The sequence below is a fragment of the Ornithodoros turicata genome, unplaced genomic scaffold (genome assembly GCF_037126465.1).
Source record: "Ornithodoros turicata isolate Travis unplaced genomic scaffold, ASM3712646v1 Chromosome21, whole genome shotgun sequence".
In the NCBI taxonomy this organism is placed as follows: domain Eukaryota; kingdom Metazoa; phylum Arthropoda; class Arachnida; order Ixodida; family Argasidae; genus Ornithodoros; species Ornithodoros turicata.
The window spans coordinates 87383-231561 of NW_026999337.1; the positions used below are offsets into that span (position 1 = coordinate 87383).

General features: G+C 45.6%; 5 protein-coding genes and 5 long non-coding RNA genes across 10 annotated transcripts; 4 read left to right on the forward strand and 6 right to left on the reverse strand.

The window, feature by feature from the left end:
* Positions 1-9327: 9327 nt before the first annotated feature.
* On the reverse strand, positions 9328-15179 carry LOC135373100 (uncharacterized). Its single transcript, XR_010416280.1, has 2 exons — positions 15041-15179; positions 9328-10047 (listed from the first exon to the last, which is right to left on the reverse strand). It is a non-coding gene; the product is annotated as an uncharacterized LOC135373100 (long non-coding RNA).
* Positions 15180-20263: 5084 nt separating this feature from the next.
* LOC135373097 (uncharacterized) lies at positions 20264-50634 on the reverse strand. The gene is made up of 6 exons (XM_064606377.1): positions 50507-50634; positions 50079-50430; positions 45490-46591; positions 43414-43622; positions 36215-36374; positions 20264-21627 (listed from the first exon to the last, which is right to left on the reverse strand). Exons 3-6 carry the CDS (start codon positions 45644-45646, stop codon positions 21503-21505), a joined length of 651 nt encoding a protein of 216 aa, XP_064462447.1. The 5' UTR covers positions 45647-46591; positions 50079-50430; positions 50507-50634; the 3' UTR covers positions 20264-21502.
* Positions 50635-50646: 12 nt separating this feature from the next.
* Positions 50647-52249, forward strand: LOC135373098 (uncharacterized). The gene is made up of 2 exons (XR_010416278.1): positions 50647-50805; positions 52051-52249. It is a non-coding gene; the product is annotated as an uncharacterized LOC135373098 (long non-coding RNA).
* A 2380-nt stretch (positions 52250-54629) lies between these two features.
* LOC135373125 (uncharacterized) lies at positions 54630-56735 on the reverse strand. Its single transcript, XM_064606389.1, has one exon. It carries the CDS (start codon positions 56733-56735, stop codon positions 54630-54632), a length of 2106 nt encoding a protein of 701 aa, XP_064462459.1.
* An 8341-nt stretch (positions 56736-65076) lies between these two features.
* On the forward strand, positions 65077-68046 carry LOC135373110 (uncharacterized). Its single transcript, XR_010416286.1, has 3 exons — positions 65077-65494; positions 65713-65911; positions 67353-68046. It is a non-coding gene; the product is annotated as an uncharacterized LOC135373110 (long non-coding RNA).
* A 1609-nt stretch (positions 68047-69655) lies between these two features.
* Positions 69656-72657, reverse strand: LOC135373114 (uncharacterized). Its single transcript, XR_010416287.1, has 3 exons — positions 72208-72657; positions 71791-71989; positions 69656-70349 (listed from the first exon to the last, which is right to left on the reverse strand). It is a non-coding gene; the product is annotated as an uncharacterized LOC135373114 (long non-coding RNA).
* LOC135373112 (uncharacterized) lies at positions 72201-77035 on the forward strand. Its single transcript, XM_064606385.1, has 9 exons — positions 72201-72995; positions 73729-74586; positions 75036-75072; positions 75356-75445; positions 75658-75819; positions 75874-76108; positions 76602-76667; positions 76734-76790; positions 76852-77035. Exons 2-9 carry the CDS (start codon positions 74269-74271, stop codon positions 77033-77035), a joined length of 1149 nt encoding a protein of 382 aa, XP_064462455.1. The 5' UTR covers positions 72201-72995; positions 73729-74268.
* A 67-nt stretch (positions 77036-77102) lies between these two features.
* On the forward strand, positions 77103-80685 carry LOC135373111 (uncharacterized). Its single transcript, XM_064606384.1, has 8 exons — positions 77103-77213; positions 77390-77554; positions 77658-77844; positions 77913-78158; positions 79112-79283; positions 79345-79487; positions 79814-79961; positions 80111-80685. Exons 1-8 carry the CDS (start codon positions 77103-77105, stop codon positions 80121-80123), a joined length of 1185 nt encoding a protein of 394 aa, XP_064462454.1. The 3' UTR covers positions 80124-80685.
* Positions 80686-83120: 2435 nt separating this feature from the next.
* On the reverse strand, positions 83121-104668 carry LOC135373103 (uncharacterized). Its single transcript, XR_010416281.1, has 3 exons — positions 104607-104668; positions 86508-86639; positions 83121-83252 (listed from the first exon to the last, which is right to left on the reverse strand). It is a non-coding gene; the product is annotated as an uncharacterized LOC135373103 (long non-coding RNA).
* An 11832-nt stretch (positions 104669-116500) lies between these two features.
* On the reverse strand, positions 116501-116998 carry LOC135373127 (uncharacterized). The gene has a single exon (XM_064606390.1). The coding sequence runs from the start codon at positions 116996-116998 to the stop codon at positions 116501-116503; it is 498 nt and encodes a 165-aa protein (XP_064462460.1).
* Positions 116999-144179: the final 27181 nt, after the last annotated feature.

Below are 144179 nucleotides of genomic sequence, written 5' to 3' on the forward strand. Positions count from 1 at the left end.
AGGTTTCACACAGGAAGCCTTTGGTGCACTCAAGGCTCTAGGTCCACATCTCTGAGACACAACGTTTTCACATGTTCGAGTGCTCTCCAGAAGAAAACCACGTCATTCGCCTCATAAAGCTTATAGCTAACTGCTATGGCAAGATTCGACTTCACCATCTTGCAAAGGAGCACACAGAAAACGTGCATGACAGACCACGACTACGAAAGAAGCTCTCAAGAATCATAGTATTCAACAACCAATGATAGTGACTAATGGCCGTAGAAGTCGAGTGTTGTAATATTAATTTATAAATTCTACATGTCATGTTCGCAGTGATGTTACTGTGCAATTTTATCCAATTCTACTGGGTATCACTTTAAACAAGCCGTTTGTGAGGTAGGGTGGAAGTAAACTGCGGCGTTAACCTCGCAAGTGCAATCACTCTTGCAGCACTTGTTACGTCATGCGCTCTTCGTGCACAGCGCTTCGAATTTCTGTAACGAACTGCGCCGACAGCTGAACAACTGCAACACACTCGTAGAACACAATACGAATGCCAATGGATTATGGAAAAGGCCAAACGAGAACCATATACAGCGCCTAACGAACCACACAATAACAAACGAAAACCACACACAAACGAAACTACCTTACAATAACAAACAGTGCAAACCCTTTCTAAGTAAAATGAATTAAATTTATAAGTTGTCATTCACCAAATTCCTCTATTTTTATGCTTCCCGTGCACGTAACTAACGACACCATATTCGGAGTACAGGAAGCGGAGAAGAAAAAGAACGTAATTACCATGAAAACTACAGACACACCGCCGAAGCACGGTAGGAATACACCAGCACACTGATTCCTAAGAAAGATGCGTGCTAATCAACAATGAGGAGCGTTTAAAGAGTAACAAATGCTCCAAATCGAATCGCTTCCCATTGTTTCCTATGGGAGCAGCCGGCGCCATTGGGCCCTCCAACATGGCGGCCGGTTGCCGCACCTCTCTCCCACAAGCCCCTCTCCTATGCGCGATCCAACCTTTATACATAGAGACAACGCCTCCTCTATAAATATATATTTTATTTATAGGGGAGGCGTTGATAGCAGGCATAGGTTGATAGAGATCAGTGCATTGGACACGCTCCGATCAAACCCTGGGAACGAGGCTTAGACGGAAGTGAGCACAGTCTCGCTGGATAGCGGATTGAGGGTGCAACCGTACGGTCACCGGCCGCCATCTTGCGAAGCTCAAAACATTGCCGTCCGCGGCTCAGCTGCATATTCTGCATGCACCTTTGCGTAGCATTTTTGTGGTGTCATGCCCGCCTGCTGTGGTTATGGGTGTACTGCCCGTACTGGCAAGATACCGGGGACGACATTTCACAAGTAAGTGACTTAGTTTTACTAATAAATGTGATTTATTAGTCCACGAGCGGGGCGACAAAACGTTGCTGTTGAAGCATGTGCGCGGCACTTTGTGACTCGTATCTCAAGATCTAAACGTTAAACTTTAAGCAGTACGTTATCTGGATAGAGTCATTGTGACAGTCCAGACTTCCTGCAGTTCACGGGTATGGTCTCGGCACGTAGCAGGCGTTGAAGTGCGCTTGTCAGGTGTGGGATCTACGGCTCAGTTTGTTGGTCACGGTATCGACGATTGCTTGCTTGGATCAGGCTTGTCATTCCTGCCGTAACTGATGGCATAAATCGTTCAATGCAGGTTCCCTCACAGCCGCCCACAACATTTAAAAAAGTGTGGTGAATGTCAGGCGAAAGGACTGGACGCCGTCGAGGACATCACTGGTCTGCAGCAAACATTTTAAAGACAGGTGCTTCGACAGAACAGGGCAAACCGTTCGACTGAGGCCTGACGCTGTGCCCAACAAGTTCGACTTCCCAGAACACCTCAAGAAAGTGATAACGCATACGTCATATTTAGAGGCCGGATTTATATGCACTAAAAGCTGGTTGAACACACATGCATGAAAATTTCATTAATCTTGCTCAAAGTATGCACCTCTAGAAATTCACTTGCATGCATTTAAAACACGCAACAAATTCACTTGTGAAAAGTATCTTACTTTATGCAGTGTACAAAAAGCATGCAGAGTTGAAAGCATAGATCGAGAAGTTACCAGTCAAAAGGAACTCCCTACGAAGTTACCGTGTGAAAAATGTAACTAAGTTAACAACGAAGTTATTCCGCCCGAAACGTAACTCCCAGTTACGGAGTTATTAAAAAAAAAGAACGAGTTACTCCCAAGTTACTTCGGACACAAAATAGCACTACACAGGTGCAGCGCGTGTGAGCAGTTGAGTTCGATCCTGAGTTGCCTGCGTTGTGTTTTCGTTTATGTCCAACAATGCGAACGCTTTGCATCTTATTCCCTGTGGGCACACAATGGTTCAGTTTCATTTCAATAGCAGCGGTTCTTACTTCCTGAACAGAATACTGTCATTGACTGAACATCACGTTTTATGACTTAAAATGCCATGGAAGAACCGGAGAGAAATCAAGAAAACAAGTGGACGTGAGTGAAAAGCGAATTAAAAGTAACTTGGAACTTAGCTTAAGTTACTTTGGCAAAGTTACCTGAAAAAGAAATGAGTTGCTCTGAAAGTTACCACGGCGCAAAAGTAGAGAGTTAAGTTATAAGTTACCAAAAAAAGGAACTTAGTTACAGTAATGAGTTGCCTCGAACTCTGGTTGAAAGTGTGTATTTGCATGAAAGTCTAGCCTCTATGAATCATGTTCCCTAGTTAAGAGTTTCAAGCGTGTGGGATCCCCTTCCCTAAACCCCACCGGGGTTTCCCTGCCGTTCCGTCTTACAGCTTCCCGAGAACACGGACACAACCAAGAAATGCAGCAATACAACTTTTATTGCTTACATGCTTATCAGCAGTTCAATTCCAGTCCACACCTCTGTCTCGTTTTTCCATGCTTACTTCTTTTAAGCAGTTCCGGGGAGAGGGGGTCACGACTCTCGCCCTTCCCTGCTGTACTGATACGTCGCCACCTTGTGGCGTCCACAAGCGATGGTTGATGATTGGAAGCAGTACTGCATGAAGGGCACCTTAAAGCTGCAACTAGTCCAATATATGAAAACACTCCTGAATTATGCATTCATATGCAGTTAAAAGCCACTCCATATTAGATAGGACAGTACTACGATAGGCAAAAGCATATAAAGAAAAGTATTGCATGAAAATTTTGCCTAACGTACAAACTCGTATTAGTGGGACATACAAACACACCAGCAACATGTCTCTTTGGTGTGTTCCAGCATGTTTACTTTACTTAGAGACAATAATTTTTCAACCTTGAATGTCTACTCTTTATTCTCCCTGCTTAAGTTTGCGACAATATATGTTTGAATGCAACCCAAATGAAAACAATGTGAGCCGTCCGATCAAAGAAGTTTTCCAGTGCTACAGCAGTATCGGACTGTACCACCTTGCCAAGGAATATACAGAGAAGGTGACAGCCAGGCCTCATCTGCGAAAGAAATTGTCAAGGTTGATCATATTCAACAACCAGTAATGCACTCTGCCCACTTACCTGATTGACTGCTTCAAACTTGCTGTTGCAACAGGACTTGTGATACTTTGATGTTGGAGCTTTCACCACAAGACTTTGCTACTTAGCCTTTTTATGACTTATTCACTCTACCTCTAGTCATTTTGAACTGTCTTTACCGCCATTTACTTCCCCAGTGCACATATTTCTAGTCGATATGTTTTTACCGTTATATATTCTTTATATCACATAATATCATTCTAGTCCTTTGGAAGTGCTTTAGTGCCGTTCGGCATTTCGTGTCATAACTAGTCATATCTAAACTTCCTGTGCAAAGCATAATGTTTATGCCCAAGCATATTAAGGTGGTTACATAAACAAACGTGCCAAACATTGCTGAATGCCGAGAGTCAAATCTGAGAATACTGCTCCCTGGCATTCCACACCCCCGAGCAGAAAGGAAATGGGAGAAACACGAGAAGCAACATGCTGACAGACGACAAAGGAAACATAACACAACAAATACAACACCTCACAAAACCAGCAAATCACATAATCGAAGTTCAAAGTACAAAATTGGAACGACACGACCTCACACGAGTACAAAATAGACAGGAAATAACATGTATGTGACGGGATTTCACACAAAAGACGTAAGGAATCCAACCACGAGGGATTTCTGCAGCGATCCGTGGCAAAATTTTAGCGAAGCAGCAAGGGAAGCGCTCACAAACAGCAAAACTTGTCACAGCTTACATGCATTCCAATGGGCTGTAATGGCTCCTTTGAGCACCGCAATATGACGGCGGGTTGGCGTACCCTTTCCCGCGATACCCTCACCCATCCGCTATCCAGCCTTATACATAGAGATCAGTGCGAACAACTGCGGGGAGGGGTTACCCCCCCCCCCCCGCGTGTAATATGTACTGACCAAACCTAACCTAACCTCACTAAGGAATTTGCAAATTACAGCGCAATTTATTACCACTGATCTCTATGTATAAAGGCTGGATCGCGCATGGGAGAGGGGCTCGTGGGGGAAAGGCGTGCCTTCGGGCACCCATGTTGGTGGGCCCTAAAGTGCTGTGTGTGCCCATAGAAAACAATGGGAGGCAACAGAGATTGTGAGAATTTATTGCGCTGCAAGCATTTGCCGTTGTTTGTCATCACACAATTTTGTAAGGTGCCAGTATACTGATGTATCCTAACAGTGTTTCACAGGTGTCCTGCCGTTCGATTCTTAATTACGTTATGTTTTGCATTCCGAAACTAGACCGTCACTGCAGTGCAGCGCTGGGGATTGTACTACAGCACGTTTCCCAGCCAATATTTCAATAAGAAACAACTTGAGGTTAACAACAACCATGTATATAATATCCCGTACTGCGTTCAGGACAAAAATTGTTCCATAAAGAACGGTCCGGGAAGAGATATACTCGCATGGCAGAAAGAGATCGCTCTGTAGAATCACAGCCGTTGTTTTAGCCGTCTATGCGTTTAGTATGATTTATATCAAGCATCGCCTTAGAACGAGTCCTTTAGTAAACGACAGCGGTGCTTCGCCTCGCAAATATGGACACACCGACGCAGCCCAAATAATTACTTCACGCAATTAGATCACACTCGTTAGGACAGTTAATCAGGTAGTGATGTAAGCTTAATCAATTAAGTTACTTAGAAAGTGGTAACACCTCCTTGAGACACAGGACTTATCTCTTTTTGAAGTACAACCCTTCTATGTTTGTTTGCTTCTTTATTTGTTCTGATTATTTGCAGGCGCGGTTGTGCCAAACTGAATGTCCTTCTCCAGCACTCACAAGCTTTTGTTGAATACAACTGCAGCGTGAGAAAAGCTGCTTGGGGACGGGGTCCTGCTATCCAGTGCTGACTTTGTCATGCTTGTTATGTGGAGCATGTTCCAAAAAATGCAGCTCCACATATGGTCTTCAAATTGCAACAGGACTATTTGGAGCTTGAAACAGTTGTGATTTTGTCATTTTGGCCCTCGTGTACCCAGTCTGTGAAACGCAAACAAAAAAGTCTAACACGATATGCTTTTGTAATGAAGATCACTGATGATGAGTAAAGAAATATACGAGTTCAAGTTTATTCAATATTTTATATCATTCATTATATTCAACATTTTATGTGAAGTTTATTCAAGTTCAAGATTTATTTATTGCACTTATGCGTTTCAGGATACAATGAACGCGCAGGGAGGTCGCAACAGACTATATTTATTGTTTTGTGACCTTGCTACAATGGCAATATATATTTTAGGAATGACAATGGTCAGGTACGCTGTCTCAATTTTGGTTGGAATGAGCAATTAATAGCAACTTCCCTCCTAATATTTTCTCATATATGCTAAATTTTAAATTTAATGTGATCGAATATGTGATAATACAATAATAATATATAAGAATATAATATGTGATAAATGAATGTGATCAACAGTAGATGTAAACAACATGAGTAGCCAGAGAAGTGCATTCTCAATAGATAATTTTCTTCTTATAGCATATATGTGCATGCCTATTAACTGAAACAATTATCACAGTTCCCTGACAAGTTTTAATTTCTGAGAGTGTATTGGAGAGGCTGCTTAGATCTACAACAGTTCATACAAGGTATTATATACTGTGAATGCCTTTAAAAATCCCATGTGACACATATGCCTTTACTTTCTGGAGGTGCTGTGGTAGTCAAAGTTTGTGGGCATTACGCAGGTTCTGCACACATTTCTTGAGTATGTCGAGGCAGCTGTGAAGTAACCTGCATTGATGATGATTATTCCAATTTTTATGGTGCATCGACAACAAAGGAAATATTACATCAGAACATTGGTTTGGGTGCAACCAGTTAAAAATGAATATGTTGTTTAATAAATGCATTGGACAAATGTTAAAACATGGTTTACAATCCCTGTATCTTCTAAAAATTAAAAAGATTAAAAACCATTCTAAAAAGAATATGGGGAACTCTCTAAAAAGAATTATAATCTCTCATTATTATATTGCTAGGTGAAGGAGCCTAAATTGTGTTGGGAGTCTTGGGTGAAGGAGTCTAAGGTGTGTTTCTGATGTGAACATGTAAGAAAGTATGCAAAACTGAGAGAGGCTAACCACAGTGCGTGCACTGAGGTTGTTCCTTCCTGTAAAGTAGAAACCAGTGGATGAGGAACGTGATACTTACCTGTACACCCAGCCGTATCACACTGCACAGATTATTCACGGGGTAGCCCTCATGACGAAACCTGTATTGAGAGACCACTTTTGCCTTAAAAACTGGTACAAATAGCACGACACGCTACAAATTACTATCGTAACAAGCTGACGATACAGCTCAGACACAAAGGCGTTATTCAAGTCGCGCCACACCACCGTTACGTAGGATTCTTTGTCACAAATCAAACCAAGGCACAAAACAATACCAATACATGAAAAAAGGTGACAATCGTGGTCTCATTATGACGTAATACCGAACTTGTGCGCGAAGGTAATTCAAAGAAATGAATGTGGCACTTGCTTCCGCAGAGAATACCGTGTACCATGCTAGCAATGCATGCAAAAAAGCGCTCGAGTGCTCGCACATATATTGATGACAACACTACCTGTGTAGTAGATGGGTAGAAATCCAGCGAACCGGTAGAATGTAGGAAGGAGTTGCCTCAGGACAGAAGCCGCCGATATTTCGAACAGAGACTGTTCTTCTTCTGGGCTGTTCCTCTGTTCCTCTTCTGTTCCTCTTCTTTTCTCTTCTGTTCCTCTTCTCTGTTCCTCTTCCCCCAGAAGAAGAACAGTCTCTGTTCGAAATATCGGCGGCTTCTGTCCTGAGGCAACTCCTTCCTACATGTGTAGTGTAACATGTTCTTTCAAGCATATTCTGCACTCAAACTGTATTCGCCGCCGGGTAAAATGCAAGTGTGCTCGATTGAACGTCGAAAGAGCGATCAAGCAACCTGCATCCAGTGCTCGTTTTGGGCAAAAAATACTTCATAATGGTCAGCTAAATATACAGAATGGACGCCTAATTATTCCTTGATGAAGAGTGACTCACCTGTATAAATTTAGGCCCTGTATCCTTGCCAGTACGGTTGGTACGACCGTAATTGCAAGAAGTTGCCATGATCGCTGCGGCGACTGTTGTGGGTACAGTAAGATGGCGGCCGGTTTCTTCACGCTCGCGCTCCCTATCCGCGATCCAGCCTTTTACAATCGAGATCAGTGACTTCTACCCCTATAAATACAGGGATTATCTCACTGACCCACTGATCTCTATGTATAAAGGCTGCATAGCGGATGGGTGAGGGTATCGCGGGAAAGGGTACGACAACCGGCCGCCATATTGCGGTGCTCAAAAGAGCGATTACAGCCCATAGGAACGCATGTAAGCTGTGACAAGTTTTGCTGTTTGTGAGCGCTTCCCTTGCTGCTTCGCTAAAATTTTGCCATGGATCGCTGCAGAAATCCCTCGTGATTGGGTACCTTACGTTTTTTCTGTGAAATCCCGTCACATACATGTTATTTCCTGTCTATTTTGTACTCGTGTGAGGTCGTGTCGTTCCAATTTTGTACTTCGAACTTCGATTATGTGATTTGCTGGTTTTGTGTGGTGTTGTATTTGTTGTGTTACGTTTCCTTTGTCGTCTGTCAGTGTGTGCAGCGTGTTGCTTCCCGTGTTTCTCCCATTTCCTTTCTGCTCGGGGGTGTGGAATGCCAGGGAATGTTTGGCACGTTTGTTTGTAACTACCTTAACATGCTTGGGTATAAACATTATGCTTTGCACAGGAAGTTTAGATATGACTAGTTATGACACGAAATGCCGAACGGCACTAAAGCACTTCCAAAGGACTAGAATGATATGTGATATAAAGGCTATATGACGGTAAAAACATATCGACTAGAAATATGTGCACTGGGGAAATAAATGGCGGTAAAGACAGTTCAAGATGACGAGAGGTAGAGTGAATAAAAAGGCTAAAGAGTGACAAAACTAGAGTGACTAGAGTACTAGAGTGACAAAAAGGCTAAGTAGCAAGGTCTTGTGGTGAAAGCTCCAACATCAAAGTATCACAAGTCCAGTTGCAACAGCAAGTTTGAAGCAGTCAATCAGGTAAGTGGGCAGAGTGCATTACTGGTTGTTGAATATGATCAACCTTGACAATTTCTTTCGCAGCTGAGGCCTGGCTGTCACCTTCTCTGTATATTCCTTGGCAAGGTGGTACAGTCCGATACTGCTCTAGCACTGGGAAACTTCTCAGACGGATCACATTGTTTTCATTTGGGCTGCATTCAAACATATGTTGTTGCAAACTTAAGCAGCGAGAATAAAGAGTATACATTCGAGGTTGTCTCTAAGTAAAGTAAACATGCTGGAACGCACCAAAGAGACGTGTGGCTAGTGTGTTTGTATGTCCCACTAATACGAGTTTGTACGTTAGGCAACATTTTCATGCAATACTTTTTTCTTTATATACTTTTGCCCATCTTAGTATTGTCCTATCCAATATGGAGTGGCTTTTACTGCATATGAATGCATAATTCAGGAGTGTTTTCATATATTGGACTAGTTGCAGCTTTAAGGTGCCCTTCATGCAGTACTGATTCCAATCATCAACCATCGCTTGAAACTCTTAACTAGGGAACATGATTCTAGAGGCTAGATTTTCATGCAAATACACACTTTCAACCAGAGTTCAAGGTAACTCGTTACTGTAACTAAGTTCCTTTTCTTGGTAACTATTGTGGAAACCTAAGTTCCCACAACCTCGGGGCGTCAGCCCGTCCGTTCCGTGCGCGAAGGAACAAGCAGCACAACAGAAATTCAAACAGACATACCAGGTTTATTTCACGTTCAGACAGCTTGCACCCAGCAAAACCGCACAACGAAAAGGGGTCTTATCCAGCGGATCACCGCTTTTATCCCTCTGCGTGGGGTACGCCCCCCTGGAGCACGGCTGCCCCCTATCGCCGTAACCCGTGGCGCTCTCTTATCGCCACACCCCCCCTCCCTTACAGGGTCATGAGGTCGTCCGACAGGTCTAGTACGGCGTCGTCCATGGCTGAAGAGGGGGCAGGCGGCGGAGGAGGGGGAGGCCTGGTCTCCACCAGAAGTTCGGGTCTGAGCCGCCTGAGGGTGGAGAGGGCTGTTGTCACGTCGTTGGCTGTCCGGGCGGCCTCCGTTCGGGCCTGGTGAAGTGGGCCCCGGCGGTGTGTCGGACGGTGCAGTTCGGGGACCAAGCAGAGCGGGCATAGGATCCGCTTCTCCTCCGCAGTGAGGGGCTGTAGGGGATCGGCCGGGTGGCGGTCGGTGAGCGTCAGACCGCGAAACGGAGCCGGAGTCTGTGTGGGGTCGTCCCCCCGGAGGGGCCTTGGCTGGTGAGCCCACCGTGTGCGGGATGCCCAGGAAACCGGCTGTCCGTGGGACACAACTGTCCCAGTGGCCACGGAGTGGTGCTGGGGTGGATCCGGATCCGGGCGGCTTCCGCGGGAACGGGAGCGGGCAGGTGCACGGCGGGCGGGATGCTGCGGACGTCGTTGCATCTGAGAGGAGATGTAAAGGGAAGCGGTGAGAAGGCGGCCTCAAACCGTGGGCGCCTGAGAAGGCGTCCCCCCAAAACAGATAGCGGAAAACTGTGGAACAGAAATCACACTACTAAAGCACTAAATCACAAGCACTATGCTTAGCGATGGAGATAGTGGCAGCTACGTGCGCCGCCTGCGGGGACGCAAGTTGTAGCGGCTGGACGCAGGTCCGGGAACGGGATCCGGGTCCAGGTCTTGGAGGGAGGCAGGTTGCGAATCTGGCTCCTCTCCGTCAGGGTCTCGGAGATGGTAAGACTTCAAGTCCGAGATGTGAACCGGCCCAGTCTCTTCGCCGGTGTCGCAGCGACGAAGCCTGTAAGTGAGGCCGGAGGAGCACGCACTTACCTCGAAGGGGCCATCCCACCTATCTGCGAGTGAAGCTGCAAAGCCTCGTGACGCATCACTTAGCGGGTGAGTCCGTCGAAGGACGAGGTCACCGACGCTGTAGGTGAGGTTCCGACGTCCACGGTTGTACTGGCGAGCCTGGTCCAACCTTGCGACGTCCAGGTTCTCCCGAGCCGTCCGGGCTGCATCGTCCAGTCGACTCCGGAGGTCCTCAGCAAACCTTGAATAAGGAGGCCGGGTAGCACCATCCCGGAGGCCCAGAACATTCTCCACAGGAAAAGGGGCCTCTCGTCCCAAGTTCAGGAACGCCGGGGTGAATCCTGTAGACCTGTTGACCGTCGTCCGTGTAGCGAACGCCAGCTCAGCCAGGCGAAGATCCCAATCACGGTGGTGCTGGCTAGTAAAAGCAACCAACATCATTTTCAGGTTCCGATTAACACGTTCGGTAATGTTAGCCTGAGGGTGATACGGGGAAGTCTTCTTATGCTGAATGCCTAAGACAGCGCAAGAATCTGAGAACACCTTACTTGTAAAGTAGGTTGCGTTGTCGGTGATCAGCTGTGCGGGAAACCCGAACCGGCAAAAGGTGTCGAGTAACTTTTCCCACACTCTCTGGGAAGTCAGCGTCCTGAGAGGAAACAGCTCAACCCATTTCGTGAAATGATCAGTAACCACGAACAAATACTGGTTACCTCTAGGACTACGGGGAAATGGTCCCATCACATCACAAGCAACTATCTGCCAGGGTCTATTGCTCTGAACAGGCTGTAAGCGCCCAGGGGGTAAACCACCACGAGGTTTCGCTCTCTGGCATACGGGACAAGTACGAACATACTTTGTTACATCCTGCCTCATTCCTGGCCATGTCGCAACACGACACAACTTTTCGTAAGTTTTCCTGCCGCTGCTGTGACCTGCCAAGGCCGAGTCATGAAAGTAACGTATGAAAGACTTACGCAACTTCCGTGGCACCACGACTCTGAACGGGGATGAGCCGTCGTCCTCATCCGCCTGGGGTATGTATCTGAACAGGATGCCATCCTCGCCCAGCAGATAGGAGTCGTGCCGTCCGTCAGTCGTTCCGGTGTCCGCCGAGTCTTGCTCAGCTATCCACTGCGACACCCGCTGACAAAGGCCGTCCGCTCTCTGAGCGTCTAGGAGCTGCTCTCTGCTCACGACCGTGCCCCAAGACGAAGATACGTCTCGTGCCACCTGTGCTGCTGCCAGAAGTTGAGAAGGCGCCTCGGTGCCTTCCTCTTCCCCCTCCGGTAGAGGCGCGCGGGACAGTGCGTCTGCTACCACGTTCGTTGAGCCCCGCCTGTACTCCACGTTGAAGGAGTAGCCTTGTAGCGTCAGGGCCCACCTGGCAAGTCGTCCCGACGGGTTATGAAGCCGCTGCAGCCAAGAAAGTGCCTGGTGGTCAGTCTGGACAGTGAAGGTACTTCCATCCAGGTAAAGGTCGAACTTCCTGAAAGCGAAGATGATCGCCAAGCACTCCTTTTCCGTCACGGAGTAGTTCCGTTCTGCCGGATTCAGCGTGCGACTTGCAAAAGCCACTGGACAAAGAATAGCGTCATGCTCCTGCAAGAGAACTGCGCCAACACCATAATCGCTTGCATCTGTTTGCACAACAAATGGTTTGTTGAGGTCGGGCAGATAAAGCCTAGCCGTATCAGCGATTGCTTGTGATAGAGCTCGAAATGATCGTTCCTGCTCTTCTCCCCAATTCCAGCGCGTGTCCTTGCGCAACAACTGGTTAAGCGGCTGCGCTAGCTCGGCACAATTAGGAATGAATTGTCTGTAAAAACCAACCATACCTAGGAAGCGCTGCAAGGCTTTGACGTTACCGGGAACCGGAAAGTCCGTGATCGCCTTTAGCTTGTCGTCGTTAGGACGGATGGTCCCTCTGTCCACCACAAAGCCGAGGAGGCTGATCCTAGACGATGCCAGCTGCACCTTGCGGGGGTTGATCGTTATGCCCGCTTCGTTCATCCTTGCAAGGACGATTGATAGGTGTTCCAAGTGTTCCTGAAAATTTCTAGAAAACACTACGACATCATCCATGTATGCCATTGCGAAATTGTACTTCGCATCTCCCAACACTGTATCCATCAACCGCTGGAAACTGGCGGGTGAATTAGACAGTCCGAAAGGCATTCGTACAAACTCAAACAAACCTCTATGACACGTAAAGGCTGTTTTTGGGACATCCTCCGGGGCAACTTGGATTTGCAAAAACCCTCTACTACAATCAAGCGTTGAAAACACAGTTGCGTTGCCCAGGGAATACAAGATTGACTCAATGGACGGGAAGGGGTAAGAGTCCCTTACAGTTACTGCGTTAAGTCGACGGTAGTCGACGCATAACCTAGCCGTACCATCACGTTTCGGAGCCAGAACAACAGGAAATGCCCAAGGACTCTGGGACCTTTGAACTGCACCGGTTTGGAGCATTTCGTCAAGAGCAGCGTCTAATAAAGCACGCTTATGCACACTTAATGGTCTCGGATTACAACGCCAGGGCCTAGCGTTACCGGTGTCTATGCTATGCTGTAACACAGACGACTTACCCGGTTTTTCGGTAAAGATTCCGTCAAACTGCCGCAGTACTTGTTCAAGCTGACGGCGTTGCTCCTCAGGACCATGGAATGACCCCAAGACAGTCGGCAGCCGAGACGTTTCAACAGACGCTGCCACAGCTTGCTGTGCTGTGCAGTGTTCCCGTGCTGCGGCGAAGCGGAAAAATCCCGACGAGCCGTGGTACACGTATCCTCCATTGGGCAGGTCCAGCACCAACTTCTGCCGGATGATGAAGTCTCTGCCCAGGATAACAGGAACTGCCAGGCCAGGAAGGTGCACGAAGCGCTGCTTTCGTCGTCTACCATCCAAACGTACCCAGAGCACAACTGCTGCCTGTGCTGGAACGGCGTCATTGGAAGCAAGACGAAGAGTGACATCTGTGGATTGCAATTCCACATGCCGCGATACGCAATGCTCGTAAACACTATCCCCGATAAGGGAAAGCGTAGCTCCCGTGTCGATAAGGGCGATGTAATCTTTACCCAAAATTCGAACGGCGATGTTTGGTTCCTTATCCTCGATGTAATCTCGGACAGAAAAAGCAAGAGGAGCCAAAGCATCTCTTTGCGTTATCTTACCGCTTGCAAAGCTAGTTTTTGACTGATCAAGGCCACGGATAGTAACCGTCTGCTCGCTTTCTTCGCAACTTGCCGACGTCGTTGAGCGAGCATTCATGGACGCCGGCTGCGACCGTTTCCCGATGGCACATTACGGGTGTTTGGTCTTTGTCGCGGGCATTCCCGACGAAAATGGTCAGGGCTGCCGCAATTCCAACAGCCGGTAGGCGCTCGTGGCTGCGGGGGCGCAGGATGATGCCGCTCCCGCTGCCGTGGGGTTTCGCTAGCTGAAAGGCCAGGTTGACCCCGACTTCGGGGCGGGACGGGTCTGTCAAGGCTCATTCCTGCGGGGATCGTCCTCTGGTCATAGAGGAACGGATCTAGGGCTCGGTGGGATGACTCCGCATTGTCTGAATTACGGGGGTTGTCACCCAAACCTGTTGCATTCAGGCGTTCGACCGAGGCGGCTCCTCCCGACCACGCGCAGCGCGGTTCCAACGCTAGCTCCGGGGGCGGAGGGGGCCGGTATTGAAGCTCTGCCAGGAGGTCGCCTTGTATTGAACGAGCCTCCTGGGCCAACGTCTCAAGGGTTTCAAAGCGATGGGCTCTTAAGTAGGGCCGGAAGCGCGGGTGGCACTGACGGATCGCCCGTGCGACACGCTGCTCTTCCGTAGCAGTGGGATCCGCTCTGCTGTACAGATCCTGCAATGCCCGAACGAATTCAGATAAGCTTTCCTCAGGATGTTGAGTACGCTTATGTAATTCCTCTAGGACACGGTATTCGTAATCCGGGGGAAGGAATTCGTTTTTGAACCGCTCCTGGAAGTCCTGCAAGGACGTAAACTCCGATTGCAACCGAAGCCAGCGGGCGGCGTCTCCGACCAAAGCAACCTGCAGGATGCGTTGGATTAGGACTTCATCCGAAATTCCCATACCCGTCTGATAGGCGGTGAGGTCATCCAGGAAATCGGCAACAGACTTCTTATCGGTGTAACCTGAGAAGGTAGGCACCGGTAAGTTGAGTCGTAGATGTGCTTGTGCCTGCGGCGGCGAAACCGACCCGGCATCCAGGCGTTGAACCACCAACGAGCACAACTCCGTCATGCGTGACAGGAGTTCTGCTGTTGTGATGGCGTCTGACTGCGGCGCGGGCACCTTCGCCTTGTCAGCCATCAGCTCCGAGGGCTCGTCCACCGGGTGGGAGCTGAAAAACTCAAAGAAACACACGAAAAACGCACACACAAAAAAACAACGGCAAAAAAACTAAGAGCAAAAACTGTAAACTACAACAAGTACTAACTACACAAACTCACAGTGCCGCGTGTTCCCCGCCACGGGACGAACGAGCTCGAACCCCAAACGTTGGGCGCCAGTTGTGGAAACCTAAGTTCCCACAACCTCGGGGCGTCAGCCCGTCCGTTCCGTGCGCGAAGGAACAAGCAGCACAACAGAAATTCAAACAGACATACCAGGTTTATTTCACGTTCAGACAGCTTGCACCCAGCAAAACCGCACAACGAAAAGGGGTCTTATCCAGCGGATCACCGCTTTTATCCCTCTGCGTGGGGTACGCCCCCCTGGAGCACGGCTGCCCCCTATCGCCGTAACCCGTGGCGCTCTCTTATCGCCACACTATATAACTTAACTCGCTACTTTTGCGCCGTTGTAACTTTCAGCGGAACTCCTTTTTCAGGTAACTTTGCCAAAGCAACTTAAGCTACGTTAAAAGTTACTAATTCGCTTTTCACTCACGTCCACTTATTTCCTTGCTTTCTTTACGGTTCTTCCACAGCATATTATGTCATAAAACATGATGTCCAGTTAATAACAGTATTCTGTTCAGGAAGTAAGAATCGCTGCTATCGAAATGAAACTGAACCATTGTGTGCCCACAGGGAATAAGATGCACAGCGTTCGCATTGTTGGACATAAACGAAAACTCAACACAGGCAACTCAGGGTCAAACCCAACTGCTCACACGCGCTGCACCTGTGTAGTGCTATTTTGTGTCCGAAGTAACTTGGGAGTAACTCGTTCTTTTTTTTTTAATAACTCCGTAACTGGGAGTTACGTTTCGGGTGGAATAACTTCGTTATTAACTTAGTTACATTTTTCACACGGTAACTTCGTAGGGAGTTCCTTTTGACTGGTAACTTCTCGATCTATGCTTTCAACTCTGCATGCTTTTTGTACACTGCATAAAGTAAGATACTTTTCACCAGTGAATTTGTTGCGTGTTTTAAATGCATGCAAGTGAATTTCTAGAGGTGCATACTTTGAGCAAGATTAATGAATTTTTCATGCATGTGTGTTCAACCAGCTTTTAGTGCATATAAATCCGGCCTCTAAATATGACGTATGCGTTATCACTTTCTTGAGGTGTTCTGGGAAGTCGAACTTGTTGGGCACAGCGTCAGGCCTCAGTCGAACGGTTTGGCGCGTTCTATCGAAGCATTTGTTTTTAAAATGTTTGCTGCAGACCAGTGATGTCCTCGACGGCGTCCAGTCCTTTCGCCTGACATTTACCGCACACTTTGTTTAAATGTTCTGGGCGGCCGTGAGGGAACCTGCATTGAATAATATATGCCATCAATTACGGAAGGGATGACAAGGCTAATCCAAGCAAGCAATCGTCGATACCGTGACCAACAAACAGCCGTAGATATCACAGCTGACAAGGGCACTTCAACGCCTGCTGCGTGCCGAGACCATACCCGTGAACTGCAGGAAGGCTAGACTATCACAATGACTCTATCCCGATAATCTCAGATAATCCAGATATTTAGATCTCGAGATACGATTCACAAAGTGCCGCGCACATGCATCAACAGCAACGTTTTGTCACCCCGCTCGTGGACTAATAAATCACATTTATTTGTAAAACCAAGTCACTTACTTGTGAAATGTCGTCCCCGGTGCCTTGCCAGTACGGGCAGTACACCCATAACCACAGCAGGCGGGCATGACAGCACAAAAATGCTACGCAAAGGCGCATGTACATCATGCAGCTGAGTGGCGGACGGCAATGTTTTGAGCTTCCCAAGATGGCGGCCGGTGACCGTACGGTTGCACGTTGCACCCTCAATCCGCTATCCAGCCTATTACCAGGCTCCAACAGCTCCCCATAGAGCCCATAGTTTGAGATAATTCACACAACACTGGGCACACGACCAATGAAATTGCGACGTGGTGGATATTATGCACAACCACTCGGCCAATCAGGAGCCTCCATGTCTGGCTGGCTTTTCGGTCGGTCCTGGCTACCATCGACTTCTACTGGATTTCAGGCCTGCCGCCGTTACTCGGTATTCAAAGTAACTAAAGCGATTTTGGGGTAAAATAAAGATTTATTTGATACAAAGCACTAATTCAAAGATCTGATACATGGGTGCACTGTGCGTACAAAGCCCACTGCGTTGCTGACACACTGGGACAAAGTTCGAACATGAAGCAGAACGAACGTTCAACTCCTAATACCGAGCCAGTCTCATGAGTGCGTACCATTTCATGATGAGCATCTTCTTTCGCTGCCTGCGGTGCATCCATTATAGCGAAGCGAAAAGCGCTTGTGTGGCACGTAATCCTGTCTTTGTTGACGGTCCTCGAAGTCCAACGGCGCTCGAACTTGTTCTTCACGCTCCAACTCATGAAGCATTCCGGTACCGCAGTTGACAAATTGTTCGTGGGATAACAGTTGTGTCCAGACACAGCACAACACGCGTAGACTCACAAACTAATAAACCCGCGAACATATTTCTGCAAATTGTTCTGTCGACTGACACCACCGAACACAGGAGGACGACATGCCTTCCATTCTATTTCGAAACTATGCTGAAACGGCCGAGACGCTGTACGCACATGCGCGCTACAAAATGCGATTTCAAAACGTTCTCGACCAATCGGAGCGCGCGCACAGTCTAGGCCAATGGGCTTGCAACATGGTGTATGGGCGCAGTGGTACACAGCCGCGTCCGCGGGTACCTGAGTAGGACTGCTATTACTATAGAGATCAGTGCACTGACCTTGATGGTTGAAAGGCAATGTTCCCCATCTTCGGCCGAAATTAGGGGTGCATTTCGGTAGCATGCGGTGATGCACAGAAAAAAGTTCGGTCCCGATTTCGGTTCGGCCAATTTTCGGACAGTTTTTCGTGCCATGCGGTTCGGGGCGCGGACAATTGCTCACCGGACAGTTGCTCACCGGACAACTGCTCACCGGACAATTGCTCACCAAAAACTGCTGAGGCCGGACAATTGCTCACCGCCTCTTTCACCACACTCATATTGTGATTTTATTTCGCGTTTATGGCGGTTGACTTTTTTATGTTAGCTGAACTTCTTTTTTAGCTGTGTAAGTTGCTTCAAATAGATCTAGGAATTCACCAGTGAAGAGGGTGAGGCGAGAGGTCGTCCACTTGAAGGCACACCTGAGGAGTCTTTGTCAGGATCTCTGTCCATGGGGCGTTCCTAGAGGATTATTTCCCAAGGGGGGGGGGGCAGCAAAGTGTTTCCAGGGGGGCAAAGCGTGCAACCACGTCACCTCCTTCCCTGGAGACGGACGCTGCGGACTGTGCGGGTGTTCACAGGTTCATATTATGATGACTATGAGAAAAAAAACCATGACCTATGAATAAAGAGTGCGCAATTTTACAAAGTGACCTTGTCCCCCTCTCGGTACGCTCATGCCTGCGTCACCAGGATCTTCCGAGACACGAGACGGGGAAGATTTAAAATCACATCATTATTTAACCACTAAAATTAACGAATTTTCTATATCTGTCCAAGTCGGTTTAGCGAACGAAAGCCACATTTTAGCACCCGTTAAGCTTACTAGGGCGGAGACGACTGAACAGTACGGTGGTTAGTTTATTTTTAGGTTGGTCCAAGTTCAGTGTTTGCACCGCTATGTCCAGGTTAGTCTAAGTTCGCTGTTGGCAGTTTCCCGCGCGCAACTGAGCATTGTATAGCCAGATAACATTTATTTACAGTAGTTTGTTTTGAAATGGGGATTTCGATCACTTTATTTCGAGGTACACCCAAGTTCAGCTAACAAATAAAAAGTCAAGTATATGAGCACCATAAACGATAAATAAAATCACATCACATAAAACCGCGAAATAAAATTACATCTAAGTGCGGCGAAAGAGGCGGTGAGCAATTGTCCGGCTTCAGCGGTTCTGTGGTGAGCAATTGTCCGGTGAGCAATTGTCCTGGATCCATGCGGTTCACCCTTATCACTACGTTTCAATCCACGGTCACGATTCCTCAAATCAGTTGATAAAATATGGTGTTCCTCAAGATTCGATCGTCGGTCCTATCCTGTTCCTTATCTACATCAATGACATCATTGCAGTTCCCGGCGCAAACAATACGGTGCTCTATGCAGATGACGTGTTTTTTAGTCACAATTCTTTGTCACACTTAAATATCGTAGTAAATAAGTGTCTCGATGAACTCTCTGCTTGGCTAGATGAAGAGAGAGTGAGGTTGAACGGAAATATATGGTATTTGCAGCAAAGAATACGCCGATCACTGACGACTCCCTGAATTTATGCATTGATCAGAATGGAATTGAAAGAGTACCTCATATTAAGTTTCTAGGTGTTTGGTTCCGAGAGAATCTATTGTGGAATGTTCACATTAACAATGTCACATCAGAAATTTCTACGAAAATAGGAGCATTGTACCGCATCAGGGATTTATTACCTGCCTGGTTAAAAAGATCACTCTATTTCGCACTAATTTACCCCTCCTTGTGTTATTGTCCATTAGTATAGGGCCTAACCAGTTCCACTAATAATAATAGAATTTATGCTCTGCAAAAATGAGTACTAAGCTTCATTGCGAACACTTCAAATGTTGTACCGGCAACATTTCAGCAGTTAGCTATTTTACCAATACAACAATTATTCCCATTAACGCTGGGCGTACATACATATACAATGTTTTACTCAGGTAGTGTATCAGTGCAATCTCCGAGCAGGCGATATTGACTGCGCATCTGTTTACCCTTCCATTCAGCAGAACAATTACGGCTGACAGACTACTAGGTACCTTGTCCTTTCTAAATAACTGGAGGCACCTTTCTGCAACTTTTTTGAATCCATGTGCCTATAAGAAAACTAACTGAGCTGCTTATCAGCATCGTTGATCAATGATTAAGAGCGCATTTTATGTTAACTTTATCATGTTCGTACAACTGGGATACCTACTCTTGAATCTAGATGGGTAGAAATCCAGCGAACCGGTAGAGATGTAGGGAGTTTCCTCAGGACGGCGGCTTCTGTCCTGAGGCAACTCCCTTCCTACTCTTGAATCTGTTGTGTATGATGCATTTACGTAAATGCCGCCATGACTGCTCTGTACAGTGTCAGATACATTGTCAGGGTTTCTCCCTTTTGTACCTGATCCTCGTTTCCAATGGGAATGAAATAAAGGCATACATCTGGATATGTAATGGACATGTTAGAACATACCGTATTAGGACATTTTGCAGACGACTTCTCAGGTATGCTAAGAGCATACCTGCAAAAGTAGCCTTTCTGTTCCTAGGTGCATGACAATCTCGTGACATGTTTCATATAGGAGGATTATGTTGTTATCCACAAATGATCTCATAAGCATATTCCATTTGTGTACACTGTGAGACAGTGATGCTGACGACATGAAACAGCAAAGCTTGCACAACAGAAAGCTCAAACTAGCAATCTTTATTTCATTAACAAACAAACATTTAATAAACAAATTGAACTACATATTTTTGGAACTGAGATTGAAGTTGCCATGAACAACGAATGTAGTTGGACACAGAATTAGTGGAAACAAAATTGTTACAAGCTGAAAATTAAAAATATCTTAATACTGGATGCATGTCAGTTAAGTGCACCAATAAATAGGAAATGATCTGCATTTGCGTGAACTTACGTTAAAAAGCTGCATTATAAGTAGGCCATAATTTCCAGGTTTAAACTGTCTAAGAAATGAGATGACAGTGCTATGAATATGACAGCAGCAATGACAATGTCTATACGGACCGGTTGACACATAGTTGAGATGCTTGTGTATGCCCCGCTGAGCGTAGACAGTGTTCGAATCAGGTCACAACACCCTCAGATATTCAGTATCACAGATATATCTTTTTCTGCCCTGGTGACCTACCTCTGTGCAGCCTCTGAGTCATTTTTGAAATTCTCTATAGTGCCACGGTACCTCTAAATGGAGCGGACACCCACAACAATGATGACTAACACGGTTCCAGTAAATTTATTTTTCATTGTGGCAGCACACAGAATGTTGTTACCTCAGCAGTAGCAGTCAACATCGAGGTGCACATCCCATTTTGTTGATGCACCCCTTGGTTGAATGAGTAAGCAGTTAGAGGGAGGTTCACAGAAAGCTGAAAAGTTTGTCTAAGGCACTTGTCTCGAGAATGGTAAGTCGTTTGATGATTTTTTTACGTCATACACTTAAGAAAGATCTGAGTACATAAAAAATTGCTAAACTGTGTATTGGTTCAGTCATCGGTGCACTCCAGAAAAGCCGTGTCAAAAGACACGTGTCTTTTGACAGGAAATGTCATTTTCAGCTGCGCCTGATTTTGATGATGATGAGGAGGATGATGATCAAGAGGAGGATTATGATGAGGCGCAGCTGAAAATGAACCTGCTTAGTGCTTTACTCCCATTCACATTTTGTTTCAGTTACTAGGTTCAAGAATCGCAGGTCAGAATTAACTATGTGATGTGACCTGACTCTGACATAAATCCCCATGAGGTAAGACTGCTTTGCAAAGATATGCCCGCGTACCATTATGCTACGCAGCTGAGCAGTAAAAAAATGGATACTGTCACTTCCAAGTATGTGACTAGAGTGGGCTCTGACATCACTTGCATGAAACACTCAAAACAGTACAGTGATCTTAAGGACATTCACTCAGCCTTCACTCTCAGCTTCCTTTGATTTGCACCGCTCCTTTGCATGGCGCAGCCACGATTTTATAGCAGTTTCCACTTCTGCTTTTGTTGCAGTTGCTAGCTTTTTGTTTCGTCTGACTGCCTCTGAAAAGATAAAGGAAGTCCTGAGACTACGATGCATATAGGAAAGACATCCATCAAAATCTGCCACTAGACAGGGCATTCATTTTTATCCGTTAATTCGTCTGGAAAGTCTTCAGCAATTCAAGTACTCAAGTACTACTACATTTCTCATGTTTCATTACTTGTACTTTACTTAAAGTACATTTCAATTTGTTGTACTGTACCTTAATTACTTGGGTACTTTCCTTTCAAGTACTCAGGTACCCAATTCGCAATGTAAACGCAAAACTTTGTCACAAAATTATTTCTGCCCGTTCACGTTAATGAGTCCTGCAATCTATCCAGGTTTCCTAGGGCTCTGCGAATATTCCAAGTATCGGATATTGAGGCCCAATACAGGAATCGTGCATTAGTAGTGCATCCATTCGAGTAGTATTTTGTCGTCCAATATATTTGAGGCATCCAACACCCACTGTAATGGTGTGCATCTGGCAGTTTCGGTTTCTACAGGCTAAAATTTGGCAGATCTGGGTTCTTTTTCAAAGTTTTGCCAGACAAAACATTTCACTTCAAGGTACAACCTTATTGTGGTGGCAAACTAAGCAAGGACGGGGTAACTTCTGCTCGGGACCAACATGAACGCCTCTGAAGAGCTTGTGCCGCTGGTGATTGGAAGACCTGAAATACCAACTGCTTTTAAACGCGTGAGAGGCTTGCCAGCACTGTATCGATCTAACTCAAAGGCATGGATGACTTGTTCAATTTTTGAAGAGTGGCTGCACGAAAATCGGAAAGTGCTATTGATCGTTGACAACCGCCCACCCAAAAGCTGAAGGCCTGAAAAGTATCAACCTCCAGTTTCTGACTCCAAACACGACATGTGTGCTGCAGCCACTACATCAAGGGAGAATATGAAGACCCTGTATAGAAAAATGTTGCTCAAGAGGATCATTTTGTGCATGAAGAATAGTCCAAGCTAGATAGACCTGCATGGAGTTGTGCACCTTCTGTGTCATGCCTGGAAAAACGTGGAGCAAACTAATATATAGTCACAAGGAAGAACTGATGTTCTGAGGCTGGAACAACATAGAAGGGACAAATACGTACAAAGCCTCAATTTGCCTAAGAATTAACGTAACATGAAAAACGGTTAGGAGCAACTAAGATTTATTTGAACAAGAACTTTTGTGCAAGAGACTGCACGTCTTCAGGTTCTGCACTTCTGAAGAAGTGCAGTCTCTTGCACGAGAGTTCTTGTTCAAATAAATCTTAGTTGCTCCTAACCGTTTTTCATGTTACGTGTGTGATTCCCTCATCGCGGGCTCCTTGACAGTGTTTCCTTTTGAGACGTAAGAATTAACGATGAAAGATGAAAGTCACTGAAAAGGTTAGCTAGCTGTAGGACTCGAACCCACATCTTCTGGAGCCCTGGAGCGGCAATCCAGAAGATGTGGGTTCGAGTCGTACAGCTGGCTAACCTTTTCAGTGACTTTCATCTTTCATCGTTAATATAGTCAGTTGCTTCAAGCATGCAGGATTTTTTCCCCCAAGATGATAGAGCAACAACGGGAATGAAAAAGGGTAACAAACTGGTGCCAGAGCTTCATGGAACGACAGGCAATTACTAGCGCTCAAAAGCAAAAGGCACACAGATGAAATACTCACTGCTCTCTTTCGCTTTTTAGCTCCACCCTGCTCTCTAACTTTACGTAATTATGACATGGCAGTTTCCTCATCAGTTAAGTTCAAGAGTTCTACGTATAATTTTATTTCACTCGTGAAAATGGACTACATGAATGTGAGCCTCAAACTGGAAATCGCATCATATGGTAGTAGCCCGATTGTGGACGTTTGCACCAGCCGAAAATGTTGCAGATATCATGACGCTGAATATTGGAACCACGGAACGCAAAATGTAGTTCCACACAAAGAAACTGAGCAGTCCGCCTCACAATGATAATGAGGTCCGTTTATTGGCTGGTAATTTGAAACATCATGTTCGAAGCTCGGGCCCCTGATTGGACAGCAAAAAGCTACGTAGCCAGGTGATGTATGCGTGGTGGAGAGAGGTACTTGTCAAATGTTTGGCGGACTGTTTACGGCCCCTTTAAACAGATCTACTGAAATTAAGCTACTGGAAATAATTAGTTTTATGTAATTAATTCCTGTACCTAAGTACTTTTCAAGAGGGTAACTCTAACTTAATAACTTTTTGTATAATTTATACTCAAAAGGCAATCGCTTTTCAAGTTACTTTCGACATGACTTGACCAACTTGCTAAAACTTTCATTCTCTGTGAGGTGACAGAAAGTTTGAGGATTAACCTCAGGACACTGACAACTCTCCTGGGAGTTTCTTCACATTTGAAGCAGAGAAAGACAAATCTGCTGCGGATTGGGAAGAAGAGTTTTTAAAGTATATTTCAAGCTCGACATCTTCCAGCCTTCATTGCCTATGAATAGGGAGTTACTTTTTCGGGTTAAACTCCCCCTCCCGCAAACTGACCTCCGACCAATTTGGTTTAAACCCGACTTCTCCCAGAATTCCAGTCACTATGAAATCCTCAAAAGACATTTCCACTGAAGACAAACAAATGTCGCCACGTGTAACACATGTAAGAATGGGTCACTTACGTTCCCAGCAATACACTCATGTGTGTCAACACTGTCTATGCCTTCGGGCATTACCGCTGGAAAGTCACAATCCCGCAAAAAAAAAAAAAAAAGGACTTAATAGACAAGAGGAGAAACAAAAACACCCGATAACACCCGAAGGCACAATTATCGCCCGATTTCTCCCTGAATTACAGATTTAAAAATAGCACCCGATTTTTACCCCCCAAATCTGAGAAAGGCATTTAAGCCAAAAAAGTCCCCCACTGATGTTTCTCAAGTATAATACAGCTTTACCAAGTAGAAGTCTAGCTCAGCATTGGAGGAATCATCGTGGCAAAGAGGAGTCTTTCAGATGAGAACTTGGAAAATGTTCTACCCCTCAGGCACACTAATATATTTGCGAATTTGGGCTCAATACAATCAACAACACAAATCAACGGATAGCCCTGGAATTCTACAAAATGTGTCATTGACAAGAGTAAAGCAAGGAGAACACGCCAGTATTTCTGTTTTGACGATATTTTACGCCGTTTCTGAGCGCTGTGCGAACAAACGTTCTCTATTGTATTGCGCAGAAGTGATTTCCCCTTAAGTACTTTCACAGCCCTGTAACCGTAAGTATTTGACCGCATATAGTGCAAGGTTTTTTTCTCAGAAAACTGAGTCCTAAAAAGTGGGATTGTATTATATGAGAGTTGGCATTATACGTGGTAACTAGACCCCCACGATCCCACAGACCCCTAGAGGTAAGAGGCCTCGTTTCCTCAGTGTACCCTCAGCACTCGGTATACCCTATCCCCCCTCTTTTTGTTCGACTGTGATTGGTCCACAGTGACATATATCGTGTGACACCGATGAGTCTCACGTCTCCAAGCACACGGGAAAGAGTGAAGCGCTTGCATTCTCTTTTTGTGCTTGCTAGTCTGTGTGAGTCGGCTGTTGCGTGTGCGCACAAACAAAGAATGACACCTAGATGCGCTGCCTACACAGCAGAGTTCAAAAGGCAAGTGGTATTGGAAGCCGAGGCTACCAGTAGTATGGCAGCATCACAAATGAATTTAATGTTAGGCTTTGGTGTCAGCAATGGGCATCATTCTTCTTGTGTGCACCTTCAAGAAAAATGTTTCATGGACAAAAGCCTGGAGTATGATGAAAGAAGGAAGTCACTGAAAAGGTTAGCCTGCTGTAGGACCCGAACCCACATCTTCTGGATTACCGGTCCAGGGCTCTACCAATAGGTCATTTGAAAAATTTCCAGGGAGCAGGGCGTGTGGTGTGAAACGACAGCGATTTGCTATCGTCTCCGATTGCCGTTGTACTTGTGCATGCACCGTCCCTGTCGTTTTGCACAGAATTTCCCAGCATGCCCTCCCAGGAACTTTTGCAAATGGCCTATTGTGCTATGCTAACACACCTCCCAAACAAAACAAGTGTTTGTTTGGACAAACACATGTTTGTCCCATCAAATGATGCATCCTTGGAAGACACCAGAGACATGTGTTAGCTTAGCTCAATTGGCCTATAGCAGGCTAACCTTTTCAGTGTCTTCCTTCTTTCATCATTAATTTCTTAGGCACTTGAGGCTTTGTTTGTATTTGTCCTTCCTATCTGTTCCGGCCTCAGAACATAAATTCCCATCACGTTCTGGAGTATATCGAGTAGAGCTGTGCGAATATTCAAAATTTCAAATACAAATCGAATATCTGATGTTATTCAAATGCTATTTAAAATCTATTTTCAGTGTCGAAATTCTCGTATCTTTTCGAATAGCACAGCAGAGAGGTATCGGTATCACCAATCTGCAAGTGGGCTTCGCCTCAATCCATCTAAGAGTTAAGTGAAGCCCACTTCACGTTACCGCCATTGTTTTGCTCCGTTCTGCAAGTCGGCTTCACATCAGTACGCTGTAGTGTTAGGTGAAGCCTGCTTTACACTGCTTACAGTATTCTGTCGCTAAAGTCTACAACTTCTGTGACCTCATGGTAAACACTGTACTCTGGGCACTGCACGTTCCAGTAAATGTAGTCCCAACTTTCAGAGTTATGTTCAGTAACAGATGGAAATATGCGCAGTCTCTAAAAAAGAGTAAAGGAAATTCACAATGTAAACATAGAAATGAAGAGATGCACACAAAGCAGGCTGCATGGAACTTGATTAACTCTCAATACAGTTTGTCCCACTAATGCAGTCTACCAGACACAACACACAGGGACCCTTCTCTCACGATATGTTGTGACAGTTTGAGGATTTGCTTCTGGGAGAAGTGAAATGGCTTTCCCGAGGGAGGCAACTGTAACACGATACGACCCGCCTTGCGCGAAGTTGCAGTGCCAAGGGGGCCATGAGGACTCATCCGGCAAACGTTCGGCCACATGTTTCCGGGTGTTCCCGGTGTCCGGTTTCAACACAGCGTCCACGAAGATTGTCTAAAAATAAGGAGCAAAAAGAAAAGCCCGCGAAAATGAAGCGAAGAGGCAGTGGGCAGTTGGTTCGGACACAGAAAGGAAGCATAGAAAGCGCTGCGACTGATCGCCAGAACCGAGGTTCAGCGGCCAGTAAGTTGCTGTAGTTTTCTCCTACACCGCCCTATAATTCGAAAGACGTCACAACACACGACCGAGTATTCTTGGAGAAGCATCCCATCTTTTGTCGGCGCCGGGATCCTCGCTTCAGCCAGTCATCGGCCCCTACGCTTCGGACGGGAATCTTGTACTGAATCAAGGATTCATTGCTGTGTGACGAGAGACGACGCACTCAGTGAGAGCACTGACTTTGTCACCGTGCCGGGATCCTCTTTAGGTTAGGGAACGCAATAGTAGATCTGTTTGAGCATTTCCATCGTCTACATCGTGTATCGCATTTGCCACACTAAATGTTTGTTGTTTCTTTTGTGCTGAGTCTCTCTGCGGGTGCCCATCCCTTTGTGCTCCGTCTGCTCCAAAGTCACAATGTCACAATGTTACGCTGCATGAAAAAGCTCACAAGTTTCCAAGTGGGCCTTTTCTGATTATTCAAATTCAATTTGACTTGTGAAGAAATTATTCAGATTCGATTTGCAATGGAAATTCTGCTACTGGAACAGCCATAATATGGAGAGATTGAAACAGAATTGAAGAGATTCATGAAGGGCCATGAGAGGCCATCTAAGTAAATGCAAGACAGCTAGCGACAGAATTGGAACACGTGATAGCAATGCAACTTTCAAGGCGAGTCATGGCGTTTTGAGAGAGGCTTTCCCTCAGGGGACTAAAGAGCATTTCGCAAATGTTGCCACCACACAAGGAAGGCAAGTTGGTTCAGTTTCAATGATACGTAAGGAATCTTGGAATAATGAAAGACTATCCACTGGGTCACATAGGAAACGCAGATGAAACGCCCGTGTTTGTAGATATGGTGCGCATGGGTACCTTCTGTCAATAAGAGAGCAAGGACGTTCAACTCTTAACCAGGGGCAGTGAGAAGATGAGAGTCCAAAGAAATGTTGGCGTGTGCTGGACACAACCTCCCGCCTTGTGCTATCTTCAAGAGGAACAGGTTCCGTCAAATGTTGTGCTGTGAATTCATCCAAAATGATTGGTAGACGACTCCCTTATGCTCCCTTATGGATAAAGTGCATGTGGCAGAATCGGCCAGGTGCGCTTCTACCGCTGAAGGCCAATGGTTATCGTTGTCTTCACCTCACTGCGATGGTGAAGAGGAAGATAAAGAATCGAGCACAAAACTTGTCCCGCGATCCCGAGAGGAATGATGCCCGAGCTTCAACTGCTGGACGCGCGCCTCAACTTTGTTTATGAGGAGCTGGCCCTGATGAAAATCAAGTTTGCACGTCTACTGACGTTATTTGGACGTTCTTTGACCGCTTTGGCATTCCTTTGCGTTTTGACTTTCTGCAGTCAAGTCTCCAAACAATGACTATTGATAAGCTTTCAAATTTCTTTCTTGTCCCTGTTTAAACGAGTCAGCCAAAAGGAGTCAGACAAAAACGACAGCCAACAACAGTCAAAAACGACAGCCTTTTTTCATTTTTTCATTTTTTCTTAGCTTTCAAAACACAACCAAGTATAAAGAACATCCAAAAAGGTGATCGCGTCGGAAAAGGGACAGTCTCGTACAGCAGGGGCGATTCCAAAACTTTGCCACAACTATCTTCACGAGTACTGTACACATACAACCGTCAAAGTTTCATTCAGAATAACCAAGTCGTTTTCAAAGAATTTGTCAAAACGTGCCGTAATAGCAGACGACAGAACATGCGCTTCATTCTCATGCAAAGTCACGCATGACGTCGGCCCGCGGGTACACCGCCGTTGCCATGGCAATCTGAACCTGCAGAAGGACCTTGGGTTGAATAATCCCCTTGTTCTCAAAATGGGGACACTCAGGCATATATCTCCGCATGTGGAGAAGTGTAGCCCGTGCATTGACTGCGGGGTCTCCGATAATGTGGCACATAATCGGATACGCAGAAGCTAAGTCACGTGTTTTCTTTCCCCGAGTATTTAATGTCTTTTTTAAATAAACATGCACTCTTTCGCCAGGTACGTCGTGAGCGACACTTCATTTCGAAACATGATCAGTGTGCAACAGGGAGTGTAATGGAAGCACGCGTAATATAATTTTGGTCGGAGCTGTAATGCGACTGCGTGCGCAGATGGCTGCGACTTCAGATATGCGATGGTGAGTGGGGTTGTTCTGCGACTTTTAACTTGTCTCTGAAGGTTAACATAGTTGTTCTAAACCACCATGTGGGCCACTTCTCAGAATGTGCATTTTTCGCCCGAGAACTGAAAGAAAATGTACAAGAGTTGCCGCGGTCCCCAGTCACGTTTGAAAGTCTCACGCAAATGCACTGGCGCGTGCAAAAGAAGACGACTTCTGTATCCTATCACGGACTTTCCCACAGGGCAAAGTAGCAGTTCGGGTTGTTGCCAACACAGACCGCGGCATGCTCTGTAATCTTTATCAATTTAATTTGGTTATTTAATAACCGTGACGTGCTTTGTCGGGTAAATTTGCGGTATTCTATTTTCAACAAAGGGCAATTGAATGATACACTTTATGAGAGGGGCAGAGGGTACGAGACTGTCCCTTTAAAGTGAATTAGGAATTAGTACTTTATTACACATTTACGGGAGTGTCAAAGGGGCACTAAACAGCTTGCTGTTTCACCATTTCCCAATTACAACGATTCATGAAAGAACGTGGTTCACAATATCCAAACACGTACCGTATTTACTCGCATAATTTGCGCACCCCCACTTTTTACTTTAAAAGTTCAAGAAAAAAAAGATTCGCGCAATTTGCGCACCCCTACTTTCGCAAGAACAGAAATCGCGGACACTCCATCGTTCTTCCAACCTCTCCTTCCTCCCTTCATGGGGTCCGCCACACCCATTGCACGTGCCGACCCTACGGCCAATGACACGGCGCTCTCATTAGTCATCACAGGAACAGCGTTGGTGAGTCCGCGTTGGTGACTTAGGTCACGCAGTTGCTGGTTGTCATTTGATCTCGACTCAGTTGCACAACGTGTCGCTGGCAGTTCCTTCCAAGTTCCGTGATCAGAATGGGCTCCGACAATTTTACGGCCAAGTTTAAGTTGTGGGTCATAGAATCTGCAGCGCAACACGGCAACAGAGCAGCAGCACCGCAGTTTGAAGTCAAGGAATGCCATGTGCGTTATTGGTTCAAGCAAAAGGACCGCCTGCTGAGTGCCAAGCCAGGGAAGAAAGCTTTCCGTGGACCAAAGCAAGGCAAGTTCCCAGAAGTTGAGGAGGAGCTGCTAGTCTACATAGAGAAGCTAAGGAACAGCGGATGCGCAGTTTCGGGTGAAATGCTTCAGTTCGAAGCCCGGAAGATCGCCACAGCCAGGGATGTTCCCGTAACAACGTTTAAGGCAAGTAGGGGATGGATCACATGTTTTATGCGACGACATGATCTCAGTATCCGAAGGAGGACCACACTTTGCCAACGCCTGCCGACGAACTACGAAGAAAAGGTGGTTTTGTTTCACCGTCACGTGATAGAGAAGTGCAAGGTCATGTTGTACTTGTTGTCGCAAATAGGAAACGCTGATCAAACTTTGTTAACTTTGTCTGTTAACTGTCCTGTTAACTTTGACATGCCTCCGAACTTGACTGTGGATAAGAAAGGGGCCAGAAGTGTGACCATATGAACAGCCGGGTGTGAAAAGCAGTGGTGCACGCTAATGCTGGCTGTGACAGCGAGTGGACGAAAACTTCCGCTGTACGTCATGTTCAAGATGAAAACTATGCCCAAAGGACAGTTTCCGAAAAAGGTCCATGTCCGGGTTCAAGAAAAGGGATGGATGGATGAAAGAATCGTCCAAGATTGGATCAAGACCGTGTGGGGCTCCAGGCCGGGTGCCATGCTGAAGCTTCCGTCGCTTCTAGTCCTCGACAGCTACAGAGGCCACCATGTCAAGACAGTGAAGAGTCTGCTTGCAGAGATGAAGACCGACCTTGCAGTTATCCCCGGTGGCCTAACGTCGGTACTTCAACCGCTTGATGTCAGTATTAACAAGCCTTTCAAAGACAATCTGCGCAAACTCTACGTAGAGTGGATGGCGTCCGGCGAACCATGCTTAATGCCAACTGGGCGTATTAAGCGGCCGTCGACTGAACAGATGTGGATCTGCGACGCGTCGGACATGGTCCGATTTGACGTCGTCGTCAAAAGCTTCAAGAAGACTGGTATTTCTAACGGCCTCGACGGTACAGAAGACTACATGCTATGGGACGAGAGAGACCCCGATGTCGCCGATGGCTGTGACTTTATTTCTGGCTCGAGCAGCGACGACGAGTTGTAAAGTTACCAAGTAATAAAGGTAATTATTCACCTTAAAGCCCGTCTTTTGTTTTGGCTTATCAGGAACTAATTTTGCACCCGTTCTTCAAGTCGTCTTGAGAAAGTCCCGCGTAATTTGCGCACCCCTAACTTTTGCTAATTTTTTGGGGAAAAAAAGTGCGCAAATTATGCTAGTCAATACGGTAATTCTTTCACCTGTAGCGAGCATATTTACCAATAAACAATGGCATTCAAAGAGCATTATCCTGAAAGCAAAGCGAGCAAAGAGTGAAAATATGCAAATAAAAATGCAACAATATGCAAAAAAATCTAAAATACGCGAAAAATGCATCACACTAGTCGTAAGTTCAAGCAGGTTTTCTCACTTGTACCAGTGAAGATATCACATCGCATCATACATAGGGGCTAAGTTTTTCAGATAATATCCGATTATGCCAGACATTTACCCACAAGCTAATTTCTCAATTTCCAGGTTTAACTCGTTTTTTTTTTCGGATGGAGCAGGTTTTCTCATTGTGGAACTGGCAGCGCGTACTTACAGTGTCGTACTAAAATACTTAACACTACAAGCTTAGAAATACTAGAATATCGATGACGAATTTGATGGGGTAGCGGAAAAAATTTGTATCAAAAGAATTAAAACCAAAATAAAGATTGAGGCAAATGAGTAGGTAGTGAATATTCATTTTCCATGACTGCCAGTAAAGGATGTCGGTCATAACTAGGGTTCCGGGATTTCTGAGTTTATTTCTGGGTATTACAGGAGGATGTTTTTCGGAGATTATTGTTTTTTCTAAAAAAACAGTTTTTTTTTGAGTGTATGATTTACAGCTCAGTTAATATCCGAAATTCTGAGAAAACTTGGCGACGCACACACAGTTGTGCAGCGAAAACGCAGTTGTCACATTTACTGCTTCAACACTAAACAGACACAAACTTAACAATACATTTTTAGGGCCTGACTTTTTCGGGTTTTATTTTTGGCCAAATTCGGGGGGTAAATGTCGGGTGATATTTTTCGTTCGAAAATTCGGGTGTATTCGGGTTAAATCCCGTTACGGCATATTCTGTCGTCAGGAATTCGGGTGTATTCGGGTGATTTTTTTTTGTTTAATAAAAATTTGTCTTAACATGGAACTAATGTTTAGCAATGTTATCAAACTTTATTTTAATGCACGCTTACGAGTGTGCCACACGACCCGGATGTTTTCGGGTAGATTCGGGTTAAACCCGAATTTTACAGATTTCGTTCGGGGGGTAAATATCGGGCGGATACGGGTTTAACCCTAAGAAGTCAGGCCCTATACATTTTGTACGACGCACACTGAGGTGTTCCGCAAATTCCGCACCCTTTCCATGTGCAGTGCTCACTGTTATGCGGCAGTACTAACATATGAATGACAACTTCTGCATCGCGATCGCGGAACGATGTGAACTCCTCGAAATCAGGGTACTCCTTGACCTAGACGCAGGGCAGCTTTCGCTTGTGTCCCACCTTGTCGTCAGCACTGCAACTAGTTGCCCTTTCAAAAAGACCACTCCATATGACCTCGGTTCGATGCGTATTTTAGTACTTAGGTCAAGTGTTGGACAGTGAAATCGGGAAACAAACTGAGGAACAACCCGGGCGGTGAATCCTCAAATGGTCGAGATGACTGCCAAAGAAAACGCTAGGTCACAGAAACAATTATTATGTTGCGGTGCAGCCGGTATCCGAGGTCTGAAGAAACCCAAGACACGAAAGGAGGCCAAGAACAATAACCCAGTTATCAAGGAAACAACTGCCAAGCGAAGTTTTTCGGATTAATCCAAATTGCTTAAAATTTTACCGGAGTACGTTTTTCCAGATTTTCTCGGATAAATCCGAAAACCCGGAACCGCTTTGTGTCTCCGTTTTTGGTCAATGCTGCCCAAATTCACGAGATGATTCAAGAGCCCCAGCACGTGCTTTCCACCCGCGCGACCGTGTTCTGAAGCGAGCTTCTCCTAAAGCGCGCAGGTGTTAGGTGAAGCCGACTTGCGGAATCGTGACGCATAATGCTGCCAGAAGGTGTCCCGATATGTTCCCTCAATGTGTTCTGGTCACTGTTTTCCCATGCTAGTGCGATGTCACACAGCTCTGCCACTTATTGTTCCCAGGGAGTAAAAAGAGGATAAAACAGAGAAACAGAGATAATGTTTCGGGCCGTGTAATCCGTGAGAACTCATCTCGACCACCACCAGCCAGGGAAGGGTAACGGTAATGGTAAGGGAAACAGGAACGCATGCCACGGTCCTCCATTACCGGAAGCAGAAACGAAAACGAATTTATCGTCCGGTATTGAATTCGGGTAATGGCTATTCCTGTTGTGCGATGACATTTGAGTGACTTCTCATATTTTGTTTTTGTATTTTGATGGCTCCATTCCCTGTAATGCTCTAAATACTACACGAGAGCATGGAAAGAAAGCGCAATATTGGATATCGATGGTGCATCCGTCGCCCCAGTCCTCATAACTCCATGACATCAACACATGACTATACTCCACCATAGCACGAGGGTGACAGCCTACGATTTTTAGTTACTTATTTTGTACTTCTTCTCTCTCTTTTCTCTTTTTTTCATTTCACCGTGGCCATGGCAGTATTATTTACTACTGAGAGCATAGAAATCATAAGTGACTGAGAGTGTCCACTTATAAATGCGACATTGGATGAAGGTTACGCCCATCCTGTGTTGCTTGACTCCGAGTGACTGAAGAATGAAGACATGTTCCTACTTTTTTTTTAAAGCTTGCAAGATGTGCGCATCTTAACGACGTAAAATTACTTGTGTAGTGTGTACGCGTGACACCGAGGCAGCACTGTTGCAAAACAGGGTGCTGGTAGAGCCGGACGGGCTGTCCTCTCACAGCTCTGTAACAACCGTTCCATTACCAGAAACAGTAACGGAAGCGTAACGGAAACGCAATTGAAAGGCAGGTATCAGAAACGGATAACGGAAACCAAAATATAGCAGTAACGACAATGGAAACGATAACCAAAATACGTACGTTATCCTTCCCTGCCACCAGCAAAGCGAGAGTCATTGCCTGCATTGCGTAACACGATGTAAGAGAGTTCGTGGTGAGGATTTCCCTCCCTTTTCGAAAGGAGGAGGAGCATGCCTCATGCACCCTATCGCACCCTTGACTCGGTCATATCATCCTAAGTCTAATACATGGGAAGAATACGCATTCCAGCTGGGACCGGAAAAGAATTCGTATCATCTCAAAATTCGTATCATATATAATTGTATCGCTGAGATTTTACTGAAATTGCTACTATTCTGAGATGGAATAAGTATTGACATTACCAGCCGTTCAGTTACTTGAAAGGCAACAATTTTATGCCCTAGCTTCAGAGGCTAGCAAAACCTTGGTACTGAGAGGTCAGCTCCTAACTTATGGTACCAGTAGAACCACACTGGATTTATCAGCGTCTCACAGATCGACTCCACAAAGCTGAGTAATGAACATACAGTAAACCCTCGTTATATCGAAGTCGCTTTATTCGAATTATCGCTTTATTCGAAGTACGGTGAAATCCCCGTGCATTTACATGTATTTACAACCAGATTATTCGAAGTGTGAGGAGAGCTAACTCCGCATATTACGAAGCACACGCCCGACGGTAGGCTGCTGGTCGCCACCCAAAACATTCCCGAAAGCCGCATTCCCCTTTTTCTTTATTTTCCCCAAACGCAATCACTCATGCAACCTCTTTTCCTTCCGTACGGCGAAGAGTGAGAAAGTAGGACGCACGAGGACGGTTCGTTGACATGGGTGGGAGAAAGGGGAGAGAGGGACCGGTCATGTGGCCCTAGCACGCGAGATGATTCACCGTTCTCCCGTGGATGGTTGTTTTGCGTGGTTCATTTGCTACGTGTTGGTCTTTTACGCACGATAGCTCCGCGGAAGTGTTTAAAAAGGTTTTTGTCGTGCACGTGTTGCAGCTCAGTCAGCTGAAGAAGTTGAATTTCAAGACGATGAGGAATCTGAGAGCCTGTACAGAAGAGTGCACGATCTTGTAGGACAAGAAGTGGAAGATGATTTTGATACCTTCGCGCGGGCGGATGCAAACGTTCCTGTTGTCAGTCCTGTGACGAACGCCGAAATTGTAGATATTATCGTCAGTCGTCGGGACGTCAACGATGGAAATTCGGACGACGAGTCAGAAGAACCCCGTGAAATACCTACGGCGGCGGAAACACGGAATATTTTGCGTCTGATTCGCAACAGGGTAGAATGCAGCGGCGGTGATAATGAACTGATGACGTGCCTGCGGAAACTCGAAGACATCTCCTCGCCGGCAGTGGGGCTACGCGCCAAACCCAGGTGACTGAGTTTTTGCACGTCAATAAAATATTGTCGCGATGACATCGCATTTTCACGTTTTCCTGGGTCTGGATTTATTGTTTTTGAAGTGTCTCCGCTTTTATCAAAATACCGCTTATATCGAATTTTTTTGCGGTCCCGTCGACTTCCATATAACGAGGGTTTACTGTATCTCCAGTGTCAAATAACATGAAACTAAGGCAGCTCAAGAAAAAGTACAACCCGGTTACACTCCAACTTTGAAAGAAAAGGGGTGAAACAAAAAAATACAGCCCGGTTTTGAAATTTGAATTTTGAAAGCAACGAAATACAACCCAATATTTACCCCCGATTTTTCTGAAAAATAAATCCCGAAAACGTCAGGCCCTTTTATGCGCGGTCAAACACTTGAGCAAGAAATTTGCACCTTGCAATGCAGTATGGTTTGCATCGCTCTTCTAATACTGCATAGTATCACGAAAGCATTTTATGACACTGTTGCCTTCATGGTGACACTTATCTTGAATTGGGTATTCATGAACGGTGGCCAATTATTTAAACGTTTACACTGCATGGCCAAGCTCTCGCTCTTGTACAACTTGCACTATGCACATTATTACAACATTGTCAGGAGCTTTACTTGACCCAATTTGTGCTGTAATAGACGTAACAATAAGAAAACATCTTTCCATACTACGTCTGCAAGGAGTTATTGCTACATGTGTGCGAAGAAACCTTATTGTAGGTAGAAATTGCGCACCAGCTCTGTTACTTTGTTGATATGGGCTATTTCATGATTCCCGTGCTTTGTGTTGTGCCTTCATACTTACGAAAAATAAGGGAAGGTAACTTGAGTGTGCTGAACTTCTTTTTTCCTTTTTGCCCGAGCCAGCTATATTCACTCGCAGCAGGGCCTGTGAGTAGATAGGAGAGAATGCTTCTTGTTGCTTGTCCTACGTCCGTCCCTCCAAGGTGGGACAACTCGTCAACCTGTATTTTTTAAAACACCAATATAATCCAATGCCATTGGGCAATAAATACATCGATTACCCAATATTTTCTCCTTATGTGGTGTACTCGTAAGCAGGGTGTTGAACCGGAACTCAACTGCTATTTTTCCCTGAACTGAACCACTGCTTTTTTGCCATCTTGGAACTGAACCTGGACTATTTCCGAAACGAATTAAGTACTGCTCCGAAACGATTTGGTGTTTTAATTATTACTATTGCTATTTTCATTTATTTATTTTTTGTAAGACAATTGGAGGAGCACGATATAAAAGTTGCGAAGGACACCCTAGCCCAGGGCTAAAACTGCTTCGTATGCCACAAACGTTATTCAAAATTCCATCAACTTGTGAATGTGTTACAGTAAAAGCTCGTGAATCCGAATCCCTCGGGGACACAGCAAAAGTTCGACTTAACCACAGTTCAAACTAACAAAAGAAGAGCGCGGGATAAGCAACGGAAGTTTTATTAGCGAAAAAAGTCTGCGATCGCCTTCTGCATTTGCCCCTTAAAACGACGCAAGTTCAAGCTTTCTTCGAGCGCCCACATGTGGTGAAGTGCCTCTTATTGACCTTCTTCAAAACTGAAGTAAAGGCATGCAACATTGAGCGCATCCATCACCTCCATTGCTGACGGCCACACTGCAGCTCGCTCAATTTCCTCGTCCGCTGATTATTGTCCAACAGACAACTCTGCAACAATGTCGTCGTCCATTTAAGGGCACGCAGACCACTGCGGTGCTGTCTGCATCGACGCAGTCTGTAAAGCACCACACTCACACCTGCGCCCGGATGTTGGGCGTAACCCATGGCCAGGCAGTAACCCACGCTTAACAGACTTGGGGCAACAAACGCGCTGTGGCAGAAGCAGTTCACTATTGTTGTGGGAGTCACATGCTCCCACATGCACCAACACGTGCAATGTGTGTAAGCAGTGACCGAGTACTTATGACTGCCGCTGCACAAGATGTTTCACTCCAGCATGTGGCACCTGTAGAAGGACTTTACATTCTTGATCATGCCTTGGTCCATAGGTTGCAGGGCTGTTCGCTGGAAAGAATGCGAGCTCAATAGCCTTCAGCACCACGTCCACTTTGTGTGCCGAGCAGTTGTCCACGGTTCCGCAGCTCGAGCCTTCTGTCCCACCTCAACGGCCATTGCTTCAAAAGCTCGGCAATCATCCACGCCTCGCTCGCGACTTTCCTATCACGAAGATGGGAAGCTTCTCTGTGCCTGTCATGTTCGCAGCTACCAACACCATCGCACGCTGCTCGCTTTTTTTTCCTCCAGTTCAATTGTTGTCCCCTTTGTAAGTTACGATTTTTTTTTTTGCAAACGTTTGTAGAACAGAGCAGTCTCATCAGCATTGAAGGTTGCAGCATCAGCGTTGCTGGGTGAATACTTGCGTAAATAGTCTCGCGTGTCACCATCCTTCCACTGGGCACGTGTCTCCTCACTCATGGCTTCATGTTCACCACACTCAGTGCAAAGGACATGGTCACGTCACTCCCGAAAACAGTGAAACCACCTTTCTGAGGAAGTGAAATCCTGATTGCCTAACCGCAGAGTTAAGCCCACTGCTTTCGTTATGACGATGGGTCCATTCAATGGGACAGCTTGGCTTCTCATTTCTTTTATCCACATGAGCAGGGCCACATCAGGGTGCTTTGCTGCTCAAAGCCTCTTTCTTTCCTATGGAAACAACTTCTCTCTGTGAGCATCTCCAATCAACTTCTGGTTCCGTATAAAGGTCAAAAGCGTGCTTTTCGGAATCTTGTACAGTCGACCCCCGTTTATCCGGACTTCATTTATCCGGATCCCGCGGTATCCGGACAAAAGGCACGGGAACGGATTTTCCTCCATGTATTTTGTTCTCCTTTATCCGGACTTCAGCTTCCGGACTCGGACAAGAATGCCAGGGAACGAAAGTCGAAAATTCTTGTAATCCAGCTTCAGTTATCCGGACTACCGTGAGTAATAGGAGACGCTGACCCCGCTTTGTCACCCTTTTCGCTGTTTTGGGGTTATTCCCGTCACACGTCAGGGACCTACATTCCTCCGCAGGGGAGACAACCGTGCACGATGACCCCCTTTTCTATTTGTGTGCGTTGGGTCACGTTGACCAGTCGAGTCATTTGGAAATATCTCGAGCAACTGTCCGGTTTTAGAGGGGAGAACTCCAACCCGAGGGCCTGCTGCTTACGGCCCGTTGGCCGACGAAGACATTCCCCCTAGCTGAGCTGCGATCCCTGCTGCAGAGGCTCACTGCGACTGCCGTAGATGATGCTGCGGTTTCTGATTACGTTGACGTTGATAAGGATGATGACGCGTGTGCAGCTATGACGGATGACTGTGTGATTGCTGCTGTTGCCTCCGATGATGTACTTTCCGTTCCGCACTGACATTCTTCCAGCAGCGCAACAGCGTGGCTCAACTCTATGCACTTAGCAAAAGTTTGCAGGAATCGAGTGCCTACACTACTATGTAACAGCTGTCATTGACGAAATTTCTGTGTTTTAATTAAACCTTGCTCTGTAGGACGTTTCTATTCGGTCGTTTCATTTATCCGGATGCTCCGGTATCCGGACGATTTCGCCGGGAACGGCGCCGTCCGGATAAACGGGGGTCGACTGTACTTTGTCACGACCCGCAACTTTTTCAACTCGCCAGCATCAACTTCACGAAGGATTTCCAGTTACTCCGTCAGCGTCTTCGAGCGGTATTTTTCGCGTGAAGAAGAGGCAGACATTGCTGGGCGGTGATCGATTGAAGAAGGCAGCACCACAAGACGTACAAGATGTCGAGAAAGACCAAAAAAATGCAGGCTTCCCCAAACGCAACAGGAGATGAGGAATCCCACGTGCTCGTTGGCTAAATGCAAAATCTCCCAATCGAGGGAGAGAGACGGCTGAGAAGGGGAAAGCTACGACGGTTGCTGCTTGCGAGCCAATAACGAGTCCCTGAAGTTTGGCGTGCAGTTTCAATTATTGGCAGCGGAGCTTATTTCTGCGTGCAATATTAAATTGTTTTTCGCACTGATTTGTATGCTACGTGGCGGGACCACAGCAATTAGTTTGAAATACCCTAAAATTACCAATTAACGAGGTGCGAATTAACGAGCTTTTACTGTACATGGTGCTTGTAATCCTCGTGGTCATGCACTTTGTGTTCGGGTCAGGCCCCAGCTGCATGTCTGCTTGTAACTTAGTACAGTGAAACCCACGTGTAACGATATTCACGGTCATCGCGAATTCAATCGTTATATGAGGGATATCGCTACAGGAGGGTTGGCCATGGTTAGCGCCATGCTGCGGAAATAGCCGACCGCACGACGCAAAAGACAGACGAAACGATAAAGTCTCGGTAAATCATCTTTTATAGAAAATACGTCGTTATTTTCGATTGCATTGGGACGTCGTTGGAAAGACGAACAACGTCACGTTCAACTGCGTCGAGGTGGGCGACATATTGGGCCGGTAGCCCCCGTTCCACGATGAAAGCTCGGAGGACGTCAACAGCAAGGAGCGCACTTCCGCATGTTGTCATTGACGAGGCGTCTTCATCCTCATCTGACGTCCTATTGTCATCTGCGTCGCGGGCCTGTATTTCCTGGACAATTGTATCTTCCGTCACCAGTTCCACCACAAAGACGTCATTGTCAACCCCAATGACATGTCTTCCCCCACCACGCTTCAATTCCTGGCCTGTTCCCACATGCGTTCAGTGTCAGCAGCAGCAAAATCCATGACGTCGTGTTTAGAGGTTGGGCGGTATGAAGCCTCCTTTCAAAAAGCAGTTTTATATCGTGGCGCGCCACACTTCATACCACGCTGTGCTCAGAAACTGAACAGCCATTAACGGCGTTACTTTCAGGTCCGGGACATGGTCCTGTCCCTGCGCCCTGCTCCGGTCAATGTTGAAAATAATTCTGTCGACAACACGCTGTCTGTATTGCAGCTTCATGTTGGCGATCACACCTATGTCCATAGGTTGAAGGCCACCAGTCCTGTTCGGCAGAAGAAAACCAACTTCCACTGACGTTAGATTTGCATCAACATGGTGCGCCGTACCGTTATCAAGGAGCAATAGAACTTTCCGTTGCTTTCTTTGCATGTCAGCGTCGAATTCTTCGCGCCACTCCTTGAAAAGTTGGCGGGTCATCCACACTTTCGTATTGGCGCGGTACCACACAGCCACGTGGCTTCTTTGATTTCCCAATGACGAACGGCGTCCTGCAGTCGCTACCATCCATATTTGCACAAAGGAACACTGTGAGGAACCTTGCTGTGTTTTCCACCTGCGCAGTCCTCTCTCTTAAGTGCGTGTGTTCCTGAATGTAACAGCTGGTAAAACAGTTCGGTTTCATCACCGCTGTAGATGTCCCTCTCTCCGTACCTTTCAAAGATGTCCGAGAGGTGCTTGTTCAGCTATGCCGCCTTCCCGGCACTCTCCATAGAAGCGCTTTCACCAGCAACCTTCCTGTACGAAATCCGGTAGCCAACCTCCACATGGGTTGAAGCTCTCATCTCCAAGAAGAAATGCCAAGTCCTTCGCTTTTGCCATGAGCACTGGGCCACTGACCGGGATATTGAGACTTCATAAATCAGCAAACCACTCGTAGAGTGCTTCCTTGACATTTTCATGCGCGCATTCTCTTATATATTTACCCTTCATACCTGCATCGTGGGCTGCTTCCTTCTGCAGCTTCTGTGCTGTCTTGAGAATCGTTGACACTGTGGACTGCGATAGGCCGTACTTCTGCACGATGGATGACACTTGTCTTCTGTGCGGATGGTTGTCGATGATCGCCAGCTTGACACTCAAGCCAATTCCTTTGTCTTCTTGGCTGGGACGCCATCATTGACGGCGCAGTCGACGATGCACCAAGGCAGGAACCAAGAGCAGAAAGTCACAAACAGCATGTTGCTGGAGTAGAGTGACTGTGGTGACTAGCTCAAAATAGGTCAAGGGGTCGCGCAAAAGGGGTCCGTATGCAAAGGGTGCTATGACGAAGGGCACAGCCTCGTGGTGTTCCGTTCCTGTTTTCCTATGTCCTACAATTCACGCAAGGGCGTAGCACCTGACACTGCAGGGGCCAAAGCGTTCTCACGAGCGTCGGCCATCATTATATGAGTACTGGGAACGGCGATTGTTATCGTTACACGAGGGTCGATTGTCCATAGACGTAGTGTATTTTGTGACGGTAAAAGCAGAAACGATCGTTTTATTAGGTTTATCGTTGTGCGAGGGATTGTTATGCGCGGGTTTGACAGTACAAAACTAATTTTCGTTTCCTCGAGACCTTGATTTGATTATGTAGACCTCTGGCAATCTGGGCACTACAAAAATTAGGTGCACATATGTGCTCCTTATTGTATAAACATTTTCTTAGTTGCGCTCGCATTCGACGACATGCATCCGTGCTTGCATTGTCATCAGCTCATCGTACATATTATCGTATAGCTCTATGCTCTATGCTCTATGCTCTATGTCAAAACGCCATTGGCTTAATGTGTTCGTGGGAAGGCTTGAATCTCGTTGCATACACTCCAGCGTATTACTGGAGAATGCTGGCATAACTTTTTCTGCAATGTGCCGAACAGCTATCGACCTGAAAAAACTGTTGGAACCAATATCTCCGAACCCGAACCCCATAAATCTTTCTATACGACACTCTGCTTGTAAAACATGCTACATCTTTCAATAATACGTTTGCATTGTAGTTTCACACTTGGGGCCCTATCCTCGTCAAAAGTAATCGACCTCGATTACTTTACGTCACAAGCTGTAGGGCGGGGCTGCCACGGAATACTCCGCCCTTAAATCCCGCCCGTTTCAATTGAAATTTATACCTAGTTTTCCTTCGCAGCCTCTCGGCCCTAATCTCGGACCGTGACCCTACGTCATTTTGACGTAACAATGACGTAAAAGATTAGTTTCAAAGCTGAAAAGTAATCTAGCGAAAGAGGGTCGATTACTTTGAGCGGCGATGGGTTTCGCGATAGGTCCGCATGCGCATTTCCGTTTATTGTGTTGTATAAAGTCTGTATGTGCTCGTCACAACAAAAAATTCATGTCTTTCTTCGTTTGTCTTTAATAATGAGAAAAAAGCACCGCGTAACACCGTTTCTCTGCGCCGATCGCGGCATCGTATGCGTGAAAGCGGCAAGCTTTTCGAAGCGTCGTCCGAGCCGTACGTCGTACAATCAGTTGCAACGTAGCGGTGTGCATACAAAAAACTCATCGATCAAAGTTCACTGTTTCTTGAGTAAAACTATCAATGCTCATTTGCGGTATCATTACCATCCCCACAGCTCACGAACAAAAGAAGCATATTGAAATGCGAATTATCATTTCGCATATCGAGCACACGAACACACAGAAAAATATAAAGAAAAGCTCATAAATAAAGCTCAAGATTTAAAGGACGAACCGATTTCTCATAAACGCGTTTACGGCTCGCGCCACACTGACCGTTCGACCCTTCGCAATGATCCTTCGCGCTTTTATCGTTTTGTCAGTTTTGTTGCGTGCCATCAGCGCCATCTCACGGGTACATACCGAATTATAAATGCCAAGTACAATCACGGTGTCACACATACATTACCGTCTTGCACACCTGTACGTCAAGAAAAATGACAAACAGCAAAAAAGGAAATTACGAGCGTGCTTTTCCACGCATTTTCTACGAAATTCAATTTTACGCATGTAGAGTTTTCTGTTTCCGACACCTAAGAACCGAAGCAACAAGGCAGGGCAGGCAGATCACAGGTGTGGTCTTCGGATTCTCAGGAGAAAACACCGATAAGGCGGGTCGCTTTCCAAGATAACACGTGGGGCGATTGGTTGATAGAAGGTGTCAACCACTTTTAATATTCACGCCTTTTTCGATTGTGCACCAATGACAGAAGAAATTTCAAGTAATCGAGGTAGATTACTTTGACCAGGATAGGGCCCTTGGGAAAACATGCGCGTAAGACAGTCAAGTGAGATACACGAAGCATAACGTGAGTCAGCACTTACCAGCTGGGCTTGTTGCTCTTCATTCAAAGATTGGTCAAATTCTTCTAGGGCCTCTGATGTCGTAAATGCTGCTTTGATGAGAAAATTTGGTGGTGTAGGTGTCGTAAGATGCTTAACACTTTGGCTGCAGATCTCCTGAAGCACTTCACCGTGTCGCTGCTGCGTCAACCGCATGACGTGCAGAAGTCTCCACACTCGATGTTGAAATTCTGAAAGTAGACAAGAGGCAAAGTTCTCTGTAAAGATCATAAAATAGCTCCAAAGTTATACCCCTGTCACACGGCCAACGGAAAATGACAATCGACTAGAAGGCCTTCGAGATTTTATATCGCCTTTGAACTCAAATGGATTGTCTCAGTGCCACACGAGAAGTTTCTGATGGCCGTTGAAAGCTTCAACATTTGCCCTTCAAAATGCTGCAGCGCGTCAATCGCGATGTCGCTCCTTCAGTTTCTTTTCGTCTGGCCACATTGTGTGTTGTTTATTGTTATCGTATTGTTTTGTTGTTATATCATTGTGCTGTGGTTTGACTCGGCGTATCCGCTCGCGGGCGCCGGTGAAAAAAGTAGGGAAATGCATAATACGCAGACTAAATACAAACGTACCTTGAAAAAAAAAATAAGACGAGAAGCTTCCAATAAATACAAAAGCAAAAACCGCGGCAGGAAGTGTAGTCTAATGCGAAGAAATCTCGTTCACAGCGCATTTAGAGCGAAGACTATGTACCCGAGAGTGTAGGGATCCTCGTCCCGACGGCCTTCGAGACTTCGAGGGAGTTCTGTGGCTCTCCCTTGACCCACTTGACAGTCCGGCCGAAGGCCATCCCGAAACGCCGTGTGGCAGCGCACAATTGGCAGCTGGGTCAATTGATAACACTCCCAAAGGCCTTCGAGATGCCCGTGTGACAGGGGTATAAATCTCAGTGCAAAGATTTTCATAATCTACAGGGTTAGTCTAGCACACGTTACACACATCCATCGTGTCCTAAAAATAGAAGATGGGGTGGGGTGTAGTCAACCCCAAATTTTGCAGAATGGTAGCCATTTGTCTCAAGTTTCGTTGGATTTTTTTTCTTGGTAGATTAAGAATTAAAAATTGAGCAAAATCTCACTCCACGCATTTTCTATAGTCCATCTCACTCAAAACCCGCCATTTTCACTTCGCCACGCACAGGTGGTGCCAGCACACATAAGCACAGGCATAAAGTCCGCACGGGCATGTCGCATCGTTATGGGCAGCACCACCTGTGTGAGGTGACGTGCGTGTGAAGCATACCAAGAAAAAATGACAGTATTTGTGTGATCTAGGCCATTCAAAATGTATGGGTCAAGATTTTGCTCAGTTTATAATACACTTTCGAGGTGACCTTGCAAACGCTTGCAAAAAATTCCAATAAAAGTTTGGACAAATGGCTATCAGACTACAAAGTTTGAGGTGTGCAAAGTCCAGTCTTGTACTTTTACGATGCGATCATAATGTGTAACATTTGCTAGTCTAACCCTGCATATACCACATCTATACCACTAGTTATATGTATATGATCAGCACACAAACCTAAAAGAAACAAAGTATACTTAGGGTTCTTCGTTTTCGGGTTGAACCCGACTTTTCACGATAGTTCCCCCCCAAACACATTTTCAAGAGTTCGGGTAAAACCCCGATATTTACCGGAAATCCTTGCGGCCCTTCAACTTGTCATTCTCGATAAACTGTCGGACACATGAATCATTATATCAGCAGAGAGAGCTATTTGTGCCAACCTATTTGTCCTCAGTTTATGATCCTCTCCTGTCAAAGACCAGCTTTTGTGGAGCTGGGGCAAGTGTTTGAATATTACGGTCATTCGCTATCCCAGTTCTGAGCGGAAATATAAAAATTATTGTTTCTCGTCCCAGTGTGGCCTGTTTCATATGGCTTTCGTTTCACTTGAAAATCCCCCGGTGACATATCAAACAGAGATCATAGCACCCGATTTCTCCCTGAATTCTCGTGCGTAAATAGCACCAGATTTTTCCCTCCCGAATTTGAAAAATCATAAAACCCGAAAACAAAGAACCCCAACTATACTGTACTTACTTGCTGCATTGCAATGTGAAAAGTTGCCAGGAATAGAAGGCATGCCGACATCATCTGGATCAGAGTCGTATGCTTCTAACAAGGGCTCCCATTTATTTGCTGCACAAAAGGGAAAAAGAAAACTATTACGACACATGAGATGTGAGTAGAACATCATTGGGAAGCTTGATGTGTTGCAGCTCCTTCAGAATATCATGATCATCTGTACACCTAACAACAACATTGCACTACAACTACAACTGCACATTGCACACAACATTGCTACAACTGCATTGTTCCTGTAGGATTGTATTATGGGAGTATTTTTATCACGAGGTTAGGGTGTAGGTTGCTCATGTGCTATCTTCAAGGTGCTGTGGCACAAAATGCTTCCTCTTTCCAACTTCTGCATCTGTACTGATGTCCGGTGTGCACTGGACAGCATCCAGTTTCTCATTGGATTCGTTGTAGGTACCTGTAAAACAGCATTCAAATATGTAGCATGACACGGAAGCTTCACAAGACTTTACAGGTCTTCTTAAGAGAAGGAGTTTGTTCTCATGCAGAAATTTAGCTCAGAAACGAAAACCAATGTTGATTCTCTGGATTTTATTTTTTTCTGGATTCGATTTTTGATTCTCTGGATCCACAGCTATTTGTAAACACACTACTTCTACTGGAAGTGTCAAGCCACAGCAACTAATGAACATTAAGAAATTACTTCTTGCCAAAATTTCCCTCAACTGTGATATGGTAGTCCTCAAAAGACCCAAGTATGAGAGCCTCGTCCGGTTAGTTTACATACTTTGTGCAACAGGATTTTCAGCCATCGGCACATAGTACCCATAACCCAAGAACCTGCCACAATCTCAGGATGCCTATCCACCTGAAAAGCCGGGTATTGTCAGGGAATTTTTGTGTGACTGGATAGGTTGGGGAAGTCGCCAAAAAACAGTTGAAATCAGGAAAAATTGCAGTCAAGTGCCATGACAATACGCAGCAAATCGCCGATCGGCTGGGTGATGTTGAGCATCCACACCGCAGCAACGTTGCCACGAGTTAGATTTCGCAGATATGCCAAGCTCAGAGGTTGAAAAATAGGTCCGCCTCGCTAATAAGTGACCTGTAACAGAAAAAGACAGCAGTTATAAATGAGACACAGTACCAAGTCTCTCTACTCTTGAACAGTAAGGAGGAGCATGCACTTATATTCTGTTTGTTTGAATTCGATATACAATCAGTTTGATGAAGGACCCGTATCAAAACGTAGGAGATTTCCCTTTCATTTTGTTCAAAGGATTCGCTTGAAATAGTCGGTGAAAACCTGGAAAGGTCTGAGAATTTGAAGGCTACAATTTGGTAGGTGCCCGAATCTCGACTTGAACTGGTTCGATGAATTGAGCAATCACAAACATCTAGAAGGAAGCACACAATGAGCGAGTAAACAAAGGCTGAACAATTGTAAATCACATCACACATGATTATGTTTCATCAAACTAGGTAGCTTGGGACTCATATAGAGCAAAATGTGAAACCACACACAGAAGATCTGCCCACAGGAGTGGGAGAAAATAGCATATCCCATCACTGACTACAATTATAAAATTATTACTACAAAAGATGCACAGCATCTGCCAAAAATATAGCAAGTATAGCGGGAAATATAGCAAATGAAAAATATAGCAAAAAATATAGCAGGAAGTATTGCAATGTGATGTTGGCGGCATACACTGCTTGTAAACATAGCAGAGCGAGCATACATGTGACAAAGGACACTAAAAACGGCTCGTCTGGTGGGAAATAATCCCTAATTTGTGGAGTAACAATGACCTATGTTCCCCATTGGTTTGCTGCTCATGATGACTATACAGCAGACTTCTTTTGTTTGAGACCCAGTGTTATGCGCATGCAATGAAGTTTTTGCTGCAATACTTGACGAGCTATGCACATTTGAGGCCCTATTCTCATCTACACTAATCGACCTCGATTACTTTTGATCACGCTGGACATCATGCTAAGGGAATCACCTCGCGCTCTGCCCACATTGCTAGGAGTGATTACGTCAACTTCTGTGTTTCGTGCCTCTTGCATTGCTACTGGTCTATATTTAGGCACTGACTTTTTCGGGTTAAACCCGATTCTGCCCGGTTATTCCCCCGAACTGACCTCCGACCAATTCAAGTTAAATCAGATTTCTCCACGATTTTCCAGTCACGATGAAATGTTCAAGTGACGTTTCCACTGAAGACGAACAAAGGTCGCCACGTGTAACACATCTAAGGATGAATCACTTAGATTCCCAGCAAAACATCCAAGTGTGCCCGCACTGTCTATGCCATTGGGAATTAGTGCTGGTAGGTCCCACACAAAAAAAAAAGAAACACCAGGAACGGACTTACTAGACAAGATGAGAAGCAAAAAAACACCCGATAACACCGGAAGGCACAATTATCGCCGAATTTCTCCCCGAATTACAGCTCTGAAAAAAGCGCCCGATTTTTACCCCCCAAATCTCAGAAAGGCATTTAACCCAAAAAAGTCACTGGAAAGTGCTAATGCCACGATGATGAAAGCTATGCTGCTGCTGCACTACTTTTGGGCTTCTGCAATTCGTCTCCCGAGATGCGCTAAATTGTCAATATATGTACTTTTTGAGTGAGAGAGTATCGTTACAAACCATCAAAAGCAATATAATTTTTTATCGAGTTTGCTACCGGAAGCAGTTTGTGGCTCGACCAATAGGAATGGTTTTGGAATGTTGTTTTCCAATTCCTCTCAATACCCAAGACATGAGCTCTTTAACGATGGAAAATGTCATTTTGACGTCAGCTGTCACGTGTGAGATGACTTTGAATGGCTAAAAATCAACCTATAAGCGCAATTAATCTTAGCACATCGAAACAATGAACAAGAGATTTAGTGATTAGAGTTTGTTTTTTTGAAGTTTTACAGTCGTATATATGCTTGTTGCAATTATAAGCATGTAGAGGTTTTTTTCTTACTCGTTACAGAATTTTCAATAAAAAACGAGCGGAGTTAAATAGATACTGCTTCTGCAGTTGAGTTATATGGCCGGGCAAACATTCTCTTGAAGAAGATATGTAACTACAAGACGGCTAATTACTTAAAATTCATTAATTATCTCTTCAATTAGAGGATTTCGCGCCAAAGCGATATGGCAGAATGGGAGATATTCGTATTTGAAAGCCATTCCATGTTTAGACAACTCTTAAACGTGCATCGAAATATCAGTCGCTGAATTTTGCTATGCAGATGAGCCTAAACAAGAACTGCGTACTTTTCAAGCGCAGAAAGAACTGGCAATCTACGTTAGAGGGCCACGTGCTTCAGAGCGATTGAGCTGATTGGTGTAGGAGCTAGTCTGTTGGCCAAATAGACCCAGATAAGGCAAAGGTCACATTGTTTCTGCGCCCGAAAAGTGCACAGATCTTGTTTCGGCTCATTTGCAGCAATACATATTTCAGCACACGTGCATATTCTAAACATAGAATGGCTTTCAACAAGGAGTATTTTCTGTCCTTCAATATCGCTTTTGTTCGAAATCCCCTAATTAAAGAGTAAATTTATGAATTTTAGGTACAGTCAAACTCCTTTATAGCGAACACCTTTTTAACGAAAATACCACTACAGCAAATTTTTTTGCGGTCCCGCTGGAGCCCTATAGGTCCAATAATGGACATCCTTTTTAACGAAAATACCTTTACTGCGAATTTTTTTTGCTGTCCCCTGAGTTTCGTTGTAAAGAAGTTTGACTGTAATTAGTGACCTGGTAGTTACGTACTTTCTTCGAGAGGATCTTCATCCGGCTGTATTACTCAACTGCAAAAACAGCATCTATTTTGCTCTGCTAGTTTATTTAATTAAAATTCTGTAATTAATAAAAAAAAGAACACTCTGTATAAACGTGCAATTCGGACGATTACATTTTCAGTTAAATTGACGATATCGATGGTTAGTTGCGACTCGAGAACACAAGTGCCATGTAGTAAATGTTTAGTGCCATTTGCGCCATCATTGCCATCATTTGCGTGCCATTATGTCAACAAGCTTGTCTTCTCGCAGACCTGTCACAAAACCTTTGCAAAAGCATGTCACAGACACCATTGAATAATTGAAAAATCAAGGTTCTGTACGATTTCTGTTTAAAAATGCATGGTTCCGGACAGGTCACAGCACAGCGTTCTCACTAGGTCGTTCCAAGCTACTACAACACAATTTTATGCTTAAGCATTTTGGTATTGGCTGATGAAGCGTGCCATTCATTTCTGTTCTTCAAGCCTCCTTCATGTGTTGACCACTGACAGGCGAGATCTAAAGTAGTCGAGGTCGATTACTTTCACGAGAATATGGCCCTTGGTAGTAACATTGGGCGCAGCGTTGCCCGGAATTTTCAATAAACTATGAGCGCAATTGTGGCATAAGAGTACCGAGGGCCCATGCTATAGAACATAGAAAAAAAATTCTGAGATTTCAGCTCTACCACGTTACAGTAACGAATTTCTATCACTAAGATTTCACGAAACAGAGGATATAATGGGAGGTAGTTGTTTTGAGGCTGGAATATACGAAGAAGCAAATGCAACACAAGCCTCAAGTTGCCTGGTGACACGAACAGTTCCAAGAGGATATAAGTCTGGCGCTTTCGCTCGATGTGGCGGCAGGGAACTGGCAAACTGCACTGCTTTTCAAGCTGTCTTGCCCATAGAACACTGAATGTGCATCCTTCAGTGACGCTCTGATGTTTGCAACGCCATTGAACCCAAAAGCAAACCCGAGCCGGGGGTTTTTGACGACTCGCTGGAAGGAAGACCTTCGTCTTCAGTGTCTGCTTCAACTGGGTCAACAGGACCGCTATCCACAGCGTTTGTTGACAGCACATCGTGCTTGCTCGCCGAGGAACCGAAGCAGTATCGCCGTATCGCTGGAAAGGGTAGCGACTTCCTGTTGGCATATACGACGCACTCTCATACTCATACACACTGAAGCAATTCACATCATATAGTAGAAATAAAAGTACCCCAAAGAATGGTCACAGGTGCACTCAAAACTGGAAGTGACGCTGGAAATTGAGTGAAACTGTATTGAATGGACGCTCAACGCCATTCAGCACCGTGTGGCGTTCGGCTACGGCGCGCAGGAAGGCGCTAAAACCTGACGGGTATCATTTGGGTGCACATACGTGCTCCTACGCGTTAGGTGCGGATGTAGTTCCCTGGTTGGCGCAAGTTTACAATTCTCACTCGACTGGTCCATGGTGTCGGCGGTGTTCCGGCGTGTTGTGTGGTCTTTTTGTTTCTCCGATCTTGTCGCGTGCAGGTAGGCAATCTTTTGATTTTTAACCTGACGGTATCATTTCTCAAGTTATCGTTACCACCGCTCGACATTTTCCCTTGTAAATTCCGTCGACGCATAAAACCTGACGGGTATCATTTTCTGTTAAGTAAGATCTTCTTATAACCTGATCAGGTTATAAGAAGATCGGGACGTGACTGAACAGAAATGATACCCGTCAGGTTTTAAGCGTCGACAGAATTTACAAGGGAAAATGTCGAGCGGTGGTTACGATAACTTGAGAAATGATACCGTCAGGTTATAAGAAGATCGGGACGTGACTGAACAGAAATGATACCCGTCAGGTTTTAAGCATCGACGGAATTTACAAAGGAAAATGTCGAGCGGTGGTTACGATAACTTGAGAAATGATACCGTCAGGTTATAAGAAGATCGGGACGTGACTGAACAGAAATGATACCCGTCAGGTTTTAAGCGTCGACAGAATTTACAAGGGAAAATGTCGAGCGGTGGTTACGATAACTTGAGAAATGATACCGTCAGGTTATAAGAAGATCGGGACGTGACTGAACAGAAATGATACCCGTCAGGTTTTAAGCATCGACGGAATTTACAAAGGAAAATGTCGAGCGGTGGTTACGATAACTTGAGAAATGATACCGTCAGGTTATAAGAAGATCGGGACGTGACTGAACAGAAATGATACCCGTCAGGTTTTAAGCGTCGACAGAATTTACAAGGGAAAATGTCGAGCGGTGGTTACGATAACTTGAGAAATGATACCGTCAGGTTATAAGAAGATCGGGACGTGACTGAACAGAAATGATACCCGTCAGGTTTTAAGCATCGACGGAATTTACAAAGGAAAATGTCGAGCGGTGGTTACGATAACTTGAGAAATGATACCGTCAGGTTATAAGAAGATCGGGACGTGACTGAACAGAAATGATACCCGTCAGGTTTTAAGCATCGACGGAATTTACAAGGGAAAATGTCGAGCGGTGGTTACGAATCGTCTGTTTAAATGTCTAAAAACTCATTTGTTGTTCATACTACATTAAGTTGGAATTGTCTTCCCTCATCAGTGTCTACCATTGCCTGTGCTAAGAATTTTAGTGCTGTATTACCCAACCATCTTCCTTTTTTGCATGTGTGATTATATGCAGTTTGTGTCTCTGTTTTGTTAAAAAAAACTTTGTATCCCATTCGCAGCTGCAGTGTTATGTGCCTTGAGTGTATTACAAATAAACAGACAAATTTCATTTCCAGGTGCAACTACTGGTGGGAGTACAACACTTGACTGTAAAAGGCATTCACAACGGAACTCGGAGAAGGAGTTGTTATACTAATGGCACTGTGCAGAAAGGTAATGGCACTGAAGATTATATAATTGGACATTTTTGGGTTTGTTTTCGCTTTCTACATGCATATCGTCCAGAACAATAAAGTATCACATTATTATTTTAAAGAGTTGAGTCCTGTGGTGCTAATTCCTTTAGTTGACTGCAGCAGCAAGTACTATAATTCTGCAATAATTGCACTTTTTATGGATAAAGCAGTAAAACCTGGAGGGCAATAAGCTTTGCATGTTGCACATCTTTTATTGAACAAAATCCATCTGCTATCTTTAGTAGCTTTCAAAAGCGTATACGAAGAGGGGAGTCAAGTCCTGTAGATCACATAAACAAAATACAGAAGCCGACACTGAAGATTTTTGTTTAAGTTTAATTTGTACAAGCTTTCGCGTGGAGGTCCACGCTTCCTCAGGTACAAAGTGAAGTGGTGACACACATAAGTATATATAGTATAGACACTGCTGTACAAAGAAAGGGAAGAGGAAAGGAGATATGGTGCCACATGTCTGTGTACAGTGAATAGCTGGGCAGACGGATAAGTGACCTTATCCGTCTTATCACTTATCCGTCTGCCCAGCTATTCACTGTACACAGACATGTGGCACCATATCTCCTTTCCTCTTCCCTTTCTTTGTACAGCAGTGTCTATACTATATATACTTATGTGTGTCACCACTTCACTTTGTACCTGAGGAAGCGTGGACCTCCACGCGAAAGCTTGTACAAATTAAACTTAAACAAAAATCTTCAGTGTCGGCTTCTGTATTTTGTTTATGTAGCTTTCAAAAGTGAAAATGGCATTTACACTCAAAGCTGGAATTGCTGCTTTTATGCTGCAAGCTTTTTTTCTTTTTTTTGCCTCAGACAAACATTTTCGCCACATGTAGTGTACGTAATGCCTTTCATCATAGGCCTTTCATCATTATGAAATGGGGTGAGGCTATGCAGCATGACTCTAAGCCCTGACCGCCTTCGGTCATGAGTGGAATTTACTGACTCCAATCAGGGAGCTTTACTTTGTAAGGCACTGGTGTTGCACATTTGTGCCCGTCAAGATCCGTGGAGGCTTCCAACAAAGGCACGAACCGGTCATTGATTTCTGAAACGATAGGAAAAGAATTTGGGCATACACATCGCTTCAACAGCCACACAATTGCAATTTGTAGGTTTCCCGCCCTACAGCCTTCACACCGATTTTCATGCAATCATTACAAATATATTTACATACATGCAATACTATAAAAAAGAGAACATTAGCGTACATATTTATTTACACAATTGATACAGGACAAGAGTGAGACATTAGCATATCTATTTGCACAGTACTAAATACAGGGAGCGACACATGGGCAAAGGCCAACAAAAGAAGAGGGTGAGGTGCTCTATGATAAGAGCCTGAAGGCCCGCCAGCACCAGCACTAACTCCTCTTTGGTATAATGGCAACAAGAGAACAGAACAAGGATGCGTAAGAGAGGCATTAGCACATTTATTTGCACAGTACTAAATACAGGGAACGACACATGGGCAAAGGCCAAAAGGGAGGGTGAGGTGCTCTATTGCAAGAGCCCGAAGGCCCGCCAGCACCAGCACTAACTCCTCTTTGGTATAATGGCAACAAGAGAACAGAACAAGGATGCGTAAGAGAGGCATTAGCACATTTATTTGCACAGTACTAAATACAGGGAGCGACACATGGGTAAAGGCCAAAAGGGAGGGTGAGGTGCTCTATTGCAAGAGCCCGAAGGCCCGCCAGCACCAGCACTAGCTCCCGTTTGGTGTTGACAGTGGTCAATGAGCCATACTTACGTAACCTACAAAGTACAGCTAACGTTGCAAGCAAGTGTCATATCACATTTACAAGTGGTTCATGAAGCAATTGTCACTTGGAACTACTCTGTACAAACTAGTGCTAAATTGTTTCAAGGAACACTTGTAACAGTGCATACGCCTGGGGTGGGACAACAGGTGTTCACAATGTAACTCATGTGAATGGTCAGTATAAAAGGAACACAATCAGAAATATACAAAGCCAACAGCAGTTAAGTTATGTTAATTTATGTGGGTCTTTACCTAGGCAAGCATTGCAATGCCAGGTAGACCGAGGAGCCCGTTTGATAAGAGCGCATCGGTAATGGTACCATTTCTCACATGAGTCACATTGGATCATTGGAAGCTTCGTTGTGGTCACGGTACAAGAGTTGCAAGCCCAGTGTTTCCGCTTGGCGTCCAACACTTGCATGACACACTGCCATCCTTCATCGGTGAAATAACACTTAATGCAAGAAACGTCAGCATCAACTACATCATCCGGAATTCTGTCAGGAGCACTCTCAACATGCTGTTCATCTGCCTTGTGGCCATGGAGTATCCTTTCTTTAATGTCGCTTCCAGTGAAGAGAATTATGAGCTGCATATCTTCCTCTGCGACTTCCACGTCTACGTCGCCCATCTCTGCTTCCTGTGGAGCTTCTTGAGACTCTCTGCACTGTGCATCAAGGTCGGTTGCCTTCCTTCTGGTCGAGCGTTGTGAAAGCTTTCTGCTTTTTTCTGGCTTTGCGTTGCGGGGCAATTCTTTTGTTTGCTGGTGTATAATCGTGATCTGGATGCATTGGCATGTATGCAGGGGTCAAAACACGTTTGAGAGCTAATGCTGCCTTGATTGCCTCATTTGCTGTTGCAAGCGTGTTTTCGGCTGAGTTAGGCAACGGAGTAGAGGTTGAAGACAGAAGTCGTGCTACACCATGTGAAATATCACCCAAAGACTTGAATGCCTTGGCTAGTCGTGGCCGTAGAAGAGATGGGGGATGCTCATCAGTTTCTTGGACGGGGCTGTCACTTGCTTCGGGGGAACTTGAACGAGGAACTGGAGATGGGTAGTTACTTGCAGCAACAAATAATGCAGTAGATGACACTGGAAGGGAAGGGGGGTGACTACTACCAAAATGTAGGTGCACTGCATGAATGTGCTTGCACATAAGTGTACAAGGGCACGAACAAATATAGGCATGAACACAAATATTGCACTCGCGGCATCGGAGCTGGCAAGGCGCATGGCAGGTGTTCCTGGCGAGTACTTCGTACTCTTTGGTGCCGCAAACCTTCCACTTGCCATTGTCGAGCGTGGTTATATCGTGAACTGGTATCTCTTTGCCCCTCATATGCGCATGGTAGATGGCGGTCATCGTCTTAGTCGTCTTACCTTTGCTTGAACCGATGAGGACGTCGAACTGTTTCCAATTGGAGTAGGCCAACAAGGTGTGAATTAGCTTATCCGTACGTTTGTTGGCTTTTTTGTCGAGAAACAAGTATTTCAGAACCTTGTGAAATGATTCCAGCTTCATGTTTGTTGAAATATCGCACTCCGTCCTGAAACAAGTCGCCCATTCTTCGACACGATTCATGTAATACGCTTCGAAGTATTGCAGGAACACATGAGTGGACTCATCTATCTGTAGCACCTCTGTAAAGCTCGTCATTTTCTCACGGAAGGCATCTTCTGTCTTCTGTTGAAGGAGGACGTCGATGGTGCTCTCAATTTCCTTCCTCTTTCGCTCGTCCTTCACGGTGCTGTTGAGTTTATTTGACCATGCTCTGCGGACGTGCCATTTACATAGTAACTTCCTTGGTCTGCTCTGGAACGCTTCGCACCATGCATGATAATATTGCTTCGCATCGTCAGTCATGAAAAAATTAGGAGTAACTTCACCGACGCTTTCTTTAACTGCTTTGAGGAAGTGATACAGAGCGGTCTTATTTTCAGTGCTACTAAGGCACCACGCAACAGGAACGCCTTCGCCCGCTGCATCAAGCACCAACAAAGTAATTAGATAAAATTTGTAACCGTTGGTACCGTGTGTCGCATCGAGGCACACGACTTTCGCTCCGAATAACTTGAGCATTTCCTTCTGAAATTCCGTCTGTAAAACAATCATGAAGTCCTTTGTGGGCAAAGGCTGGTCAGAGACATTGTGAGGGACACCTGTAGGCTTGTACATTAATACGCAGTTCTGTGGACTTCCACGGAAAAGTTCAACCATTTTTTTCACGCTTGTTCCGTCATCTTTGTCAAGCTTCCAATCCATGAGACATTCAGCGTCAGCAATATTTCGCACATCGGCAGTCTTTGTCAGGTGGGAGCGCTTGAGGTCTTCCACACGTGCAGGCATGGTGCCTCGCACATTCCGAACTATCCTGTCATTCGGCACGCCACGAACGTAGTCTTCAATTATGGCTGCTCTATCAGATTGTTGCATCCGGAGATGTTGAACATCGGTTGTGTGGTAGTAGTGGCTGAGGCATCCGCTCACCACAACTTTGCCTGTTGTCAAAGATAACCTCGCGGTTATGTATGCCGTACACATATTACCAATTTTGCAGGAGCCTTGGGACCTCATTTGTCGACATCTGTCTTGTAGCGCCAATTTGCTGTTGCACATTCCGGAGCGGTTACACACATATGAATAGACCTTCGAAGCACCTTCAGTTGCAGCTCCCTTCTGCAGGCAAAACTGGGAGTTTGCGCTTGTTGTTAAGGCATCAAGCCACGTGAGGAACTCATCCATGGAGTCGTGCGTCACTTTCACGACGTTCATATCCATGTTGTGCTGACTTGCAAGGTGGCTCCGCAAGTCGTCTTTCCTTGTGGTAAAAAACGCGCATTCTTCTTCTTCGCACCGCAGAAGAAAACGGGACGCCGTTACATTAGGAGCGATATTATGCTTCGTGCGGTTGTGACGATACAAGTTTTTTACGTTTGTAAATGCGCTCGGGCAATGAGAACACCTGAAAACCTTCGGTGTCGTTTCGGGCGGGCATCAACGCCCTGGCGTTTTGCATACAGCGGGCCCTGCACACAGCGATAGGTACCCCATTGACACCTGCGCCACCGCACCTGACGCCCAGGATCCTCAGGTGTACACGTTGTGCAACTTGCGGCAAAACCGGGGCAAGGAAGCTTACTTGTGGCCATGGAGAGGGAATTTGCGGCGCCTTCCGAGCACACTAAGAGAAAGAATGCAACGAGAAGAAGTAAAAAAACGGCCCTTTTCAGGGCCACCAAATATCTGCCACAATGGCTCGCGTTCTGCGAGTATAGAAAGACCCAGGATGACGTTAGCAATAAAACATAACTCAAGCCCGATCAGTCACTGAAACTACAAACAGAGAGTGGGCAACAAAATGCAACTCAGGTTCGTATTTTTTTCTTCTGATGGTATCTTTTTTTTTTTTTTTTTTTTAGTTATCGTAACTCCATCTGTCCACAGCCCGACATTTTCCCTTGTAAATTCTGTCGATGCTTAAAACCTGACGGGTATCATTTCTGTTCAGTCACGTCCCGATCTTCTTATAACCTGACAGTATCATTTCTCAAGTTATCGTTACCACCGCTCGACATTTTCCCTTGTAAATTCCGTCGACGCTTAAAACCTGATGGGTATCATTTCTGTTAAGTCACGTCCCGATCTTCTTATAACCTGACGGTATCATTTCTCAAGTTATCGTTACCACCGCTCGACATTTTCCCTTGTAAATTCTGTCGATGCTTAAAACCTGACGGGTATCATTTCTGTTAAGTCACGTCCCGATCTTCTTGTAACCTGACGGTATCATTTCTCAAGTTATCGTTACCACCGCTCGACATTTTCCCTTGTAAATTCCGTCGACGCTTAAAACCTGATGGGTATCATTTCTGTTAAGTCACGTCCCGATCTTCTTATAACCTGACGGTATCATTTCTCAAGTTATCGTTACCACCGCTCGACATTTTCCCTTGTAAATTCCGTCGATGCTTAAAACCTGACGGGTATCATTTCTGTTAAGTCACGTCCCGATCTTCTTATAACCTGACGGTATCATTTCTCAAGTTATCGTTACCACCGCTCGACATTTTCCCTTGTAAATTCCGTCGATGCTTAAAACCTGACGGGTATCATTTCTGTTAAGTCACGTCCCAATCTTCTTATAACCTGACGGTATCATTTCTCAAGTTATCGTTACCACCGCTCGACATTTTCCCTTGTAAATTCTGTCGATGCTTAAAACCTGACGGGTATCATTTCTGTTAAGTCACGTCCCGATCTTCTTGTAACCTGACGGTATCATTTCTCAAGTTATCGTTACCACCGCTCGACATTTTCCCTTGTAAATTCCGTCGACGCTTAAAACCTGATGGGTATCATTTCTGTTAAGTCACGTCCCGATCTTCTTATAACCTGACGGTATCATTTCTCAAGTTATCGTTACCACCGCTCGACATTTTCCCTTGTAAATTCCGTCGATGCTTAAAACCTGACGGGTATCATTTCTGTTAAGTCACGTCCCGATCTTCTTATAACCTGACGGTATCATTTCTCAAGTTATCGTTACCACCGCTCGACATTTTCCCTTGTAAATTCCGTCGATGCTTAAAACCTGACGGGTATCATTTCTGTTAAGTCACGTCCCAATCTTCTTATAACCTGACGGTATCATTTCTCAAGTTATCGTAACCACCGCTCGACATTTTCCCTTGTAAATTCCGTCGACGCTTAAAACCTGACGGGTATCATTTCTGTTAAGTCACGTCCCAATCTTCTTATAACCTGACAGTATCATTTCTCAAGTTATCGTTACCACCGCTCGACATTTTCCCTTGTAAATTCCGTCGATGCTTAAAACCTGACGGGTATCATTTCTGTTAAGTCACGTCCCGATCTTCTTATAACCTGACGGTATCATTTCTCAAGTTATCGTTACCACCGCTCGACATTTTCCCTTGTAAATTCCGTCGACGCATAAAACCTGACGGGTATCATTTCTGTTAAGTCACGTCCCAATCTTCTTATAACCTGACGGTATCATTTCTCAAGTTATCGTTACCACCGCTCGACATTTTCCCTTGTAAATTCCGTCGATGCTTAAAACCTGACGGGTATCATTTCTGTTAAGTCACGTCCCGATCTTCTTATAACCTGACGGTATCATTTCTCAAGTTATCGTTACCACCGCTCGACATTTTCCCTTGTAAATTCCGTCGACGCATAAAACCTGACGGGTATCATTTCTGTTAAGTCACGTCCCAATCTTCTTATAACCTGACGGTATCATTTCTCAAGTTATCGTTACCACCGCTCGACATTTTCCCTTGTAAATTCCGTCGATGCTTAAAACCTGACGGGTATCATTTCTGTTAAGTCACGTCCCGATCTTCTTATAACCTGACGGTATCATTTCTCAAGTTATCGTTACCACCGCTCGACATTTTCCCTTGTAAATTCCGTCGATGCTTAAAACCTGACGGGTATCATTTCTGTTAAGTCACGTCCCGATCTTCTTATAACCTGACAGTATCATTTCTCAAGTTATCGTAACCACCGCTCGACATTTTCCCTTGTAAATTGTAATGTAATCCGTTCCTTGTAATGTAATCAGTCGACGCTTAAAACCCCAGCAAGTACAGTACTAAGAAAAAAATACAAAACCCCAGCAAGTACAGTATTAAGAAAAAATATAAAAATCACGGCTTCCTTTTTCTCGCGCAACAAAACAGTACACACAGCTTGACACAGCACTCACACACACACCAGCCAATGAGGATCAGGGACTACGTTTTGATGCGGAAGCATGAAGGGATGGAGTGACGCGGCAATGATACCCGTCAGGTTTTAGCGTCTTGTCGGCGCGCAGCCGGGGTTGCCAGCAGTGTTGCCAAACTGTACAGCGGAAAAATACCCCAAGTGCCACTAAAAAGCAGGGTTAGAGGTAACTCGTTACTGTAACTAAGTTCCTTTTTTGCTTGTAACGTAACTTGTAACGTAACTCGGTACTTTTGCGCCGTGGTAACTTTCAGAGGAACTAGTTTCTTTTTCAAGTAACTTTGCCGAAGCAAGTTAAGTTCCAAGTTACTTTTAATTCGTTTTTCGCTCACGTGCACATATTTTCTTGCTTTCTCTTTGGTTCCTTCATGAGACTTTTGCCATAAAACGTGATATTCAATCAATGACAGTATTTTATTCTGGAAGCAAGAAATGCGTCCGCAGGCAACTTCTCAACTGCTTATGCGCGCTGCACCTGCGTAATGCTATTTTGTGTCCGAAGTAACTTGGAAGTAACTCGTTCATTTTTTAAGTAACTCAGTAACTGCGAGTTACATTTCAGGCTGAAGAACTTCGTTATTAACTTAGTTACATTTTTCACACGGTAACGAGTTCTTTTTGACAGGTAACTTCTCAGTGTATGCTAAAAAGTAACTGAAAAGTAGCTAAGACACTGGGGAAAATGCTATAAAACCAGCTGAAATTTTCGAACGCCCCTCTGAAACGATTTTTTAAATTCATGGGGCTCTGAGACGATTAATCTGTTTGATATGCAGTTTTAGAATCGAAACTAGGTCACCGGCCGCCATATTGGTGGGCCCAACGCATCCTGTCGTCTGCATTTAGTTCAAGCGGGGCTACCCGTTTTTTTTTTTTTTTTTAATTTCCTTTAAACTAAGGGGCATGCCATGTCACTTTGTTGCAGCTTGGAGTACACTTCACACGGACAGAGAAAGGGGGATAATTTTTCACAGGTAAGCTCTTTATTTTGAGGAAAAATATGTTTATTCGTATCGCATGCATATCTGACAACTCCGACTTGGAGCACTGCACAGGCCTAATTTTCAGGTCGTGGCTGGCTTAGGCCCGGCTGCTACGGCCCGCACCCGGCCCGGGCTCAACGTCTTCTATAGATTTCCAGCCCGATTCCTCCGGCCCGGGCCCAGCCCGTACACAACTGTTTCCATGCTCAGGCCCTGTCCCAGTCCGCCTCTGCTCTGTGTTCTCGAGGCTCGGAGGCGTATTTAGATGTACTAAAGAGCACAAATGGTACTGTGGTACAGTGATGTTACACGTAATATATGATATGTATTGGACATGCGAGTCTTGCGAACATATTTCCACCTCAAGCTAAACGCCGAGCTCACTTAAAGGTGGCATTTCTCATCTGAGAACAGAAACCAAAAGCAGTCACGGTTTGCACTGTAAACATCACTGTATCAGACCCTATGTGGTGCAAAATATACAAGTTCAAATAGTAAAAGCACAATTCCACCAAAATGTAAGCCTAACTCAACAAGGTAGATTGGCCGTTTCGTAAATCGTAAACCTAATCTACATGAGAACTTTCATGCAATAGAATTCTCAAAAAATAATAAATGGCAATCTTACCTGCAAGCAAATGAGACGTACGAAGTGCAGTAGCGAGATGAAAATCGTTTCGTACCTTACACTTTTCTGCGATTCTGGGACAGTCTCCGTAGAGTTTCCCGTCAGGGATCATTTGGGGATTCCCAGACTCGTCCTACACGGGACGTGGACCTTGGGATCAATATGGGATGTCCCCGGGATATGTGCTGTCTGGGTTGTACCTATATATATCCCAGACAGAACACCATCTCCCACAGACGTCCAAAAGAGACCCCTATGTTCATATCCAAAAATGGACCTCCGTGGGACTTTCCTGGGATATTCATGGAGTGATCCAGACAACACAAACGAATCCGAAACCCATCGCGGGGACGTCAATCGGGGGACGTTGAGGACATCCCTGGGACGTCCGAACTCAATCCCCCAGAAATCCCAAAAAAGTGCCAATGCAACACCGAAGTACATCACAGAGACGTTCAACGGACGTAACTGCGCGATGCCGTTCGGACGTGTTTCAGCTCTGCATGGGACATATGCCTGGAAGCTCCTCCCACTTCCGCAAGACTGATGTGGTGACTGTTGCTCGACTGAAGCCGTATCACCCGGAATGGGAATTAGACAGCTCAGACAGCGATCCAGATTGTTCAGATAATGCGTCGGAGGACCATGGAGCCTCGGACCTTGGCAAATCCAGTGACACCGAGGACGAATTTTTTAGTGCCGACGACTCATCGGAAGTCGAGGACGATGCGCGTACGAACGATACCGATACACATAGCCGGCCTCGTCGTAACGCACGACCTAACGAACATGCTGACTTTGTATATTACTGATGTGCCATTATCAATAGCCCAATGTTTTAAACGCTTTGACGCTATTCTATTCACTGTTTGCTATGTTGTTGTGCTATGTACTATAGTTTTGTTGAAGAGTGGGGACACTCTTTCTTCGTAGGGGGAGATGTCGCGATATTTTGTACGTTTATATATGCTTGTTTGGTCTTTTTCAACAGTTTTCGTCTTCTAGAGCCTAAATATTCGTATAGTATTAACTAATTTATCAACAGTAAGCATATATGTTAGAATGTAATCCTTCACGCTGTCTTTGTTCTGTTTTCTTGCGTTCCTCTTTCTTCCCTTCGTTAATGGCTTCGTGTAACTGTAGCACATCTGCGAGGGCGACACACTCGCCCCCTCGTTGTTTTGTATGTATTTGTGTTAAAATAAAGTTGAGCCACAGTGGTACCAGCGCTGAATCCCGGACAAAATCTCACCGGACAAACGCTCACCCTCACAGCGTTGAATCCGGACAAAAGCTCACCACATTTGCAACGGCGTTTTCTCACCGTACGATATATTGGTTGATCGTGTTATGAATTATTAATAGTGCCGGAATGAGAATAAAATTTTGCTGCACATCCGCAGAAATATGGTATTACAGCGACTGATGATACGGCATGAGTCGGCGCGTATTCCAAACGCGAATTACATATTATGGGCTAGTCGCTTGCGTGTTAGACAAGTGTGCGGGCACGAACTGAAAGACAAAATGTTTCAAAGACGAGCAATTTTTTAGCCATCTAACCAAACAATTAGCCCTTATAACGACAGCTTTTAAGTTGTAAAATTGAAATGCAGCTCGTAAGTTTGCCTTTCTGTCCTTGTTTTATTATGCCCTGTAACTGCCCATTTAACACAAATGAGAACTACCTTGTGTTGTTCTTTGCGCTGGCCCGCCGCATGGAAACTGGGAGGCGATCCCTCTCGCCAGCTGTGCCGTCTCGGGTTTTTCCCAGGTTTTCCTCAGACGCTTTCAGACCAATGTCGGCGATACCGTTCCCTCTGAAGTCGGCCCAGGACGCACTTGTCCCCCACATGAGCAGAAGTATCACACTGGCTGACCTTTACTTGTATTTATCATCATATATATCCCCCACCCCTTGACAAGTGCATCATATGTACTTTTTGCTATGTCGTCTCTATTTGTGCCTCGCATCATGAGCAGTCCGAAGTGACAACTTGCTTGTGACTGATCCCCGGAAAAACCCTCCCTAGGTTGGTGTCCCAGAAGGATCGTGGGCACTCCGTAAAAACAGGGATGTGCTCTGATAAAGGTCATGGAACGCGGAATAATTCTTCGTTCCTTCTTTTGTCCTTATTCAACTTTGTTTCCCCGGTTTCCTCGGATAAAAAATAAAATAATAAACGTAATACACAGTTCTGCTGTTTCAGTTTTTCCATAAACCTCAATTGAACATATTTTATCAATTTATATTATTAATCATTCATAATACAATCATAAAATATATATCGCACGGGGAGAAAACGCCTTTGCAAATGTGGTGAGCTTTTGTCCGCGCCCCCCAGCGCTCGGGTCCATGCTCTGGGCCGCAGCCTGGTGCACTGTAGGCAGTTCGTCTTCTGGAAACTGTCTTGGTTGTTGCTTACTCCGTTCCATCGTCCCTCTTCCCGCCTTGTGTGAGGACTTTGTTCTTCCCTCGGCTGTGGGAGACGTGGACAAGGGACAAGCTCCCCTTCCGGCTGTGGAAAACTAAGTTTTCCCGCCTGTGTTGTGTGGAGCACAGCTATCTAGGCAGCCTTTCCAGAAAGAACAAACTCCAACGCGATCAAATTTAGACGCGACACGCTGCAGCGATTGCCCTGAGTTCCCAGTGAATGACTGAGTAGAACTGCCGCTGACGGTTGCATTTTAATCCCTTTAAATGCCAGGTTTTGTCAAGTGACCCAGGTTCCGAAGATCTTTCCCAAATTGATGTTCTCATTTCTCTCCCCGCCTCCAAGCCTGAAGCAACGGGGGTGGCGATGCCCTCATTCGCACATTGTGCTGTTTTCTAGAAGGACGGAAATCCCCGAACATACGGGATGAGTGACCTGTAGCCTCTAACCAAGATACCCTTCATCGCTGGAGGCTAACAATGTGGAACTTGATAGAAGCAAACAAATACGGGAGGATCAGATATGTGTATTTAAGTGTATTTTAAATATAAATACGCCTAAAACGGTATTTAAATATCAATATAAATACATTTTTCCTGTCTGTATTTAAATACGTATTTTAAATACAGGTATTTATATTTTAAACATTATTTAAAATACAGTGTATTTACATACGGCCCATCCCCGATTTCAACTCACAGGCGAACAGGGCTTTCGAATGCTTAGAAGCTCGCGAGAACGTCAATGTACAGTGTCTGTTTGGAAGTGAATGCCACTTCATTTGCAAAGCTTTTCAGCTGAGTGGCCCAATCTCTCGTTGCTGCTTTCTTTTTTTTTTCTTTTTGAAACGCCGCACTTATTTACCTTCATGGGTAACAAAGCGGAGCAACAGAAAACACAACTACCGGTGACGATGGCAGATGCTACAAAAATGGCGGAAAGACGCTTTATAACTACAAAGCGTATGCTGACTTGTAAAAAATAAAAAAATAACACTCGCTCGAGATATACGCCAAGGTAAATTTAGCCAGGTAGCCAAGGCGAGGAAAAAAACAAACCTCACCCGGCAACACTGTCATCTCGGTGACGCGAGCGATCCCTGGGTGTTGGTAGCACAGGTACGGTTGTGAAGAGGGGTGGGCAGTAATACTCATATTTTGTATTATAATACTAATACATAATACTTCCTAGGAATCGGTATTATAATACTAATACGTAATACTTTGATTCTGAGGTATTATAATACTAATACTACTGTGTATTACACGAGTAATACTAGTAAGGCTGCAGTCACACTGGTTAAACATAAAACACCAAACACGAACATTCCCTCAAACATGTTTGACGAAAATGCCTGACAAACATCCCCCATACATGTATGGCTCAACAGCTGTGGTCACACTGCGAAAACGCCGTCAGAACATGTTCAAAGACACGCGTGTATAACCAGTGTGACCGTGCCGTGATACAAAAGTGCGCTTCGGTTGTGTTTGAAAGCTTGTTTTCAAACACTTGAACGTGTATTTGGACACTGTCGAAAAACAGCTCATGGGATTTTGGAGAAATCAAATAAATTTCTTGATATTCATCAAAGAATATGTTGCTTTTTACGTGTTTGAGTGTCAACAACATTGGGCATCATTGAAAATGGCGAGTTCTTTCGGTGTGGAGCTTCGCCGACCTCATCCGATCTGTCGACTTTGGTGGTCGATTAGCATGAAATACATTTCGCAGAAGGTGAGTACCTGTTTACTATCAGTGCTTCAACTCATCGAGCTAAGTTTTGCGTCGCAAGAACAGCACGACGCCGATAGCGGCGTCACCGGGTTATCGTGAAATCATGATCGGCGCAGTTTTGTGCGTCTTGTTTGTTTGTGCTGTTCTCGCGCCGCAAAACTTGTCTGCTATGTACGAACTGCCCAAATGTTAGTACAATGCAATGGTTGTTTTTCTAGTCAAGTGGATAACGCTTGTGTTTGGCGTTTGCTTTCGAGGAGTGAAATGTCGACGCAAAAGGCCCGGAGACGGCAGCGATCAGTCTACGCTTCGCCCGACGCCCGTTTCATAAACATGGTGTTACTCGCAGCCGGAATCCCGAAAGACACAAGAAACTCGAACCCGGACACGAATTTCACGCCAACGACAGTGGAATAGGTATGAGGAGAATGTGCACTCCAATATCAGTTTTAACATGTATGTGCGGTTCTGCTGCTAATGTAATGTGCGTCCAAAGAAGCAAATTAGCGGGCATGTCAGTTGCTGCTAGCACCATGACATCTAGATTTGTTTTTGTTTCTTTGAATTATTCCTTTGTGGTAATTTGTCAAGGTGCTCAGAGCGCTCTGCTGATTTCACCTCTGGGAGCTCATGTACAGTTTATAGTGAAATGTTTCCCAAGAGTTTCCCTGAAACCTTGCATAGTTAGCACCTGTCATACCGTGCACATTGACTGAGTTTTTAAATCCTTGGTAGCACCCTATATTGTCCGCTATATAAGCAGGTCGATATACATTACATAGGATACTTAGAAATTTGGATAAAGTATGTCTAATTATTGCTGTATGTGGATCACTTGCACATAGCGACATTGTTTGCACTGCACATCATAGTGCACCCCGGAACGACACATGGGCATGTGTTTTACTAATTCCCAATGATGAGGAAGCAAAATGCAGGTACTTGCACTCAGCACATGCAGAATTATCACAATAACATAGCTACAGAACAGTCAAGTATGTCAATTTTCTGCTTTAAACGCACATTCGTTGAAAGGGGACTGCACTTTGTGCATATAATTTTTAACATGATCCGTTAAACCATTAGAAAGAATCCTGCAAGTTCAAAAGAATTAGCTAGTCACTATGTACAGTTCCCGAAAACCTATGGTGTAGACATGATTCTGAGGAATCTTTATCATTAGAGCTGCCCCCTTTATCGCTCCTGAGGCACTTGGGACCTTGGTGCTCATTCTGAGCACATGGAAAGAAAGTGTAAAAAAGCCAGAGCAATTAAAAATGTATTTAAGCTATACTGCAGTATAGAAGGTTTTGCATAGCTTCAAACTGCATGAATATGTAACTCTTCGATAAAAATTCTGCACATGAAAATTCACATTCCCTATTGGTAGTTCGTATGCAAATTGGAAGTTGGCATGTGTGCACACTAAGGTATTCCTTATTCGTCATTGCAGCATGCCACAATAGCCAAACTCTGCTTTTCAAAACTGCACGTATGCACATATGCATTTCTACATGGGACAGTTGAAGAGCGTGGCACATCATACCTCTATTTCTCTGTGGCGAGATGAGGAGCCCTCTGCCATCAGTTTCTTTTTCTTTTTTTTTTAGCTTGTGCTATATTATTACGCATCACATATGATCTGGTATGGGAAGGTTTCCATTATTGGGGGTGTGACACAAAGAGCCACATTGGGTGAAGCCACTGGCTGTCACTGTCCATTTTGTTCTGAACTGGCATGCTAAATTTAAAACTCTGTCAAAGTGCATTTGTGCTGTAGTGATGTTACATTAGAGAATTGTAACCATTTAGCTGGTATTTTCATCATTTTATGTGCCCTCTTTATGCCCTTCTGTAGGCAACATAACGTATCGGCACAAGTGAGGAGCTGAATGAGTCACCACAATACACCAAGTAGCTATTCTTCCAGCGACAACTGCAGCACGGCAGCAATCAACACTGAAAAGCGAAACAAGCTCCAGTGAAAACACAAAGTGCCGATCAAGAGCCTCGGTCAGACTGTCAGTAAGGAGTGCTCGCATCCTTGTCTCCTGTGTATTTCTCCCATTTCGTGATAAGCTACCAGTGCTTGTTTGTGTTGCACATGTTTAAGCCAGTGTAGTCACACAAGTATATCCAATGTTTATTTATTACTATATTGTACACAGTATTTATTAGTACTCATTCCTAATATACACAATATTTATCAAAGCGCATTGTTTTAAATTACATAATGTAATGTAGGATGTCAGTTCGTTCTTACACTCTCGGACTGTTTATTGTCTGAACACAAGATTCATGCAAAATAATTTCAACGTTAATCTGGCTGTTATCAATTCTGAGCTTTGTCAACATCTTGCTGACTGTCACAGTTGTTGTGCTGACATTTACTCAGCCTTCGTGTTGAGGAAAGAAAGAAATTGGGGCAAAACCTTTCTTCTTGAACAAGTGGAAGTTGCAAGTAGGGATAATTGTGTTACGTGTTCTCATTTCCTTCGCTATTGAAGTTTCTTCCTTCAAAATGTATTGGTATTGATTAAAATATTTTTGTTTAAGAATCTGTCGTCGTGTGCATTGCGTTCATCATGGGATAATCAATCAATCAAATGTTTATTGACCACATGTTTAAAAAACAGAATACAACATAAGACTGTGAATGAGCTTGGTGACGAGGAGGTGCAGCTTGCTGCTGTGCATGATGCACAAGCAGTTAATGTCCTAGCAGCAGCTCCAGCGGTGCAGCTCGAAAAATGATAACGGTACACAAGAAGCTTCAAGCCTTATTTATCAATGGATGGCTCTCTTATGGCGTCTACAGACTGAGTCAATCCCGCTCACCAAACAAAGTTGACAACTTATTGAAGAAGCAGGGGAATGTCATCCATTGCGGTCTCTCCAGAATAAACTGGGACACGTTACTGCATGCGATATGGACTAATGCTCTGAAGGCAAACAATGTGACAACCGAGCTTGTTTCTACAAACCAGTTCTACTCACTGGTATGGAATTTGGTTATGGAATGGTTTTTCGTTTTCACATTTGGTTTCGTATGGAATGGTTTGGAATGGTATTTCGTTAAATTAACAGGACTTAAAGGTGTGCTTAAAGGTGACGTAACAAGTATCCCACCGAAAATGATGCTCAGGTCATGACGTCAATCTGTGGCACGTGCAGCAAGGTAGGCTAGCCAACCATGTAAATCTGGACTGAGTTTACATTACATGGGTGACCATTTTCACATACAATGCACACTAGAGATTGTATCCGCTAACTATATCATACAGTCAGAGCGTTGCGACGAAAGTATTGTGCGTTTGGGTCAGGTTTGTGCCATTCTAGTTTCTAGTTATAGTCCTAGTGACTATAACTAGAAACTAGAATGGCACAAACCTGACCCAAACGCACAATACTTTCGTCGCAACGCTCTGACTGTATGATATAGTTAGCGGATACAATCTCTAGTGTGCATTGTATGTGAAAATGGTCACCCATGTAATGTAAACTCAGTCCAGATTTACATGGTTGGCTAGCCTACCTTGCTGCACGTGCCACAGATTGACGTCATGACCTGAGCATCATTTTCGGTGGGATACTTGTTACGTCACCTTTAAGCACACCTTTAAGTCCTGTTAATTTAACGAAATACCATTCCAAACCATTCCATACGAAACCAAATGTGAAAACGAAAAACCATTCCATAACCAAATTCCATACCAGTGAGTAGAACTGGTTTGTAGAAACAAGCTCGGTTGTCACATTGTTTGCCTTCAGAGCATTAGTCCATATCGCATGCAGTAACGTGTCCCAGTTTATTCTGGAGAGACCGCAATGGATGACATTCCCCTGCTTCTTCAATAAGTTGTCAACTTTGTTTGGTGAGCGGGATTGACTCAGTCTGTAGACGCCATAAGAGAGCCATCCATTGATAAATAAGGCTTGAAGCTTCTTGTGTACCGTTATCATTTTTCGAGCTGCACCGCTGGAGCTGCTGCTAGGACATTAACTGCTTGTGCATCATGCACAGCAGCAAGCTGCACCTCCTCGTCACCAAGCTCATTCACAGTCTTATGTTGTATTCTGTTTTTTAAACATGTGGTCAATAAACATTTGATTGATTGATTATCCCATGATGAACGCAATGCACACGACGACAGATTCTTAAACAAAAATATTTTAATCAATACCAATACATTTTGAAGGAAGAAACTTCAATAGCGAAGGAAATGAGAACACGTAACACAATTATCCCTACTTGCAACTTCCACTTGTTCAAGAAGAAAGGTTTTGCCCCAATTTCTTTCTTTCCTCAACACGAAGGCTGAGTAAATGTCAGCACAACAACTGTGACAGTCAGCAAGATGTTGACAAAGCTCAGAATTGATAACAGCCAGATTAACGTTGAAATTATTTTGCATGAATCTTGTGTTCAGACAATAAACAGTCCGAGAGTGTAAGAACGAACTGACATCCTACATTACATTATGTAATTTAAAACAATGCGCTTTGATAAATATTGTGTATATTAGGAATGAGTACTAATAAATACTGTGTACAATATAGTAATAAATAAACATTGGATATACTTGTGTGACTACACTGGCTTAAACATGTGCAACACAAACAAGCACTGGTAGCTTATCACGAAATGGGAGAAATACACAGGAGACAAGGATGCGAGCACTCCTTACTGACAGTCTGACCGAGGCTCTTGATCGGCACTTTGTGTTTTCACTGGAGCTTGTTTCGCTTTTCAGTGTTGATTGCTGCCGTGCTGCAGTTGTCGCTGGAAGAATAGCTACTTGGTGTATTGTGGTGACTCATTCAGCTCCTCACTTGTGCCGATACGTTATGTTGCCTACAGAAGGGCATAAAGAGGGCACATAAAATGATGAAAATACCAGCTAAATGGTTACAATTCTCTAATGTAACATCACTACAGCACAAATGCACTTTGACAGAGTTTTAAATTTAGCATGCCAGTTCAGAACAAAATGGACAGTGACAGCCAGTGGCTTCACCCAATGTGGCTCTTTGTGTCACACCCCCAATAATGGAAACCTTCCCATACCAGATCATATGTGATGCGTAATAATATAGCACAAGCTAAAAAAAAAAGAAAAAGAAACTGATGGCAGAGGGCTCCTCATCTCGCCACAGAGAAATAGAGGTATGATGTGCCACGCTCTTCAACTGTCCCATGTAGAAATGCATATGTGCATACGTGCAGTTTTGAAAAGCAGAGTTTGGCTATTGTGGCATGCTGCAATGACGAATAAGGAATACCTTAGTGTGCACACATGCCAACTTCCAATTTGCATACGAACTACCAATAGGGAATGTGAATTTTCATGTGCAGAATTTTTATCGAAGAGTTACATATTCATGCAGTTTGAAGCTATGCAAAACCTTCTATACTGCAGTATAGCTTAAATACATTTTTAATTGCTCTGGCTTTTTTACACTTTCTTTCCATGTGCTCAGAATGAGCACCAAGGTCCCAAGTGCCTCAGGAGCGATAAAGGGGGCAGCTCTAATGATAAAGATTCCTCAGAATCATGTCTACACCATAGGTTTTCGGGAACTGTACATAGTGACTAGCTAATTCTTTTGAACTTGCAGGATTCTTTCTAATGGTTTAACGGATCATGTTAAAAATTATATGCACAAAGTGCAGTCCCCTTTCAACGAATGTGCGTTTAAAGCAGAAAATTGACATACTTGACTGTTCTGTAGCTATGTTATTGTGATAATTCTGCATGTGCTGAGTGCAAGTACCTGCATTTTGCTTCCTCATCATTGGGAATTAGTAAAACACATGCCCATGTGTCGTTCCGGGGTGCACTATGATGTGCAGTGCAAACAATGTCGCTATGTGCAAGTGATCCACATACAGCAATAATTAGACATACTTTATCCAAATTTCTAAGTATCCTATGTAATGTATATCGACCTGCTTATATAGCGGACAATATAGGGTGCTACCAAGGATTTAAAAACTCAGTCAATGTGCACGGTATGACAGGTGCTAACTATGCAAGGTTTCAGGGAAACTCTTGGGAAACATTTCACTATAAACTGTACATGAGCTCCCAGAGGTGAAATCAGCAGAGCGCTCTGAGCACCTTGACAAATTACCACAAAGGAATAATTCAAAGAAACAAAAACAAATCTAGATGTCATGGTGCTAGCAGCAACTGACATGCCCGCTAATTTGCTTCTTTGGACGCACATTACATTAGCAGCAGAACCGCACATACATGTTAAAACTGATATTGGAGTGCACATTCTCCTCATACCTATTCCACTGTCGTTGGCGTGAAATTCGTGTCCGGGTTCGAGTTTCTTGTGTCTTTCGGGATTCCGGCTGCGAGTAACACCATGTTTATGAAACGGGCGTCGGGCGAAGCGTAGACTGATCGCTGCCGTCTCCGGGCCTTTTGCGTCGACATTTCACTCCTCGAAAGCAAACGCCAAACACAAGCGTTATCCACTTGACTAGAAAAACAACCATTGCATTGTACTAACATTTGGGCAGTTCGTACATAGCAGACAAGTTTTGCGGCGCGAGAACAGCACAAACAAACAAGACGCACAAAACTGCGCCGATCATGATTTCACGATAACCCGGTGACGCCGCTATCGGCGTCGTGCTGTTCTTGCGACGCAAAACTTAGCTCGATGAGTTGAAGCACTGATAGTAAACAGGTACTCACCTTCTGCGAAATGTATTTCATGCTAATCGACCACCAAAGTCGACAGATCGGATGAGGTCGGCGAAGCTCCACACCGAAAGAACTCGCCATTTTCAATGATGCCCAATGTTGTTGACACTCAAACACGTAAAAAGCAACATATTCTTTGATGAATATCAAGAAATTTATTTGATTTCTCCAAAATCCCATGAGCTGTTTTTCGACAGTGTCCAAATACACGTTCAAGTGTTTGAAAACAAGCTTTCAAACACAACCGAAGCGCACTTTTGTATCACGGCACGGTCACACTGGTTATACACGCGTGTCTTTGAACATGTTCTGACGGCGTTTTCGCAGTGTGACCACAGCTGTTGAGCCATACATGTATGGGGGATGTTTGTCAGGCATTTTCGTCAAACATGTTTGAGGGAATGTTCGTGTTTGGTGTTTTATGTTTAACCAGTGTGACTGCAGCCTTACGGTAATAGTATTATAATACAAAGTATTACTATTACTGCCCACCCCTGGTTGTAAACAAAAAATATTTACGACGCGCGCATGGGTCTTGTATAAACTAATAGTTTATTCATAATTCAAGGAAAAGCTATCTGTTGCACCACTATCTACCACCTAAGTACGTTTCCGTATCCTCCTCAACTGCGCATGTGTAGGGTTCTTCGTTTTCGGGTTAAACCACTGATGTATAAAGGCTGGATCGCGTATGGGAGAGGGGCTCGTGGGAGACGCATTCGGGCCGCCATGTTGGTGGGCCCTAAAACGCTGTGTGCCCATTGGAAACAACAGAGATTGTGAGTATTTATTGCGCTACAGGCGTTGATCATTGTTTGTCGTCACGCGATTTTGTAAGGTGCCAGTATACTGATGTATCCTAACAGTGTTTCGCAGGTGCCCTGCTTTTCGATTCTTAATAACGTTATGTTTTGCATTCCGAAACCAGACTGGGCATTGAAATATGATACCCTCATGTTTTAAGCGTCGACAGAATTTACAAGGGAAAATGTCGAGCGGTGGTAACGATGACTTGAGAAATGATACCGTCAGGTTATAAGAAGATCGGGACGTGACTGAACAGAAATGATACCCGTCAGGTTTTAAGCGTCGACGGAATTTACAAGGGAAAATGTCGAGCGGTGGTAACGATAATTGAGAAATGATACTGTCAGGTTATAAGAAGATCGGGACGTGACTGAACAGAAATTATACCCGTCAGGTTTTAAGCGTCGACGGAATTTACAAGGGAAAATGTCGAGCGGTGGTTACGAATCGTCTGTTTAAATGTCTAAAAACTCATTTGTTATTCATACTACATTAAGTGGGAATTGGCTTCCCTCATCAGTGTCTATCATTGCCTGTGCTAAGAATTTTAGTGCTGTATTACCCAACCATCTTCCTTTTTTGCATGTGTGATTATATGCAGTTTGTGTCTCTGTTTTGTTAAAAAAAAACTTTGTATCCCATTCGCAGCTGCAGTGTTATGTGCCTTGAGTGTATTACAAATAAACAGACAAATTTCATTTCCAGGTGCAACTACTGGTGGGAGTACAACACTTGACTGTAAAAGGCATTCACAACGGAACTCGGAGAAGGAGTTGTTACACTAATGGCACTGTGCAGAAAGGCAATGGCACTGAAGATGATATAATTGGACATTTTTTGGGTTTGTTTTCTCTTTCTACATGCATATCGTTCTGAAGAATAAAGTATCACATTATTATTTTAAAGGGATAGTCGCATCCGGAAGCGTGTTCAGGAAATGTTATGGTCATGTTCCCTGTCGTTCATAATGTACGCCGGCAAATTTTCTCCGCGCAAATCCACTTGGTTCACTCAGAAACGATTTTTAAATGTTCGCGCTTCCGGCGCGCACGGCAATCCCCGCAAGGCGCCGACACTGGATGACGTCACCCGGATAAACCAACCAAAAGGAGGCGCTTCCTTTCCGCCGAGTTCGGTGTGTGTCTGAGCGTGCGTCTGACCCTTTTTCTTGTTGTCTTGTCGCATTTGCTTTGAAGTACTTTGAACCACAGCGTGTGCCCTAAGATTTCACGCCGTTGACGTGCGATGTCACAGCCAGGAAACCGGTGCTACGTGCCCGGGTGCACAAATACTTACAACGCGAATCCTGAGCTTACATTTCACCGACCTCGCAATGGCGAGACGAAACGAAAGTGGGAGGCAGCGATCGCCAGCCATTGCTGTGGTGTGGCCCAAGGACTGAATGTTTCACGCGTCTGTTCGTGTCATTTCGCCGACGACGCCTATTTTGATGACGATGTATTGCAAGTTCGGCTCGGGCTACAGCAGAAACGAAAGCGGCTGAAGATTGACGCCGTGCCTACCATATTCGATCGGGAACAAGGGCAGGAACCAGTAACGGAGGTAAGTGACAATCCTGCGTGGTCACAGCTACGCTGCGATGAAAAATATCAGTTGTCACAGTAAAGATCATCGCGAACACCGGCTGGCCTCGCCGCCGATTGTAACGTCACAGTCACACCGGCTACTAATGTACAAAAACTATTACAATGATTGCAGCATCCTGACGCAATAGTACGCGTACTCTCGAAAAAAAAAAAGGATTGGTGTGTTGCTGCTGCTGTGCTAATGGTCGCCTGTATTCTTAGCTATGAAACGTAACACTCTCACATGACAGCGTTATTCTAATGTTATTGCAGCTAGTGGATGTTTCTACAGTTCATAGTGTAAGCCTGATGGCAGCATTCAGGGATGTGAAAACACCGCAATCTGTGTTTGGCTACGTCCGAGACACAGCACGTTGCATCAGTATTCTACTGCAGCCTTGTTGCTAATTTCTGGCTCTATTTCAGGCGGCAGCAAGCACGTCAACGGGATCAACTGGATTTGGTATGTTTTGTCAAGCCACGAAAAAATTGCAATTCTTTTTGCACGTCCCACAAAATAATGGTTATGTACGGGCCCTGAAAATTGTCGAGTTCTGTGAAAGGAATCTTGTGTGATGTGGCTGCCAGTGTTTATAACGTAATGTGGACAGGAAAATAACTGTGCCAGTGGAACAGGGACCGCAAAGGGGAAGATTTATTTTCATAGTCATTTTTATGTTAGTTATTGTACCCGCTAGGCCCACAACATATTCTTTTGAGTGTTAACACTCAAGGCCATATTTCAGATGTGGAGGTCATGGCTGAAGCAAGTGCTGGGGACCCACTTCCCACTTCAAGGCGCATCTCACAAAGGGATTATCCAGAAGGCTGTATATGTAAACATCTATCACTGCAGTTCACTGTGCCGTAACGGGGATGCCACTAGGAGATTGGTGCACATCTTTTCTCTAATCTAATCTAATCCTTTTTCTTTATTTTTTTTTATTGCGGCATGTGGGAGAGTAAAAAGGGAAAATATGGCACAAAGAAAAATTGGTATTTTTGACAGCTGCATACATATCTTCTCCCTGTTGCCCATGTCTTGCAGCCATTATACTGGATGGACTACTACTGGAACCTCTGGTGCCGTACCAAACAGTCAGCCAGTACGGGTTTCTCTATACCTTAGTTCCAGTTGATCGTGAGGAAGCCGTAAAGAAGGATGTGAGGCACATGGGAACACAAACAGCTGTTCCTTTGTGTACATTAGGTACTGAGAAAGAACAGTTATTGTGTAAAGGTTGAAACGTGTATTTGTACACAGGCACTCAGACAGAGTTTGTTGCGTCGAGCACAACTGTGCAGACTGAGCTTAGCCTTCCTCCACAAACTTCCTTGGCACTGGCTGAAGGTGTCCCAGGGGACATGAGAGGCAGCGAAACTGCATCGCAGTCTACGTACCAATATTTCGATACTGGTGTGCAAAGGGCCTCAACTCCAGAGCCAGGTACTGCGCCAGATGTAGTGCCAGAACTCGATACCACGTTTGGATCGACAAGGTACGTGACTCTGATGTGCGGTTTTACAGACACCTCTAGTACCGTAGGTACCTTTAGCGTCCTGCATACAGAGGGTTTAGACAGAGTAATGGAAGCAACTGGAAATTCATTGCGTTATATTTATTGCTGAAGAAATGAAATGTTGCCTTGTGATCACAGTCCGTAATCATTAGGTCTCTTACAGAAGGCCATTTCATTACTTCAGGTAGAAGATGAGACAAAGAATTTTCAGTCGTTTATGTAGTGAACTCCCTTGAAGTTAAAAATGGATAAATTGAAATGTATGCTTCACTCAAACACACAGTGGTTTCCCTGGTATACTTACTGTGTTGTAAAATACATTCAATGGCTCAAATTACTGCTTAGCTCAAGCAAGCTCTAATGGATACTGGGCGGGGTGAAGTTACTGATAGTTTACTGTAATTTCTTAGTGTAACCCACATACATCACCCTAAATATCATTCACAGGCATGATTTAATCTTTTACATGCAGCATCCCTGACCCACATGATGCTACACTTCATACGTCGGACGTGGTGGAAAGTTCTGACGATGAAGAGTGAGTTGAATATTCTTAGTGCTGTGATAATGGAAAGAGTTGCATTGCAAACTCTGCCTTCTGCAGTGATGAACTCGGCAGCCCTCCAGGGTCCCATCATTCAAGACCATATATACATCAACTGTGAGTCCGTGGCCATGGGCAAAGAAACAACACCTCATATGTGCATGTCTCCTCCTTTTAGGGAGGAAGGTGAACGCCTCTTTCTTGTTGCCGAGTCTAGTCTGCGAGAGCTCCTGTCGGAATTCTTGTGCTGTGGTGTCAGTGAGCTTACCACCACGATAAAGCCAAGAGGGACATGGGTACAAGCTACGACAACGTGCAGCTGCGGCAACGTGCAGCTGCGGCAGGAAGCGAATCTGGTCTAGTCAACCCTGGGTCGGAAGCAGACCTTTGGGCAACGTGCTGCTGTGTACGGCCATACTGTTTTCTGGGATGAACGTGGCAAAGGCTCTTCGCATGTTTGAAATGTTGAGGGTGCCAGCACTGTCCAAGTCACAGTATTACAGGACCCAGAAGGAGTACCTCATTCCCGCTGTCAGTTATGTAAGTATGCCATCTGCATGAAACAGCCAGTACAAACTCAGCACTACTGCACATAAAAGGCAATATTGTATTGCCCATATTTTGCCCTCTTGATGAGGAGCCACAAGAATGAAAGAACTTGGTTATCGAGTCCCCTTCTAATGGACAGTATACTGCTTTTTCCGCAATAATCCAAGGTTTATCAGACTAGACAGAAGGAACTCCTTGGACAGCTGCAGCCACGTCCCCTAACCATTGCCGGAGATGGGAGATGTGATTCTCCTGGACACACTGCCCTCTATGGAACCTACACCCTGCTCGAGACCACTGCCAACCGCATAATACACTTTGAATTGGTCAAGGTACTGTCTTCAGTTTTTGCTTTGCTCCTCACTGTTTCAGAGGAACTTTGGAGAAGGCTAACATCTACCACATGCTTGCTGTTTTGCTTATGTTTTTGTACAGGCAACCGAGGTATCGAGCAGTAATGCCATGGAGAAGCATGGGTTACAGAGGTGCCTGGCATTCCTTGAATGGAATGATATGGTCGTAGACACCCTTATTACAGACAGACACACTGGAATCAAGGCGATGATGAGGGACTGCTGCCCCCAGATAAAACATCGCTTTGATGTGTGGCACGTCGTCAAAGGTGCCTATACCAAGTGCATACTGTTATGGTTTTCCTGGGGATAATGACAACGAAATTGATGTTCCCAGGGGTAAAGAAGAAGCTATTGGCACTTGGCCGCTCTGCAAGCCATCAAGTGGTGAACTTGTGGGTTGATAGCCTCGTTCGCCATGCCTACTGGTGCCCAAAGACGAGTGGAGGAGACGGCGACCTATGTCTTGCAAAGTGGATGTCGGCCCTCAACCACATTGTGGACGTCCATGAGCATGATGATCCCGTCTACCCAGTTTGCTACCATGGTGCGACCTCGGAACCCCGTGAGTGGTTGAAGGAAGGTAAGCATTTCACATTGGCATCCACGTCTTTTGGAGCAAAATTTTCCTTCTTCATTTTTTTTTTCTCTCTACGTGAATACGCCTTTGCTGTCAATATGAGGGGGCAAACTGGCCATCTTGCAACATGATTTTGTCGACTTGACTACTGGACAGAGGTCAACTGGAAAAGTTTCATTTGATAAAACAATGCTCATTCAATAAAACGATGGAGTGCTATGAACGACACGGGTTGTTCTTGCATGTCATGGCATGGAGAGGGGGCTCAACTGAAGTGGGTCCCAAAACTGTCTAAGTTTTGTTTTGCTCATGGGTTACATTTCAGTCAAGTGGATATTATATCGTGTAGAGCTACAGCAGAGAACCGCAATTAAAACTGGAGCACGGAACACAGACAACCGTGTTCCGTGCTCCGGTTTTAATTCAGTCATGTACCAACAGGCCCATTCTGCCATTTCGAGGAGAACAGCAAGTTGTGCACGTATGGATGAGTGCAGAAAAGTTATTCTGGATTGACGTTGGAAAAGCCTAGCTACAAAGGCGAAAGAATAGAATGAGAGCAAGCAGAAATCAGGTCGAAGTATAGTAAACTGTAGTGGCGGGCAGAAATGTTGGCTTCACCGTTTGAGAAACGAATCTCAGCTTGAGAAACCATTGGGGGCGCATGGGGATGGCAGAAGCGTAAAAAAGTAACACAGTACTAACGTCATGCAGTTCCAGTATGACCAGAAGATCACAAAGGGGAACAATACATGTTACTATGCTCATGAATGCATCTCGTGGGGAGACGTTTGCATTGATGCCCACAACTGGCATGCAAGCGTTGGTCATTGGCAGTGCACTCATAACATCCTTCAATAACATGATTCTCGTTACCATATATGGAACGTACATGTTCATGTACGTATTCATGTCAAACTCACGGTTGTGGCTTTCCTTCTCTGCTTCTTTTGCAGACAGTGAAACTTACAGGAAGGTCACAGACATTATTGCAGCACCTGCCCTCCTCAAGGACATCCCTCAGCTGTCCTCCCAAGACCAAACGTACGGTCTGGAAGCCTTCCACAGCGTCATGCTGCACTTCACGCCAAACACATTTTCGTTCCATGATGAGGGAATGCTAGCCAGGTATTAAATGCATGGGCGGGCCTTTCGAAGGAACATTGTAACATCATTATTCATGTTGTAGGACACAACTGGCCGTACTTCACTATAACGAAAATGCTGACCGTGCGCAATTGGAAAAAGAGGGGTCCAAGCAGTACCGCCTGAAGCCTTCAAAGGTTAAGAAGGCATGGCTTGTGGTACCTGTGAAGGAAGATGCAACGTACGGTATGTACCTGGCAGTGGTGCGCTGAACATGAGTGTACCCACGGTCATGAGTACAGGATGTCCATCTTTTTGCTGTAGATGAAAAACTTCACAGAGCGATAAAAGGGGTGTGCATGGTGCTTTTCTCGTGCCCGTGATAAAAAAAGAAAACAGCTGTCAACGTTGTTCTGTATCACCTGTTTCTATCAAAACTACCACAAAAATGGTGTTGGTTTTTTTTTTCATTGCTCTGTTCATGAACTGTTCATTCCCCATTAAAAACAGAAATAGAAACTTTATACGGCGATTGGCCTGTGAGATCATGTTGCAATTATCTCCTTCAACAGAATATGCGACGGCACTTACAGCAGAGGTGTTACGTCGCATCAAACAGAAACACAAAGAACCACCAGCAGTGGAAGCTCGCCCAGCACGGTCAGCCTCTTATGGTGAAAGGCCAACCTTGGAAGAAGCTATGGAACGTTTTCAATCAAGGTATGTGCATGCCCCAATTTTGTCTTAAAAGGTGGCATATGATTAGACTCTGAAGTTTTAGGGGTTTTTTTAAACCCGTAGTATGCTGTATGTGGTATGCCTTGGAGGAGCGTTGCACAAGACCTTGAAATTTGATTTTCTTATTTCAGGTTCCGGAAGTAAATGTGGCTCCCTACTGGCAATAAAATTTGACAGCCGACCAGGATGCACCAGCCTTGATTCCAGCAACAAAAACGGCCCTTTTCAGGGCCACCCAACTTTTGCCACAAGAGGCTTTGCCTGCGTGCAGATGACCCTTTCAGAGGAACATTATAGAATGATAGCCTTATTGATTTTTTATACACCAAGAACATGAAATAATATCTGTTCTTTCCTTTCTTTCAGGAGCATACACCTGCAACACCAGGGAACGTAACCACAGTGGCTGCCTACAAAATGTATCCTAACAAGGAATAAATGTCTAGGAAGAGGAAAACAAAGGAGAGACTTGCATAGCGTATTAGTACACCAGATATGGATCTGCCAACATGAACCCTCCGAACATCCCTGTGGCAGCGTACCTGTAACCGCCCAGACTTCACACCAAATTAATGTAGGACCACAGCACAACATAATAAAATAGCTTAGGTTTATTTGCCTCCCATACATAATGGGAGGCAAATAAACCTATGATATTTCGTTATTCCCACTCCGTCATACTCCACTGTACAATAAATCGATACAATTATAAGGTCATTCTTTATTCCCGTCACTACACCGCATTGACAATCTACAGAGAGTTCAAAATATTCCCACCTCGGCACTAACTTAGTCCAGTACAGTCTGGATTTGATGCCAGAGCTAATACTGCCACGTGTAGTAGTTTTTGCTGTACAGATGGGTAGACAGTCTGTTGACTGCAACTGGAGATACAAAGTGACAAGACAAAACATCCCCCACACTGGAATGACGAAAAGACTAAAATTGCTGCAAGACGAAAATTTTGCTGACATAGGCACACTTGGTGTAAGTGAGCCCTTGGTCATCCCCCTTCCCTCCCATCAGAGGTTTGCCACCCTTGCTTCAATGGTCCTAACGCTGATAGCCTTGATAGGACGTAGATGGGAACTCCCTCCTGATGGCTCGGACAACGCATCCAGGAACCTGTCGTCTGTTCCTTGGACCAAGGTATCCCCAGACCCATCTCGTGAATGACGAGTATGCCGTGAACCTCAGGCAGCTGGAAAGGACAAATCCACATGACATTTCTTTTTGTTTAGCAGTATATCTTGTGGGCATTTGCATACCTGCCAAATCTCTCACAGTGTTGGGAAGACAATGGCTAGAACAGAAGAACAGACACTATCCCAACCTTGGAGTTCAAAGCCTGTGCATTCCTTTCTTAGTTCCGGGGTCTCCCGCATTTTGAATGTGGAAGGTTGGCAGGTGTGCAACATAGTACAACAGAAAAATGGTCCGCCTCTTTCAGGATGAACCTGATTCCAACAGCTAACTCCCTCCCGAACCAGCTTCCCTGCAATTCCGGCAAAATCCAATTTCTCCCAAAATATATTACTCTTACATTCTTCAGTAACATGCTCCCCCCCCCCCCCCCCCCCCTTTATTGGCACCTCAAATGCTTCTGTTTTCAGACTTGTAAGACTATCCTTCAGAATTCCCACTGGATATCTGTCAATCAGGGTTTTGTGTTGCCAGTCAGGCCATGGCTAACTGGCATAATTGAGAGCATGTAGAGACTAGCTGAGGCGACTGTGTTGCTTCACTTTTCCTAATAGAATTGTTGGACCAGGATTCTGGGTCGTTCCACGGCTGTCGGCCACGCTTATGATTTATGGGGGACAAACTTGTGGAGGCCAAAAAGCTGCTGAGAATAGCCGCCCTTTTGTATACAACCCCTGTCCACTTTAGGTTCGACAATTTGCGTAACCAACAACACCCGACTAGCACCCGAGTTTACCCTTCCGAATCTTGATGGGAGGTCATTTAAACCGAAAAAAAAAATCATTACGGTCGTAATCATAGCAAACGGAAGAGCACTGCAGCAAGCTTACCTGTGGTCCTGGGGATTGAGTCGCCTAAAATGTTGATCATAGCGGCAGAATTGAGGCGCGTACACCACTAGAAGCTCCCTACGGAGGCAGATGTCCCTGAGCAATGGGTGTTGTGTTGTGTTATGCACTGCACGGCGGCACTGTTGCACATTTCTACCACCCTGGCAACAGAATGGCAACACAGGCGCTCGTCGGGCTCCTGTGGGTCGCAGACTCCACACAGACACCTGCCGACAACAATTTCAACATTCTAAACTGTTTCGCACATCCGACGGCAACCATGCAAAGAGATACGTCACCTGAAAATGTCATCCCGCGGGTTAGCCGCAGCCACATCTCGTGCATGGTCGGCGGGTTCCAGAGGCATTGGGTCCGTAGAGTATGGGTCATCATCCAACATTAACTCGTCGCCGCTACCGCTTACGTATTCGTCAGAATCTCCCCCAGACACAGAAACAGCACTCTCGTTTTCAGACTCCATGTTTGCTACCTTCGCCTTCGCTTCGCGATCGCCGAACAGGCGGAACAGGCGCGCGGCTCGCATTTACCCAGGCCGAGCGCTGATTGGCCTTATCCGGGTGACGTTTGCTCCCACTTTTAGAGAGCGAGGGCGCAAGGATTCCGATTTCCTTTTCATCGGATTGCGCGAAAAGTACGCCGCGGATCGAAATGGTATTTTCGGGCCCATTTCAGTGGTCGGCAAGGAATCAGAATTCGCATTAGTTTCGAAATTGACCTCGGAGAATGCGACTGTCCCTTTAAAGAGTTGAGTCCTGTGGTGCTAATTCCTTTAGTTGACTGCAGCAGCAAGTACTATAATTCTGCAATAATTGTACTTTTTATGGATAAAGCAGTAACACCTGGAGGGCAATAAGCTTTGCATGTTGCACATCTTTTATTGAACAAAATCCATCTGCTATCTTTAGTAGCTTTCAAAAGTGAAAATGGCATTTACACTCAAAGCTGGAATTGCTGCTTTCATGCTGCAAGCTTTTTTCTTTTTTTTTGCCTCAGACAAACATTTTCGCCACATGTAGTGTACGTAATGCCTTTCATCACAGGCCTTTCATCATTATGAAATGGGGTGAGACTATGCAGCATGACTGTAAGCCCTGACCGCCTTCGGTCATGAGTGGAATCCAATCAGGGAGCTTTACTTTGTAAGGCACTGGTGTTGCACATTTGTGCCCGTCAAGATCCGTGGAGGCTTCCAACAAAGGCACGAACCGGTCATTGATTTCTGAAACGATAGGAAAAGAATTTGGACATACGCATCGCTTTAACAGCCACACAATTGCAATTTGTAGGTTTCCCGCCCTACAGCCTTCACACCCATTTTCATGCAATCATTACAAATATATTTACATACATGCAATACTATAAAAAAGAGAACATTAACGTACATATTTATTTACACAACTGATACAGGACAACAGTGAGACATTAGCATATCTATTTGCACAGTAGTAAATACAGGGAGCGACACATGGGCAAAGGCAAAAAAAAAGAAGAGGGTGAGGTGCTCTATTACAAGAGCCCGAAGGCCCGCCAGCACCAGCACTAACTCCTCTTTGGTATAATGGCAACGAGGGAACAGAACAAGGACGCGTAAGAGAGGCATTAGCACATTTATTTGCAGAGTACTAAATACAGGGAGCGACACATGGGCAAAGGCCAAAAGGGAGGGTGAGGTGCTCTATTGCAAGAGCCCGAAGGCCCGCCAGCACCAGCACTAACTCCTCTTTGGTATAATGGCAACAAGGGAACAGAACAAGGATGCGTAAGAGAGGCATTAGCACATTTATTTGCAGAGTACTAAATACAGGGAGTGACACATGGGCAAAGGCCAAAAGGGAGGGTGAGGTGCTCTATTGCAAGAGCCCGAAGGCCCGCCAGCACCAGCACTAACTCCTCTTTGGTATAATGGCAACAAGGGAACAGAACAAGGATGCGTAAGAGAGGCATTAGCACATTTATTTGCAGAGTACTAAATACAGGGAGTGACACATGGGCAAAGGCCAAAAGGGAGGGTGAGGTGCTCTATTGCAAGAGCCCGAAGGCCCGCCAGCACCAGCACTAACTCCTCTTTGGTATAATGGCAACAAGGGAACAGAACAAGGATGCGTAAGAGAGGCGATGATGATGATGATGATGATTGGAGTTTTAATGGCGCATTAACTACATAGGTCATAATGCGCCAACACCGTGATTAAAATAAGACTAGTAAGAAGTAGGTGCAGTACTTAAAAAGGAAGAGAAGTAACATCTAAAATACAAGACTAAAACTACACAAAACTTACAATTCCAGTGTCTCTTAAAAAATTAAAAATTCTGCTGAAGGGGATAATAGCCTCATCGCCAAGCAAGAGCGCTGGATGAAGAGGCAAAAAATGTGTATAAAACTCTGTAAAATGATGCTGACGATGGATTTCGTGGTGTGGGCAGGTGATAAGAATGTGGATGACAGAGAGGAGTTCACCACAGTTTTCACACATTGGCGGCTCCTCTCCACAGAGTAAAAATTTGTGCGTGAGGAAGGTGTGGCCTATCCGCAACCTTGTTCTCAGAACACCCAAGAGACGATTTTCCTGGCGTTCTCCATAACTTTGGATGTGTTGTTTAACTAAGTGTAGCTTGTTGTTTGTCTGTGTGTTCCAGAAACTCTGCCATTTTGTATACAGTGATTTCCTAAGTGCTGCCCTAATATCTTGCATCGGTATCTCGAAAGGACTGACGTCTTTTGAAGCTGCCGCAGCAGCAGCGCGGTCAACAACCTCATTGCCTTGTATGCGTGTGTGGCTAGGCACCCAGCATAAAATAACTGAATATCCCCTCTTTTGTGCCACACTCACTAAGGACTGTGCACGCTGAATCAGAAAATTCTTTGGTTTGCGTATGCTGCAAATAGCATTAACAGAACTTAAAGAATCTGTATATATAACTGCCGACTTGATGCAGCCTTGAATAATGTGGGTAAGTGCAAGGATGATGGCATAAATCTCTGCAGTAAAGATAGATGCTATATTGTTTAGACGATGTGACCTAACACATGTGCCAGAAGTCATGGCACAGGTCACACCTGCACTAGACTTTGATCCGTCCGTGTAAATTTCTGTGTGAGTCCCAAAACTTTCCCTTAGGTGTTCAAATTCTTGCTGTAGTACTTGTGTAGAGGTGTTGTGTTTGTTGTATTTAGTCAAAGTGGTATCATACCTTGGAGGTGGTTCCCAAGGTGGGACCATCTTACCATATTCTGAAACTTGGCAATTATAGGAAGAAAAATTGTGATCCTCAATATCCTGTTCAATTCTCATTGAAAGAGGGGGGACCACTGAAGGCCTGTTAATAAACAGCTGTTTGAAACGTGTTCTTTTAACACAAGTCAGTGCAGGATGTTGTGCATAACTCCGTATTCTTAGAGCATAGGACCCCACAAGATAAAACCGTCTTCTAGTCAAGGAATATTCATGTGATTCCACATACAGACTTTCGACTGGCGACGTTCGGAACGCACCAAGGATAAGCCTGAGCCCTTGGTGATGAACAGGATCTAGAGCTTTTAATACAGATTGGCGGGCTGAGCCGTAGACGATAGACCCATAATCTATCTTAGAGCGGATGCAGGCACTATATACACGGCGGAGTGTCTCCTCGTCTGCACCCCAAGATCTGTGAGAGAGGATTTTCAGTAGATTCAGCGACTTCACACATTTTGCCTTCAGGTTTTGAATATGGGGCTTAAAAGTGAGCTTTGAATCGAACGTAATGCCAAGAAATTTGCATTCTGATTTCACGAGAATATCTTGTTCATTAAGGTGCAGCGAAGGAGACGGAAACACTCCTCTGATTCTCGAAAAATGAACGCAGATTGTTTTTTCAGGAGAGAATTTATTCTCTCAGTTTATTCAGGAGAATTTTTCTTTTAAAATCAATCAATCAATCAATCAGGAGAGAATTTAAACCCATTATGTGAGGACCATTTTGCCATTTTATTTATACAGAGTTGCATCTGTCGTTCACATCTGGGTAAGCTCGCTGAACAACAAGATATCTGGATGTCATCCACATACAAGGAAAAAGATATAGAGGGTGGGATGACACTGGCTATAGAGTTGATTTTGATAAGGAATAATGTGACGCTCAGAACAGAGCCCTGCGGGACACCATTCTCTTGCACGAACAAACGGGATAAGGTAGTTCCCAGCTGAACTCTGAATGTTCTGTGTTGTAGGAAATCAGCAATACATTTAAAGAGACGACCCCGTATACCGAACGAATGGAGATCCTGTAGGATGCCGTATCGCCATGCAGTGTCGTACGCTTTCTCCAAGTCAAAGAAAACTGACAAGCAGTGTTGCCTCCTGACAAAAGCTTCACGGATGGTTGTTTCTAGACGAACGAGGTGGTCCATGGTGGAGCACCCCATTCGAAACCCACACTGAAATTCTGATAGGCATTTATTCATTTCAAGAAAATAAACCAGTCGGTTATTCACCATTCGCTCGAACGTTTTTCCTATGCAGCTTGTCAGCGCGATGGGACGATAACTGGCAGGACAAGAGGCTTCCTTTCCGGGTTTCAGGACGGGGATTATGGTGGCAATTTTCCATGCAGAAGGTAGTGTCCCCTGTATCCAAACGAGGTTGAAGAACTGAAGTAAACATTTTTTTGATATGTCAGACAAGTTCTGTAGCATTGAGTATGCAACACGGTCTGGGCCAGGAGCAGTCGCTTTTGCTGACAACAAGGAACGTGACAATTCCACCATGGTGAAAGCCTGGTTATATCCCAAACAGTCTCCGCCATTTACTGCAATCTTCTGTTTTTCGGATCTTTGTTTAATTTTTAGAAATTCACAGCTATAATGGGAGGAACTTGAAATGCTTTGGAAGTGTTCCCCAAGTGCATTAGCCTGTTCTTCTAAATTTTCGCATACATGACCGTTAACTTCTAAAGGAGGGACTGAATGACTGATATGCTCTCCTCTGATTTTACGAAGTCTGTCCCATACGATTTTGGATGGGGTATTACAAGATAGAGAAGATACAAAAGTTCGCCAAGAGGATCGTTTAGCCTGTTTTCGTGTCCACCTGGCCTTTGCTCTTGCCTTTTTGAAAAGTAAAAGATTATCTGAGGTGGGGTATCTCCGAAATGTACCCCATGCACGATTTTGAAGTTTGCGAGTTTCGTCGCATTCATTATTCCACCAGGGTTTAGGTCGCCTTGGGAGGCGACCAGATGTCTGGGGAATGGATACTGTTGCTGCATCAAGTATGATGTTGCTGATAAGATAATTAGCTTCTTCTATTGTTACACTATCAATAGGAATTAAAGATAGGTCACTTCTTTCTGAAAACTGCCTCCAGTCGGCCAGTTGGAGTTTCCATCTAGGAGGGCGTGTTGTCAGAGTGTTCACTGGCGTAAGATATTTTAACACCACTGGGAAGTGATCACTCCCAAGCGGATTTTGTTTCACAGTCCATTCTATCTCCTGAAACAAGGATGGACTGCAAAAAGACAGGTCTAAGGTTGAGAGAGACTGACTTGAAGAATGTATGTATGTAGGTGCCCCTGTGTTTAAAAGGCAGGTGGATGTTGATAATAAGAAATTCTCTAACATTTTCCCTCGAGTGTCAGTTCTCGTACTGCCCCAAAGTGGATTGTGAGCATTAAAGTCACCTAGAAGTATAAAAGGACTTGGAAGTTGGCTGCATAAATCTTCTAATTCTTTTTGTGTAGTAGTGTCTGACGGTGGCAGATAGATTGAGCAGATGGTGACAATTCTGTCTAGACACATCTGCACGGCTACAGCTTCCAAGTCTGTAACTAGGTGTACTGCTTTGGTTGGGAGAGATCCTCGTGTGACGATCGCAACACCACCAGATGCTCGGGTGGCGTCAGTTCGATCTTTTCGAAAGATATTGTGTCTTCGCAGTGGATTTTGTGTTTGTGTATTCAGATATGTTTCTTGAAGACAAAAGCATGATGTGTTATACTTCTCGAAAAGATCGTTGATGTCATCTAGATTAGAGAGTAATCCTCGGCAATTCCATTGGAGGATCGTGTGTTGCATAATGATTGCAGTAAGAAGAAAGACGCCTGTCAAGAACTTTTGCCGACTAGGAAGAGCTTCCATTACCTATTTTTTTTTGTTAGGGGTGTGACCCGCGGCCTTGTGGTTTTCTTTCGTGCAGCCGCAAGCTCCTTGTCAGATATGTCAGGGAGTGACCCGCTCCCTGACAGACTAGATCTATTCTTTTTGGGGGCTTGGGAGCTCGTGCTCGCAAAGGAGCGCTCAGAGCTCGTCTCGTCCTCGCAATCCATGGATGTCACCTCCGTGGACTGTGAGGACAGGAGTGGCGCCGGTGTTAGCGACGCCACAGGAATTTCGGGAGTTGGAGGTGGATCTGCACCTCCTTGGATCTGACTTGCGTTGGTCTGGGTGAATATTGACTGCTCGGTCTGGGTGTACGGTGTGACTAGTTTTACTTTCTGTTTTACAGCTGTGGCGAAAGATTTCTCGAAAAAAATGGGAGCTACTTTTTTCCTGGCTTCTGGGTAACTGAGGTTATGCGTGACTTTAACATGTAGGACTTCTTTTTCGTATTTCCATTTTGCACAGGATCTCGAGTAGGATGGGTGGTTAGAAGAGCAGTTGACACAACAGTCTGGGCCTTTGCATTCTTTTGTTTCATGGTCAGACTTCCCACACCGTGCGCAACAGGCAGAGCCACGGCAGGAGTCGGCAGCATGACCAAATCTGTTACAACGGAAGCAGCGCAACGGGTTTGGGATGTATGGGCGAACTTCAGCTGACAGATGCCCTACTTTTAGCTTTTGAGGCAGAGTCGGGCGATCAAAGGTAAGAATAATATTACGGGCTGTAATGTATTCATTGTTCTTTCTTATTTTTATTTTTCGTACATCTATGACATCCTGGTCTTTCAGGTTTAGAAGAATTTCCTCAACGGGCACGTCGATGAGTTCAGATACGGCAATGACGCCTCGACTGGTGTTCAGTGTTTTGTGTAAGGAAGCTGATATTCTTTTTCCCAACATTTCATGTGTGTTCAGAATGGTCTCACAGTCTGCTTCAGATGTGCACTTTATTAACAAGTCGCCTGATCGCATGCGCTTGATCTCAGGTATATGCTTAGACAGAGATGCCACCGCCTTCTCAATGAAGAACGGCGACATTTTACCCAACGGGACTACCTTTTCTTTGTCATTTCCTGTCGCTGAAAGAACGACGTACTTTGCTGTAAAGTTCGTAGACATTGTTTCGAATACTTCGGTCCGGGGACGTTTGCCGCCCCCGATCGTAGAGGAGGAAGAATTTTTTACCATGTACGGTTTTAAGAAATGGACGCTCCTACGAGTCGCTCACGTTTCACGTCCATACGCGTGAGAAGGTCCCGGAGTTTTAAGGAAAACCCATCGGCCGGGGCTTGACCAAGACCCCGACCGCCACCGTTCAAGGTTTCTGACCCTTCACCTTGCATCCCCTCGGCACGGTACGGTTAACACCTTGGGACTGGGGGCTGGGGTCCGTGGTGGCGCCACTCACCAAACACCAGCCGAAGCTGGTGCCCCCTGCGGGGCGTAAGAGAGGCATTAGCACATTTATTTGCAGAGTACTAAATACAGGGAGCGACACATGGGCAAAGGCCAAAAGGGAGGGTGAGGTGCTCTATTGCAAGAGCCCGAAGGCCCGCCAGCACCAGCACTAACTCCTCTTTGGTATAATGGCAACAAGGGAACAGAACAAGGATGCGTAAGAGAGGCATTAGCACATTTATTTGCAGAGTACTAAATACAGGGAGTGACACATGGGCAAAGGCCAAAAGGGAGGGTGAGGTGCTCTATTGCAAGAGCCCGAAGGCCCGCCAGCACCAGCACTAACTCCCGTTTGGTGTTGACAGTGGTCAATGAGCCATACTTACGTAACCTACAAAGTACAGCTAACGTTGCAAGCAAGTCTCATATCACATTTACAAGTGGTTCATGAAGCAATTGTCACTTGGAACTACTCTGTACAAAGTAGTGCTAAATTGTTTCAAGAAACACTTGTAACAGTGCATACGCCTGGGGTGGGACAACAGGTGTTCACAATGTAACTCATGTGAATGGTCAGTATAAAAGGAGCACAATCACAAATATACAAAGCCAACAGCAGTTAAATTATGTTAATTTATGTGGGTTTTTACCTAGGCAAGCATTGCAATGCCAGGTAGACCGAGGAGCCCGTTTGATAAGAGCGCATCGGTAATGGTACCATTTCTCACATGAGTCACATTGGATCATTGGAAGCTTCGTTGTGGTCACGGTACAAGAGTTGCAAGCCCAGTGTTTCCGCTTGGCGTCCAACACTTGCATGACACACTGCCATCCTTCATCGGTGAAATAACACTTAATGCAAGAAACGTCAGCATCAACTACATCATCCGGAATTCTGTCAGGAGCACTGAAAACGTGCTGTTCATCTGCCTTGTGGCCATGGAGTATCCTTTCTTTAATGTCGCTTCCAGTGAAGAGAATTATGAGCTGCATATCTTCCTCTGCGACTTCCACGTCTACGTCGCCCATCTCTGCTTCCTGTGGAGCTTCTCGAGACTCTCTGCACTGTGCATCAAGGTCGGTTGCCTTCCTTCTGGTCGAGCGTTGTGAAAGCTTTCTGCTTTTTCTGGCTTTGCGTTGCGGAGCAATTCTTTTGTTTGCTGGTGTATAATCGTGATCTGGATGCATTGGCATGTATGCAGGGGTCAAAACACGTTTGAGAGCTAATGCTGCCTTGATTGCCTCATTTGCTGTTGCAAGCGTGTTTTCGGCTGAGTTAGGCAACGGAGTAGAGGTTGAAGACAGAAGTCGTGCTACACCATGTGAAATATCACCCAAAGACTTGAATGCCTTGGCTAGTCGTGGCCGTATAAGAGATGGGGGATGCTCATCAGTTTCTTGGACGGGGCTGTCACTTGCTTCGGGGGAACTTGAACGAGGAACTGGAGATGGGTAGTTACTTGCAGCAACAAATAATGCAGTAGATGACACTGGAAGGGAAGGGGGGTGACTACTACCAAAATGTAGGTGCACTGCATGAATGTGGTTGCACATAAGTGTACAAGGGCACGAACAAATATAGGCATGAACACAAATATTGCACTCGCGGCATCGGAGCTGGCAAGGCGCATGGCAGGTGTTCCTGGCGAGTACTTCGTACTCTTTGGTGCCGCAAACCTTTCACTTGCCATTGTCGAGCGTGGTTATATCGTGAACTGGTATCTCTTTGCCCCTCATATGCGCATGGTAGATGGCGGTCATCGTCTTAGTCGTCTTACCTTTGCTTGAACCGATGAGGACGTCGAACTGTTTCCAATTGGAGTAGGCCAACAAGGTGTGAATTAGCTTATCCGTACGTTTGTTGGCTTTTTTGTCGAGAAACAAGTATTTCAGAACCTTGTGAAATGATTCCAGCTTCATGTTTGTTGAAATATCGCACTCCGTCCTGAAACAAGTCGCCCATTCTTCGACACGATTCATGTAATACGCTTCGAAGTATTGCAGGAACACATGAGTGGACTCATCTATCTGTAGCACCTCTGTAAAGCTCGTCATTTTCTCACGGAAGGCATCTTCTGTCTTCTGTTGAAGGAGGACGTCGATGGTGATCTCAATTTCCTTCCTCTTTTGCTCGTCCTTCACGGTGCTGTTGAGTTTATTTGACCATGCTCTGCGGACGTGCCATTTACATAGTAACTTCCTTGGTCTGCTCTGGAACGCTTCGCACCATGCTTCGCATCGTCAGTCATGAAAAAATTAGGAGTAACTTCACCGACGCTTTCTTTAACTGCTTTGAGGAAGTGATACAGAGCGGTCTTATTTTCAGTGCTACTAAGGCACCACGCAACAGGAACGCCTTCGCCGGCTGCATCAAGCACCAACAAAGTAATTAGATAAAATTTGTAACCGTTGGTACCGTGTGTCGCATCGAGGCACACGACTTTCGCTCCGAATAACTTGAGATTTCTTTCATTTCCTTCTGAAATTCCGTCTGTAAAACAATCATGAAGTCCTTTGTGGGCAAAGGCTGGTCAGAGACATCGTGAGGGACACCTGTAGGCTTGTACATTATTACGCAGTTCTGTGGACTTCCACGGAAAAGTTCAACCATTTTTTTTCACGCTTGTTCCGTCATCTTTGTCAAACTTCCAATCCATGAGACCTTCAGCGTCAGCAATATTTCGCACATCGGCAGTCTTTGTCAGGTGGGAGCGCTTGAGGTCTTCCACACGTGCAGGCATGCTTTCTCGCACATTCCGAACTATCCTGTCATTCGGCACGCCACGAACGTAGTCTTCAATTATGGCTGCTCTATCAGATTGTTGCATCCGGAGATGTTGAACATCGGTTGTGTGGTAGTAGTGGCTGAGGCATCCGCTCACCACAACTTTGCCTGTTGTCAAAGATAACCTCGCGGTTATGTATGCCGTACACATATTACCAATTTTGCAGGATCCTTGGGACCTCATTTGTCGACACCTGTCCTGTGGCGCCAATTTGCTGTTGCACATTCCGGAGCGGTTACACACATATGAATAGACCTTCGAAGCACCTTCAGTTGCAGCTCCCTTCTGCAGGCAAAACTGGGAGTTTGCGCTTGTTGTTAAGGCATCAAGCCACGTGAGGAACTCATCCATGGAGTCGTGCGTCACTAAGCGCATTCTTTTCACTTGCACTGGACTGCACTACCCCGGATTCCACGCAAGACCGGTTTCCGGGAGCTGCACTTTCCAGCTGAAAGGAACTTTATTAGCAATGCCTTTCTTTTCAACAAGAAAGTGCAGCACGCAAATAACCCAGTTCAGATCTGGTGCAGGAGGTGCAAGCGAAAAGAATGCACCTACTTTCACGACGTTCATATCGATGTTGTGCTGACTTGCAAGGTGGCTCCGCAAGTCGTCTTTCCTTGTGGTAAAAAACGCGCATTCTTCTTCTTCGCACCGCAGAAGAAAACGGGACGCCGTTACATTAGGAGCAATATTATGCTTCGTGCGGTTGTGACGATACAAGTTTTTTACGTTTGTAAATGCGCTCGGGCAATGAGAACACCTGAAAACCTTCGGTGTCGTTTCGGGCGGGGTCACCGAAGCCATGACATCGGCACAAAAATCAAAACTGCACTGTCAGACTTACGTGCGTACACTATGCATCAAAGAACGAAGGTAAAAAGTAAATGAAGATATACAACCTGGTTTTCCGAATATTTACAGCTGGCTTGACAGGGGCGCAGAAGTCTTCGTTGATCGTCTCCAAAAGCAAAGAGAACTCTAAGCGACGTACGTGACGCACTGATCAAAGCAGAGATGGACGCAAGAACGTTCTGGTGATATGCGCGATACCTTCTGCTCAAACGTTCAGGAGAGGGAGCCTTCTACAGTTCACTGAACTTCAACCAGCTTCCTTCTTTGTAACCACCTGGACATGGACCATGGACATGTACCCGAACAAACGTCAAAGGAGTGCGCAGGCCACGCACTGACCGTGTTTTCCCAAGCTGCAGAATTCCAAGTAGCCGAATGCTTTGAAGGCGGGAGGCCGCTTTAATCCTTTGAACAAAGTTAGAAACTAGGCTGTCTTGTACAACTGCCTCTTGTACAGCCTAATCTGTATAATTGTCAATCCAGGACTGACTCACATCATACCAAGCAAGCAGTTGATTCAAGGACATTCTTGGACCTATAAGAGCAACCTATGCATGCTTTGTCGGCCACAGCGTCTCGCACTATGAAGGGAGTGCTGTTTGGATCATCGCAACTAAAATTTCTCTCTCGGGAACGATTGTTTCTTGACAGGGAGATTGAGATCTGTACATTTTCTATCCCCGGGCTCACAGTTGGAGAGGCTCCTTTCCGATTTGACCAGCTGCGGTTGGAGAGAATGAACTTCATCGTTGTTTACCTTGGAGGCAACGATATGGACAGCGGCCGGGAACCCCACGATGTTGTCAACCACCTCTTGGTACGTATGCCCCTGATTCCCTGCATTATTTTCGTTTGAGTAGTCATGCCTAGTGCGCAATCACTAATTAATTAACACTTGCACCTTTTCAGGAATTTGCTCACTTCCTCCAAGGCAGCTTTGAGGATGTTTTCCTATGCCAGTTAATGCCCCGACTTGACGATGCCTTGTGCCAGAAGCACAAGCGCTTCAACAGGCGCCTGAAAAAAGCGGCGGACAGGACCATACACATTGTCGGGACCGAGGTAACCTTGTATTTTCCTTGCTATCTTTTTTGATGCGAGTTTACCTTGGTTCGTATGTCTTATACATCGACTGTATAGCACGCAAGTAATTGTTGAGGAGCGCAATTGGAGGCATGCAGGCTAATGTAACGGTATTGGTGGTAGCGTTTCTTTTCTTTTTTACCTTGAGGGCGCAGTAGGGACGAGATAAAAGCGTCCGGTTCCGTGTCTCATCCCTGATCACGGTGTTAGGGCAACAGCCTACAGGCGCAAGCAAGAGTGACAGCGACATCAAGAAGGACAAGATGGCGCAAGCAGGTGTATTCTGTAACCATGTGCTCGTTTAAAAATAAAGCATAAGTTCACCCTAACATGGCGCAGCCGCAACTGGATCAACAGAACCAAGGTGTGTGGAACCTCCCTAAATAACACTCGACACGCTACAGACCCGAAAAGATGACGGACGACGTACGCAACGACATCGCTCCCAGGCGAAAATCTGGACTGGTCCCAGAATGGATCCAGTTGAATCTGGACTGGTTCCAGTTGGATGTTTGATGGTCCCGGAATGGTTCCAGTTAAATGTGGATGGTCCCAGCTGGATTCCCAAGTGGGGGTGGCTGGTTCCACTTTGGTGACATCAGTGGTACCACTCTGGTCTCAGATGGTTCCAGAAGTTCGAGCTGGAGCCTCACAGGTACCATTTTGTTCCCAGAATGGTCGCTAGACTCCAAGTTGGGCAGTTTCCCAGCTTCCCCCTTTAAGATTTCATCTTGTCCACTATTGCCATGTTTTGTTTGATCTATTACTCTGATCTATTTTAGCACAGGCATGGTCTCTTTTTATTGCTGTTTATCCAGGTGCGCGCGTCTGCGAATGCTGTAACTCCCATTCGTGCACATTCTCATCTGAGGTGAATATCATAACATATTAAGTACCAGAGAAATGTAAAAAAATACATCTCAACAACAACAAAAATTAAGCTAAATACTAGAAGAAAGACAACAAAAAAAAAAAGAAAATGTAATTGCAGAGGCTGATGCAATATGTGAAGACGCCACGGCAAGGCAATTCAAACTTCAAACGGCGAGATCCGAGAGCGAGAGGCGAGCCGAGGGCCGAGCGACGGAGCGAGAGGGAGAGAGTGGCAGTTAGAAGTTAGAACTTCGACGCGTCGCAGCAAGTTTGTTTTGTCTTCAGTAACCGTCGCAAGGATGGTGATGGTTACTGTGCAGTATTTACATGTGTTTCAGTGCGCTTTGTAAGACAATGCGATGACAATGGTTCCTGGTGCAACACATTGTCGATTTCCCGGAAGAGTTTTGACGCCAAGAAGACGTAAACGGCGTAGAGGCAAGAACGCACTGTGAAACGCCAATCGGACTGCACGTCGCGAATGTTTGCAGGTATGAGTGATGACCGTGATGTTTTGATTACTATTAATTAGATGTTTCATTTTAGAAACTTCGGAGGAACTTGAAGAGAAACAGGATAGGAAGATTCGGAACGTACGGTGAAGAGGAATTGGGTGTATGTCGCGACCTGCATGGAAAACAGGAGTGTCGTATAATCTTCTCTAAGCATATACACGATGTGAGGTGGCCAACGAACGAAAGCTCCCTGTGGTCCGTGGGTGCATCGCACAGTCAGGCGTATGCTTTGTCTAGACACAGTGAGTGATCAAACTTATACTACGTGCTATGTATAAATGTAGAGATGTATTGATTATTTCTTTCTGCTCAGTGTATGCTTTTAGCAGAATAAACGGTAATTACTTGAGCAATATGTGCATTTCTGCGCATTATTTTCGGTCATGCATTCAGTGGTCCCAGCTGCTAAGTGGCCGAATCCCGGACCACTTAGCAGAGGGGACCACTGCATCAATTACACTGGTTCCACTTCAAGTGGGACCATCATGAAGCTGGTTCCACTTTCAACTGGTCCCAGTCACTAAGTGGTCCCACACTCAAAGTGGGACCTGTCCAATAAACCACTTTGAAGTGGTCCCACTCTAGATTTTTGCCTGGGCTCAAATGAAGACGTAGATACGAAAGCTGATGGACGCTTTGAATATACGCGCTAACTCGGACACAATGATAACGGTGGAGACCACGAACGACTGCAATGTGACCAACGACAAAACCGGACCACTTGGCAAGGACGTGAACGTTGAGCAGCCCAACGTTTCGGGACAACTGCTCGCGGCAACGCCGGGTGAGCCAACGCACGCCAGCGCGTTCACCCCGTCGATGACCGATATTTTAACGGTTCTTGTGGATACTCAGCGCCGAATTGCGGATGCCGTTACTCAAGCCTCACGGCCTTTGGAAGTCCACTCCACCAATGACACTGCCAACGCTATTCCGGCCTTTAACGGTGATCCACACAAGAGCGTAACGGACTGCTGCAAAACGTCGAACTTGTTGCCTCTCACGCGCACTGGACCCCATCGTTGACGATGCTCAGCGCCTTTTCACGTCTTCGGGGCGCCGCCCAAAACTGGCAGAAGGTGTATGGAACACGTTTTCATGATTGGAACACTTGGAAGATAGCACTTTCGGAACGCTTCAAACGAAAGCTCACGCTGCAAGAATTTATAGAATACCAGTCTCAGCGGAAACTACAACAAAACGAAACAATGGTAGAATACATCTACGCCAAGAATGCTATGCTTGAAAAGGCCCCGTATACCCTCGCAGCAGAAGAACGGATCTCCCTGATCATAAACGACATCAAAGATGATAGATGGGCTGTTCCGTTAGCTGCCCAGCGTTGCACTTCAGTACTCGAGCTTATCGACAGAGCAGCGACTCTTGACAGCCGACGACAGACTCATCGAGACAATGTACATCTATCGCGAACATCAACACCAAACTTAACTAATCCAGACATTTCTCAGCCGAGACCTAACAGTGACGGACAAACTCGTTCACAACAAGAACCAAAATGCTTCAATTGTTCGGAGCTCGGACATATATCTCGGCACTGCCCAAAGCCAAAGTCAGCCGCAACGTTACGAGCCGAAGTAAAAAGAAGGCAACCCAGTAACGAGCATCAGCCTCGACGAGGCACGACGTACAACACTTCACGAGTCAATTGCTTCATCAATACAACTTCAAACAATCTGCCTCTCATCAAAGCCATGATCAGCGGGAACACACTGGTGAACGCATGCATAGACACAGGAGCAAATGTGTCCGTCGTTAAATCTAGTGTTATTCCCCCAAATGTGGCGACATCCCCATGGTCAAGTCAAGAACGTGTAACCGTGATCGACAAAGAACTAATCCCAGACAAGGTGACTGAACTGGATATCATTGTGGGCACGACAAAAACACGTCTCCCCAATATTATCGTCTCACCTCTCCCTAACAACGTTGACCTGCTTCTGGGATCAGACTGGCGTCAACTTGCTAATGTTGACGTAACATTCCATAACTCAAACGACGTAACTATTGTGCATTTGCTGGAAGACGGTGCTGCAACATCAATTTGTGACTCCCCATCCAGTAAAGGTGAACTTGGTCAGTCTAAAACCGCCCAGGCTTTGGTAGCCTCCTTCTGCAGTCGTGAATTGCCAATGCACTCGTCATCCGACACTAACTTTGTCAGCATACGACACAAACGCAACGCTCCTGATCCCGCTCTTCAGTCTGAAATCAACAAAGCAGTTGATCATATGACACCCGACGCGACGGAAGAAGAACAAAACAGACTAAGAGAACTATTGACGACCACCACGAAGCATTTGCAACGACCGAAGACAGCGTTGGTGCATGTCCTCACACAGAGCATTCCATAGAACTCAGAGACAACATCCCTGTTGCATCCCGACCGTACAGATGCAGCCCGGCTGATCGAGATTTCATCAGATCACAGGTACAGGAGTACTTAAACAAGGACATTATACGCGCAAGTGAAAGCGAATACGCCGCTCCAACCATCGTTGTTGATCAACCTCAGCACCCAACAAACCCAAGACGTATGGTCCACGATTACAGACGCTTAAATGCAAAGACTCCGTACCCTATGCCTGTAATGGAGGATGTAATTGATGATGTGATGTGAAATGGAGCAGTATACTTCACTGTCATGGATGTCAAATCTGCTTTCCTCACCATCAGGATCAAGGACGACGACATACACAAGACTGCCTTTGTTACACCAGATGGCAAATACGAGTACAAACGCATGTCATTTGGATTCTGCAAGGCACCGCAAACCATGCAATCCGTGATGCGTAGAAGCTTCGACGGGCTCCCACGGACAGCCACGTATATGGACGATGTTGGCCCCTCCTCAGGTAACGAGGCTCTCTGTTTACTCGAACAGGTACTGCAACGTGTTGTGACAAATGGTCTACGCATGGACCTTAGAAAATGCCAGTTCATTCGATCCAAGATTTCATTCCTTGGCTATGTAATAACGAAGGAAGGACGAATTCCCGATCGTGAACGTGTCTCAGCAGTGAACAAGTTCCAGCCATCTAAAGACCGAAAACATCTTTACTCGTTTCTGCAGTTCGCCAACCACTTTCCAAGATTCATCAAGAACTTCTCGATAATCACGGCCCCACTACGTCAGTTGCTGAAATTAGACCAGGCGTTCACATGGTCTGATAACCATCAGAAAATTGTCAACGACCTCACACAGACACTGCAAAGCCCTCCCGTTCTTGCAAACTACACCAACGGTCTCCAGACGCTCGTGTACGTCGATGCCAGTCAATCAGGACTTGGTGCTGTGTTGAAACAGAAACACGATGACACTGAAAGGGTCATAGAGTATGCTAGCAAGACTCTGAATGCGCACGATTCAATGCTACATTCCAACATGTTGGAATGCATGGCCGTACACTGGGCCATCACTGAGAAGTTTTCAATCTATCTCAAAGGCGGTCCAAGATTTACTGTCATTACAGACAACATAGCACTGACTTATCTTGCCAGGTACGGCATAACGAACCGAAGATTTGCACGATGGACTCTCGACCTTTCAGAATACGAGTTCGACATTGTCCACCGTGCCGGGAAACTGAACGGAGCCGCTGACGCTCTGTCGCGTTTAAATGGGCAGACTGGAGTCCAGGAGGACATCAAAATGATAACAGCGGGGCAGGCTCCTCAGCTATGCTTAGCAGTCATCGTAAGCAATGACTCGCGTCTACGCAGCCTTCAAGAAAGTGACGAAACGTGCCAGAAACTCCTTTCCTTGGCGGACGACGACGACAGCCCCTACGACGTGCAACACGGAATTCTGGTACGACTCATGAACCTTGATGAAAGAAAGGTGCCCAGAATCGTTGTACCTAGGGTACTTCAAGAAACTGTTATGATCATGTGTCATGACAAGACAGGCCACATGGATGTAGAGAAAACAACCAAACAAGTTAAAAGACGATATTGGTGGCCACGGATGTCCAGAGACATTCGAAACTTTGTTCGCTCGTGCCAGACTTGTCAGAAAGTGAACAGACCGACGGTACTGCGAGAAGGGCTCCTTTTGCCCCGTCGTGTGCCAGAGATACCGAACAGTGTCGTCTCCCTCGACCATTTTGGACCCCTTAACGAGCGAAACGGCAACAGTCATGTGCTGCTCTGCATTGATCATGCCACAAGGTACCTCGATGGTGTCCCAGTACCGACCACATCCGCAGAGCACTACATTAACTTCCTGCAAATTCGTTGGATACCACGTTTTGGTGTGCCAGAGGTCGTGATCACAGACCAGGCACATGGGTTCATCAACAAGAGGACAGCTGCTATCCATCATAGACTAGGGATCACTCACATGACGACGCCACCGTATTGGCCACAGGCCAATGGCCTCATTGAAAGAATGGTGGCCACTGTCAAGCAAGTAATCAGGAAAACAGTTAGCAGCGAGCGTAACTGGGATTCTGTACTTCCTGCAGCCATATTTGCGATCAACACAAGTACACAGAAATCTTCACGCTTCAGTGCTTTTTGGTTAATGCACGGGTACCATCCAAGGTTGTCCGGAGAGCTCAACATCGGGACAGTCTCTGAGGACTTGAGTGAAGCAGACCGACTGCACCAACTGGCAAAAGACCGTTGTGATGCACAGGACAGTCTGTCGGCGAGTCAAGACACAGCCAAATCTCGGTATGATAGCCGTAAGAAACGCCCTTGCTTCAGGGTGGGAGACTTTGTCTACTGTGCCATAGGAGGAAGAAGCTGTTCGCTGGACCCATACTTTGAAGGTCCATTTGAGATTGTGAGTTTTCAATCCGAAAATACCGCAACAGTGAAGAGAATTGTGTCTTCCCCTGGACGAAGTGAAACAAGGCTCGTGAACCTGGAGCAGATGAAGCACTGCTTTGAACGCGATATTTTTTTTTATTTATTTATAATACTTCTGGCGCAAGCGCCATAGAAGGAGGGACATACAAATACAACACTAAACTACATCTCTAAATTACAAAAACAACCGAGGGCTGTGCACTGCCCATATACTAAATAGGTAGCAAGAGGAAATAAATGCACTGAAAATAAAATGAATACAAGACGAAAGGATGGACATAATCATGGCTCCTGAAGGAGTTCAGTGATGCATGCTACAAAAGAAGTGAGAGTGCCGCAGTCAATAGCTACCTGTGGCAAGCCATTCCAGTTATCAATGGTTTTGGGGGAAAAAAGAATGCCGCAAGCAGTTGGTCCTAAAGCGGTATTGCACCAAGTGTTTAGTGTGCTTAGTGCGACGACTACCAACGTTAGATAATGTTAGATACTTGCGTTTTGCAATACAAGTCTCGTCATTAAGTATGGACCAAAGGAGTTTAAGACGTTGTATTTTGTTTCTAGCATGGAGGCTCAAGATTCCTGCCTCTTGGAGCATACGAGTTGGGGAATCGAAACGAGAATATTTGTTATTTACGAACCGGATTGCTTTCCTTTGAATTAGCTCAAGTTCTTTTATCTTTGCTCCTATCTCTGGGAACCAGACGAGATACCCATAGTCAATAATGGAACGTACTAGTGTTTCGTAAGCAATAAGCTTTACCTGCCGATCGGCATTACTAAGATTTCTCCTCAGCATGTAAAGCTTTCTACTGGCCCTACTAATGACTTCAGCTATGTGTTGATCCCATTTCAGATCCTCGCTAATTGTAAGACCTAGGTACTTGTGTTTACCGACCTTCTGTAGAGGCCGCCCACTGACGGAATACTTGAAGGGAAAGACATTTCTCTTTTTCGCTGTTATCTTCATGTGGACGCTTTTTTGTGTGTTAATAGACATCTGCCAAGAATCGCACCAATTTTTTACAGAGTCAAGAGAAGATTGTAGGCATTCTTGGTCTTGATGTGAACTTATCTCTTTATACAGCACGCAATCGTCTGCGAAAAGCTTGATATCAACGGAAACTACGTTTGGCAAATCATTTATATATAGGAGGAAGAACAAGGGCCCAAGGACTGATCCTTGAGGGACTCCGGAACTTACAGTAGACGTACGAGAACGTGAACCATCAAAATATACGAATTGCCGCCTTTCAGTGAGGTATGATTCTAGGCATGATATGAGTTTACTATGTTTAAAAACGGAGCGAAGTTTTAGGAGTAGCTTTGAGTGCGACACTCTGTCGAACGCTTTCTCCAGGTCTAGAAAAATCACATCCATCTCTTTAGAGGAATTAATAGACATCGCAATATCATGTACAAACTCGATGAGTTGGTAAGTTGTTGAAGAACGCTTTCGAAAACCATACTGAAGTCTGCTTAACACAGAATGTTCTTCTAAGAAACCAGACAAATGACAGTAGATGGGTAGAAATCCAGCGAACCGGTAGAGATGTAGGAAGGGAGTTGCCTCAGGACAGAAGCCGCCGATATTTCGAACAGAGACTGTTCTTCTTCTGGGCCCAGAAGAAGAACAGTCTCTGTTCGAAATATCGGCGGCTTCTGTCCTGAGGCAACTCCCTTCCTACAGACAAATGACAGTATACTATGTGCTCAAAAATCTTCGAACAACTAGACGGCTATGAAATAGGCCGATAATCATTGACTGATAACGCTTCAGATTTTTTTGGAACTGGTATTATCTTTGCTAACTTCCAAGCACGAGGAATTTGTCCTGAATCGTATACCTTCCGGAATATTAATTCTAAATAAAGTGATATCCACTCCGCATAGCGCTTTAAAAAGGCATTTGGGATACCGTCAGGCCCTTCGCTCTTTTTCGTATCTAGGCTGAGCAGGAGGGACAAAATACCAGGCGAATTAAAAGACACATCAGGGATTTGAGGGACTTCTTTGTCGTTGACATGCGATGGGCTACTGTTGTCGTCAACAGAGTACACTGAGACGAAGTGGTCATTGAAGGGATCTGCAGTGAGGGTCCTACTCGCAGGTATCTGATTCATGCTTCTCCTGTTAGGAGTGAGATAACGCCAGAACTTTTGTGGGGAACTAACCATAAAGTCCCGCAAGGTACTGTTAAGGAATGTATGTCTATTAGCCCTAAGCGCGTTGCGGAGCTTTTTCCTCAGCTCTCGTATAACTACAGTATCAGCGTGACCCCTTTTAGTACGCCTATTTATGCGACGCTTAAGATGGATAATCTCACGCGTAACCCATGGCCTCCTTCTGCCTGTTCGCTTCCTCTTCAAAGGAACATAAGACTGCAAACAGAACTTCACTATACCAATGAATATCGACCAAACCTCATCGCTGTCGAGTACAACTACCATTGTAGAAAATCTGTCAAATTCTAAGGCTAGATGGTCAATAATTGCAGTGTCGTCGGCTGTTCCAAAATCATGAAAAGTTACATACTTATCTGGCCTCCTATGTAATACCAAAGAACAATTAAGCAGGACAGCCTTGTGATCAGATATGCCTTCGATAATGTCACATCGGAAATCCATCATGGTTGGATTAACGCACATCAGGTCAAGCAAGGAAGATGTGGCTGATGTAACTCTCGTAGGGTCAGACACTACTTGTTGCAGATTATGTTTGAAAGCAATGTCAATTAATACATCAGCACTGTGTCTGTCCCTACAAGTACCTCTGGTAAGGTTATTCCAGGCTACACCTCCCAGGTTAAAATCACCGCACACAATTATCTTCTGATTATTTTTGATTAAGTCACTAGGTAGTCATTGAGCGTCTCTAACACAGATGGAGCGGCGTTAGGGGGCCTATAAACAACTCCTATAACCACATTTCCAATTGCTGTGTTTAATTTACACCAAGCACTTTCTAGACTAGTAGGAGGGAGGACAATGAATTCTAAATTTTTCTTAACCAACAGTGCAACACCCCCTCCTCGGGATGACCTGTCCTTCCTAATCACAACATAGTCGTCAAGGAATATCTCGTCCGAACTAATATGGCCGGAAAGCCAAGTTTCCGTAATAGCAATAATATCTGAATTGTGTTCAATCAGCATTGCTTCAACATCAGATTTTTTATTTACAACACTTCACGCATTGAAACATAAAACAGAGAACGACATAGATTCACTTAGTTTTTTTCAGTACGTGGCCTTACTGAGGTTTCTTTAACACTGTTTGAGTGTGAATCAAAGACTAACTGCTTATCGCCTATGATAAGCTTATCATACCGAAGCCTGTACTTTTCATTTAATTGTTTAGCATGCTTGATAAGTTCGCTTCGGGCTTTACGTACACCCGCGGAAAAGTCCTCATTTATGTAAATATTAGTTCCTCGTAGCTTGTTAGAGTTAGATAGGACGCTATTCTTGAGCTTGAATGATAGAAAACGAACAATGATTGGCCTGCTCTTTTGCTCCCTGAACTGGCCAACTCTATGAGCTCTTTCAATGTCATTTTCCAGTAGGGTTATGCCCAAGTGCTCATGGCAGAGATTTCTAACTTTGGTTTCTGATTCGGTCCACAACTCGGACGGAGAATCAGGCAGGCCTATAATAACTAAGTTGTTCCTCCTCTGGCGGTTTCCTAGGTTATCCAGTTTGAGGTCAATTAAATCGACCTTACGTGTGAGGGCTTGAGTCTCTGACTGTACGCTTTGGGTGCTACTGATAATGGCAGCATCAAGCTCGGAAACTCTGGCAGTTAGTGACGTCAGCTGGCTTTCAGTAGCTTTTTGCTGCTCTTTGATTTTCGTTATCGCATCATGTAAAGATTTTTGCCCTTTCTCTAAACGACTTAGCGCCTCGAGGATCTTCTGTATGTCAGTTGGACCAGGATTCTCTTCAATGTCGCCGTCCAAGAGAATCAAGGACGTCATATCATACATCACTTTCAACAGCGACAGGTACAACATGTGGAACCGTCTAAGCAAAGTGGGACACGGAAGCTCCAACAGGAACAGGTCATTGCTCTTTGTGAGACTATGAGAGTTACTAACCTGTAGAATGAAGCACAGAGGATTATTCATCGTTGCACTCCAGAAGGAGCAACCGTGCCCACTGATGCCAGAAGCATAACTGCAGCCTTTTATAAGTGACACTGGTGGCACCACTGATGTTGTTGATGATAGACTCGTGATAAGAAGTTCATTCATACAAACGACGTAGTCGTAATCGGCCGGTGATAACGCTGGATCTTTTTTCGGGGGCAGCAAAACGTGTGGCAGGCAAGATAAATTCTGCGATGCTACGTAGACTGAGGACGCCGCTCGACAATCATGGACGTACACAGCCAGGTTTGCAATAACCTGTAGAATGAAGCACAGAGGATTATTCATCGTTGCACTCCAGAAGGAGCAACCGTGCCCACTGATACCAGAAGCATAACTGCAGCCTTTTATAAGTGACACTGGTGGCACCACTGATGTTGTTGATGATAGACTCGTGATAAGAAGTTCATTCGTACAAACGACGTAGTCGTAATCGGCCGGTGATAACGCTGGATCTTTCTTCGGGGGCAGCAAAACGTGTGGCAGGCAAGATAAATTCTGCGATGCGACGTAGACTGAGGACGCCGCTCGACAATCATGGACGTACACAGCCAGGTTTGCAATAACCTGTAGAATGAAGCACAGAGGATTATTCATCATTGCACTCCAGAAGGAGCAACCGTGCCCACTGACGTCCATATTGATGCGCCTGAACTGACAGACACAATTATAGGCAGAGCTCTGGAGCAGCGGGATTGGAACCTGCAAAACCACCGGAGACAGCAGGTACCAACTCCAGCTTCGAGGACTTCACAGCCATTAGAGATATGGAATCAGACCAGCCGACATCACCGGAGATGACAGGTACAGATTCCAACCTCGAGGAATGCACAGACATCAAGGATGCAGAACGGGTACCATCAACCATCCCTCCAGCCAGCGGGATTATAAGAACCCCACGCCAACGAAAAATTCCCCAGCACTTAAAGGACTACGACCTCAGTGACAATTGAATTGAGGACAATTCAACGCTGTAGTGGGCATGTTAGGGCAACAGCCTACAGGCGCAAGCAAGAGTGACAGCGACATCAAGAACGACAAGATGGCGCAAGCAGGTGTATTCTGTAACCATGTGCTCGTTTAAAAATAAAGCATAAGTTCACCCTGACAACGGTGTCCCTGATGCACCCCGAAGCTCAAGGAAATGATACCATCAACATCGTAATTCTTCTTGTGAGAGATTTCTGGTCAGCCATACATTATATACGGATTCTAGGGACCCCCTTTGAAATGTATGTTTTGCTTTCAGTTCAAATTCTTGAAGCACGGTCTAGCCGACAAGCGCCTCCTTGCTGCTGACGGCTACCACGTCGACCGCAAGCATGGCATCAACGCCCTGGCGTTTTGCATACAGCGGGCCCTGCACACAGCGATAGGTACCCCATTGACACCTGCGCCACCGCACCTGACGCCCAGGATCCTCAGGTGCACACGTTGTGCAACTTGCGGCAAAACCGGGGCAAGGAAGCTTACTTGTGGCCATGGAGAGGGAATTTGCGGCGCCTTCCGAGCACACTAAGAGAAAGAATGCAACGAGAAGAAGTAAAAAAAACGGCCCTTTTCGGGGCCACCAAATATCTGCCACAATGGCTCGCGTTCTGCGAGTATAGAAAGACCCAGGATGACGTTAGCAATAAAACATAACTCAAGCCCGATCAGTCACTGAAACTACAAACAGAGAGTGGGCAACAAAATGCAACTCAGGTTCGTATTTTTTTCTTCTGACGGTATCTTTTTTTTTTTTGTTATCGTAACTCCATCTGTCCACAGCCCGACATTTTCCCTTGTAAATTCCGTCGACGCTTAAAACCTGACGGGTATCATTTCTGTTCAGTCACGTCCCGATCTTATAACCTGACGGTATCATTTCTCAAGTTATCGTTACCACCGCTCGACATTTTCCCTTGTAAATTCCGTCGACGCTTAAAACCTGACGGGTATCATTTCTGTTTAGGCTACGGTCTCACGGTAGCCATCTTGAATTTACTTACGGACTTGCTACGGCGGGGCGCCACCGTCGCGGTTGCCGTGGATGACCCCGAAAGGGGGAATCGCGCGGAGGACAGCTGTCCCACGCGCGATTCTCCCGACTGGACCCTTTGAGTTTCTTCTGTATGCCATTGTACCCGGTGTTTATACGTGTGTAGAAGGGAGCATTGTCTCGTAAAAGCCTTCTGAAACTGTCGTGCAAGACGGCGAGTTGATTTTTGGTGCTTTCGTGGTTTGAGTAGCACGGGGGTAGCTGCCGCGCGCGTAGCGTGTGACGAAGACTGTGCAAAATATAATATATTTGAGATATAAAAAAATATATATCTCAAACGCAAAATGGTCAAACAACCGTCATAAAAAATGGACGCAAATACTAAATAATTGCAGTCAGCTGTGAAGAGTCTGTTCACGTGCCGATCGGTAGCAGTTTTATCTCAATACAGCTTACAGAAACAGGATTTCTTGAAATGAATTATGAAATTACCACTTCTGTTGAAACTAGAAGTTCAACTCACAGTACGCACACAAAATGATAAGAATCAAAGGAATGGCATAACCGAAGTAAGATAGTAACCTGTGTAACGCTATGTAACCTGTCCGTATTCCGCATAGTAGCGGCCGTGACTAGTAGGGGAAGATAACTTTTTTTTTTCTATTTGGCTGCGATTCGTGTTATCGCTTTGTGAGATGACGAGAGGTGTGATGTGTAAAGAGGGAAATAAAATGCGGGGGAAAGCAACAAAATTGACAGGCAAAAATATATTTCAATATATCTAGCGGTATCACATCTCGGGAGCCCCATGACTGTACAGGCCGCATTGTTGCAAGACACAAGGAAGTAAATTCACCAAAACTGACCCACAGCGACTACCTAGGCAAAGAAATGCTACGTGTGAATAGTCATTTTAAAATGGAATTATATACGAATAAATTAAGCTACACGTTGAATAACCGCAATTGGATACATATACAACATATATTGGAATACAAACATGTACGGTACGTATATGTATGCGTAAGTATAGCGCTTACTCTCTTTTTTTTTTTGTTCTCCATGTGCCGGGTCTCTTCAAATATATTCAATTTAGTAGAAGCATAAATTCGATTTGGAATTCGAACATTGAATTCCATATGTGATTAGGGGGGGGGGGATATGTTTAATGCAAAGTAAGAAAAAAGGAAAGGGAAAGGAAAGGTGATTAGGAAATGGAATAGGATATACGATTACTCGCTTCGGTGCTCAAAAATCCAAACATTCACACCGTCCTATGTATGGTGCTGCCTGCCGCGTCCATGCCATGTGACGTACAGTGTGCAAAAAATGAATTCCTCTCAAATGCAAGATGACGAAACAATCACAATAAAAAAGACATTGTAGTCAACAGCTTTTTGCTGTGAAGTTGCTTGTTTTTGTGTTTTCACCTTTATTTCTATTATTTCAGCTTGAAATTATTTACAAAATTACCCTATGGAACCGAGCAGTCAGTTCACACCGAAAGTCAGCTCACGGAAATGGCATACTGGCATACACTGCGCACGGAAACTGACCAGCATCAATGCCCGTAATACGGAAATGGCATAAACGAAGCAAAAATAGGGAAATTGCGCGTTTTACTCTTAGACCTGTCTGTATTCCGCACGGCAGCCGCGGTGACAGTACCACAATGGGCAGTGCTGTAGTCGCTAATCGCTATACATGATTTTCATTAGCTGAGGAGCGGATGTGCTACGTTTCTAACCACTAGCGGAAAAGTAATTTCCGCCACAAAGCTTGGCAGCGGATTCGGTGCTGCTACAGCTACTTTGTCGCTATTTCAGTGGGAAAAATGGAAAGAAGTATACCGTATCTCAGGGCGTCCCACTTGGACAAGGCGGAGCCGTTTCTTTAGCCCCACAATCCAACATGATCGGGTGATATGGTGACATTTTTCAATTTCTGCGCCAACCTATTCTGTCTAGAATCCTGGTTTCATGGCTGGTATCGATGATTTTCGTGCTCATTGCTCCTGATTATAGCAACATGTAGTCAAAATGGGTACGTGTTCGCCACAACGCGAATACATAATTAGTAACTAGGAAGAGTGATATATCACACTATCGTTTAGAAATGAGTAGCGCCGCTTGTAATTGCGCTACTTTTTAGAGGAGTAGCGGGTAGCAGTAGTCCGCCACCTAAATTTGGTACTGGGCGCAGTTATTGCTTTATGTGATGGTAAGAGGTGTGTCCTTTCTCAGAGTCAAGTCGCTGATTTCGCTACTTTAGTTCAGTCTTTTCCGCCGCGTTAGTTTGCAGTGAAGTGATTGAAGTGATCGTCCTTCTTGCGAGCGAACAGAGGATCCCTCATGTAAACTTCAGAGTTCAGTTCAAGAAATTGGTTTCCATAAAGTGATTTCAAATAAAACAGCATCGCGTGGCGAAAGTTCCTCACAGCAAAATGCCTGCAACACCATGCCGTCCCCTTTTCTACAAAATGAATTTTATCCTGGTTCTTGGAGCACCCGATTCTTGAATTTGAACTTGTTCTTGGCGAGGAACGGCGCAATCGTGAATGACAGGGGGACGGCTCTTTCTCTTTCTTTTCTCTGGAAGGATGGGGAGGGGTAGAAGGGAGCATGGTACAGAGGGAAAGCAAACTGAACCCAATAGAGAAGTGTGTTTGAAAGACAAAATAAGCGAAGAAGCTGACCCACGGCTACCTGTCGTGATGATGTGCCCTGGCTCCATATTCCAAGGGCGAGATTTTGCACGCACCCCTGAACGCGGTGTCTGCCGCACTTCTCATGTCGCTTCTCGAATTGGAACGCTGGCGAAATTTGCCTCGAACGGTATCTTTATTTTCGAAAGTAGCATGAGGTAGACATGTTTCAGATGGAATTATGCCTCTGTGAAAGCTGCAACATTTACCTCAGCGGAGCGGACAACGTCACGACCGAGTTGTACGTAACACGTGAAGATCGATTACTCGTTTAGTGAATTTGACTTCAATCAGTCTTCTGCGAGCAAGTAATTTTTCTAGGTAAAATGAATATAATTTTGAGTGATCAGTTACACGACGAAGTGATTACTCCGTTTTGCATAGTCTAAAATTCCGCCAGTAGCCTTTCTCCCTCCATTCCAGTGCGAATATATTTGCTTTGAGTGTATTTCTCGATGCTGTTTGATCATCCTTGCTCCGGCGTGACCTGGTTATATCGTACACAACGACGTCGCGACGGGCACTGCTCTGATCACGTGGGCGGTAACGACGAAAGTAACGCGTTCCATCTTTAGCTGGTAACGTACCACATTTCGAGTCCAGTTATTCGTAAAGGTAGAAAATTTCTCACACAGTACAGGAATAATTTCAACAGAAAAGTAATGGGGCCTAAAATAGGACTGAGAAAATACCTATCAAACCTGCACCCCGCGGGGGACGTAATTGTCAGGGTAGAACAACAACAACACACACCAAAAATAATAATAGTAAAATCTATAAATAAATATAAAAATAAATAAATATCTGGTGATTACTGCACATGCTGGTTCAGAGTTGCGACTTGAAGATCAGCTGTCCTACACACACCGCTTGCCCTTGTCATAGCTCGTGCAAGACTTCAGGAACAAAATGCATAATGGAGCATCTCACTACAGAAATGAAAAGCCGTTCACATTCTTATGCGATCAGAGCACGTGGGTCTGAGGAGTTGCAGGACAGAAGGAAACACAATTCAACAAGCTGCGTAGACGCCGACACGCTAACAGACGTTTTCAACTCACTGATCTCTATAGTATATGGCTGGATCGCGCATAGGGTGCTCCACAGCGTGGAACCGGCCGCCATAATGGTGGGCCCAACACGTACTGCCGTCTGCAGTTAGTTAAGCGCGGCTGCCCGCAATTTTTTTGTTTCCTTTAAATTAGAGGGCATGCCATGCCAGCTTGTTGCAGTTTTCAGTGCACTTCACGCACGGACAGACGAAAGGGGTTAACTTATCACAGGTAAGCTATTTATTTTGAGGAAAAACAGTGTTTATTCGTATCGCATGCAGATATTTCCCTACACCCCCCTCAGGGGGGGTGTACACCCTCCCTGCATTTTTGCAACCTCCCCCCCCTGAAATTTCTCAGGTGACTCCACCCAGCTCGGCCACCAACACGTTCTGGTAGTGAGTCCGCGCAGCGAATTACATCCTGTGCTGTCAAATTTGGGCTGTAGGACGACAGTCATGCAGATGATCGTACCATGCATTTGTCCAAAATCATTTGAAAGTGACTGTGCAATGCATATATTGCGGGTATGTATGAGCAAAAATGCATGCGGGCACGCAAACTCAATGTGGATCATCAAGAGCCATTTGCGCCCAACTCAACCAAGCGAGGTATTCTAAGATTTTCACCGTTGATTGCTAGGTGTTCGTTGACAACATGGTAGTCTCTTATCTTTGTCGGTCATGTGATTATGCATCTTAATGTTGAAATGCCGTTCACAATGAATCTCTATTCTAATGCACTGTGTTCTAAAGTAATAAGATCTACAAATAAACCGGGAAAGCTGTGCAGATACGTCACCATTGTGCCACGATTCTTTCCGTGTCTAAGAAAAATTCCGTAAGTCACCAAGCATGACCCCCCCCTTGAAAGCTCGGCACCACCCCAGCAGTGAATTTCTGGGGAGATCACTGATCGCATGTATGATGTATGTGACACTCGCGCTTGCTCGCACTGCTACTTCGCTGGTGCCGTTAGGTACTAAGAAATTATGTTTGGCTGCTCTATTTATGTATTTTCTACACAACGTGCTTGTGCTATACAGGTTCCCTCACAGTCGCCCAGCCGTGCTGAAGAAGTGGGTGCAGAAGATGCATCGCAAAAATTGGGCCCCATCTAAATCTTCGGTGCTCTGCAGCAGACACTTTGAGGAGGCCTGTTTCGATCGTACAGGGCAAACTGCGCGACTCAAGAGTGATGCTGTGCCTACAAAGTTTGACTTTTCACAGCACCTCCTGAAAGTAAACACAATAGTAACACATTAGAATTTGCTTGGGAACCTGTGTAATGTGCAGCAATTCTGAATGTGGTAGTTGATCCAAGAAGCTCAGTACAAGCCTGGCAGTGCACTGGCCTGGCCTCTAAGCTCTGAGCTGCGCGCTCCAGGAGCCTCACCTTCGTTTTCTTTCTTCTTTTTTTTTCTCTTTCTTCTTTCTTCGTTGCTATTTTTTTTCCTTTTCCCTTCTTTCTTTTCGTTTTTGTTTTTCCTCCTTTTTACGGAGACTCACCTTTTCCTATTCGTCCTTTCCTTTCTATTTATTCTTCGTTTTCTTTTGATTTTTTTAAATAGAATAGCATGCCGACCTTGGTCTGGCAGACCTTTCCATTCAATAAATATATATTCCCCCTCATCCCCCTCAGTACAAGCCTTCAGAAGTGAAACATCAGTCAACATACATGACACAACACAACTTATGCGACAAAATTTATGGTACAAAATAATTTACATTCCCTGCTAGGCTTTCTGTCATCATCTTTAAGGCTCATGACAATGCAAGAAAGAGCTTGCAAACAAAATTTTGTTATATTGAGGTTCCACAACCTCTCAGTTTTAGCTGGTTGTGGTCACAACATGCAGCTCTGAATTTGTGCACTGTGCTCTGGGTGCAAAGTCATGGAGACTTGTAAGACACCCTTTTTTTTTGCGAACTCACATTGCACTTGCTGGACTGAACTGACACTACTACTTTTTGCTTTTATGGTTCTTCGCAATGTAATTTTACATTCACTACCTAGAAATGCAGAGTCATGTCCCTGATTTGATTATTCAAGACAGTCCTAGTATAAGGTCAGGGTCCTGTGGCGTAATATTCGAGCTTGTAGGAACCAATACATATACTAGCTCGTTAGGTATTTCTCATGCAATGCAAACATAAATAAATAAATAATAATGAAGGAAAAATAATAATTTCTAGGTTGTGTGTGCAAGAAATGTGGAAATAAATGCTGAATTTAACAAATGTTGTCATTTATCCCACGTGAACAACAGCTTCTAAAAATAATTAATTAATCTTTCCATCACAGAGGGTACAGCCAAGAAAACCACCTCCAACAAGACATAACATAGAGGTAGACCATGAGATTTCACATCAGGACCATCGTGGGCTGCATGTCCAGGGGTCTTGTCACCTCAGCCAGTCCAATCCTCACACAGTCCGATCCTCACATAACCTTGCTGCTGACCACGCATACACAGTGCAAGAGAGTCCACGGACCTTAAAAAGGAAGATAAACATCACAGTTGAAGCACTGGACAACGTGAAGAAGAAGCTGAAACGCTCTGAAGAAAATGCCCGAAATGTCTCATTGGTAGAAGAAGAAGAAGAAGAAGAAAATGCCCGGAGACTGAAGAAAACGGTACTCACTGCGGAGAGTGTTATAGAAGATCTCGAGAAGAAATCTCTCGTATCAAGTCAATGCACTGACATGCTTCGTGGCACCTTGTCTGATGTGCAGCTAGATTTAGTGCTGCGCACCCTACAGAAGAAAGATGGAAAAGTAAGCAGAGAGCAGTATCCCCAGTCACTGCGTAGCTTTGCGCTCACTCTCCAGTTTTATTCAGCAAAGGCATACGAGTACGTCAGGAAGACATTTAACCTTTCGCTTCCACACCAGGCGACACTTAGGTCGTGGTACAGCTATATACACGACGAACCAGGTTTCACACAGGAAGCCTTTGATGCACTCAAGGTTCTAGTCGGGGAACAACAGAAGTTGTCGAAACGTGTTGTTTGTTCCCTGATGCTTGATGAAATGAGCATAAAGAAACACATCCAGTATGCCGGAGAATCGTTTTAAGGTTTTGTTAACCTTGATACCGGCCATGTTGATGATAGCCAGGAGCCAGCTACGCAGGCTCTTGTTTTCCTTGTGGTAGCCATGGACAGCAGTTGGAAAGCGCCGTGCGCATACTTCCTTATCAACAGTTTGAGTGGACAAGAGAAGGCAAATCTCTTAACTCTCTGTCTACAGAAACTACATGAAACTGGCATTCTAGTAGCAGCTGTCGTGAGTGATGGTTTGGGCTCGAATCTCACAATGTTTCGAGAGCTTGGTGCAGACATTCGGGCCCCCTCCCTCAGGCCTTGGTTTTCTCACCCGTCAGATTCTTCTTGGAGGGTTCACATCATACTTGATGCCTGCCACATGCTCAAGCTTGTGCGCAATGCCTTTGGGGCCATGCAAGTCCTCCAAGATAGCAATGGAGGGCAGATAAAGTGGAGCTTCATTGTCCGCCTTCGGGAGCTCCAAAAGACAGAAGGGTTGCGGGCAGGCAACAAACTCAGGGCTGCACACATTGATTGGAGCAGCCAAAAGATGAAAGTCAACTTGGCTGCCCAGACACTCAGTGCAAGCATAGCAGATGCGCTGGAATTCTGTGATCAAGACCTAAACATTGCAAGCTTTCAAGGGTGCGAAGCTACAGTGAACTTCCTCAGAAGGTTCGACCGTCTTTTTGGCATCCTGAACTCTCGCAATCCTCTGGCAAGGAACTTCAAGGCACCAATCCGATACGCAACCCGCTACCTTTGGATGTCATTCTTTAATGACATGGATGGTTATATAACCGCTCTAAAAGATGGATTTGGGAAGCCAGTTCTAGAATCTGCAAGAAAAACAGGATTCCTTGGATTCCTGATCAACATGAGAAGCCTTCAAAGTCTCTGCACTTGCCTTCTCTCTGGCGAAAATCCACACTTGAAGTACATGCTTACCTACAAGCTTTCACAAGATCAAATTGAGCTTTTTTTCTGTGCACTAAGAGGCAGAGGTGGGTAGAGCAATAATCCTACTGCAGGACACTTCATGGCTCGATACAAAAGACTGCTTGTTCACCACCAAATAGAGCCATCAGCAGGAGGCAATTGTACAGCTCAAGACAACACACATATACTTACAGTGACAACTACAGCAGCATCAGAAGCCACCTCCCTTGATGAGCTTGATATTCAAGCCTCTCGATATTTTGGCACCTCTACAAGTGAAGGTGGAGACCACGACTATGCAGAAGCACCAGACGCTGGGCAACTCTCTGCCTTTGTTGAGGATGTCGTCGGGTACATTGCAGGGTACGTAGTGAAGTCAGTAACGAGGAGAATCTCCTGCGCTGACTGCATTGATGCCCTGACAGACAGTTATTCAAGCAGTGCCCTACTCCACCGCAAATCGCGTGGTGGGCTTGTCAAGCCATCCGAAAGCGTCCTTGCCATATGCAAGGTGACAGAAAAACTAGTTCGACGAATGCTCCACATTTCGGAGGGAAATTTGCCGTCTAGCATTCAGATCGGGCAGCTTCTCACAAGAGCTGTTTTACAGGACATCTTGTCCACATCTCTGAGACACAACGTTTTCCCTACCCTCTACGAGCACATGTTCGAGTGCTCTCCAGAAGAAAACCACGTCATTCGCCTCATAAAGCTTATAGCTAACTGCTATGGCAAGATTCGACTTCACCATCTTGCAAAGGAGCACACAGAAAACGTGCATGACAGACCACGACTACGAAAGAAGCTCTCAAGAATCATAGTATTCAACAATCAATGACAATGACTAATGGCCGTAGAAGTCGAGTGTTGTAATATCGATTTATAAATTCTACATGTCATGTTCGCAGTGATGTTACTGTGCAATTTTATCCAATTTTACTGGGTATCACTTTAAACAAGCCGTTTGTGAGGTAGGGTGGAATTAAACGGCGGCGTTAACCTCGCAAGTACAATCACTCTTGCAGCACTTGTTACGTCATGCGCTCTTCGTGCACAGTGCTTCGAATTTCTGTAACGAACTGCGCCGACAGCTGAACAACTGCAACACACTCGTTGAACACAATACGAATGCCAATGGATTATAGAAAAGGCCAAACGAGAACCATATACAGCGCCTGAATATAGTCCAATTGCCGGGAGTAGACATCTTTACTAGTTTGAACCGCACCGGCTTTCAACAAACATAACAAAATACAGTTAACGTTTCGGGTCCCATTCGAGTCCCATCATCAGAATGACGCTGTCCTGGTCGTCACCAGGTATTTACGTAGAAGAGGAGCGTAGCATTCTGGGAGGGGGCCTGGTTGTCGATTGATAGCCTCTTTTGTTTTCTTTATGTGCCATGACTCCAGCTGTCTCCTCACCCTCCATTTGTTCTTTTTCGCCAGAATACATGGGTTGTCCAGGTCTAACACGTGCCCTGTTTTGCGCGCGTGTTCACACAGTTCTGTTGGGTTTGTTGCTGATCTCTCGATATCTTTCTTGTGTTCCTTCATTCTTGTTCGTGTCTTCCTTCCTGTTCCTCCGATGTACACGGCAGGGCAATCTTGACAAGATACCTTGTATACAATGCCTCGTTCTTCTTCCGGTGGTGTTCTGTCCTTGGGGTGGCTTAGTACGTTCCTCAGTGTTGTCGTGGGCTTAAATGCAGTTTTAATGTTCACCTGGGAGAGCACCCGTCTAATTGGTTCTGACACACCCTTCAGGTAGGGCATGGTAACGTACATGGGTCTTTCTTGACTACTTTCCGCCTGTTCCGGGCGTGTATTCATCTTTCGGCGGTATGTATCACAGATAAATTGCTCGGGGTGTGCCCTTCTTCCTAGATCCGCTTTGGCCTTTGTTATTTCTTCATGTCTTGTCTGATGATCTGAAGGGATCTTCATGGCACGTGAAAGCAGGGAACGAACAACCGATCGCTTGTGTTCAAGAGGGTGCCCCGAACCATAATGCAGGACCTGACCTGTGCCGCACGGTTTTCTGTAAACCGAGGTCTTCAGGTTTCCGCACGGGTCTCTTTGCACGAGGACATCCAAGAAGGCGATCTTTTTCTCTTTCTCCTACTCGCACGTGAACTGGATGTTAGGATGAATGCTGTTCAGCTTGTCAAAAAATGTGTTGGTGAAATTCTTCTTAATAATCACAAATGTGTCGTCAACATAACGTCTGTAAAAGGTGATGAATTGTCCTGCGTCCTCTAAGGCCTTGTCTTCAACAACCGCCATGACTAAGTTGGCAATGGTCGTTGAAATTGGGCTGCCCATGGGGCATCCGTCGGTTTGTTTAAAGAACCTGTTCTTGAATTGCAAGAAGGTTTGCCCGAGGCATAACTTTAAAAGTTCTAAAATGTCTTCAACTGAAAGATCAGTGCGGTCTTCTAAGTCAACGTCAGCTCTCAGCTTCGTTCGAACTACGGACAGAGCTACGTCAATGGGCACGTTTGTAAACAGGGAGATGACATCAAAAGATATCATGACGTCGCCATCGCCTATGCGGATGTCACGGATGAGCTCACAAAATTCCGCAGAGTTCTTCACCGACCGGTCGTTCTTGTACATTAAAGGTGCCAACAGTTCAGCCAGGAATTTAGACACGTTATAGGACGGTGCACCTATGAAGGACACAATGGGGCGCAGAGGACAGTACTGCTCTTGTGAACTTTCGGTAGGCCATATATCTTCGGTGTCGCTCCGTCGGAGGTGAAAAGTTTCCAGTACAGACTGTCCGTAATTAGTTTCTTAGTTCTGAGTTTCCTGAGCGCGGCAACAATCTTTCTCTCATATGCAGCTGTTGGGTCACACGATAGTTCGGTGAAATGGGAGCGGTCTTGAAGGATGGACTCCATCTTGCTGTCGTAATCGTCACGATTCAGTATCACAGTCGCTTTGCAATTCATCACCTTTTCATCGCAATTCATCACCTTTTACAGACGTTATGTTGACGACACATTTGTGATTATTAAGGAGAATTTCACCAACACATTCTTTGACAAGCTGAACAGCATTCATCCTAACATCCAGTTCACGTTCTAGGAGGAGAAAGAGAAAAAGAGCGCCTTCTTGGATGTCCTCGTGCAAAGAGACCCGTGCGGAAACTTGAAGACCTCGGTTTACAGAAAACCGTGCGACACAGGTCAGCTCCTGCATTATGGTTCGGGGCACCCTCTTGAACACAAGCGATCGTTTGTTCGTTCCCTGCTTTCACGTGCCATGAAGATCCCTTCAGATCATCAGACAAGACATGAAGAAATAACAAAGGCCAAAGCGGATCTACGAAGAAGGGCATACCCCGAGCAATTTATCTGTGATACATACCGCCGAATGATGAATACACGCCCGGAACAGGCGGAAAGTAGTCAAGAAAGACCCATGTACGTTACCATGCCCTACCTGAAGGGTGTGTCAGAACCAATTAGACGGGTGCTCTCCCAGGTGAACATTAAAACTGCATTTAAGCCCACGACAACACTGAGGAACGTACTAAGCCACCCCAAGGACAGAACACCACCGGAAGAAGAACGAGGCATTGTATACAAGGTATCTTATCAAGATTGCCCTGCCGTGTACATCGGAGGAACAGGAAGGAAGACACGAACAAGAATGAAGGAACAGAAGAAAGATATCGAGAGATCAGCAACAAACTGTGTGAACACGCGCGCAAAACAGGGCACGTGTTAGACCTGGACAACCCATGCATTCTGGCGAAAAAGAACAAATGGTGGGTGAGGAGACAGCTGGAGTCAAGGCACATAAGGAAAACAAAAGAAGCTATCAATCGACAACCAGGCCCCCTCCCAGAATGCTACGCTCCCCTTCTACGTAAATACCCGGTGACGACCAGGACAGCGTCATTCTGATGATGGGACTCGAATGGGACCCGAAACGTTAACTGTATTTTGTTATGCTTGTTGAAAGCCGGTGCGGTTCAAACTAGTAAAGACATATACAGCGCCTAACGAACCACACAATAACAAACGAAAACCGCACACAAACGAAACTACCTTACAATAACAAACAGTGCAAACCCTTTCTAAGCAAAAGGAATTAAATTTGTCATTAAATTTGTTGTCATTCACCAAATTCCTCTATTTTTATGCTTCCCGTGCACGTAACTAACGACACCATATTCGGAGTACAGGAAGCGGAGAAGAAAAAGAACGTAATTACCATGAAAACTACAGACACACCGCCGAAGCACGGTAGGAATACACCAGCACACTGATTCCTAAGAAAGATGCGTGCTAATCAACAATGAGGAGCGTTTAAAGAGTAACAAATGCTCCAAATCGAATCGCTTCCCATTGTTTCCTATGGGAGTTGTCGGCGCCATTGGGCCCTCCAACATGGCGGCCGGTTGCCGCACCTCTCTCCCACGAGCCCCTCTCCTATGCGCGATCCAGCCTTTATATACATAGAGATCAGTGGTTGCACTCAAGTTGAAAACAGACTCCGAGTTGATGCCGATGCTACTTGGTCGCATATAACTATGAGAGCACTGTGGCTATGACAATGAAAAAATAGCTAGGAAGCAAGCGAGCTGGTGAAGATGATGCATAATGGTTACCGGCCGCCATGTTGGAGGGCCCAATGGCGCCGACTGCTCCCATAGGAAACAATTGGAAGCGATTCGATTTGGAGCATTTGTTACTCTTTCTCGGCTGTGGATATGTTTATTTTCGGTTTGAAAGACCGGGAAAGCTCACAACTCACAGGAACTACCATATTGCATAATCATTTTTTGCGACCTACTAGGTACGTGGAGTTGCGTGCACAACTTCGAGGACTTTTGGTTGTATAGTTATTTTATTATTGTATTTGTTTTATTATGTTATTTATTTATTTATGTTTATGTGCATGAATTATTTGCACACGTTTGCGCAACTTAGATAGTTTCGAAAATAGTGTGTTGAGTACACAGAAACCTAGTAAAGCGAAATCACTCCATTATTTGAATTCCCCTAAGGCTGTGGAAAACTGAAGTCACTTGATATACAAGCTGTCTAACTGTGCTGAAGTGTGTTTGACAGCCTTTTATTTGTCTCATCTCACACAATACGTCGGCCAACAATGAGCCACGAGGAACGCTTCAATCCCCGTGTAACTTCGACTTGTCTGCTTAGACGTTACTGGAGAAATCTTGCAGTGAAATTTGCCAATGAACTGTACAACCGCAGTTCATACGACGATGCACTTGAAATTAACCGTTTTAATATGCTGTTGTACGTGTGTTGTGCTGTCTGGAACGACACACAATTTTGTGTGAAATCATTGATCAGTGCGATCCGATTCAGGCAAGACACCGTGCTCTATGCCAGAAAGAATTAATCATTCAAGAGATCCATATGTAAGACTACGTAAAGATATAAAATCAAGTAATCAGAAATAAAATTAGTCTTGGGTTAATCATTAAAATATTTCTGTAGCATGTCAATAGAGCTTAGCCATTATGTGACACGAACAATTTAGTTTGTGGATCCATTTCATTTATTCAAACGGTTTTGTCTTTTTGCTATACGTACATTACGTACATTGTATTTTAATGTCTCGGCCAGAAAATTCTGTCCCGCGGATGTCCATCGGATATACTTTCACGCTTTTTCCGGCTGAGATGAATATTCTCTGATACGGTTATGCGAGCATGGGGCCACGCCACTTCATGAAGCGTAAAACCTTACGAAGCTACCTTATGTAGCTCACTCAGGAGTCGTTTACTGTTGAATGAACGCAGAAATACAGGGAACATGTATCTAAATAGAACAGGTTCAACCTGTCTCAGAAACCCGTTTCCTATACATCTGTGTTCATTCTTGTTGCGGCTAACAGCACTACAATCTCAGTGAAGGCACAAAATGTAGAGAATATGAATATTTTACTTCTTACTGCAAGAGGAGGTCTTCGGTTGATGCGCGGCAGCGCGTCCTGGGAAAAATGCAATTTTCAGCCTCTTCGAGGACAACAACATGCAGGTGGCAAAAAAGATACCCAACAATACCCTTGACTAGATGCCAGTCAATGCTGTCAAGTCCATGGTCATGTCATGCGTCAGCATGTCAACATCCTGCCACCCCTCCAAATAACATGGGTCAGACCTGGTACTGATTACGATGTTCACCGCCAGTCGAGCACTTATCGGAGCGAGGGCACGGTAACGGAAGGTTGGTTGGAAGTAGCGAGCACTGTACATTAATTATTTGGCGTCGAAAGCCGGCCTTTTCTTCAATATTAAAGGAGCAGGGAAGTGACATTTAACGTGACTCGAAACCCTGCTTCATCTGTGAAGCTGTCCACCAGGAGTCACCAGGCAAAATATTTTCGCTCTGCGGCGTATTGTTACTGTACAATAAAATATACAAAAGGCAGTCTGCAGAACCAGTCGCGGACGAAAGACACGAGGCCCGCATGACGTAAAAACTGCCTTTTGTCTTTGTTTTTTCTTCCTGGCTCACGCGCCGCTTATACATGCTTGAGCTGTGCCGTTGGACGTCATTGGTCACGTGGCGGATACGTCACGATGTCTTCTGCTTCGCCAATGTGCTCTTTGGATGTGGAGAGGGTTTTGGAAGGTGTGCGGAACACAGCCTCGCGCGCGCTCTGTAGGATACCTGCACTCATCGTTCTTTCGCAGGAGCTCACCCAAGCAGCACAATGTACTGAAAGTCGAGTGCAATAGGGTTGGACGGGTAGGTGGAAAGCCTTCAACAGACCCGTCAAACTAAAGAACATTGATAAGACACATACCGTCTACCCCCATTGCACTCGACTTTCAGTACATTGTGCCGCTTGGGCATTTTATCCGTTGCAGAAGACGTCGCAGCGGAAAAAAAAAATATGGGGGTCACTTCCATACTCCTTTAAGCAGCTGGGACATTGGCGGGGGCGTTCACTTCCTCTTACTTGTCACGTTGTCATACTGGAGTGGTTCAGTTTTTGTAAGCTGTAGCTTGGCTGCGTCAATGCCAATCATAAATGGATCGTTGGGCGCTATGCGATGACGACGGCGAATCAAACTAAGCCACTTCTTTGAGGAAAACGCAAAAAGAGGCCTCCTCTTTTGCTTTACTCTAAAGTTCGATCAGCTCTCGTGGCATAGTGGGATTACGATGTTCACCAGGGGGGAGGGGGATATGTTTATTATAGGAAAGGTTAGCCAGGCAACCACCGCGAGGCAGGTTCACCAGGGATTCATAGTGGGGACGATCGCGTTCCACGCCGAGACTGGAAGGGGACGCGGGTTCGAATCCCCGCGTCGGCTGTGCTGACTGAGGTTTTCCCTGGGTTTTCCGACAGACTTTCCCGAGAATGGCGGCACAATTCCCGCTGAAGCCGGCCCAGGACGCATAGTCACAGTTGCTTCGCGGAGCTAACACGAAAAAAAAAAAGCGCCACGTATTAAAAGACAATGGGAAGCGATTGTGACATTATGACGATTGTTTTGACTGACATGTAAAAGAGAGTGCCGAGGAGACAAACACAAGACGCATAACGGAAACCTCAAAGTTAACTTAAAGGAGCATGGAAGTGACATTTAACGTGACTCGAAACCCTGCTTCATCTGTGAAGCTGTCCACAAGGAGTCACCATGCAAAATATTTCCGATCTGCGGCGTAATGTCACTGCGCAATACACTTTACAAAAGACAGCCGGAGAACGACAGTCGCGGGAGAGAGACACGAGCCCCGCGTGATGTAGAAGCTGCTCGGTGCCTTTTTGCTTTGTTTTTTCATCTCGGCTCGCGCGCCGCTTATACATGTTTCAGCTGTGCCGTTGGACGTCACTGGTCACGTGCCGTAGCCCGTGATACGTCACGCCGTCTTCGGCTTCGCTTCGGCGCTCTTCGGATGTGGAGAGCGTTCTTTAAAGCTGTGCGGAACTGAGTCTTGCGCGTGCTCTCTGGGTTACCTGCGCTCATCGTTCTTTCGCAGCAGCTCATTTTATTCGTTATAGAAGACGTTGCAGCGGAAAACTAAAAATATTTTTGGGGTCACTTTCATGCTTTATCATCGTGGAATTAAAGATTCTGTTACCTTGGTACCAAAGGAACTGGAATCGCGTCCTTCATGATTTATGGGGGAAATAAATTTGCTATTTCGCTCTCCCTCCGTATTAGTCAAGAACAGAATGGTGTGCTCAAAGGAACGGAAGCACCAGGAGAACAGAACAGGGACTACAATGTGGGATTCACAAACTATGCTTTGGGAACAAAATGGGACCAGTGGGGGTCAAAGGGGGACCTCTTGAACCACTTGGAGCTAAGCTGGGTGCTAAAAGGGGATATCCCCCTTTGCGCCTCAACTGTGACCACACTCCATGCCACTTCAGTTTTTTGCGCAGTTGCTTCGCGTGTTCCATACTCTAATAGGACACCTTTCCATCGTCATAAGCCGCCGTTCGGGGAAAATATTTTGCGTGGGCGTTGCTAATAGACAGCCTAGCAAACTTCCTCGCTGATTTTGCAACTGCACATAAAAGGCATCTGCTCGTTGGTGGTTACACCGACGTCGAGCTCTGGGTGGCTTCTAATCCTACCATCGGCTGTGCTGTATAAGGTTATCCCTAAAACAACGGTGTGACAAACATCAGAGAACGCGTCACGACGCGGTGAATTAGTGAACGACGTGTTCATCATAGACGATGATATAATGTACCTAGATATGTTGCAATCCTGCTCTCGTATTGGTCTCAATGAATTCCAAGGCCTCCAATGAATTCTCAATGAATTCCAAGGCGTTCCTGGGCTTTTTGGTTCTACGCTGCGGGTTTATGCGCCTCGTTTGAGGTCCGCATAAACCCGCCATGGCCGAGATACTCGGTGGAGCGGCCATGCCAATACAGGCTCCTGCTTCTTGTGCTCCTGATGGCAGCCATCTTATTATGTAAGATCTGCTGCCTCTGCAAATGGCAGCGGGTCTCACGACCTGCACCAATGATTTGCGTGTAATTACCATCAAACACGAAATCATTGGTGCGAGGGAGGGTAGAGGGGGTTCGCCCCCTCCACGCCCACCACCGCAAGCACTCCATTCTCTGCCTTCCTATCGTCAAATTCAAGTTCGTCCGACTTATGCGGAGCCAATGACCCGGTAGGACTGATAAGCTACTTGGTACACTGAAAGCTCTTGCCGCTTGCCTGTCTCAACGAACCACTTGTTGTCGCATTTACCGATGTAGCCAAGGAACTTCCAGCATATTCTCGGTTTTGACGAGCGTGTAATGTCCTCCAACACATCGCAGAATCGTGACCGCTTCACCACGTGCTTGATAGGCTAGCCGCAGTCTCCAATAAGTTAGAGCACATCATCACATCTATAGAGCCAGCTGTGATCACGTTAAACATCTCCGTTGGCCGACTGACACAACACAATGCAGTCATTCACTTGCCAAAAAGTGAATTCGACGTGACTTCTTTTGAGTTGCACCGACTGTCTTGGTCCGCCCTCCAGGCTCCCCCAGGAGACCCTTACTTCAATAGGTCCAGTGGATTTCCCACTACCTGAATCTGTGCAGCAATTACGACGCCTCTTACAGCTAGACCCAGTCAAAATGTATCGCCGTTTCTTACGCGACCAGAGCGTCTATTGGTATTCTGTTTCCTCCTTGCCATGAACACACTGAGGAAGGACCCCAGCACTATAGAGAATGCGCTTGCGTCTACGAGTTTGATTTTACACCAGCAGCCCTTAGTTCCAACATATGCAACGATCTTCAATGGCACACTTCGGCGTTACTTTGCATCGACATTGACTTGATAACAATTACCTTGAGACAAATTCGTTAAAACGTGTGGGATTGCTACTATACATGTCCGCGAAAGAAAAATACTTTTCGTGCACTTCCTCGAAGGCAAACATTTCACAGTCCTGACCTTCGCACTCTGCTCTTGTGGAAACCACATCGGGTAGCTCCGGCGATACTTCCACTTGAAGCTACACGACGCCATCAGCTGATCGGACAGTAAACTTCTGCCACACAGGCATCACAACGTCTGTCACGTGTGACACCTTCGATCTTTCGGTCCTGTCCTATCCTCGTACTATCTTCGTGCTAAACCAAACTAACCGGAGGAACCTTACAGCCCGTGGAGAATGCACTTTTCGTTTTACACCAGCCTTGCTTCAATGTCACCGTCGGCGCTGCTTTGCAGCGGCGGCGACTTGGTGTCGATTACCTTTCTCTGCAAGTCATTGACACCACTTCGGTAAAGCGCTTGAAGCTGTGACTACATGTTCGTGAAGGACTTTATGTATACTTCCTCGAAGGCGCGCGTTTCACAATATGCGCGGGTACGTTTTTTGGAAAGCACGTCGGGCACATAGAGACGACGAGGAGCTTCCAGAAGGCGTCATCAGCAGGACGCTGTTCCCAGTTCTGTCCAACGGCTCTCATATCATATGCCCATCTGCAGTTTTGAGTGCAACGCTATCGGACATCTGCATCTGCGCTAGACGCCTTCAAGATGTCATCGTTCCACCAAAGAGCGAAGGAAGACGACTGCGGTGTGCACGACTTCCCTCACCTGCGACAGTTTCATTTGAAACTGCACGACGGCATCACGTGGTCAGACCAGTGGCTTAGCTACCGCCAGCGAGAGCAGCGACTGCTGCCGTGCCCCATTCCTCAGAGGGAGACAGGCCAACCCGCGCCAATCAGACTTCGCCACCAGCCAATTGCGATGACCCAGCTAATGAGGTTAGTGCGAAGCTGACCAGTGTATTAATCCACCTGGAAGTTAGCGTAGTTCCCCTTGGTTAGGCATTCTGAATTATACTCCAGCTTTTGAGAAGTCACAGCGTGCCTGCTGTATTTTGCTCTTCTCGTTACAATTGCAAGTGCGGAAAGAAGTTTTTCAAAGCTCCATTACGTAGTCCCAACAAACAACAGACGTCCTGACGACGTCTGTAGGATATCCCATCTTCGACAATGGGATATCCCTGACAGCAGTCTGAATATCCCATAGATATCCATGCGACATACAGGAGACCAGGATATGGGCACTGTTTGGACGTAGCAGGTATATCCCTGCGATGTCACCTCGGGATATTGAGACAAATGTGGGACGTTTATGAACCGTTATTGTTCTGACTGTTAAAACTCAATATAATGTGCACTTATTTTACTTGATGCATCAGAAGTGACGACGCCACGGTTTTATTAACGGAAAGTAGCCTACATACTTAGTATGTTAATTAATGAACGTAAACGTGTTTAAAGGTGCTCTCACCCTAAAAATAAGAGCAGTCCCCCAATGTGCGCCCCCTTCCACCCCACCGCGTACGCAGAGGGAGACCAGAGCATCCACAATAGCGTCTGTTGCCGAAATGGCTGGAGCATATACTGAAATACAAGTTGTAGGGGCACGTTCATTATAATAGTATTGCGGCGTAACACATTTCTAACGGTGAGGGGGTGCGTCTTTGCAGTTAATTCGTGTATGTGCAGATTGAAGGTATAACCAATAAAGTTTCTGACATTCCTTCCTATCTAATATTGTGTTTTTAACTCAGGCTATTCTCTATAATGTGAGGAACTGTTGAGTGGAGCTGTAAAAGTGATCGAATTCTGTTGCTCGCCTAGTGTCACGCACAGATAAATACATTGCATGGCCAGCAGCACGCGAACGATAGATATATATAACGGTTTTACTTGTTCCCCCATATCTAGTTAAGGTTCACAGAAGCTTTTGCTTGCTCTCAGCGCAAGAAAAAAGTTGCTGTACTAATAATATGTGAAACATCACATATTTATCCGTATATCTCCAGGCGACGTCCTGGCGACATGCCGCTGATGTTCAATGGTTCAATCATTGCCCAAAATCTGGTATATACTAGATCTTGCATGGATACCTCGGGGATGCAGGCTTTTCAAACATCCAAAGTGCGATATCCTAGACGTCCCTGGGACATCAGTTATTTACTAAGTAAAACAAACTCGAATGCTGTTTTGGGATATCCCACAGATATCACATGGATGTCCAGATATTCAGGACGTTCACGACTTTGTAGGGATATCCTAGGGATATTAGTGGTTTACTGGGGTACCTATAGTGGCCGCTTCCCAAAGTGGCCTAGGTGATGGCCACTTTGGGAAGCGGCCACTAGGCCACTTTGGGCAAGCTCCATTACCGTGGCCACTTTGGTACGGCCACTTAGCCGTACCACTTTGGGGTACGGCTAAATCCGATTTAACCGTACAAATTACTATGCTAACTGCTTCGTCCCTAAGACCGCACTGGAACAACCTGTCCGCCTACACCGTCGCCGTCCGTGATCCTACGACGTTTCGGAAGACTCTGGAAGCATTATATTTATAGTTGATGCATTACGTACCACTCCCCTCTGTTATTCTGTACGACCTGAGGGTAAATAAATAGATAAATAAGTACACCGACAGCTTAAACGCAACGATGCGCTCTACCTGAAGCAGAACTACTGAATGGCATTCACAGCCCTCCCAGAAAACCATATACATCCCAGGCACATGGCACATCCTTGCGATATGACAAATTGGATGTTAGGATATCCATGAGAGCTTCACAGACAGCCCGTTTACGTAGCAAGTACATCCATGCGACTGCCAGATTCCTACTGTTTTCACATCACAGAACCATCGCGCAGACATCTATTTTGGACATTTGGATGTTCTGGGGATATTTTAAACTTTATGCTATTTTTGTGTTGAATCAATTTGAAATTGATAGTGATCGATTGCTATAGCAAATGAATGCTGCACACACTAGTTAAACAAAAAGGCATCTACTTTTGGCAGCACACCCCACTTGGGGAGGGGTGCCCAGCTACTTTTCGGCGATAATCCAAGACCAATGTTCGCCGTTCACCATATGAGACGCAGGCTCCCTTTTTGGCCCCTTCACCGCGTACGCAAATTTCAAGAGATACCAGAGCGAGCTTATACTAAAATACTAATTGTTTGAGTATGTTCATCAAGTGTAGCGTGGCGTATCACGTTTGCAACGGTGACAACTTGTGAGTCTGCAAACGACCGTCACCGTATACCTGCGAACGTTCCTGACACCCCATCCTGACAAATATCGTGTTTTTAACTTTAACGACGTTTGGGACTTATAAACATATGTTCAACGTGCAGCCAAAGAGCCTATGCTATTTTTCTTCAATTAATACTTTACTGGCTTCGCACTGGGCTTTCAGAGGTGAGTCACTCACCCTGACGGGAGGACATCACGTTCCACGTGACCTTCCGACGCCACTCGCTCAAACGTCGCCCACCTACGCATTGCTGATGAAGGCCCAATAAGGCCGAAACAGCTGTCCAATGCTGGTGTGGCGAAGTTTGGGACTTATAAACATATATATATATCTTGAAAAGTTGGATCGGACGACTACGTAATTATAGTTGAAATAAATGGGAGACAGAAGACGAAAGTAGGGGAAGTAACAAAAACGGGGTTTATTAAAACTTAAAAATTATAAAAGTTAGGGAGGATGTCTACGTTACGGCGGAAGCTCCGCCTTCTTCGGGACAAAAGAGCTAAATGTGGCCACAAGGCTGATAAGGGGCTTGAGAATGACGTGGTCGGTTGGGGGAAATTCCCGCCACCTGGCGGTTGTCAATTGGGGAAATTCCAGAGAGTTTTCGTGTCAGGTCCAGGAGGGGGGTCATCGTCCTTGTGGGTCAGTGGGGATTTTGATCTGGCTGAAACGAGAAAAGGCAACAGGGTCTTATCTAGGTTGTTAGACTTCTTATTGTTGACAGCATGCCAGGGTCCTCGTTAATGGCCGATCGGAATTTGTAAATTAGGTAAGATTCCCGTTGTTCCCGGGAGCGGTCGGAGGTAAAGTTCGACTGGAGAATAACTTTACCTCCGACCGCTCCCGGGAACAACGGGAATCTTACCTAATTTACAAATTCCGATCGGCCATTAACGAGGACCCTGGCATGCTGTCAACAATAGGAAGTCTAACAACCTAGATAAGACCCTGTTGCCTTTTCTCGTTTCAGCCAGATCAAAATCCCCACTGACCCACAAGGACGATGACCCCACTCCTGGACCTGACACGAAAACGCTCCGGAATTTCCCCAATTGACAACCGCCAGGTGGACTCGCTGTTGGGCACGTTGGTGACTATACATGAAGATCCAAAACACAGCGCGAGAAGACACGACGGAAGAAGAGAGGACAGGACAGGCGCTGACTCCAACGAACAGTTTAATAACACAAAACCAGTACGCAGGCGCACAGCCGCCAACCCAGTCACCCCACCTTGGTCCAAAAGCGCAGGCGCTCAGACAGACACAATCACTACCGCCTCGACAGGATGAGGAGAGGACGATGAGGGAGAGGAGGATGTTGTCGAGGCGGTAGTGATTGTGTCTGTCTGAGCGTCTGCGCTTTTGGACCAAGGTGGAGTGACTGGGTTGGCGGCTGTGCGCCTGCGTACTGGTTTTGTGTTATTAAACTGTTCGTTGGAGTCAGCGCCTGTCCTGTCCTCTCTTCTTCCGTCGTGTCTTCTCGCGCTGTGTTTTGGATCTTCATGTATAGTCACCAACGTGCCCAACAGCAAGTCCTCTTGGATTACATTTCTTCTACATCGGGCCCTTCTTTTTTTTGTGTTTCATCAAGAGCGCCAGATATGGCTGCAATTATGGCGGCAATGGCGGCCACAGCCTGCCGGGCTAGAGTCATCACTTGGTGCCTCAGAAAAAGGTTGGTACCGCCGGAGATTAACACCCTATTCGGCCTGATGTCCCCGTCGTTTGGTCATGCCATGCGCGTCTGTAAGGTGTTGAGGTCCGAGTTTTGGAGGCAAGTCAGAACCTTTGCTGATTGGTTGCGGGTGAACTGTTTTGAGCAGCTTCCAGCGTGGGTGGCGGTCAGAAGGTATGAGGCGCTGAGAGCACAGGTTGCACGCACGACCGAGGCCTTGTGGGGCGTTCACCTGGCAGCGCTCCTTAGGGCGACCACGGCCCAGATGCCTACACTGGTACGGCGTAAGGACCCGGTGGTTTTGGGTGATATGTCAGTCTTCCAGAGGAAGTTTCTTCCGTGCTCAGGAAAGGTCCCAAGTACAGCCTTGAACCCGTCATTCCCACGCATGAGTTGCTGGCCCTCAACCGTCGTGTGGCTGAGAGGGCCCAACAGGAGGACAAGGGTAGGTGCACCGCAGAGGGTGTTGAGGTGTTGGAAAGGACCGTACGCCGCCCTCCGCAAAGAGGCATATGCCGCGTAGGCAAGGTGGTGGCGTTTTGCCGGAGCAATGGGTTGCGCCTTCTGCAGTCTGACAAGGAAGGCGGGTTTGTTGTGCTCCCGGAGGGTGTATTTGCAGAGAAGGCCGGGAGGGCCGTGGAGAAGAACTTCCGTCAAGTCCAAGTCTGTGAATCGAGGGCCAGGAAGATGGCGGCAGCGTTGTGTGAGTCTTTTGAATTGCAACGCCTTGCTAAGGCAGTGAAGGGCAGCAAAAGCGGGACGTTGGCGATGTTTTTCACAGCCAAGACGCACAAGCCTGAGGTACCGTTCCGGACAATTGTCAGCGAAAAGGGCACTTGGCAGCTCCATGTGAGTCGATTTCTGCTTAAGCATTTGCGGGAGCTTGACTTGGGGGACCCCTTCGTGGTGAGGAGTTCTGGTGAGGTCATCGGCTTGCTGGAGGGATTGACATCAGTGGGATATCTGTTCTCCGTGGACGTGGTGGATTTATTCTATTCTGTGCCTCACCAGGAACTGTTTTGTGCTGTCAGGGACTGCATTGAGGTGAATGGTGTGATCGCCTTTCAGAATGCTTCTGGGCTTGCCGTGGATAATTTCATGACTCTTTTGGAGTTCTATTTGGGGGCGACGGTAGTGCAGCATGAGGATAGGCTGTTTTTGCAGCGTCGGGGTATTTGCATCGGGTCGTGTGTTGCGCCGGTTTTGTGCGACATTTTTCTTTCCGCGGTGGATAGAGGGGTAAGATCTGTTCTGGATGATGGGTCTGTGCTTAGAATTTGTCGGTACGTTGACGATTTCCTTGTTGTTGTGGGGCGGCGCGCTGATGATTGCTATGAGAATATTGTTAGTGGTGTGTTACAGCAATTTCACTGTGGAGGGAAAGGGTTGTCGTTCACGTCCGAGCTACAGGCGAATGGGCGTATACAGTTCCTGGACCTTAATATCCGTGTTGGGGAGAAGCGCTTGTGTTGGGCCTTCCACCCGAGGGCAAAGAAGGACCTGATGCCTTTTGACTCAGCCCAATCTAAGACTGTGAAGCGCGCTATTGCTTTGCTCTGCTTGGAATCCGCTCTAAAGAAGTCTTGTGAGCACGTTTTGTTGGAGAGTTTCACGGCCCAGGTTGACAGGTTGGGTGCTGCTGGATTCCCCACAAGGCTGTTGGCGAGTGTAGCCGAAGGCCTTCTCCAAAAGGTTAAAGGAAAGGTGCGGAAACCTAGGGGGGAAGTGGCGAGGGGTTCTACTAGATGTATGGTTGTTCCGTACGTGCACAGAGTATCGCACAATTTGAAAAGAGTGGCTAATAGGTACGGTGTACCTATGGTATTTTCGGCACCTTGCAAGCTCTCGGGCCTTTGTTCGAAAGTTGATCGTAGTAAGCCTAAAGTCTCTTGTGGCGAGAGCCATCAGCACCAGTACGTTAGCTGTGCGGTGGGGGTAGTTTATGAGATCCCACTCACATGCGATAGGGTGTACATTGGCCAGACTGGCCGGTGTGTTAACGACAGGGCCCGAGAGCATGAAAGGTCTTTGTCTGGTGCGGACACGCGTCATTTGCCTATGCATGTTACCAAATGTAAGTGTACTCCGCTATTTAGTCAGATTGTCGTGCTATCTAGGAGCAGAGATAAGGGTGCGCGGGAGTTATCTGAAGCGTTTTTTATCGGGGATAGAGGCGGTAGGTGTGTGAGCCAAACTTCTGTGTCTTTGTTATCGGGGGAGAGGAGGTTGTTGTCGAGGCGGTAGTGATTGTGTCTGTCTGAGCGTCTGCGCTTTTGGACCAAGGTGGGGTGACTGGGTTGGCGGCTGTGCGCCTGCGTACTGGTTTTGTGTTATTAAACTGTTCGTTGGAGTCAGCGCCTGTCCTGTCCTCTCTTCTTCCGTCGTGTCTTCTCGCGCTGTGTTTTGGATCTTCATGAATCGCCAGGTGGCGGGAATTTCCCCCAACCGACCACGTCATTCTCAAGCCCCTTATCAGCCTCGTGGCCACATTTAGCTCTTGTGTCCCGAAGAAGGCGGAGCTTCCGCCGTAACGTAGACATCCTCCCTAACTTTTATGATTTTTAAGTTTTAATAAACCCCTTTTTTGTTACTTCCCCTACTTTCGTCTTCTGTCTCCCATTTATTTCAACTATATATATATATATATATGTTTGTAACTCAAACGTCGTCATGCCAGTACTAGACAGCTGTTTCGGCCTTGTTGGGCCTCATCAACAGTACGCAGGCAGGCCTGCCTGCGTACTGTTGATGAGGCCCAACAAGGCCGAAACAGCTGTCTAGTACTGGCATGACGACGTTTGAGTTACAAACATATGCTATACGTGCAGCCAAAGAGCTCTGGCTATTTTTTTCCTTTTATATATATATATATATAGCGAATATTCTAGTCTCCCTTCAAATCCGCGTATGCAGTGGAGGGGACAAAAAGGTCTTCTTCTTAAGGTGAGAGCACCTTACTGGCCCGTGTGTCGGAGTGTGGCCAAACACTACAGTTCCTGTATTGTTTTTCCTGTTGCAGATGTTCGAGGCGTTTATTTCAACAAACACGCACAAGATGACAAACATGTGATAATTAAGTTACGTAGTATGTTAATAAATACATACTTTCTGTTTGTGACGAACCCTTATGCGACGAACGCTATGGGTATACGTGGCGCCGTATACGTTCGAACATTGCTCAGATGGGGACAGGTACAGCTTCGTCCAAACTTAACTTGAACACGGCGCCAGCCTGCGGAGCAAGAGGGAGACACTCTAGCGGCTCTAACTGGAATTATCGGGAGAGAGCGTTGAGGGCTGTCCTACTCGCCTCACGGGGGTGCCCCTTCTGAAAACTGGTGCTCCGCTTCCAATGGGCAATGATTGGAGACGCAAAGCTTTGTAGTGATTACGTGACCTTGTGCCACCTGATATCGCTGATAGCTGTGAATTCACATGAGTTGCCTCAAAACTGCCGTTTCCTTGCTGTTAACTGCGCGAGAGAAGCTTTGTGCGTTCAAGCGCTACAAGATAATTTCACTCGCATAACGAACACGATTTATTCTTGAAGCAGCGTAGAAGTTGTAATGGACAGTGAATACGTGAATAATGCGAGCGAGTAACCACATTGTGATGTCGCGTGGAAAATTCCATTCTTACAACCTTCTACAAGGCTTCCTTTACCATAAATTATTTCGAAGTATAGCAAGCTGCTCATTCTCGTTGTTGTTGTTTGAAGAAAGAAAGGGTAGAAGGGGGGAAGGAAAATAAAAGGGTAGCATTCATAAGAGCGCCGGCTACCCCACATTATTTAGTTTAACTTCTTCGCTAGCACACTGCGACACAAGGGGAATCACTGGGAGAATGGAACAAGCTTGTCAACTGGCTGGCCATCGCGAACATATGATACAACGTGGCGCGGAATGCAGTGCTTTAAGCAACAATCTTTTCCAGTATAATGCATTTACGTGTATTATTATTCCATTGATTTCATTCGATTACTTAATTCCAATTAATGTGACGCCGCTACAGCAATATGACGCATACCAATGGCATGGTTGCTAACGGCGCGGACAATCACTATCAGATGGCGAAGATTTCAATCGCCCGCAGCAATCTCCAGAACAGACTGGAACGATGTGCAGATAACAAATATCCACGTAAAGGTCAGCGCCCGTTCGAAGCGGAGCACCAGTTCTCAGACGGGCACCCCTGTGATGCGAGTAGGACAGCCCTCAACACTCTCTCCCGATAATTCCAGTTAGAGCCGCTAGGGTGTCGTCCCTCTTGCTCCGCAGGCCGGCGCCGTGTCCAAGTTAAGTTTGGACGAAGTTGTACTGTGCTGGACAAAAGTTTACGGAACGCGCGAGCGGCCTATTTTCTCTGGGCAGAGACACCCTAGCGACGAGCGGAAGCGGGCGAGTCCACTCGTTCAGAGGGATGGAAGAGTGCGCTTGTGGCGACCCGCCGTGGTAGCAGTGGTAACTTGGCTTTTCAGTGTAACGAACGCCAAATGGTTTCGTTTTCGGTCTCCTGCACCGAGCACGATTGGCTATCGCGAAAAGGAAGTCTCTCCGCTATCGGAGAGATAACAGGGCGCCCCAAGCAGCACAATGTACTGAAAGTCGAGTGCAATAGGGGTGGACGGGTAGGTGGAAGGCCTTGAACAGACTCGTGAAACTAAAGAACACTGATAAGACACATACCGTCCACCCCTATTGCACTTGACTTTCGGTACATTGTGCTGCCTGGGGCTAAGATGAATTGAGGTGACAACGGGCTGCAGTGCCTAGTTTTTCTTGGTTTTTATTAGACAAAAACAGAAGAAAAGAGCGTGTATCCTTGAACACACACACACACAAAAAAAAGAAGCGGGGAGACGATACTGTCTCAATACTTTGTCGGCCCCCCTTTCGCAGCAATAACTGAGGCCATGCGCACAGGAAGGGAAGCATATAGTCGACGGACAAGGTCCACGTCTTCACGTAGCAAGGATCACTCTGCTTTTATAAATTCCCAGAGTGCGTCCTTGCTCCTTGTAGGCGTCCGTCTCTTGCTCATCCTATTCTTCAGGATGCCCCAAACGTTTTCGATTATGTTTAAGTGCGAGCTCTGCGCAGGCCATGTCAGCTGCATTACGCTGAGGTCGTCGAGAGGACGCTGCTCCCCTATGCTCTGGACGGGACGTTCCCGGATGGGTGCTACCATTACCAGCATGATGGCAGCTCCTTCTATCGTAGTAAAACTGTCCAACGCCTTCTCGACGACCTCAGCGTAATGCAGCTGACATGGCCTGCGCAGAGCCCGGACTTAAACATAATCGAAAACGTCTGGGGCATCCTGAAGAATAGGATGAGCAAAAGACAGACGCCTACGAGGAGCGAGGACGCACTCCGCGAATTTATAGAAGCAGAGGGGTCCTTGGTACGTGAAGACGTGGACGTTGTTCGTCGACTTTACGCTTCCCTTCCTGTGCGCGTGTCCTCAGTTATTGCTGCGAAAGGGGGCCGACAAAGTATTCAGACACTATCGCCTCCCCCGCCTCTTTGTGTGTGTGTTCAAGGGTACACGCTCTTTTCTTCTGTTTTTGCCTAATAAAGAAAGAAAAGAAAAATACTAGGCACTGCCCCAAGCAGCACAATGTACTGAAAGTCGAGTGCAATAGGGGTGGACGGGTAGGTGGAACGCCTTGAACAGACTTGTGAAACTAAAGAACATTTATAAAACACATACCAGCCACCCCTATTGCACTCGACTTTCAGTACATTGTGCTGCTTGGGGCGGCCCGTTGTCACCTCAATTCATCTTAGCGCCTTGTTATCTCTCCGATAGCTGAGAGACTTCTTTCCCGCGATAGCCACTCGCGCTCGGTGCAGTAGACCGAAAACGAAACCATTTTGGCGTTCGTTACACTGGAAATCAAAGTTACCACTCCTACCACGGAGGGTCGCCACAAGCGCACTCTTCCATCCCTCTGAGCGAGTGGACTCGCCTGCTTCCGCTCGCCGCTAGGGTGTCTCTGCCCAGAGAAAATACGCCGCTCGCGCGTTCCGTAAACTTTTGTCCAGCACTGTACAATGAAAGCCAGGCGACAATTTCCTGGTGAGGCGACGGGACGGCGTGCCACCGAGACTCCGCGTCTGAAAGAAATTGGCGGAACCATCACCTCGAGTGAGTCGATGGAACCCGACGGCGGCGGCACCCAAAACGAATGGTAAATGAGAAGCACCTGGGAGGACAGAGCGAAGGACAAACGAGTGGGTGGCCGGAAGACAAAAAGGACCGAGCTTTCGAGCGAGGAAAGGGACCCTTGAGAGGGGGGGGGGGTATATGTTTATTCACACAAAGGAGATGTCAGCCAGGCAAGTGCCGGCTTGCTACTCCTTAAAAAAAGAAAGAGAAAGAGGAAAAAACAGGTGCGGGAGAAGCCGCGATGGGAACGATGTGCTGCGGGCGGTGAGGCTTGCCGCCTGTGCTTCAGAGGGCGGTCATCATTTCTGTGGCCTTGAGGTACTCGAAGAGTGCCTTGGTAACATCCCGTTGCCCAGGGCGCGGGACAGGCCCGAGGAGTGTAGCGAGCGAGAGGGGGTGGTGGCCCAAGGCCCTTGAGAGGGAAGAAGAGCGGCATCCAGCGAGCAGTAAAGATATCCAGACTGGTGTGCTCCGAGCAGGCTGTTCGCCAGCCAACTCCGCCGTTGCATCCTCGGTCCCCCGTCAAGAACCAGCCTGGGCCAACTTCGCCACCACATGTTGACGTTAGCGACAACCTACCTTCGCCAGAGCAAGCAGCCTCGATGAAGCAGTGGTCATACCGCATCGTAGTGGTGAGCCCGACGCCCATGCGATGTTCATAGATAGGAATTAAACACTTTGTAATTGTTTGTCAGTTCCGTCTCGTCTTTCCTCGCCTCAGCGTGGACCCACACAGTTCGAGTCGATAGATTTAATCGTGAGCGTGACGCGAGCAGGCGTGCGCATCACACGTTTATATCAGCGTGGCGTCATCATCTCAGACATGTATTAAACTAAAAGTAAGTAAGCGCAAGTTAATATTAACTTTTAAGGCGGAAGTATTTGCGACGTCCAATCTGTGTCCAGATATCCACTAAAATACCTGGCGGGGCATATCTGGGATGACAAAGGAGGGTTAAAATGCACATCTCACGGACGTCCTGTAGATGTAAGTTGGATCCTCAAGAAGCTCCAGCAGATATCTAAATATACAGAATTAGATATCACATAGATAGTGCCTGGATGTAAATGGTTTACCAGTAAACCATAAATATCTCAGGTACGTCCCACAAAAGATCGCACACGTCGCATATGTCCGCCACGTCTATGCGACGTTACCTGTACGACCACAATGTGACTTTCAAGAATATCTTACTTTCTATATCCCTGGGACATCTGACAGATGTAAAAAGAAAGGAGCAAGCGCGCGTTATTTTTCGGAGACATCTAGGACATGTGACACTTAGTGGCATGACGTAAGCAAAAGAGATAATTTTTGGGTTTACTACCTTAATTACCAAGTAATCACATTATACACGGTAGCTTGAGTTAACAACATGATATATGCCAGGATAGGGTGTCAGGAACGTTCACAGGTATACACTGACGTCGTTTGCAGACTCACAAGCTAACTGCAAAGACGTTGTCACCGTTGCAAACGTCATACGCCGCGCTACAGTTGATGAACGTACTCCAACAATTTGTATTTCAGTATATGCTCGCTCTGGTATCCATTTGTTTGAAATCCGTGTAGGCGGTGGAGGGGCCCAAAAGGGAGTTTTTTTATTTTATTTTACAAAAGCACATTTATTAACCCGCGGTCTGCATTCGTCTGGGATTATGGCCGAAAGCATGCCCAAGAATTAGGGACAAAACGTAAAGCAGGCTTCACCTAAAACGACTCCCATAGAGCCTGTGTATTCTGGAACGAAAAGCGCGTGCTACATATTCTGCTGGCAGCGCTTTGCATTCGTTCTCTAATGGCATCTTGCCTCTGCCAGGACAAAACTTTTGAGCAATTTTTTTGGCATGAATAGTGGCATCTTCAAGGTTCCATTCGGGTTCCAAATTTTGAACCTGTAAAGGAGCCTTCCATCGCCGCACGAGCACGTTGCGGCGAAGCCTACGTTCAAGGCCACGCGCAACCACAGGTTTGGGAAATTGCTCAGCGCAGAAAAGACTACAAGAGAAGACAAACAAGAAATAACAATACGGAGATTTGTGTGTGACATGGTAAGGGTACAGGATATAAAAAACTAAAAACCTGACAGCTGTTAGGAGAACTAGCATCGTTGAGGTTGTTATAAAGACCAAACGTGTGTACATTATGGCTGTTACGAAGTCTGTTGGTATCTGCTAAACTGTGAGCAATCAAACATTTTGATCGATCGATCGATTGATTGATTGATTTAATGATTGGGGGTTTTTGGCGCAAAAGCGACAAAGGCCATAGAGCGCCAAAAACAGTGTGTATGGAGCAATCAAACAACACATAAAATAAAGGTGTGGTCGCTTCAATCAAACAACAACAACCATAAATGATGACGATGAAATGGGGTTTTTCACCGCGGAGGTGCGTACCCTACACCACTGCTCGTGGAACGTTATGTGAAGATGATGAAGGAAGGATGCAAACAGTGGCGTAGCCACGGGGGGGGGGGGTGGCTAGGGGGGGCTCGAGCACCCCTACCTGCTACGACGGACCCACGCAAATCGCGCAAATCCGAGGAGAAAATAATATATGGGGGGAGGGGGAACAGTGTAATGATCGCGAAAGTTCTTACGGTTCATGGCGTCTATCTAATCGGCACTCTTGAATGGTTTTCAAAGTATGAGCTTTTCAAAATCCTTCCGATCTCGTGACACCGCTTCATTGGAAATCATTGCGTAATTGTATTGTGAACGCCCAAATCAGTTACCGCACAAGTATTGTGTGTTGTCGCACCCAGGATCACCGGGGGGGGGGGGCGAGTTTTCGTATCGAGCCCCCCTACCTTGGCGGTCTGGCTACGCCACTGGATGCAAATACAAGAAAGAACTAAAATGAACGGCAGAAAATAGACCAACGACACCTTAAGACGACATGTACTACTTTGCACAGGAAAATGGGATATCCGAGGTTCTACTATGTGCTAAGGTTGTCAAACCAAGTTTATCGAGGATAGGTTCATAGTTATAGACACCAATATATCGGTCATAGAGAATGACTCCAAGGGCTTCGATGCTGTCATTGGGTCAATCTTTGAAAATTAGTGAAGCTAATTAAGTATACCATTTTAGTTAGCCATCGAACACTGATGCGACCAGCTAGGAAAGATATCCGAGAGGCTTCGTTTTCGTTTCTTCTTTCTCGCTCTCTCCTTTTTCTTTTTCTTGGGGGGGAGGGGGAGGGGGGCTTATTAATACCTGAAGGCAATTTATGATACAGCTATAGGATGTCACGCTTCCTCACGAACGCAGGAGCCTCTCTAGCGAGGAAAACGCAATTTTAAAAGGCGGTCATTTGGCCCATTTGTATTGTAACGCATTACTCTGCTCTCTTTTGACCACAATAATGCTCGTTGCCTTGTCAATGTCATCTGCATTTTTTAGATACTGTAGATTTGTCGTTCACCTCGAAACTACAACAACAACAAAAAAAGTTAAGAGATCACGATTTTCTGTTGTTTGAGTTTGAGTTTGATTTGCGATTTTCTGTCGGCTTTCTGTTGCTAACATCTCTCAAAATGTATCTATCAAAATCCATCAAAATAAGCACAATTTCAGACAACGAAAAAAAAGGAAAATATTGTTCTGCGTTCCTGTCTTTTATTTTCCATACTTAATACAGCTAACGCCGTAGTGGATCAAATCTATCCCTATTGCAGCCTAATGCCGCATGTTTTTCGACAGCCGTAATCTTGGCTTTTCTTTTCGTCTGTGGAGAGGGTGCTAGCAGGTGTGCTGTCTTATCAGCGTTCTTCTGAAGATTTACAATCTTGATGCAGCCGTACATGCTCGCGCTTTCAGCAGTACTGCTTGGGACTGTGTTGTTCGCTATCGCGTCTTTTTTCATTCGTACATCTTTGTTTCTGCAGGTGTGAAGAAAAGTTTATTGACTGGTTGATAAGCAACTGCGTGCACCACGTAAAAGTCAGTCGTGTAGCACCGATTGCTAGTACGTACGAGTCGAATACGAATGAAGCACGATGAACATTTGATTTACACATCAGAGTCTTCATGTTGGGAAAAACTTCGCATGGCTGCATATGCGATCACAATGTCCTCCTTTTAACGTTGAAGCCAAAATAAACGGGGGCACTTCAAACCACCTTACTCAAACTGTGACGCAACATTTGCGTCAGCTGGATGGGGTCGTCTGGATCTTTGGACGTCGTTTCCGATTTCCATTCTTAGCTCACCTCGCGTCATAGAGTCCACATCTAACACGCGTGACACGCACTGTTCGATTTCGACACTTAAACGTGGCCTCTTTCCTCTTGTCTCTTGGATGCCACCTTCTTCGGAGTACGTGACGTTATGTTTCTGATATCTCCTAGCCTGTAGCGCAGATGAATTTTCTTCTATCCTTTAACATATTTTAGCCCATCTCATGCTGCGTCCGTTTTGTTTTGTTCGCCGATGATGTAGGTTCTCTAAGGCGCAATTTTTATTTTCTAGTCCTTGGCTAGGAAGCCATCCTAGTCAGCTTTGCTGCAGCATGTGGCTCATCGCGGCGTGATGCGAAAAAACATGTATTTACGGGGTCACGCTCTCCTGTCCGTACCCCTTGCATTTGTTTCCCAGATCTATAGAAACATAGTTAGGACGTTTAACGTCTCCTGACGCAGATCTTTCCCTGCAGTATCTTGCTCAAATTATTTACCACGCCTCTGAAAAGATCCCATAAGTGTACTAGTTCATCTCGGGTGTCCGAGGAGAGGACTAGGGTCACAAGGCGTGGTAGATTCTGAAGAAGTAAATCGACATTCTTTCCTGTTAATGATGTGAATTTAGCAACTTCCGTTTTGCTGTCAGTGAGCAGTATGACGTTCGCACCAGATCCCTTTATAATGTCCACCAGTTTTCTCAGGGATGTGTAATATATTCCTTGCACTTTCTCATACAGATTATGGGTTACCGTCCTGGCAATTATTCGTTCTACGGCGTACAGGCAGTCTGAAGACATATAGGAAAGCCCGTCTGTTCGTACTCCCGTCGCAGACTCACAGAATTCTCAGCCGCAGAGCTATACGGGCACAAAAGCTCTTGCATACAAGAACAATAGCAAGAACGCGCGCAGTGAGAATAAGCTTTGGCAACGTCCTAGCATACTTCCGCAAGACAAGACCGCAGTGCTATCAGCTCCATTTGATATCTTGATGAACAAGGAATGATTTCATTGGATGAAGTATGGAAGGAAAAAAAAAGTCACTAATATCAAACAAAACAATAAGTCAGTCGTTACTTTTGTGCACGGGTTTCGTTGATAGCTGCTGTAATCGCCCTCGCCTCTCTGTCTGTCATGTGGTTAACGCGGAAGCCGTGATGAAGCGGGCAACTCTACAAGATACAGATAAAATAATAATTCCGTGCTTGATGCCCCGGTACATGTACATCATGAGCTGTGCAGCAATGGCCGGTCTGCGGCCGCTGTCAGAAGAAGAAGAAAAAAAAAGGGAAACTTAAGTAGTTGCGTGGCGTCGGCGAGTCCCGCAGAAGAAGCTGATTTATCGTTCTCAAAGAATTTATACGCGGAAGGTGGACGGTTGTTGTGCTGTGAGACCTACAGAGTAATTTATTTATTTACCCTCGCGACCATGAGGCAATACAAACAGGAGGTTAACATTTGGTAGAATAACGTTAACAAAGCAGCATACAATATGTACAACCGCATGAAAAAATTGCGCAGATACGTGGAGGTAAATAAACAAGTACATGAAAGATGGAGCAATGACAACACGAACGACGTGGAAATTGAAAAATGACTGCAGCGCGACGGTCATGTCAACCAGACGCGTGAGCCTTCCTCTTCATCTCCCCCTCTTCGTCCCTTCACCGAGCAAAGTGCCGCCAGTCACCCCCCCCCCCCCCCTCCCCAGCGGTAGCATAAACATTTCTTAAATCGTTTGGCATCGGTAATGGAATGCATATAAGCTCTCGGATTAACGATCCTCTTAGGAATTATTATGATAATCAATTTTGTGAAACAAACACCCACAAGTTATTATTCGGCGAGTGGAAAGCAAACGCAGATTGAGGTTATGGTAACATGAAAAACTCAGTGCGGCATCCCCCACAGAGGTGGGGAAATTACTTTTATTTTGTAATGCATTACCATTACTCATTACTTGTATAAAAAACTAATGCATTACATTACTCATTACTTTTTGGATATTAGTAATGCATTAGTAATGCCATTATTTTAACGAAGTATAATGGCATTACTCTGGCATTACATTTACGTTTTAGGGCATAAGCCTCAAAGGTGCTATACATAAGTTTTTTCCTTGCTTTTTTTTTTGCTATAGGCAATAGCCACACGAGTATCCCCAAATCGCTGCCACTAAATCACCACAGAAGCGAGTCTGACATGCAAAAACTATACATAAGATTTAGTGCAGATGATGCCTTTTCTAGCATTACGAAGCCGGCGGATGAAGCTCAGCCTACAGTTCTGTCCTACCAGAAAAATTACCTCTGACAGCACAAGAGAAACTAACACGGAACCATACCAAAACAGTGAATCCCTACAGGAATTGTTACGTGTTACCCTCACAGAGGCTATGTTTCTATTTCATTGATTTTCCTTTAGTCCAAATGCGCACAGGAGAAAATCGGTGATATCATCATGTAGCCGGACACTTGTGACACACACCGCCAACTGTTGAACTCTTGCAGAATTCCCCAAGGCTGCGCCTTTCTCTTTCCTTGTTGCCCTGTGCTCATTGTTAAAGGCGGGTTGAAGAAAATTTGGATGTTCCCAATCTTCACGTGGCGCAATGAACATTCGACAAAAGTAATGAGTAATGCCACCCTGCATTACTCAGTCGAAATGTAATGCATTACCATTACTCATTACTTGCTGGCAAAATGTAATGCATTACCATTACTCATTACTCAAAAGTAATGAATTACCGGTAATGCATTACTTTGTAATGCATTACTCCCCACCTCTGATCCCCCATGGTTCTCCATAGAACTCCGCTTCATTGTCCCTGATGTTTTGCACATGAAGGTACGAATAGTCGAGCGGCTTCTTGAAAACCTGCTCTTCGAAATGCAGGACGTATACACTGCTAATAAGTGCGCCACCCGAAAGGAAAATACACGTCCGTGAGAAAGCTCGTGGACATTATAAAGGGATCTGGTGCGAATGTCAGACTGCTCACTGACAGCAAAACGGAAGTTGCTAAATTCACATCATTAACAGGAAAGAATGTCGATTTACTTCTTGAGAATCACAGTTATGGGATCTTTTCAGAGATGTGGTAAAATAATTTGAGGAAGATACTGCAGGGAAAGATCTGCGTCAGGAGACATTACACGTCCTAACTATGTTTCTATAGATCTGGGAAACAAATGCAAGGGGTACGGACAAGAGAGCGTGACCCCGTAAGTACATGTTTTTTCGCATCACGCCGCGATGAGCCACATGCAGCAACGCTGACTAGGATGGCTTCCTAGCCAAGGACTAGAAAATAAAAATTGCGCCTTAGAGAACCTACATCATCGGCGAACAAAACAAAACGGACGCAGCATGAGATGGGCTAAAATATGTTAAAGGATAGAAGAAAATTCATCTGCGCTACAGGCTAGGAGATATCAGAAACGTAACGTCACGTACTCCAAAGAAGGTGGCATCCAAGAGACAAGAGGAAAGAGGCCACGTTTAAGTGTCGAACTCGAACTCGAATAGCGCGTGTCACGCATGTTAGATGTGGACTCTATGACGCGAGGTGTGCCACGAACGGAAATCGGGAACGACGTCCAAAGATCCAGATGACGGCAAGCTGAGGCAAATGTTGCGTCACAGTTTGAGTAAGGTGGTCTGAAGTGCCCCCGTTTCAAAGGAGGACATTATGATCGCATATGCAGCCATGCGAAGTCTTTCCCAACATGAAGAGGTCGACACTAACTCTGATGTGTAAATCAAATGTTTATCGTGGTATCGTGGTACATTCGTATTTATTCGACTCATACGTACTAGCAGTCGATGCTACACAACTGACTTTTACGTGGTGCACGCAGTTGCTTATCAACCAGTCAATAAACTTTTCTTCACACATACAGAAACAAAGATGTACGAATGAAAAAAGACGCGATAGCGAACAACACAGTCCCAAGCAGTACTGCTGAAAGCGCGAGCGTGTACGGCTGGATCAAGATTGTAAATCTTCAGAAGAACGCTGATAAGACAGCATACCCAAGCAGCAAAATGCACTGAAAGTCGAGTGCAATAGGGGTGGACGGGTAGATGAAAGGCCTTGAACAGATTCGTGAAACTAGAGAACATTGATAAGACACATACCGTCCACCCCTAATGCACTCGACTTCCAGTACATTGTGCTGCTTGGGATACCTGCTAGCACCCTCTCCACAGACGAAAAGAAAAGCCACGGCTGTCGAGAAACACGCGGCATTAGGCTGCAATGGGGATAGATTTGATCCACTACGGCGTTAGCTGTATTAAGTATGGAAAATAAAAGACAGGAACGCAGAAACGATATTTCCTTTTTTTCGTTGTCTGAAATTGTGCTTATTTTGATGGATTTTGATAGATACATTTTCAGAGATGACAGTAACAGAAAGTCGCCAGAAAATCGTCAATCAAACTGAGCCTCAAACAACAGAAAATCGTGATCTCTTAACTTTTTTTGTTGTTGTTGTAGTTTCGAGGTGAACGACAAATCTATATACAAATCTAAAAAATGCAGATGACATTGACAAGGCAACGAGCATTATTGTGATCAAAAGAGACCAGAGTAATGCGTTACAATACAAATGGGCCAAGTCACCGCCTTTTACAATTTTGTTTTCCTCGCTAGAGAGGCTCCTGCGTTCGCGAGGAAGCGTGACATTCTATAGCTG

Bases quoted from the DNA above. Each gene is read 5' to 3' on its own strand.
- LOC135373097 (XM_064606377.1), bottom strand. From the start codon at position 45,646: ATGATGTTCTACTCACATCTCATGTGTCGTAATAGTTTTCTTTTTCCC. The intron at 36,375-43,413 runs GTAAGTGCTGAC...TAAAAAATACAG, and splicing joins AAGAGCAACAAGCCCAGCTG to GTTGACGAGTTGTCCCACCT. The intron at 21,628-36,214 runs GTAAGTATGAAG...TTATCTTTTCAG, and splicing joins GTTACCTTCCCTTATTTTTC to AGGCAGTCAGACGAAACAAA.
- LOC135373125 (XM_064606389.1), bottom strand. From the start codon at position 56,735: ATGGATATGAACGTCGTGAAAGTGACGCACGACTCCATGGATGAGTTC.
- LOC135373112 (XM_064606385.1), top strand. From the start codon at position 74,269: ATGTCACAGCCAGGAAACCGGTGCTACGTGCCCGGGTGCACAAATACT. The intron at 74,587-75,035 runs GTAAGTGACAAT...GCTCTATTTCAG, and splicing joins GGCAGGAACCAGTAACGGAG to GCGGCAGCAAGCACGTCAAC. The intron at 75,446-75,657 runs GTAAACATCTAT...CATGTCTTGCAG, and splicing joins TTATCCAGAAGGCTGTATAT to CCATTATACTGGATGGACTA.
- LOC135373111 (XM_064606384.1), top strand. From the start codon at position 77,103: ATGAACGTGGCAAAGGCTCTTCGCATGTTTGAAATGTTGAGGGTGCCA. The intron at 77,555-77,657 runs GTACTGTCTTCA...GTTTTTGTACAG, and splicing joins TACACTTTGAATTGGTCAAG to GCAACCGAGGTATCGAGCAG. The intron at 78,159-79,111 runs GTAAGCATTTCA...CTTCTTTTGCAG, and splicing joins CCGTGAGTGGTTGAAGGAAG to ACAGTGAAACTTACAGGAAG.
- LOC135373127 (XM_064606390.1), bottom strand. From the start codon at position 116,998: ATGTACAAGAACGACCGGTCGGTGAAGAACTCTGCGGAATTTTGTGAG.